The following is a 124697-nucleotide window of genomic DNA, read 5'->3' as shown; positions in this document are numbered from 1 at the left end:
CTAAGGTGTCATTCTAATCTGTTGTTCTAATTTGCCACATGTAAGGAATACTTACCCCAGATAAGAATTTGAGAACTGTTCCATAAGAAGCTGGTAACCATGATCCATTCTCCAGCTGGGGTGTACATAGCTGATCTGGGTGTGTTTGACCACAAAAAAACAAAAAGTTGTACGACCACCATGGGTTTACAAGTGTGGGTCTTGCACATGTTTAAAAATGTCTCTTAACTGACAGCTTGATTTGAGATCTCAGACGGAAGAGGTAAATACGAGTTGTCTAATGTCAGGCTGGGCAGTGATCACTTCAGTAAAACGGTTCAAGCTCCACAAGGATGTTTGAAAGTCTGTACATGTACTTGCCATCTTGCACAGAAATTGTGTGAAGTGTTGGGGTTTTTAGAAGGATAAGACTGATATCTTGGGGCAACATAGGATCTCAGCTTCCCTTTGACTTCTGAATTTGATGATGTGAGTAGAAGTTTGAATTAAATCTGAGGTCTAGTCACGTTTTGACCTTTGGTTGTTGCATTATATTTTTTTCCTGTTGTGTACTACAAAAAGTGATGCCCACCTGAAGGCTGCTGCATGTATTGAAAATGCAGTTTATTCTTATAATTCACTGCTGTGAGAAGTTCTTAGCTCAGTGGGATTACAGCAGAAATCACAGCAGAAAACACAAAATCATTGCGAGGAGTTCCCGATACTCTGTTTCAAAGCCAGTAAAAATTCCTTTAGAATCCATACAGCCTCGTCGTCCTGTTCCCTCCCTCTGAGGGCAAAATACAAATGTCATTGCAAAAATGTATTTATAAAAATTGTATTTATGTGGCTCTTTGCTTTAAATTTTAAAAGCAACGTATTTGTGGTGTTCATTTGTATTCACTTATTTATGGTAAGTGAAGCATGTAGAAGACCCAGTGACAAACTGGCACATTCCATATTGGTGGCCAGTGTACAAGATTTAGACTTTGATTGCGCAGTAGCAATCTAGTATCTCATTGCAAATTCTGCTGTTGCTGTTAAAAAGCAGCTTGTCTGAGGATGAGGCACCTTTGCAATGGACAAGGCAGTGAAAACACCTTGCCCGGCACGTGGACGTGGTTGCAGCACGAAGGCTCTTTAGGATGAAGAGGTTGTTCCAGTTGGAAGAACTTTGAGGACAGAGGTCAGTGATCTGTTGCCGTACATCACAACCACAGTAAGAGATGCTTTCCTTTGCTGGGAGGCAGAGAGCAGAGAATTCTGCCTTTGCTTCCAAGATGCTGTGCAGGGTTGGACAGGACACAGCTGTAGGTGTGTTGACTCAAATGGAGCAAGGTCTCAGCAGCCTGGCATGTAGCGTAAAACGTTCTCAATGTGTCCAGTTGGTTACAGGAGTAAATAGTGGTGATTTGTGCAAGAAAAAGAAAACTGGACTGCTGGAGAGGCTTGCTTAAGTTTTTGAGATTATTCCACCATCAGGATAATTTGATTAAATAAAAAAAAAGCACCACACCTCATTTACATTTAGTGACATATCAATGCTTTTACACAGCAATATCACAACAATTGTTTTCTACTGGAAGCATTGTTCTTTACTGTGTATGTTTATTGCTGCTTTGAATGTGTATATATAGTTATCTAAGCAATAGTTCATCAAAATGAATGCTTGATTGGGATGTCCGTTCACTTTTTTCCATCTTTACTGTCATCTTTCTACTTGATGTTCGAAAAAATGGGGATCTAGGTGCCAGGACTCCGTTAATGGTAGGCAACACCTTGGATGAGTGAAACAACTTAATTCCCCTGTCTCGCAGGTGTGTTTATTGACTTTGAACAATCCTTGGTTATTTCATAAATGCACAGAGTTTATAAAATAATCTATCTTTAAACTTCCACCTTAAAAACAAAACAAAAAAGTATGTCTCTAGTAAATACATTACCTTTATTTCCCTTTATTCCCTTACCATGCGTATGGGGGAAGTTTGTATCTAGCAAGCTTGCTTACCGGTGGGCAAAACTAGGAGAGGAGCTGAGCAGGTAGCCTTGGTAAAGACATTATGTTGCTCCAGAAACAAGACCGTGGTGGCAAAATCATTCCAAGGCCTACCTGATATAACCTGTATAACGTAGTGATATTGTTTTTTAATGTTAGGATGCGAGTTCACGTCAGGAGTGTGATTCTCCTGTAGAAGTCTCCACTCTGTGGTCTGGGACGTAGCCCAGGGACGTGGCTCCATGAGGGCACCCACATCAGAGAGCCGCCCTCCACGGTCAGAGCACCCAGAGCTCGGTCATTCTGGAAGAGACTTTCTGAACGGGGCTGGGCCGGCTGCAAGGTACGTTCCCTGTCAAGAGAAGCATTGCAGTGAATGCTGGGGGTGGAAACATCCCCCTACAGTCTCAAAAATTAGTTGGCCTCTTTAAAGCTACACAAGGAAACCTGAAATGTCAACAGAAATGCTTTTTCACTCAGGATTTACACAACCCAAAGCTATACTTTGGGGCATTTCTAGTATTAAACTGGTATTAATTCTGCAACTACTTGAGTAACAGAATTCAACTTCGACTTTTCTTGAACTTTTTTTATGTTCCAGATTCCTACAGAAGCCTGTAAACCAAAATGAATCATGATTCCACCTTCATGTAGCTTTTCTGTAACGAAATACTCCCATTACGTTAATTTGCCAGTAGATGGCACATCTGTATGGCATGAAACAGTGTGTGGAAGAGACGGCAGCTGCAGAATATAGTAATAACAAGAGACTGGGAAAATGTTGAAGAGCAGTAGGGAATGAGAAATTTGGACTATACCAGTCACATAATATGTCAGATAATATATGTAATACCAACCATGAGTGTTTGTTTATGTATTAGTAGAATATACATTTTAGATTAGATATAAGGGAAGAAATTCTTCCCCATGAGGGTGATGAGGGGCTGGAACAGGCTGCCCAGAGAAGCTGTGGATGCCCCATCCCTGGCAGTGTTCAAGGCCGGGCTGGATGGAGCTATGAGCAACCTGGTCTAGTGGAAGGTGTCCCTGCCCATGGCAGGGAGGTGCAACCACACGATCTTTAACGTCAACTCAAACTAGTCAAGGATTCTATAACTGCCCATTTATTAAGAAGATGGCAGCCTCACTCCTATAAATATTGCCTGAAGAACAAGGAGGAGGAGCAGAAGTGTACGCAGTGCACCCCGAGAGCACCACAGGTCAAAGCTGTCTGGTGTGGCCGGGTTCCTGCCTCTCCTGCAGCAAAAGCAGCTGTGAGTCACACTGTCACCAAGTGGGTCACTGGGCCACCAAGGTATCCAAATCAAGCTTTTGATGCTTTTTCAGTTACAGACAGGTTCTTCACTCTTGGAGAAAAGCTTCCCAGCGAAGTGGGAAAAAAAGCTAGCACTAATTTCTTTATTTAGTGTTTGAAAAGTAGTTGAGATTTCTGCTTGTGTTTTATTCGTATTTTTTCTGTCTTTAACTGTATTTTTCCATTCTTGTGTGCATCAGCATGTTGTGCTTTTTCATTTGCCTCACTCCATGCAACCAAAGCACTACCTTTCAGATTCCCCATAGATTTAACAGCTGTTTCACTGAGATGTGAGCCACATTGATACAAAACATTTTTATTAGGCTGGATTCTGTTTTACAATGTTGGTATTTCATATGAATACTTTTTATAAGCTTCTTGCTACATTATCACAAGCTGGGTAAATATGTGGCTGGTACTACTGTTTGTATGGGCAGAATGAGTTGTGTTTTATGCAACGATTTTCTATATAAAGTATAAGCTTTAAGATAACAAGGGTTTAAGTCTGGACAGTAGCTTTATTAAACATGAGCAACTACCAGAATAAGAAGGAGCACAATAAAATAAGTAGGGCAGGAAATTCTCAGTGAAGTGGATGTAATTCACGTGCAGGAAGATTTATTTAAGCAATTCAGTCTTGGAAAACGGAGGAAGGAAAAGCAGAAAGGTACCGCTGGCCTTGCACGGCCGTCAGCTGCTGTACACATTCATTTTTAGCCTGGTGTGCAGAGGGTGCAGCTCCCATCATCTTCTTGGAGATTCATATGATTACAGAAGAAAGGCTGGATAATGCTGATTGTGTAAAAAGGACCTTAGCATACTTAAAGCGAAGATGTAAGGGGCTGGTTATCAGGACAAAGCAGAGTGTCTTTGCCATCCTGTTAGTTCTTGCCTTGTCGGTAAATCTGAGCAGCACTCCTCCCCTCCAGGCGAGCAGCAAGGGAGCTGTGTTGCTGATTCAGCACTGTGCACCTGCAGAGCTCTTAACCCCTGTCTCGATCCTGAAACCCAGAGCTTTTACACAACTTTTTACACGTCTCTGGACCCTGGGTTTTTTACCTTAGAAGAGTGTGCCCAGGAAACCGCATGGAGTATAAATAGAGGGTGACTGGGTCTTGTGCTCTGACCCTATTACTTAAACACACACCTCAACTTAATAGCCTTACTAATGAATGCCAGGTTGGTACAAGCTTCTCTGCTGTATTCTTGGGTCAGGTTTTTTGCCTGCCTTCCCTCCACGCTTGCTTTACACCAATGCTGTCTTTGGCCTTTTGTCTAGGCTTTCTGCAATGCTCAGCCATGCAGAAAACCCCAGCGGGTCGGGAGCGAGCTGTGAAGAAGACACAGAACAGCTTTTGGGATGACCTTCCTGGCCAAGGCAGGAATTGAAGAGAGGAGCTTTGTTGCTGGACTCTGCAGGCAGACTGGTGCATCTTGCTGGGAACCGTCCCTCATCCCCCTATGTGATGCCTGAGTAGCGAAGAGAAAGCATGACAACGGGTATTAAGCTGTTGATGCTGCGGAGCAAGGTAAGTGGCAAAATTCTATTCAAGTAAACTATAAAGAAAATGGACTGGAGTGGAAAAGACGTCAACTGAGGAAAGAGAATTTTCTTAGAACAAAGTGTTGGGAAGGTGCAACTTGGGCCCAGTAACAGGGATTTTACCTCTTTCTGGGTATAGAGTAATTCCCAGAGACTGTGGAAAACATCCTGAGGTACTTAATAATCCCAGGATGAGTAAAATCATCAGCACCGTACAGGTGTGATAAAAGACCTCCATAAGTGTAGTGTGGGGTCATGGGGTCTCCAGAGCAGACCGGGAGGGCAGGAGGTACTGCTGAGACCCCACTGCACCCCAGGGTGCAGCTCCAAATGTCTGCTCCTGGAAGGCAAACGCACACGAAGAGCAAAGGGAGATGAGCTCAGAAAATACAGAGCTTATTGCAGAGAGAGTCTAAAAGGGCTATGGTCATTCAGACAGCTGAGTCTGTATAAGCAAGACCAGAAAAGCAGAGAAGTCAACTATTAAACTAAACAAGGTTACTACAGGATCAAATGGGTAGAAACTGTTCATGTATTTTTTCAAGTTGTGAATTAAAAGTTCTCAGCCAGCGGCACAGGGGAGAGCAACACAGGCTCTCTGCCGGGGGCGAGGGTCCCCGTGGGCTCAGGGCTGGATGCAGACGTGGTGGTGTCAGGTCTGGCGACAGCAGATCAGACTCCATGGCTGCAAGGGCCCTTTTTAGTCCTGTATTGCTGGGAAGGAAATGATGCAAAAGGGATTTTTAGATCACTGTTATTAATAGGCTGGAGATAGCTATAAATTAATACAGTTTGGGTGGCGAAACCTGTGCCACTTCCACATCTGTGACAAGAATTACTTAAAACCAGCCTGTGTCCCCTGTCTGTTTCTCCTGCGCCCAGCGCTGCACATTGGGAGGAGCTGATGCTTCAGACGCTGATCACGTTTGGGTGAAATCTCTCAGCATTTGGCTGTCTCTGGTTCACCGCCTTCCCCTCGTGAGCAGCATTTCCACAAATGATCGGTGCCAGCCCCAAAATGTCTCCCTGCACACCCGGAGGAAAGCGTAGCACCCGCCCGCGTTCGCCGTGCGCTCATTGCCGGCAGCCGGCTGGGCTCGAACCGGGGTCCCGGCTGACCCCGGGGGACTCCAGTTCCCAGCCAGCCCCGCGGCGCCGGCGGCCGTTACTGCCCCTCGCGCCCGGGGCGGCTGAGGGGAGGGCGGTGCTGGGCGGGCGCGGGCAGGGCTACATTTGCGTTGTGCGGGGATGCCGTCCCTTCTGCTCTGCGTAAGCGCAGCTCACGCCGAGGAGCTGTCCTAGCTTCCCTTCAGGTGAAACCACACAAATCCTTGGTCGTTTTCTCACTTCCCCTCTGAATATGCTTAACTGTGTTTTCACAGAATCAGAATCACAGAATCAATGTAAGGGACCTCAAAAGCTCATCCAGCGCAATCCCCCCAGATGAGGTTACACAGGAAGGTGTCCAGGCGGGTTTGAATGTCTGCAGAGGAGACTCCACAGCCCCCCTGGGCAGCCTGGGCCAGGCTCTGCCACCCTCACTGAGAAGAAGTTTCTTCTCAAATTTAAGTGGAACCTCTTGTGTCACAGTTTATACCCATTACCCCTTGTCTTACCATTGGTTGTCAATTGTTTTGCCCGGGACGCTGGCATAAGAAAGGTTTGAAGGGGGCTATTTTGCCCATGGAGAGCTGCAGTTCACCCCGCACTGCACGGCTAACAGGGCGCTGCACCCTCCTTTGCCACATGTGCAGTGCATTTTGTCTTCATGTACTGCTGTCACTTCCACAGACAAAAAAATAATATCTGTTCCGTAAAAAAATGGCATTTTTCAATACCCGGAAAAAACAGGGTCCATTAACCACAGTCACTTCTGCATGTTTCTCCTCTTATGACAGCGGAGGTTCAGAAACACAGGGTTTGACCCCTCAAGGTGCGCTCACCTGGGGCTCCGCATAGCCTGGAAATGTGGTGGGTTTGGTGTTTTTCTCCCAGAATCAGGATGCAAATAGTCAAACAAAAGTCTAATTCACTCTCCTACTTTGTCTCCCTCCAGACATAATATCATTTTAATTAAATTACCTTGCCCCAATGAATGAGAATACAAACCACAGATCATATTCCACACTGAATTTTTCCACAGCCTATTTTCTTAACATTCCTTTCTCTGCTCTTCAAGGTCTTTTAGGCAGAACACACGTGCTGTGTGAGCCTCTTTTCGGATACTCTAAGGATTAATTGAAGAACATGATGGAAGGAAGAGGAGAGTGTGAGTAAAATAGCTGGTTGATATTTTTATCCTCAAATGTCAGTTCATTACCAAAGTTAGAAAACAGCTGATGCAGAAATCTCATTATGGCCTCATTTAGAATGCATATTTCTTGAGAGACAAAAAAGATTTGCCTTGTGTGGCTTACTCGTCCAACACAAATATGCCACATTTTACAGTACGCTTTTGAGACGTGAAGTAAAGAGGTTTTTCTTTAGGGTGCAGTATATTTAATGATCTATTTAACTTGTTTATCTGAGTTTATTTAAAATCTAAAGCAGCGAAGACTCCTACTGCTCTCTATTCTCAACATTCCTGTTGATACTCAAGTCACATTATTTGCATAGTTTCTGTGAGACTTGGTTATTTATTTGGCAGCTTGTAGACCAGGCAAAATCAAATGGTCAGGGAAGTCACATCTACAGTCCTTTGCACAAAAGCGCAGATTTCCTGTGACTTTAGCGCTTGTACCAGTGTCTCAGTAGCAGTCAGGTGACTGGGATCTGTGTTCACAAGTGCAGCCAGGATGCAGGAACCTGCTTCTGGGAGTGGGACAGCCGCACGGGGCCTGGGACAGCCCCATGCCCGCTCTGCTGGCCAGAAATCAGGCTGAAGTCACCAGCGGGTTTGGTACGAATCCTCAGGTGGCTTGTAGCATCCCCCTTGCCTTGCAGAGAACAGCAAAGGTGTGGTTTGAGTGGTTTGACTCAGAAGGGAATTCTGCAAGTAAAACATCCCACTAATTTGTACTAAGCCAGGTTGTTAAGGATGCTCAGAAGATCACCATGGCTGAGCTGTGGCTGGGATGCAGCCCTGGTGCTGAGTTCTGCAAAGCCCATGTGTAGGGAGGCACAGGGTGTGTTGGTTGGTATTTTTTGCTTAATTTCCCTGACATTGGCAGTGTGTCATCCATGTAACACTTCTATGCCGTTAGAAAACATACTGAATCAAGGGAAATTTGGAAGAAGAAATTAGAAATTACTGTAATATAGAAGAAAGGTGCAGTTGCTGTAGAAATCTGCCAACATTTCTATTAATCTCTGTGGATGAGATTTTATTGCCAGTGGGCCAGACTTAGTCATCTGTAAGCACTTTGACTTGCACCTTACTGTACAGCAAATCCTGTAGGTATCTGCGGGTCTCCTTGTGAAATAAGGTTTGGTGCTCACACGAGTAAGAGATGTGGTTGTCCCTGGGAACTCCTGTCTCCATGTCCTCTCTTCACCGACTCCTGGGGTGGCACGGTTGTGCTGTCCTTAGTGGCTCCTCCTTCCCATCACCCTGAGCCTGCGATGCTCCAGTTCCAGAGACAAGTGTCTACTATTCACCTGCAAGTTGACAAACTCATTCTAGACATGAGTTTCACGTAGCTTTGTCGATTTCCTGATACCTGGCCGTTCCTATTTCTCACCGTGTGTCAGTTTCATGGGATCATCTTCCGAAAATGTCTGCGGATTTTTTGCCTTTCCCCCCGCTCTCGCCGTTACTACGTGCACCCCACTTGGTAGGAGGAGTAGAAATGTTTACAAGGAGGTCCCAAGAAGCTCAGCTCACGAATCCTGCACTGGGTGCTCCCCTCCGGCCGGGTGCCGCGGGCGGGTTTGCCGCCGCAGGTAAGCGCTCCCGGAGGGAAGACGCTCTCCGGAGGTGCCGGTCCCTGCTCCCCCCTCCCGCCCCCAGCCCGACAAGCCTCCCCGGCTCCCTCCCGAGCCTCCGCGGCGCGGACGCTTGCGAAGGAGCGGGGGGCGGCGCAGCGCTGCGCCTTTAAAACGGCCGCCATGACGCGGGCGGCGGTTGGCGGGGCCGTGTGTGGCGGCGGCGTCAGGCGGGCCGGGAGCCAGGCGGGGCTGCTCCCGGTGTCAAACTGAGCCGCCGCAGAGCGCCCCGCTGCCGGCGGGGGGGGCGGGAGCCGGGGGCTCCGCCGCTCCGGAGCAGCCTGTAGCAATGCTTTGGTTTAGTTGCTCGTAGGTAGGTTTTTCTGTCTTACTTCCCCCCACCCTCCGCCAGCCCAAAAATGACAATGTGGTGCAGTGCTGCCTGGCGAGCGGGTTCGGAGATGCTTGTGATACGGTGCACGCGTGTCACACAGTCCCGGCGGAGCCGTCCCCTCGCCCGCCGCGGCGTGAGGGCAGCCCCCGGAGCCTCCTGCCGGCCGGGCGGCTCCGCGGGAGGTGCCCAGCCCCGAGCCCGGGGCGGCTGCCGGGTCCTGCGCGGCCGGGGCGAGGGGACCCTCGGCAGTCGGGCTGCTGCGGGTGTCGTCGTGCAGTCACCTCAGGTGAACCAAGAAGTGATTCGAGGGAATGCGTTGAGTTATTGGGTCAGCGGTGAAGGAAGAAGCATCTTTTCGATTACTTTGTCACTGCTTTCTCGGTGCTTTACGTGCTGCTAGCTATATAATAAAGGGTCTTTTTTTTTTTTTTTTCCTTCCCTTAACAGCATTATTAATTGCTATCCGCTGTTTTTGCAAAGTTTTATCTGAAGAGTGTGATTTCCCTATTCTATACTTCCCAGAGCTCTGTGACATTTCACTGGTATCCATTAATGCTACAGCAAGAACATCCTGAGTCCTTGGTCAGCTCTTTGGTGCTCTCTGAGATAGAAATGGCTTACTTGAGAACAGAAAGAAAAGCCTCGGGCCATGCCTGCATGTTTGGTGGAGTGGTGGAAAAAAACTGTGTGGTGAAAGTATTCCAGCGTGCTGCGAGGCGGGAACAAACTGGATTTTCTCCTGTGTCCTTTGTATGCTCCTTTCCTTTTCAGAGTTCAGTTTACTGTGCCTATAGAAGAAGCTGTGCTAGTGCAGGAAGGATGGTCTTATGGATAAGATATTGATTTAGGCCTCAGGAGTTTGGTGCTCAGTCAGTAACTCTGCTGACCAGCTTTCTGTGTCAGATGGGTATAAGTCACTTTGTGCTCATCTGTAGCACTGATCCCGTATTTGTAAAGCAAGGCTATGGATTTCAAAACCTCACTAGGGCTAAGAGCATATGTCATATGTTTGGATCCTCTGTATAGCAAGGTGACTGAAGGCATAGTAAGTCCGTTTGATATCTAGCTATATGTTGCAGGTCAATCTCTGTATGAATATATAGCTTGATCAAAATTTTATTAGTTTCAAAAAGGATCAGATGTAACAGTACCTTCCTTGATTTTCAGGCATGACGTATTTCTTGTGTTTGAAGCGCAGGTCAGCTTTTCATAGTTTATTAACTATTATCAGCTTTGCCAGCCTTCTGAGGAAAACAGTTTTTGACAGCACCTTTCCTCTCAGGTGGAAACACGGTTGTGTCCCTGTAGAATGCTTGTTTCTGTTACATTATGTTGCTTTTTACATACTACCAATAATTAAACACAGCTTTTTTTCCCCCCTATTGATCAGTTGCTGAAGTAAAAGAAACCTCTATCCTCCCCATGCTAACTGTTGACATGGAAAACAAGGAAAATGGCTCTCTGGATGTCAAAAAGTAAGTGAATCCCTAGTGTTCAGTTTGTGTAAACAGCTCGTTGATTTTGGTTTAATGTGGTTGGGAAGGGTGGGCACCTCCATTTTCGCTCATTTCAAACCTCCCTTGTTCTCAATTACATTTATTGTATTTCAGCTTTGAAATAGAAGAGTTTTGGGCATGCAATTGATTAAAAGTGATACGTGGGGACTTGTATAGCAATGGAGAGATGTAGAAGCTAGTAACTTGAGTTAGGGGTATATCTTTTTCCATTGATTTCTCCTCTCAACCAGAGACTAAAGCAAGTGGTAGCGCTGTAACCAATACTCTGCTTCTGCTCCCCTGTTTGCTAGTGGCTTTTGCAGAACCAGTGTCTGATGGGTAGAAGTGTCCTGTGTGTAAGTCACCTCTGCTTCTTTCAGAGACACATGTACCCTTGTCTGCCAATTGCCCAGCCATCTGGAGCTGAGAAGCAGCAGCAGCATGTATCTTTGGTGTCAGTTCTCTTCTGGAACAGATATTTTAAGCTGTTTGCTGGAGAAGCCCTAAACTGCTGGGTTCTTACTTCAGACCTAGGGTTGGAATAAGAGGGAGACATGGTGTGCACTGCTGTACAATTTTCTTCAGTGTGGCAGAATGCAGGCTAAGGGATAGGAACTGTTTTGGACGTATTTCTGTATCCTTAAAGCTCAGCAATTCTTTAATTAGGACTAGCAATTCTGAATTAATTTATGAACTGAGGAGTGGAGTTTGGTGTGGAAAAACTGGCTTTATGGTTATAGAAGCCATTCTGAGATACATATATGCATATGTAGATATATTAAAAAGCAAAACACACAAAAAGATACTAGAGAGAATTCTTTGTCTTAAACTGCAACACTTTTGCAAAGCTGCATCTCATTCTTTGCCTTTAGTTCTCTTTTCCATAAGCCTTCCAAAAAAACTTGGCAATGCTTATATTCCCAGGCACTACAGTAATATAAATAATAATAATGATGATGGTCACTTCAGAGTACTGATAAAACACCTGATTATGACACAGCATCAAAAGATCTGATGGTGGCCATTAACATTAGCATGCTGCCCCTTCACTTGAGACATTGGTCATAGCACACCAACGTAAAATGCATTTCTCTATTCAGTGACTATGAATAGATAATAGCATGTATGTCCCTCAGAAGCCACCTTCCTCTGGCAGACTTGCTTTCTACATTGAGAGCTCCGTAGTGGGAGGAGAAGGCAGGCAGTCAAAGCAAAGACAGTTTACATTTAATCATTTCCTCACGAGGCTCAAGTGATAAAAGCTTAACTTCTCATTGTGAAGGTGGCTTTTTAAAACTGATGGGGATTGTCATTAAAATGACCAGGAGCTGTGGTTTCTGAATGAATGTATACAGTAAGTATGTGTGTGTATCTACAAAGGAAATATTTGCCACTTTCTTGAAGTGGTTATAAATAGATTGGGTAAAGTGTTTGTTCACAGCTAGGTCCTTTCAGGCCTTGCTGCTTCTGCCACATGATGGCAATAAAGGCACAGGGACAGTGGTGAAAAGCAGGCAAGCCTCATCTTTATTTATTAGTGGTGCATCTAGTATCTCATTACAAAGCCTAAAATGCCAGTCCTCTTAAGATTTTACAGCATCCGGGATGTGTGGCATAGACCAGTGTATGGCTAAGCCATGGCTTTTATATATTGCCTTTTCTTATCTAAAGAATAGAATCAGGTGCAGCAGCAGGGCAAGGAGGAACCTGTTAAAGTTTAGAAGCCAAATAAGCATCTGCGTGTGTATATGGGTTGAAATCCAGGCAGCCTCCAACAGTCCGCAACACACCTGTGAGTCTTCTGCAGCTGTAGCTGTGGAAATTGGCTCCACTTGAGGTCCAGCATGATGCTATTCCTTGAGGCAGGAACTTGCAATTATTTCCTGTGATCATTTGATGACTAAGGTAGAGCCCCTGAAGTCATTGCAGTTGAGCCTGGGATGGGGCTGGACCCAGCGGTAGTTTCCTAGTGGTAAAAGAGGAGCTACATGAAGAACCAAGGCATCTGCGCTGAAATACAAAATTGTGGGAAGGAGGGATTGGAATTTAGTTTGAAATTTAAGCGTCTTTGGGAAGTAAGCAAAGTACAATTAGGAGGCATCTTTACAGATTGAATATTTTGTTTGCTGTTTACGAAGAATTAAATTCAATATATTTTAGAAATTATTGCTGTTTAAAAAAAACACTGAGTTGTTGGGGTTTTGTTTGTTTATTTTTAAATTTAAGTAGAAGATGAGTCATTGAAAGCAATTGTCTATGTCTTAGGTAAAATGCTGCTTTTACAAATATGTGTAGGCTTTGTGTAGTGCATTTCACATCTTACTTCCTGAGCCTCAGAATGTGCACATCACTGAAAATCATAATTGTAAGGCATGCTTTGATTTAAAAAAAAAAAGCTGCATACAGCTCTGATAAGGCCAGATAGTCTCATTTTCAATTTTGCTGAGTGTTGCCTTTCTATGTAATCACAATCAGTGAAGCGATTACTTGATGAGCGAAAGTAAGAAACTGTGGCCCTTTGCTCATTGCTCTGAGATATGTGTATATTCCATGTGATAAGTGAAAGAAACTGCTTTTGGATAGTCAAGTGCAGCAGCTGCAGTGTGAGTCTCTAGGGCCAGAATTTTGTTGTCACATTGGCGAGTACTTTCAAAGAGTTAGGGGAGAAGCAAAAACCCTTGTACTCATGAGACCTTCTTCCCAGGACTCAGCTAGTTGTAGAAACTGGATTGTTGTAGGAACAGTGATGGGAGGCACTGTATGTGATTCTGTTCACTTCTCTTCATGGCTGGTTGGAAAAATGGTGGCCCCTTGATTCACTCAGTTATTTTGCTGAAAGACATACAAGTCTAGGCAAGACAGAGGCGGTGACAGCTGGAAAAGAAAAATTTGAAGGACAGAACAAAAATGCTGTCAGCAGAGTGTAATCTGTGTTTCTTTTCCAGCTGGTGCTGTTGAAAATCAAAGTCCTGCCTCTGAGCTTCAGGATCTGAAATGGACAGGATTCTGAAATCTGCCATGATCTGCATGTTTTTGATATTTCTTCATTAGCATTCTAGTTAAGCATGCAGAACAGTGGAAAATGTCTGGCATGAACTTTGGGAGTTCTAGCTGGAGAAACATGTTAAAGAAGCTCTTTTCTTTGATGTCTTGCTCTTCATTCTCCTAAATTGCTATAGGAAAGGCAATCACACTCACTGTGTGTCTTTTTACCAATAATCTGCAGATACACAGAGGTTACCTGAGACAGGGTGGTGGCAGGTTGAGGATGAGAAATGCAGGAGAAGAATAGTAATATGAATGAATATGATTGGTTGTTTTTGCTACTGTGGAAAGCAATTACCTGAGGTCAGTCACAGGAGGAATTAATTCTAATTGTGTTTAACAGATATTTTACCAGATTCATAGCTCTTTTTCAAGTCCATAGATTTGTTCAAGGATTAGTCCAATTTTGAGAAATTTTCTGTATTGAGCAATTAGTGCAGTCATTGGTGTTTCTTTTTTGTTTTGTTTTTGCAAGGTAAAGCTGGTTTCCAGGAGTTTCTACCCACGTTACAAGGAAGCACAGTCTCATCGGGGGAAAGTATAATCCACGTACTGCAATTCTTTATAACTACTTGGTAGCTGAAAACAAGCTGCAGTCTTGAAAGACAGGGATTTGGTACCTCAGTCACGGTAGTCTTTTTTCTCCAACTGCAAAAGCAGCACACTTGCAGGAAAAGATCCTGACTGATTACCTTTGGCTGATGTGAAGATTCATATGCTTTCTTCTTTTCTGAAAGGAGAGGTAACTCAGTTATCCCAGCATCAGGTCTTTGAAATGGAAGAGAACAGGGGTGACTGTTCTGTATCGGGGCAGGGGGGAGGTGTGTCAAAGGACACCTTTCCTGGAGGAACAGATGTGCATGGAGTGTGCACAAAGAAGCAACGCGTGCTCTGCACACATTTAGTGATTACTTGTCTGGATTTACACTTTGCAGTTCTGTAGAGAATGGGAGACCTCCGGATCCTGCTGACTGGGCTGTTATCGATGTTGTGAATTATTTCAGAACAGCTGGATTTGAAGAACAAGCCAATGCTTTTCAAGAACAGGTAAATCTGCTAGGAAATACTTTTTGACTGACATCAGTTTCTCACATTGCACGTTTTTACCATGGACCTGGTTATATGCTGTTAAATGGGGGTGAAAATCCCACATTAATGGGAGATTTGAGTTTGTTATTGAGTGAAAATCCATGGGACTATGATTTTTTGAGTAATAATATTGTTTTGCAAGGTGTAGATAATGGGTTGGAGTTTGTTTAAGACAGTCATCTGAAAGGTAAGGAATCTAAGCTGATTTTCTGGCTTGCATTCAGTCTCCCTGTACAACCCACTCAGTTTCACACTCTCATTATTTAAAATGTGAGTGGTAATTCCCTTCTTCCTTAGTGTACTGTGCAAATACACTCATGAGTATTTATAAAATCCAGGGCTCCTAAGAAGGAAATTGCTTTTGAAGACCTAGTGTGAAAAAGAGCCTGCTGTGTTGCATTGAACTTGGCAGTGCAAGTGAACAGGGAAAAGAGAAGCTGGCAACAAAGGGGAAGAATCTTTGTAGGCACAGGAGCAGCATGGTTGTAGGACCTGGTCTGAGAAAGGGGCTGGGTCTTCATTTCTGGGCTTTGTGTAACTGCTGATGCTAATGGATGGCTGCTTTTGGTAGTCATATGACCCTTTGTAGCCCCCCCATCAGCACACTGGTGAGGTGCTGTAGTGGGGCAGGAAAGGGCAGTTGGCTTACAGGGCCTATAGTCCACCTGTTCCATGGAGAGGGAACTTGTCCAAATTGTCAGTTCAGCGCCTTCCTGGATATGTTTATAGGTTTCCGTGTGACCGCCAGGAAATTAGTTACCAACACTTGTATTTAGTATCAAAGTAGATGGTTTGACTTTCCAAGACACTGAGCTAGTACAAGTTACCAGCAGCTTTGCAGGGAAACTTTACATCTGATGTGAAATAACATGAATTTTGGTCAGGTTAGTGTTGCTGACCTTCAGCACCTGGACAGTGAAATCCCATCTGGTTGTAACTGACGAGTACAACAAAGTATCACAACTTAGCTCTTTGTTTTTGGAGGTGAAAAACCCGGTGGTTGGGTAATTCTCTGGCAGGGTGCAGAGAGAGCTGCTACTAATTTTTCAGAAGTTGAAGATGAGTAAACAGGCAAAAATAAAAAACTATTTAAGTGTATCCATTCCTCAATACCAGCATCCATGTCTCCTCAACAGCCTTGGAGATGTGGCTTAAAAAATCACATGGGCAAAGTACTTGCAGCCTCTGGGTTTTTTGCCTTATACTGACAATTACCTCTGACTTTCATCAAATATCGTAGCTTCTCTGCACCTTAGTTGGCTTGTCAATAATACTGCAGTAATTACTACTGATCTTGCAGCAGCAAGGTGAGGCTAACTCATGAGTTTTGGCAAAGTAATTTACAACAGCCTGATGGAAAGCAGCATAGAAGTGAGTGTAAAGCTTTTATTAGTATTCTGCAGTGAGGGCAAGTGGCTTCAGGAGGATAGCTGAAGTAAGCTGCTTTTTAGCAATGTTTTGGCAAGGCTCTGCCAGGATAGCCATGGGCAGAAACATGGCTGTGATTCTGCTGCCAACTTCCCTTTGTGCCAAAGCCTTGGAAAGGGAGGCTGACAGCTGCCACCAACATACAGCCAGGAGATGTAGGATGGACACTCACAGCAGAAGCCATTGCCACTTCCTTCCCCCTCCAGTCCCTTGGCAGCAGGGGGAGCAGCAAGTGCCTGGTTCTCTGTTCCAGCTCTGCTAGCCTGTCCCCTGTCTGCCCCAGGAACAACCCTGTCCCTGACCTCTTACTGGGGTGGTGCTCTGTTTCCTCCACACTATTTACTAGCCACTAACTTTAACACTATATACTAACAGGATTTGTTACTACAATGTCCCAGGCATGGCAGTGCGGTCAGGTTCACTTTGAACCCTTAGCCATCCTCTGTCTGTAGAGTGACACGCATGCAGCTAAAGCTCTGGCTATCTCAGTTTTTCTCTGCCATTTGTACTGCAGTTTACCTGGGCCCCAGAAATCTAAATTAATTTGATGTGCCACTGTACAGAATATGTACTGGGAGGGGAACGAGGAATATAAATAGTAAAGTATTCCATTTCACCTACAACACTGGGAAACTGTTTTCAACTGAGCTGCTTCAGTAGGCGTAGCACAACAGTTTCCTTACAAAACATCCATAACCCAGAATGTGATAATGAGATCTATTATTACTTTCAACTTTCACACAACAATAACTGAGCTCAGATGTTCTTTTGATGAATCTGAATACATATGGACTCACCCAAAGCAAGTGACTCAGAATTTTGAAGACCTGAATTTTTCTCACATCATTTTAAGGAAAATAAGCAAATGTTGTAAGGACTGCAGAATGTTTTATTAAAACTATATTGTAAATGCTGGTAAGAAGTGATGATTGTATGATGATTATACATTATTCCTTCTTGGAGTTCCACTGATGTCAGCAAGTCAAAAGAGCTCACTGATGAAAATAGATTCAACTGGTATTGCCCAGTAACACAAACCCATAACATCAGCAAGCAAATCAGACAAGCCAAGAAGTTGGGGGCGCAGGATAACTGAAGAGAGAGGCAGACCAGATGCAGGATGGGGGTGTGAACACCTTCACAGAACTGCTGCCTGCCAGGACATGGCTGAGCTTTCTCCAGGAGGCTTGGGAACCTAGGGGGCTGGGGCTCACCCAAAGGCTGAAGCTGTTTGCCGTGTCTCAAGATACGTTAGTGCTATGCCTGACCTTCAGTATTGCCCATCTGGTTTCTTGACCGTTAGTATTGCAATAGCCAGATGAGGCCAAGTAACCCAGCGGCAGTTTGCTGGCTTCACTGCAAAGCCTTACCTGCGGGGAAACAGTTTGGTGACAGCTTGTGTCTGCTGTGGCTTTCCGGCAGAGCTGTGACATGGGGGAGCATGTGGGCATGCTGGCTGCCAGGTTTTCATGTTAGCTATATTGTCAGACCTTGCAGTGCTCAGTCACTTAAAGAACAGAAAGAGTGCTGGGACGACTTGAAGCTTAGTGGGATCTTTGCTTATTTGCTGAACACAATACACTAGTGCTGCTGGCGTCATCCTGGCACAGTGGGAAATTGTTGTTAGCCATAGTTGTGCAGAGGAGTACCTCTGCAGATGACATTAAAAAGGTAAACAGAAAGCTGGCTTTGAAGTTACATCCTGAAAAAAATCCAGTAAATAGAGAAGTGGCAGAGAAGAAATTCAGAGAAGTCACCAAAGCATACAAAATCTTATCTGGTGCCAAAACACAGAATGACGATGAAAAATCTACAGAAGCAGGTTTAAGTGGAAAACTGAAAAGAATTGGAAGAGGTAAAGCTTATAATACATACATAGATATAAACCCCTTAAATTCTGGATACATAATTCCTCATTTCTACCCACATATGTTTAGAGAATCAGTTTTCTGTTCAATGAAAGCCTTAGGAGTTGCCAGCATTTCTAGAATCTATGGGGAACCCCGTGGAAGAAGAAGGGAAAGGCATAGATGCTTTTTTCCTATTCTTGAAGTTTTTTTTCCTGTCCTGGGTACGGAATTTACTTCATTGGGATCCTACCAGGCTGGAGGCTGTTCTTCTTCCATAGCATCACTGAACGGCAGCAGCAAAGGCAACTTCAGATTGGTCATAGTAATGAGCAAAATACTCACTGGTGTCAAAACTCCCACAGAAAGGATTGTGATAAATGGATAAAAGAGATTAGAAACTGGTTTTAACCATGAAAATTATCAACAGTAATTGGGAAGAGACATCTGGTATAATTGAGTAAAAAGTTATTTGAAACATTTTTTCTTTTAGAAATAAATGTTACATGAGGGCTCAGCAATCATACCTTTTGGGGAGATTTTAAAGAAATCCCACTTTCAGCTGATCTTTGACTATGTTGTGGTTTGTCCATGTATTTTGTATTCATAAACTTTATCAAATCAACTCTAATATAAGTCTTTCTCTTTTCACTTTGAGTTGTACTCAAGGACAGAATCTCTGACATTTCTAAAGCAACATTTAATATTTCTGAGGCAGATGCTGCAATGGGATAAATAGATGTGTGGTGTTTATAGTATTTATAAAAATACAAAATTTTGGCAATGTATTGTTATGAACAACAACAACATATGCAAGCATTTGAACTGGTTGTTGGCTATTGATAACAAATTCAACATTTACTAGTTGTGGTGTGTTGTTTTCGTTTTTTTTTTTAATTAAAAGTAAAAACCCCCATGCATCAGCAGAGTGAAGTCCAGTGCAGGCAAATGCCAAAGGCTACATCCTTCTTTGAGCTTCGACAACCTTGGGAGGCCTGGCTCTGTTGTGAGACACCAGTCAATGCACTATTGCATTATTGTGTTGGTGTAGCCCCTGTTTCCTGAGTAGTGCAGTGTGAATGAACAAGTTGGAGTTGTCGAGACCTGAGCTGTTGTTTTCAGCCTCTTCCACTGTAAGTGGAGGAAGGAAAGTTCCCTCAGAGTGTTGAGCTCTGCAGTTAGGCCCTTCTAAAATTTCTGATGGCAGGAGTCTGTTTTTTTCCCCACAGGAAGCATGGGAAGGTTGGCCTTTTAAAGAGAGCACCTGCAGTTGATAGCAGATGCTGACTAGTCCAAACTTGCATATCGCTATCAATGGTAATTCTTGTGAAATGCACTTCATAAGCCACCTTCTTAAGAGTATCCTTACCTTAATGGCTGATAATTAGGCAATCTGCACATGTACCTATTAACTTGAAACAGCTTTACAGGGACAGAATTTTAAAATAAGGCTCATTTGGGTTTTGTGCTTGACTAAATAGTACTTATGCCTTGGTCAACACAGGTGAGCACTTGAAAAGCAGGCAGCAGAATTTAGCAGCTACAAACATAGTTTCAGGAAAATAAAAGCTACTATTTCTTTTCTCATTGATTCCCTGTAGTAGTCTTCCATGTGTTGCATGACTGTTCTCATCTATTAGATTTGTACATTTGTCTTTATCCACTCTTTAATTCTTCTTATAGGAAATTGATGGCAAATCATTACTGTTGATGACAAGAAATGATGTACTGACTGGACTTTCATTAAAACTGGGGCCTGCGCTGAAAATCTATGAATATCACGTAAAACCTCTACAGACACAACATCTAAAGAATAACTCTTTGTAGCGAATTGTCTAATTGGGGTCCTGTTGTGCCTCAAACAATAAATAAGCAATTTGGTTTCATGTGATGGAACTTTGTAAAGACAGAATATATCTATTAAGAATTTAAACCAAATTACAATATATATCCTATTGGATAGAGTTGGCAATATACAATATACTGAGTCTGAACTGAGAGAGGTGGTATGTATTTTTTACATAGTACATAATGGTTTTCTCTTTTAGGAATTGTCAATGAGCATGTTGAGATAGCTGCATCGCTGTATCAAGAACAAAAGGGACGTATGTCATTCTCATTTTTGGGCCAGACATCTTCTTTATTTAATGAATTAAAATACCAAAAATAGAAACGAAACCCAAATAAAGATCACATGCATCTTCGGGAGAGAAAAAACAATTGAAGTAGGTTTTGGTTTACCTTGAAGAAATACTAAAATTACTACTTATAATTTTAGGATGAGACTGACACTTGCCAACTCACCCTTTTTTGCAGAGGGTCCTATTTTGACCTTATTAAGGTTTACTTGTGATATGCTGCAATGTTTAAAGCTGTACATATAACTAACATAACCCCTTCGATAGCAGAAGGCATTGCTGACAGGTGAAACTGGCTTGTGTATTTTTTGCTGTCCTTTAAATTTTCAGCTTGTTTTCACCTGTTTTTAATAGTAGTCCTGTGTAAAGCATAGTTGGTTTTAAAAAGTTTGTGTTGCTTTGCAAAACAAAACTCTTTCATTTTATTTCTTACTTTTAATTTATGATAACTTGTTTTCTAACATTATGCAGAAATTTGTAAAAAGAGTAAAATTCTGCACATTTTTAATATTGTCTGTCATTGGTGTTGTAATGGTTGATTTTTTTTTTAATGCTTTACTTAACAGTTTGAATACTTTGTTTTAAAAACTGAAAGAAGCTGTCTCATCACTATACGTCTCTGTTAAAAGAGAGTCTTGTTTAATCTGTTTGTACCAGTTCCCTATTTGATAGGTCGCTTGCTATATTCCAATAAAGCATTGCTTATGTTTGGATTCAGTTTACTTTACAGATCTTTTACTTTCTCTATTTCTTTGTTGTGGTATATTTTAGCTCCTGTTTTTCTCAATTTTTCCATTAAAAAGCTACTAAAACTGACTTAATATTCAATGTTCTTGTGATTACTTTTAACGCCACCTACCAAGATATTTAAAGATTTCATTATTTTTGCTTTTTCTTATCTAGTGTCATACACTGCTGAAGGAAAGAATATGGAGGCCTGGTCACGGTTCACCAGTAACATCTGTACTTCTCTTACCCCTTTCCAGAACTGTTGGTGGTGCAGAAGCAGGGTGGTTTATCCCAATACATAGCGCCATGTTACTGAAAGATGAATTTAATATTCTCTTTTTCTCTGTTTGCGTGTTTGCTGTGGGATTGACACATTTTGTAGATCTATGGATGACACAGAATTAAAAGTAAAACATATGTATTGCATCAGGGAGTAAAAGTCTCCACTGTACAGTCATGTGAGCTCATTTTGGTGATGACTGAACACTGTGCTTTCTTTTAACATGTTTTAATGAGCAAATGAATTGCATTCAGAACCATCCAGATTGTATTCCCCTTTTGATCAGCACTGCTAACTGGTTCATACAAGCAGAGGCCCAACAGAAACCTCACAGCAAGTGTGAAAGGGAGTTTGGAGGATACTCAGAACTGTAACAATTGATTTTCACTGCCCCTGATCTATATTGCAGTTTCCCACTGTTCTCTGAGCTTCCTAATGCTGCTGTTTTCTTTGTGCAGGTGACCATTTTGATTTTTGTCTGTTACTTTCCCCTTGCTGTTTCTGGGAGAACAAAAAATCCTTTTAAAAGAGACTGGAGGGTTTGAAAGAGGAAGTCAAAGCCAGATTATTTTTAGCTACCATTCCTCTTGCAGAAAACACAGCTGCTGTTGAGACGAGGAAGCGACTGATGTGCAATACTGGATACCATTTCAATACTGCAGTTCTGAGTGTCGTAGAGCTGTGCAAGAATCCAGTTTATAACGTGCCCTTCGTGTGCCCGCAGCTAGGAGAGAGTCACCCTTCCTCAAAAGCCCTCCCTGTGCTTTGGGTGGTGGTGAAGCTGCCAGGTGTCCAGCTGCTCAGCTGATTCTGGGTGTGAGAGTGATGATGGTCTGAGGCTGTGTTCCTTTTCATATGATAATTATTATAACAAGGTCTTTTTTCTTAGCCCCTATAGTTAAGGAATTGTATGATTTACTGCTGTTCATTTGTATCCTCCATGTGTTGAATACTTACTCCCAGCATAACACTAGTTGGTAGATGCTGTAAATTTGGGGAATGCAGCTGTAACCTCAAACACCTGGAGAGCCCAAGGGGAGCACCATGAAGACTGTAAGTGGCCCTTGGTCTCCATGTGAGAATTCCGTTGATCTGAAGGCTGCTGACAAGAACTGGAGACCGCTGTTGTGTTTATATGCTGCACTCATTAGCATCTTTGTTAAAGGAACAGTCAGCAGTTGTAACTGCTGTATCATCACTTCATCTGCTGATAAGGCAACAACAAATATCTTGACATTGGCAAGCTTGCACTCATCTCAAGATGTTCTCTTCCCCTTTTCAGATGATTGCTGTAATTCAGCTGCCCCTCTAGAAACACTCTGCAGTACTTGCTATGTCGATGATGGCCCTGACTTTGTAGCAGCTAAATTGTACCAAAAAAGTGAGGAAAGGCTCATCATTTGCACTGATCTCTGATTCAAGAGTAACCTTGCTTTGTCTTGTGCTGGTGGATTGCAGCAGGAGGAAGGAAATAAGGAGTAAGGAACTTGTCACTGAGTTTGTTTCACAGCTGATGACCAAACCATAGGGGAAAGTGTGGAAGCAGGTGTGTACCTGGGTGTAGCAACCCTCTTTTGCAAGGATACTCCTACTCTCTCCTTTTTTCTGTATAAATAACCACATGCCAGTTTGCCTGGGCTTCTCCACCTGGAAATATGTGTAATCTAGAAGATTTAGAACATTGCAGGAGTACAAGGACATTAAGACTTGCGATCTTTTCCAGACAGATGTAGATGTTAATGTTGGAATTGACACCTAATGCTGCTATTGAGAGGCAGCAAAGCCTCCTCAGTGCTCAGGCACTCTGGTTTCTGCTGTTATGTTTCCCTCTGCACCAAAGGTTTATCTCCCCCTTCTTTTTCTAGTTTTGAATGTCTCCAATATTGTTTGGTTTGGGTTTTCAGCTCTAAAGTAGCCAGACAGGAAAGATACTTGTCCTCACTGATTTTATTTTCTGTTCTCTCCCTTCTTTGAATTGCCTGATATTTTTTATTATTGTTATATTTCTCTGTCCCTGCCTGCTGATTCCCCCTGCCCCCATCTTCCTTGCTTATCTTCTAGTATCTCTTGCCTCTGTTACTTTATGTTCCTGTTCCAGGCTGCCCGCCCTGTGCACCCCCATCTGTCAGGACCTGGGCAGGACAGGGAAGCATTTACTTGCGGCAATACCTGACCTGCTATGGTCAGCTGGTGGACTGCACGCTTGCCTTTGCTTCTCCCCAGGGCTGTGAAGGGCTCCTCCAGCTCTCTCTGGCAGGCAGCAATGGGGCGGGTGCCCCTTTCTTGGTTCTCTCCACCACTTGTGTTTTGGGAGCCTGGCAGAGGTCAGCTGCTGTGCTGGAGTGCAGGGTGCGCTGGATCCTGAAGGGAACACGGCAGGTTTCAACTCCATGCAGCTGAGAGTTTGCAAGTCTGTAGTAAAACTATGTGACAACTAATCCCACCTCATGTTGATTCTTATTTGGTTGCCATAGATCCAGTTGCACACCAGCTGATATAGTGTCATTTAGATGTATATTTATATATATATATATATGTATACATGTATGAGACCAGGTGTGTGTACATGCACTCAGGTACGTGTGTGTCTTTTATTTCTCAACATCTTATAAATGTTAAGGTTTGGTCTCAGAATCACAAACCAGTTTATATCTTAATTACAGCTGAGATGTGAGTTAATATTTTTGATTCTATAACTGGAGACATTTCATAGGTTTCCTTTCTAGATACAGCTGTGTGCTTTCCAGAAAGAAAATGGTTGGCTGTTTTATGTATGCAAAGAGTGGAATTCTAACTTCAAAAGTACTTATATTGAGATTTCTAGCCAGAAAGGAGTTTTTTTGGTCACTTTAAGTGAGCTCAGTTCAACTTAAAATCAGGGTTCTGTACTCCTGGTAAAAGCAAGATTATTAAAAAAAAAAAAAAAGGACAACTTTAAAGAGGGGAAAAATGTGGCTGTAATAGTTAATAAAAACCGACAGGTTTAAATGTATATTGGAAAATGTGTAGCCTGAATATATATAGAATAACACAGCCAGTGAAGACAGATAACTTGTACCGACCCTGAAGGTGACATTTAGTCTCTGGTTTAGATATTGGCTAATGAGTTTAGCTGGTGCCTTTTATCTGTGTGACATCAGCTGTACGTGGAGCATGATCAGCAGCTGAGGAGGTTTGTGGTTGAACTGTCCTGGGCAGTTACCAGAACTGAACAGGATGCCAAAAAATAAGGCACTAAAATGATGGTAAGATGTTTGTGCACCCGAAATACCCTGTTTCTTGGTAGGAGGCCCCAGGTGCTATAAACTAGTGGGATATGGCCCAGGACTAGAAAGGTCCATGTTATCAGCAAGAAGATACATTTTAAATGACAATTTTACAATCTGCTAGCTGCTGCTTATTTTCATCAAGTGTGATTTCATCAGGAAAGCATCACAGCTGCCCCTGAGTAAAACACAGTAAGCAACTGGAATAGCTCCTCTGGACAGGAACTGAAAAAAGTGTCACTCTCAATTAAAATAATGCAAGTCCATTGCAGAGATTGAATCCAATGAAGCCAGTGGGAGTTTGATCAGGTTTCAGGCCCAAGTAAGTCTGGCTAAGTCCCATTTTCAAGAACAATTTATGCCATTGTTATCTGAATCTAATCGCCGTATGGAAAATCTGGGCTTCTTCCGATTGCCTGAGTACTTTCTTTAGAAGCAGCCTGCCCACGTCAGTGACTCAGGTCTGCAGTGCTGGATGGAGCTGTGCCGAGATGCCTTTAAAGGCTTGCTGAATGTCTGCGTGTTTGTGGAGGTTTATAGGAACCACATTTCATGAGTGTACGCATGTGCTTGTTGCCACGAGAAAGTCTAAATAAACAACTGGTTGCTTCTTTTTGTCCTTGTTCAGCCATGAAGGTTGGTCCACTGCTACCTTACAAGTGCACAAATGAAGTGCAAGCAGTAATAATGCAACAAGTTTCTCATAAGGTAGAAAGTGGGTTGTGAAGAACTACTTTGTTTAGAAAGAGCTCAATACTGAAATGCTCATTAAGATCCTTTTTCATATATTTGTAACTGTCATTTGGAAAAAAAGACTGATTGCTTTTTGAGGTAAAATTGGCTGAACTAGAACTTATTTATTTTACTTACAATGTTTGCATAAGTAGTAAATGGTTTCATTTCTTATTTGGCAAGCAGTCAAACACTGGTTTATTTTTCAGTGTTGCTCTTTATTTGCCCTTAAAAGATACATTAATAAATTACAAGCACCTAAAGATAGCAGAAATAGCAAAACATAAGCCCACAAGCACAATACCACACAACCAAACAAGGTAAGAATGAATGTCCCCGGCAAAAGCTAAAAGTGTAAATAAATAAAAAGATAGGCATTGTTTGTCTGTCTAGCTTTCTCCCTGCCCCTTCCGAAAGTAATAGGGTTACTTAGGTTTACTCCTGCCTGCTCAGAAGTCATGATAAGATCACATGAGACTAAAAAAACCTCTTTAATTAAACTTACAGAGATAGTCCAAAACCTCAAACACCTCAGTGATTAATATAGAAGTAATTATATAGCAACTGTATAGTCTGAGGAGTAGCAGCAGCAGCAGCTACGCAGTCAGAATACTTCCAGAGAAATTAGTTAACAGCTGTAACTATTCACACTGCAAAGGAAATAGAATAGAAACTTATTTCCCCCCCCATTTCCTTCACAAAGAAATCAGTGTCTGACTGATTCTCTATTCAGTTTCTGGGTCAGACCCTCAGCTCTGTAGATCAGCGTGGCATCAAGAGGTTACATCAATGAAACATCTGGTCTCATGCCTGTATATAAATTTTGCTAAAGGAACATTAATAAATAGAATATACAGAGTTGCTGATTTTACATGTCAAAAACATATTACAGACATTATCGAATTCATTGTTTCATTAAGATGTCTGGGAATAGCTGGTTTAAAAATTAATTGACTGTAATGTTTCCGGCTGGGATTTTCAAAAGAGCATGTGGAGTTTCAGTCTGCAAATCGCACTGAGATTCAGGGTCAGACTTTGATTTCTGAATTCTTGAGGGTCCTTCAGAAGCCCCAACCTCAGGATTTCATAGAGGGAAAAGCAGTCAGCAGTGGAAGCGGCTGATAAGGAGGTACGTTGCTGGGAAAGCCATACTGTGAGGTTACCAGGAAGGTGTGAGTGTAGCCAAGAGGTTTAGTTTCCCTGGGCAGCTGTCAGTACAAACTGACTTTGCCTCTCATCTTTTAGCACATGGGCTTGTGCTTCTAAGAACTTCTTCCTGCCAAGTGTGCAAGTGCAGGAGCCATAGGGAGTTTCCACTGGAACCAGAACCTGAGGAGGATGAGCACAAACAGGTCATTTCTGAGACAGGGGAGTGCCAGCACTGTCACAGCAGGAACTGCAGCTGTTCACCTCCTCTCCAATCACCCCCAGGCCCTTCCCCTCTCCTATGAACCCCAATGGGAGATGTTGCTGTTATCTCAAGTGAATGTGGATCTATAATGTCCACCTGAAAGAGGGCAAGGGTAGAGTAGGATGGCAGCAGAATCAGAAGACTTAGGGAAGGAGACTAGAAAATGAGCAGGCTTTAGATCATTGGTGCAAAATGAAATAACCCAGTTTCTCTCTGTCACATGAGGATGACACAACAGACTGCTACGCTTTAAGGCTGTATATTTCCTAAGAGTTTAGGCAAGCTGTGTTTGGAGCATTTACTTACTTCTTTGTCGTTGGTCAAGCCTAGGTTCTTCATGTCTACAACATTGTAAAAAGTGTTGTTCAAGACGGTTTCTATGACCTGTACCTGAAACCGTGAAAACAGATGAGACAATGAATTTGGGCACCTTTTCAGCCAACAGCCTGGCAGTCTTGTCACTGACTGTAAAGAAAAGCAATGCACCACTCCTCCCCACACCTACAGTTGATAAAATGCAATCTGTTGAACCTATAGGCCATTTTAGGACTGTATAAATGTAACTCCTCCTGCATTTATACAGACCTAAAATTATATTTGGCCCTTTGAAGGCAACTGTGAGGCTGATGTGGCCTCCAGTGAAAATGAGTTTGACACCTTGGCCACAGACAATGTTGCAGCATGCCTCTCACTTTTACCCATGTCCTGCCAAACACTGATATTCTCCCCCATTATGTTCACAGCCAGGGAGCAGCATATGAACTTCTTGGGGTGTTTATATTTTTTTCAGACTATCTAGCTGTACCACCAGTTTCCAGTCTGTTTTAGAGCTGTCAGATGAACTATTAGGCTCATTTTGGTCTTGTCGGTGTCCGATTAATGTTCACTATTGTTTAAATAAAACAGCAGCAGGAGGAATGAAGATACCTGTGGCACTTTGGAAAGGATATACATCTGGATACTGTTGACAGTCTTCTGGTAAGAGGGTGAATATTCCCCACAGTCAGGTGGCCCAGCAAAGGCTTCAAGGATACACTCGCGGACTTTGTTCCTAGAGGTAACACAGGTTCTTACAAAACTTTGTATCGGCTGTTTCTGCCTAGATCCATAATTTTTTACTGTGGTGGTGGGGAAGGGGGGGTTTGTTTGTTTGTTTGTTTTTAGTTTGGTTTTAATTTTCTCTGTCTTTTCTGACAAAGACATTGCCTGTGCGATTTCATGGCCAAACAATTTCTTCATCCTGTCACCTCCAAATTCCCACCCCCTGCCACAACTCTATAATTCACAAATAGGTGTTTTGCTACAGGTATTGAACAAATTAGCTGTTAGTTTGTTCTCCTAAAGTGCTCTGTACTGAACACCGAACTGTCCATTTACGTGCTGTCCCTTGATGCACCAGCAGAGAGGGAGTAACCCCCAGGGCTGCCGCTCGCCCCCGGGACCACGGGCTTGGTGCTGCCACTGAGATCTGCCAGAGCGACCGGTGCACAGCGACTGCACATCGGGCCCTTGCACCTTCTGTACTGCATAGAGGGACGATAGATTAGGTAATAAACATTATTTGATTTGACACATACCATATGCAATCGAAGTCAAAATCCCTACATTCGCCATATGACCATTTGCAGAAGAGCTCTCCACATAAAATCCTGTCGTGCCTTTCAGGAAGTGTGGTGTGTTCATTCTTAAAGAAGCCTTCGAACCCAGACTGTGTTGTTTTCATAAGTTTCAGATCTTTAATTCCAGAAAAAAGAACCAGAGGACCTGTGATCCAAAAATATGAGACGGTGTGAGCTCCTTTTCAGGCAGAGAGAAACCTCTGGGTAAGAAACCTCACAGTGACACTCTAGGACTCACTCATGTGCTCCTGTCACAAACCAGGTACTTAAAATATCAATTTCTGCACACTGATGTTAGCAGAAAGGTAAGAAATAAGACAGAAATTACTGCAATCAGGGCTCAATCTATAAAACAGAGGATCCCATCAAATGACCTGCAGTCAAGGTGAGCCAAGGACACTGTTTATCTCACCTCCTTGGAACTGGGACATGCATTGGGTTGTCTCTCACTGATGTCAGTGCAGGGACTACTAATTGCTCTAAAGGGAAATGAAATAAGCTACTAGTGCTGTGGGGTGCAGGAGAGGTGAGGCGAGCCTTTCCTAATGACAGATGAATGTAGAAACTCTCTGTGCAAAGACTTGAAGCCTCAGCCAAAAATTCACTTTGCATACCCATCCTGTTGTGGGTTTTGCATCCCTAAAAACAAGAGGGCGAGGAGCCAGGGCAAATCCCTGCAGTTCAGCTAATTAGGAACTGGCACTGATGCGGATGCCGCCCACAGGTTCAAACTGACAGTGTTTTTCCTCTTAGCCACTATTTATAAAATGTGCTGTTGTAGATCAGCATTGCATGGGTGGATTATAATATTCTGAAGACCAAACCGTTCCGTCCTGAACTTTTTCTTTTAACATATTTTGGATGGTGACTAAAAAATTTCAAGCGATCAGTCATTTAGAGCACACAAAACTGATAACTGAAAATTTCACTGACCAGAGCTGCCAAAAAAGCAGATTCAAAGAGAAACTTCATGGCACAGAGGCTTATCCAGAGCCTGTACAGTCAGTGGCTGCAGCCCAAGCTGCTGTTTCTGTGCTGCTCTTGGTGCTCCCACCAGCTAGTTCAAAATTAATCCTTGAATACATCTGGTGCATGGTAATCCTGCCTTTGATTGGGAAGACTGATAGACTTGGTCTTTAAACTGTGTCTTTGCAGGAGTTTATACTGGAAATAATTCCAGTGTGATGGATATTTCTAAATGACACGATTGTGTAGAGAGTTTTTTTTTAAAAAAAAAAACAACAAACAACCCTGCTCTGTCACTGGAAATAATCAAAACTGTATTTTATCTGTTTCTCCTATGGTTTACTTTCATTATTGTTTTTCAATGGATCCAAGGAGGTGTGCCTATAATTTTGGCTACATCCTTGTTATTTACTAAAGCTTCAAAAAAATCTGAAGAAGAGACTGTTCTTGGACAGGACACTCTGGGGTTTGTTCAGATCTTCATGAACTCATTGCTTGGGTATAAGATTGTAAGGCACAGGTATTAACGTAGCGCAGATACTATCAGTGAGCCTGAGGATGTATGTATCTCGTATTCAAATGCGCAGCCTTGTTCGAAAGAGCTCTTTGCAATGAATGATTTACTGGCACACTGGCTGCCTCTGCAGCCATCGACCTGAAGCTCGTGCTGAAGAACATAAAACCTAGGCAGAGTTTTTGAGGTCAACGGCGTGTGCTGTGCTCTCAGTATGTTTTGTGCTGTCTTTTCAGTTGTCTAATATTGACTCTATTAAGTTACCTACAATGTTTTCACTTTCCAAAAGAGTCTGAGCGTTTTATCAGCCGATAAAGCAAAAAAATAAGCTTGTAATTCTATTAAGCCTCACTAGGTGTCTTTTAATGACGAGAAAAGTGTTAAAAGATAGGATTAACTGAGAAATAAATATCTTTGTCTGGCTGATAGGTGCATAGGAGGGTGCTAAAGGTAGAGAAGGTTCTCTCATAAGAAAAAATAAGAAGGATTTCAAAATTTTCTCTTTGGTTATTGTTCACCTAGGCAGGGAATCCTAAAGAAACAGCTAAAGGACTACATGAGGGGAAGACTAAGAAGGAAAGGCAGTTTCTTCAGTAAGCCCTCAAGGCTTTTTGTTTGTGTAGAAACTGAAATAACAGAATTCCATGCTGAATTTTCAAGATGGTGAAAAATTTATATTCAACCTGTACGTTAAGAGCAGCAGCTTTTCCAGAAAGCATAGCCTTTCAGAACTTGTGTCTTGTCTGCAAGGGAAGCTGTTCTTGCCACTGGTACTAACCCTTCCATGTTAGGAAAATATGGAGAGAAGGCAGGATGGGGAACAGTTCTAAGTTACGTTAGGACAATAATAGACAGATACTGAACTAAGGTCTAAAACCTCTAAACCCCCTGTGTGAAACCACGGTGGTCTCAGCTCAGTTGCCAGTAGTCTGAGAGATGGGTTAAATGAAACACCAACATGGAGAGACTGGAGTAATACTCTTGTTGTGAGTCATAGCAAGAAGAGAGAATTCTTACTCTCGCTTTGGAATGCCAATTTACAGACAGACAGTTAATCTTGAAAGTCTATGTCTTTTAAGCATCACAAAACTCTTAGTGAAGCCAAACAATGCTTTGTTTACACATAGCATGCAAAAATAGTAAGCACACTCTGAAGCAGTTTCATGTGAAGAATTGTTTGCATGTAGACCTGAGTGCTCACAGTGTTCAAGCCAGCCTGGCTGCAGCAATGAAGTTGCATCTTTCCTAGAAATAAAACCAAGGTATGCTGGCAGGGAATTGGAAATACCTGCAAACTAAGTGACTGGGCTACAGCAGTGTGGTTTCATTGCACATTCTTTAGAGGTTAATGATAATAGTGAGACTGTAATGTATAAAAGTAAGTAGACCGTTCTCAGGAGGCTATTAAATCCTGTCATGATATCTAGCAGTTCTGTTGTATGTGCTGTTGTAACTGCTGTATGTTTAGGATATACATACAAATGTGAGCTACATTAGTTCTTCAGACATGTCTCAGAGATCAAGGAGCACAAAATTAGACCATGAGAATATTCTTCATTTTAGACCTCTGGATAGGTTTGGCTGTGCTGTGAGCCCCGTGGCTGCTTTCGCTGTCTCTAAAGCCATCTCCATCTCTCCTCAGCAAAGTATTTACAGAGAAGTAGGGGAAGCTGCAAATTCTCTCTCACCATTTCGGCACTGCTCAGCTTCACAAAAGCGGATCCCATCAGGAACACATATAAACGAGTGGATGTGAGGAACGCCGTTCTGCAGTTTAGAGGACACGTGTAAGTAAAAGTGCAGCAAATAACATCTCAGCTTGAAAACAGGAACTCAGAGAATAACGAATGGCTCCAGCATAAACAAACTGAATGTATTAGTATTTTAGATACCTCGTGTAGACGTTGCCATGGCACTTCTTGAACGTAGGTTTTGACGTACGCCACTTGGCAAAATGTTGTCATGAAGTGTTTGCAGATATCTATAGCAAACTGTTCTATAGTTGGGATCTAAGACACAAGCAGTACTATTAGAAAGAAGCAATTACCTCATGTACAAATGTAGACTGTGCTAATTGTAAATACTTGGGAAGGATCAATGTTGTAAAAAACACCGATTTCTTTCAATTCTGGTTTTGTGCACTGTGCCCAGTCATTTGATCAGCTTGCAGCATACACTGCAAATAGCTACAAAGTCATGTCAAAAATCTCCCATTCTGTGGTATTGTGAGCTGCAGTCCCTGGACTGAACAAAACTGCTACAGAAGCCTTACACTTTGAGGATATAACGCTGAAATAATCATAGCAATATTCTGATTAAGCTTTACAGGCTAAAGATGGGATTTCATTACTGTGATACGCAATTTGCAGACTAAAGATTGTCGTTATGATAGACGCAACTGAGGGAGGTAAGAGCACAGATAACAGAATTAAGAGGAGTCTCACTTTGAGAACTTCCATTGAAAAGCGCTATATAGCAAAAATGCAGTATTATATGCTACTAAATTTTTTAAAATTATCTTATATGACAAATCTACAACAAATACTGCTTTCTATATATATATATATAAAAGGCTTTGGAAAACTAGGGAGAAGTCTGCAGAATAAGCACTGGAGGAAGAAAAATTCTCCCTCAAATCACTGAAGGTGACTTTAGTGCTGATCTGCCATGCTGATGGAGGGAGAGTTGCCTTTGATGCATTTTGAAAATAAAAAGTGTAACAAACACTTCCAAATGAAGTCATAAGAAACAGCAGGGCTAGTAAAAAAATTAAAAATACCCCATTTTTTTTGGCCAACACAAGGACGATATTCTTCATGGTGTCAGTAGGTATCACAAGAGAGTTGTTTCCCTCCAGGTACTCCTGAGCAGAGGTCAGCCGGAGATGCGTGCACACCTCCACTTCTTTAACAAAGTGCTTCTTCCCCTCTCTGTGGAGGCGAAGGAACTTAATCGTGTTCTTGCCATATTCACAGTTGAGGACTTCTACATCCTTGATCTGCAGAGAAAATATGTGATGGTTGTGAAGGAACTCAATGGAAGCCTAAGTAACGCTCAGTCAATGAAACAAACAATGTTTATGGCCTTTATTTCTGTGGTTAACTGTGATGAAGATATTTCCATTGCAATGTCCTGATAGGAAGAAAAAGATGCTTTAGGAAGACATTTCTACACTAGTAGCAGCTGTGACAGAATTTTAAAATGTTATGGGCAGGAGATCATTTAACAGGAGTAAGAGTGAGGCGGTCTCTTCCGTTCGCCGTCTTTGGATTAATCCAAAGACTCTGCTGAGTCTCCCGTCCATCACCTGTCTCTGAACCCAGTGTCCCAGAGCATTCAGTCACCACCGTGCAGAGGGCACCAGCTCTCACACCCGCATTCTCCATGGCTGCTCACCGGGCTGGCTGTGCCAGGATGGGCTGTGCTGCTCCACGTACAGCTCTGATTGCCCTGACACTGAGAACAGACCTGCACCACCAACCCCTCCTCTGACTCCCGGCTCCCACAGCTCCTGTCAGGCTCCGCGTGTGCAAAATGCGGACCCCTCTCTGTTTTCACACAGGAGCTGACCAGCCATGGTCGGCAGCCTTGCACGGCAGAGCCACTGTCAGCAGCAGAACACTCTGCGTCCCCAGCTGTCCCCAGCTGACTCCGCCATGCATGCAGGACATGAGGACTTGCTGCTCTGAGGCTGAGTAGAAGTGCTGAGTATCAGAGCTATTCTCCCGTGCAGGTGGGAAGGTTGCTTTGTAAGCACCAGAAGTCCCAAATGGAAAATGGAAACAGCTGTCACCTTCTTGGCATGTTGTGCGTTCTGTCATGCCCCCTATGCACCTTGCAATTCCCAAGAGCAAGAAGACAAGACAGACTGAGCTGGGCTGGGTGAAAGCCTTTCCTCACACCTGTGTTACAGTTCTGATCTCCCACAAAAGGGATCAGGAGTGAGTCTGAGCAGCAAAACTCAGGGTTTGATCCACACCTTCAAAATCCTGGCTTTCTGAGATCATTGGTTTCGTTTGCACTAAGCCCTATTCAGTTTGATCTTGTTTCAGTCAAACACACCCCATTTCCACATCTATTGCAGGGTTGGAGAGGCTATACTGGAAAGAAGACAAAATACTGCCAAGCATTTCTGTTATGCTAAAATATCCAGAGCTTATTGCACTAGACTTTTCTTGAGGCTGAAATATACTGTACTGGATATAAACATCTTCTAATGTAAATCAGCACCTTTTAATGTAAGCATAACGAGGAGGGAGAAAGAATATTTTACACACCAAAATATAAATTGAAGCTTTTCATGTGTGAGTTGCTAAAAGATTATCAGATATAATGTTGCTCAATCCAGACGTTTGCTTCTAAGAGATGTGCTAATGCACTTAAAAGATAATAATAATAATAAAAAAAATCTTAACTAATTGTAAGTAAATTACTGCGGCTCAGAGATCAGAGCGTTTTCTCTGACTGTCAGTCCCTGCGGGCTCAATCCCCACAGACAAACAGAGGCCCCAGCGCCAGCACCGGGCAGCGCTTCACCAGAAACCCTCTTGGCAGGGCTGGAGCAGAGGCGCTGCTCGCTGTGGGAGCTGGGTGGAGTAGCGAGATGGAAATGATGGTGTTTCGCTTGTCTGAACACCGAGGGTTTTTTCAGACAGTTGTAAATAATTCATGCTTCAGTCACGCAGCAAGCACTAAAAAGAAAACAGAAAGCGTTTCGCTATCTGCAGCTCTTTTTTTTTAAAAAGTGGAATACCTTGAGTATTCTAAATAGTATTCTAAATATTCTAAGTATTCTACTATTTTTTAAATCCACTTTTTTAAAAAAAGTGGAATACCTTGAGTATTCTAAATAGTATTCTAAGTATTCTAAATACTACCTCTCAAAACACAATGGTAAGTTTTCTCAAAAACATAACTTAACAACTCTCATTTTGCCATTTTGTTGCCCAAAGAAACCATGAGCAGTTTCCGGCAGCTCCCGTGAGCCCTGTTCCGGCAGCGGGAGCCCGACCTCCCAGCTGGCCCTGGCGTCCCGGGAGCCGCCGCGGCCGTGCTTACAGCAGCAGCACGAGGCGGGAGCTAATGCAACACAATTTCTCCTTTTAGAGCGCACGCAGTGACCGCTCTGTGCAGCTGAGAAACCAAAATGCCCGTGGGATCTGCACGGTGTCACCCTGCTCTGCTGCTGCTGCTTCTCTGCTCCGCGCGCCTGTGGGCAGCTGAGATTTCCTGCAGGAATGAAGAGGGGGAGGTGGTCGACTGGTAAGTAAACACTGCGCAGGGGAGAAACGCTGGGTGAGTAAATAACACTTGAGATAAAACTGCGTGAAGTAAGTGGATCACCAAGAAGTAGTGCACAGCAATCACTGGTTTAACCCTGTTTGCCTGTGAGTAGTGGCTGAATTCTGCATTTGGGAAACCACAGATAAGTTACTGGAATGTGATTTAATTTAAGTGAACCAAACACCCTACTGCATTATGACTAACTGCAAAATAATCACCATTTTACACAGTGTGTATGTCTCATCATCAAAGGCAGCGCAGCCTGTGTTCGGGTGCCAAGGCTGTGCTCGCCGGGGCAGCCCCAGGGTGCCTGGCCGTGGCTCCAGCACGCAGCTCCTCGGGCTGAGGGAACCGAGCCGAGGGGTGAAACCTCCGTATCTTGCCCTGAGCCTTGTTTCTCGTACCCACACAGCAGCGTGGTGGGACTTGTCCCCTTGCCCTCTTGGGAGGGACGCAGGAGCATCGTGGGGTGGCAGTGCCAGACAGACACGTCTGCACCTCCTGAGTGGGGAGCAGCTCCCACCACCCGAGCTGCCAGCGCATTACAGCCGGTACCATCCCACTGCCAGCAGTGAGCCCGAGTCTGGGTATTAAATGATTAATTGGATTAATGTGCTTTGAAGATGAAAGACACAAAGTATAATTACATAATACCCAGCCCAGGTTTAAAAAGTGAAATGAGGGCTCTTAAAAAAGAGCACAGAACCTCCCAAAGATAAATATCAACCAATTTCAAAACAAACATGTCTTTCTCACAGAACAATTATTAGTTTGGATAAGAGTGATAAAGAAGTAGGTGCTATTCTTGCACATCCCTTCCCCTGCACACAGAGCTGACTGTGGGGAAGGCAGGAGCTCCTCAGGCTGCAGGCAGGCCCCTCAAGCAGGGGCACAGAGCTGGCTTGGCTCTGTAGCAGTGTAGCATCAAATGTATGAGGGTCTGGTCCATCCCTGTGATTTGTCACTCTTGCCAAGGACCTTCTGGATAATGTGATTTTATTCAGGAATCAGACTTGGTGGAGCTATCCAACAACTTAAAGATACAAGTCTGTCTTGTGCTAAAGCTAAAAAGCAAAACAAAATAAAACCACAAAACAAACAAACAAAAAAAACCTCAAACAAACAAAACTAAACAAAACAATTTCTGAAATGAACACGATTTTTGTATCTAAATTATCTAAGAAATTGTTCGAAAGCTGCAACTGGGAGTCATTCACCTGTGCCACCATGTGTGTGGACACCAGCAATGTGGGACCCATTCCAGGTGGGAGCAGGGGGGTCTGCACAGGTAAAACTCTGTTCTCTTCTGCCAAGTTTAGCAGGGAGGACATGAGGGTTTCCTTTTCAATGTGCCGTGATCAAATGAAAGAGACACTTGCCTATCTGCAGGGGTCATCCTAGTTTACTGACAAGAAATGGTCATCTTTTGCCTAATTCTGGATTTGGCTGTTAGGAAGCTGACAGGAGAAGCAAAACTGAAAGTGCTGATAAAAGCTTCCTCTTAACCAAAAGATGTCGATGCCCTTTTAAACAAACACAGCACCGCAGGTTTTATATTCAGTGAGCAAGAGCTTTACGTGTTTTCCTCCTGATCAGTAGTTTCATCCTGCAGTATTCCATAATTACTCATCATTAGTATTCACACACCCTGCCATTTGCCACTAAACCGGAGGAGTCACTTTCCTTATCAGCTCCGCTCCCTCGGGCACTCCCAGCCGTGCATCAGCTCTGGCCCACGCGGGGCACGTCTCCTGTGTTCCCATTGAGCTCCACAGCTCATCCCGCACCGGGGCTGCCACAGCAAACGGCCGCGGGAGCCGCTCGCTTATTCCCCCCAAACACACTGTATTCTGTGGGAAGCCTCCCCTGCAAATAAAAACCAAAACTCTGCTTTCTGAGAAGTGTTGAGTCAAGGACTGAAGCCACAGATGCCCATTGTTTCAGTTTTGTTTTGGTGTTTGTTGTGGGTTTATTGTTTGTTTTTTGGGGGAAGTGAATAAGTAAAACTGTGATTAAGAAGTAAAGATGCAATTATTTGAAGTAAGTTATTGTCTGCTTATGACTGAACACTGTGACAGTGCTAATTGGCTAGAAGCAGATCTGCTTTTCCTCTGTTCTCAGGAAAATAACTTACACTCTGCTCCCACAAATGCCTAAGCTCTTGCGAAACTTCCTTGCACAAATAGCAGTGCAGGCTTTTATACAATTTTAATTGCTAATACACTCAGCTGGCCTTCTGGAAAGGGCTAAAACATGTATCCGCTGGGAGCTGGCAGGCAATTTACTGATAGCTGAACTACCAGCATTTCCATCAGCGTACCTGCGTTTGGCAGATGCGAGGCTGTAAACACCCCAAGAGCATAAATCTTCTAATGCATTTCAAAGCAGTTTGGAAAGGCTTCGTATACTAATTCCTGGATCAGCTCGTACCACTGTAGCTATCGCTGTTCCTCTCCCTTCCAAATCTTCATTTCAAATGAAGGGATTGCTGTGACTCCTCGTGCATGGCCAGCTCTCCCCAGCCTTGCTCGGTAAATCACTTTTCTGTGGTCTGTCATCAGCAACAATTTCTCCTGAGATGTTTGAGGAATATCACTCAGTCAGTGGCAATGCAGGTAGGTTACCAGGATCACCAGTGATGTGTGTTTCTCTTCTGCCCCTACATGTATGTTTCCCATGGATGAAACATTCCTCTAGCCAATATTTTTCTGCCACTTCTTCCTTGCTTTTGGAGATGCCTTTTCTGACCAACTTGAGACTGTAAATCAACTGGGCAAGGCTTATTTCTCCTGATATACTTGAAGAGTTAAGCACAGTCAAGCTGAATTTTTAATAAGTAGTATAGGATTGAAAAAAATGCCGCTCAGTTCTTACTATCGACATAAATAACAAATTACTCAATTACAGCACTCAAAGAAAGTGGCTCAATTAATTATATTGCAATTAATCCCATGGACTTGCACACTGGGAAAACCTGTTTACTTCATCAGCGACATTAATATGAACTGAGCCATTCACTGACTATGTTGAGTACTCTACAATTTTGAAAAGATTGTGTTTCTGGCTAATGGTTTGCAAATATCCAGTCTGCAACAGTTCAGCAGAGTGAGTTTGTTATGAAAAGTAGGATTGGACCAGCATTATCAAATAGCTTTATACTTATTTTGTGGGTTTGATATGTATAAATGTTACATTATGCATTTTTATAATTTTAATATATAATTTTATCTACTTCATGTAAAGTTGTATTTGCATAATATAAAAACAGATAGGTAAGAGGTGTCCAGATTGATCACAAGAATATCAGACTGAGTTTATAACCTGAGTTTCTCTACCAGAATCAGGAGCAATAGGGATTTGGTGGCTAAATGGGACTCCAAACCAGGGTTGCCTCAAATTCTTTTGGGGTACCAACAGCAGCAACAGGAGTTTGGTGCTGAATCAGCCTCCCTGGTGTGCCAAGAAGCAGAACAAATTTGTCTGCAGCAGGTATTGTGCTGACAATATTGTGCTGCTGCTGGCTCCCACGCTGGGCCACCTACTCGAGGCTGAGATGTCCATATGGCATGCTGGTGGCACTGGTCCCCTGCCACTGTAGACATTCCCAGAGTCACCCTTCCCTGAAACCCTCAGGTGAGAAGGAGATGTGGATTTACACATTCAAATAAGATGGTTGTAAAGAAAATAAACAAAAAATTGCTCTTCACTGTTGCAGGTTTTCTCTTTACAAGTTGCCAAAACATGTGAAAGGAGAGATTCCCATGCTGGGGCTGGAATACATGTACATGGACACCCTGGCTCCGCAGTGGCAGCTCAGTAAATACCTCATCAACATGACACAGGGTGCTCTGGGACAAACACTGAAGCAGCTGTACGACACTTATGAATCTGAGGCAAGTGACATTTCATTATCATTTTGGTAGTATGCTCACTTGGTACTACACGCAAATGAAATTAAACTAGCCAAAACGAGCATGTAGAGGTATGGCTGGACCTGACCAACTAGATCTACTAAAACATGTCAAGTGGAGCATCTTGACTGCTGGGCAGATTATTTGTGGTTTTGGCTACAATTAGAAATTACCCCCAGACTTCTAATTCAACTTCTAATAAGCCTTTCACACACTTCAAGTATTGCTCATCAAAAAAATGTTGGTATGTAGTCCCTTTGGCTTCTTCTCTGCAATTCATGTTGAGCAACACCTGAATCTGTGAACTCTGACCAGGGCCAGTGGTGACTGCTACAGACACTTGTCTTAAACCCTCCCATGTCCATGTGTTTCCTGCTCTGTCTCGAATCAAATCTGGGTTTTGCTCTTTCCCCTGAAATCACTGTGATACGCTGCTTGTTAGATCCCCACCCCAGTCAGACACCTCATTTAGATTTGTGTGAAGTGATTATAAAATACCCCAAGATCTGTAATTTTTTCATCATCCACATAGTATTCTTGGGCGTCTGGCTGTGTCTTTGCATTTCTGCTGTGTGTTAGTGGCAGGGTGTCATTAATTTATATGTAGAAGAGTTTCCCGGAAAGTCAGTCAGCTATTGGCAAACTGTCCTATTCCAGGTCTTACTTCATTGTAATAAACTGTTTACACACTCAAAGTACACCGGGAAGCATGTCCCAACTCCTTTGAAGTTCCCTATACAGGAGGAACAAGGTGTGGCTATATGTAAATGTTTTGCATAAAAGCATTAATGGCTTTTCCTTCATAAGAACACTTATTGTGTCTATTTTTCCTCAGCAAACATTTTCACTGGATTTGGCTGCTAAATCAAAAAGAGACACAAAAAAATAAAGAGGGGGGGATTTCTTTGCAAACAAGTGCACGATAAACCCATGTAAATTGTCTTAGTGAGCATATTCAGCCTCTTGAGGAAGAGCTATTGCAATGACTGACAAAAATTCCACTTTATATTAACCAGGACACTGGTGCTGAATCTTCAGGTTTATTTTGCTGTAACTTTTGCAGATACTGTGTCAGCTGAATTGGGAGAAGGATTAGGCATGTGATGTTCACACAGAGAAGTCCTGAACTCTTTTTTTCTGTTCCTAGCAGATGTTCACTTAAATGCCTTCCTTTTACTGAATGCCGTGTTTCAGAAATGTGTGTTTTCCTGCAGAAAAACAGTATTGCATACGCGATATACAACGACGAGGTCCCCAAATCAGACTCCAATGCGTGGAAAAGAGGACATACCAAAGGTACAGGGAAAGTCCCAAGCTACTGTTTTCTCTTTTCTAAAGTTGTGGATAGCATCTACTTGTCTGTTTGTCTATCTGCATATCAAAAATTCCTACCTAAAGCAAAACTGGAGAATGATTTGCATGATGCATGGTTTGCTGTATAGTTATACATGCTGCAGCTCCTGTTTTGGTTTTGCTGTGCTGAACAACTCTTAGGGCTTATGGACTCTTTATTTTCAAGAGCTGAAACTCAGACGGCTCCTTTCAGCAAGTACAAACCACACTGTCCTGAGCCTAATGGCAAGAGCAGTGCAAGGTGTGAAGGGGAAGGCACCCAAAACATAAACCACCAAACTCTCTGGGGCAAGAAACTGCTGCCAAGACCATGGAAGTGCTAAAGTGTGCGGTTAAAGTAAAGCAAGACTTTAGATAAGTGTAAACTTCAGTGGAGGTATAAATGTTGCCTTGAGGCAACTTAGCAGCTGGAATTTGCCCAGCCCCACTGGGATGAAGGTGTTTTGCAGGGCTGGATTTCCAGGCAGCAGCACTGGGGTGGCTGGGGAGCCCCTCTTTCTGCTGCTGCCCGGGGAGGAGAGGCTGCTCCGGGCAAGAAGACACGGTGCTGACCAACTCTGGTTCCCCTTATACAGTGAGTACATGAAGGGAAGGAAAATGAGCAGTGGAGAGAGAGTCACGGGCACTAAATATCAGACTTTTTGAAGACTAAATTTGTGCAGAGAAAGAGAAAGGTTTTTAAAATATTTTTTTTTTCAAAAGAAACACGGTGACCATTTGAGTTGGGCTATGCAGGAGAGAGTTAATGCAATTTTAATACAATATTAGTGTGTCCTATAATCCATTAATTTACTCTAGAGCCAGTTTACTGTAGAAATGAACACACTGAAGTGTGGTATCTGCAGCAGCAAACCCAAAGCAGGACACATCTCTATCGTCTCAGGGCTTTTCCTCTTTAATTCCCTTGCAATAACTGTTTTTTTTGTTTGTTTGTTATTGACAGGATTTCTGCTCTTGGACAAATCACAAGGCTTCTGGGTGATTCACAGCGTGCCCCTGTTCCCTCCCATTCCTGAGGATGGTTATCAGTATCCGGCTACTGGGGAGACCTATGGACAGACAGTCATCTGTATAACCTTCAAATATGATCAGTTCACAGAATTAGGTATAAAAGCTTCTCCCTAAGAAAGCCTTTGCCTTGCTGCATTTCTCTGGTTACTTTTCTTGAGCCTTTGCCTCAAAATTTGGTAGTTCTTGTCCTTCATTGGCACATTGGGAAATTAAGCGGGGCCTGGAAACAGCATTCTCGGCTTCAGTTATGTTTATCCAACAGTTTCCTGTGTGAATGGGGGAAATTCACTCTTCCACTCTGTCTCCATCTCCCCATGGAGACTATTGAGATAATAATAGTCATGAGTGCATATCAAAGCTAAACTCAGTCCATGCATACAAAGTGCTATGGAAATATAAAGTATGATGTTTAATCATTTTTAACACTAATGGCTTATTTAGCTGCCGTCTGCAGTTATAAAAATGTAAGGCAATAACTGCTTGAGCTGGAGTGGTAGCCTTGGCTACTACGAAATATCAAGTATGGAATAATTATCACTTAGAATTTCTCCAGGTACTTTTTGCCCTATAAAATATCAATGCTAAAAATAAAAGAAGCCCAAATCTATACCTCTAAGATTCAGAACAGTCTGACAATAATATCTGGTACTGGAATCCTGAAAAGGGACTATCAAAAGGCATTACAAGAAGTCATACTGGCATGTTCCTTAACACTTTTACACTGTTTTCAACTCTTTTCTCAGTTAAAGACCTCAAATGATATTAATGAAACGCATACATTATGCGAATGGTCAGGCTGGCCGCACCCCAGAGCTATTTGCACCAGGTTCCTGTTTGCATCTCTGCATGTATTTAGGGAAAGAGGATGAGAAAATGAGATGCATACACTAATGCTTTTCCTACTCCATCCTCTGAGCTCCTGGTAATCTGTAGTTCAGGGATTTCTGGAGCCAGAAAGACTGGAAAATACCTGATGGTCTGGTCTTCCATGAACTCATGTACTGAGTCCATTTGTTCCTTTGCCCTTCACAATACCAATGGCAAGGACTTCTACAGTTAAGCTGGACACTGTAGAGAAAAGTAAATTTATTCTGTAAATTCAATCCAGATGCTGAAAGTCAAGCTCCTTTCTCCCTAAACCCAAACTAGACCCTTTGGCAGCTCTTCTGTTTGCATTTTGCTTGGCAACCGTAACTGACTGGAAACTGCTCCTGTACATACAGACAGGCTGGGACTGACACATGCTGCCTGAGCGCTGTGTGACTGCTCAGAGGCTTGAAGATGAGCACGGGTGGAAGTGGCAGGGGCCCGAGACCACCGGTTGACAGTTCTGCTAAAATTATTGAGGTCTAAGTTGAAAAACCTGAGTGTACTCTCCCAGCCAGCCTACGTGCTTCAGGGCCAGCAGGAATACAAAGCAATTAAACATGTTTTTAGTTGCTAAAATAAGATACTTTGACACGGAACTCCTCCAGGAGATAGGCTGTGAAGATTAAAGAGGATTTAGTTTTCCTTTCCAAGGCAGAACTTTACTCTCTTGATTGCTTCGCTTTAAGCATTTTAATTCCACATGTGTTCCTTTCTTTGGGCTTTTCTCAGACCAACAGATGCTGAGTTATAATCCAGGAATCTACAGCTGTTCCATCCCTGACATCTTCCAAGCTGACCTCCCAAATCTGCAGAAGCTCTGTGCAGGGTCTAGGCTGCCCTCGGGCCCCTTGCGCCACCTCTCCAAGCTCCAGTCGGCTCACGGGGAAACCTTTCTGCACTTCGCAAAGTCACACTTCTTCATAGATGGTAAGAGAACCTATTGCTCTATCTCTCACACATTCTCAAGCAAGAAATAAGCAATTAATATATCTTTGAGAATTAGTATTTTCTTTCAGGGGAAAAAGAAGTTCAGCTTCAGAAATAAATACAACAGAGGGCAAAGAAGGGTGTCCCAACATAATGTTCTCTCAGCCCCACAAAGCAAAAGGCTGTCTAGTCCTTCAAATGCCTGAAGGTGTTCAAAAATGGGATTTTCAGACAATCTATTTCCTGTTATTCAATAGTAAAAACAAAGAAAAATGGGGTTTGAATAATCTGTTTTGTTGTTGTTGTTGTCGTTACTGTGGAGAAGGCTTGACATTTTTTGCCTTTACTTTTTTACCTGATGATTTTAACAGGTTTTACAGGAGAAGAAGGAAAAGTAGAAATTACCTTCTGAAACAAAAGTCTAAATAAGGGGAGGGGGCAAAATCCCCTCCGGGTCACTTTATGCATTGGAACAAAACGAGCCCAGTTTATGTGATACTTTTCAGTCCCTGTTTACATGAAGGAACATGCAAGACTAATTCCCCACACCCTGTGTTGTTCCACAGATATCTATGTGGCCTGGATGGCTCAGGAACTGAAGACCGATTTGTTGTCTGAATCCTGGCAGCATTCTGGCCAAAAACTTCCCTCAAATTGCTCTCTTGACTATCACGTCTACAACATAAACCTAATACAGACGCCGTTGAATTCCACCTTTTATTCTATTAATGATCACTCCAAATGGGCTGTTTCAAGGGAATACAAAGATCAGTGGACCTGCATCGGAGACTTAAACCGTGCTGCCGAGCAAGCTTGGAGAAGTGGTGGGTTCATCTGTACACAGAACGAACACATCTACAAAGCCTTCAGGCACTTGATAACCCACTATGAAAGCTGCTCGGAGGCTTCCACATTGTTATAATGAACCATTCCTCCCAAACAGCACAGCCCCTTTGCTGTCCTGGGGCGAACTTGTGAGTGATGCTGGGCATGGGATGGGAGGAGCAACAGAAACCTGTCTCTTTAGCTGGGTTGTTGGGGCTGGGCAGCAAGCAAAAGTACCCAAAAATGCTTTAAAATCACCCTGTGTCCCAGGAGGTATTGAGATCAATCACAGCATTTCTCCTCAGTTTGTCTGGATCTCTTCAAGACCTGACATGACTGAATTCAGTCAGGGAGATGAGTGGATCTGTGGACAGGAAGGCTTCAGTTTTACTTGACTAATTTTTAGAGAAGACATGAGCTTTAAATCATTTGTAACCAATAACTTGGGAATCTTTCTAGTGCTTTTATCTATGTACAGCAATCTTATAAACAAATAAACATGTCCAGAATCTGAATAAGCAAAATAAATTAAGAGTAAAAATGGTCTTTTTACAGTCTCCCTCTTCCATTTTTGTAGTTATTTGTGTTTTATTATAATGCTTTACAGCTGTCAAAGGAAAAATGGAGACAATTAGAGGAAAAATAAGGAGAAAATAGAAGAAAATATTTGAAGGAAAATGCTATTTCACCTACATTTTTACACTACAGGAGATGTGACTGTTAATTTTCAATATCTGCTGTCTCAGGCTTAGGACCTGAAGTTTGCAAGGACTTGCTATACAGACAGAGTTAATTTGCAAAATCCTGATACATGCTTGGGTTCAGATTTCAAAAGTGTATTTGTATTTAATACATTTGTGAATATATTTACAGGGTTACGTCTCACTTGTATTTTTTTTCCTGAATTGCTAATATAAACTCCAGTCCGAAAAGCTGTCTGTCTCGACGATATTTCCATTTTGCTATGTTCGCAGTCCATACCACTGATTCTCTGCAAGTGTCTTAAAAGGAAGTAGATATAAAGAAATGCCCCACAACTGCAAGAAGTTTTTGAAGATTTCCTTCCCTTTTCACCCAGAAAAATCAACCAAAAAACATGTACAAAGTACCAAACAAATTAATTTCTGAAAACTTTTGTGCATACTTCTTGAAGAAATTAAAAAAAGATGCATCTGTCCTGATTAATGAGGAGAATTGTCCAGAAATAGATTTTATATTTAGTCAATCTGGATTGAAGGCAAACCCGAGTCTCATAGCTCAGTGAAAATCATGTAGATAGTTTAGATATTCTGCACAAAGCAGGACTCTTTCTTTTCCCTGCATATGACCAAATAACGTTTGATAAATAAGTTGCTTGATAATGTTATTTCTCTGGTGCTTTTCAAATTGTAATAAATATCTATTTTTCATTGTTCTACGAGCTGTGGTCAAGCAACACCTACTTGTTGCAGTGAAAACTGCTAGTGACACAGAGCCGGTGAGCAGTGGGGTGGTAGGGCACTACTCAGATAAGACAAGATAAAAGTCATTCATCTTCTCCACCTTTTCATGGCAGACACCAGCCTAACCTGATCTGTCTGAACTCTTACATCTTGCCCACAACTGTGCACATGTATGACCTCAGTGTACAGGAACAGCAAGAAACCCTCACTGGAGACGCCGCTGGTGAGGTTCACCTGGTGCATCAGAGGGCAGCTGGACCTGGGACACAACCTGTATTTCTTGTGGGAGGTGCTCACCCACAGCACTTGGGTCACAGGGTGCCATAGCAAAGAGTCTCCGTCTACCATGTGTCACAACAGTGTTGTCACAGCCCTGCTCCCCACTTGACAAGTGCTGGTTGTTCTTCTTAATTATTTGATCAATTAATTGCTGTCGTAAAGCTTCACCAGACTACTTAGAATGTTCCTCTTTCATTATACCCAAGACTGGTGGCCTCCATTTTAGCTGATACCGAATGGGTGCAAACAACAGTGGGAAGATGGCAACAGGGGTACCGCACAACATTACAAGCACCTCAATAGCCAGGTTGTGCACACACTCCTGTCAGTGGTGTAGCAATAAACCAGTCGCAGTTCTGGTTCTCTCATTTTTTGGCTGTAAACAGTTTAAATTCAGTTTGGTTTTCGTTATGTAACTTCCATATTTGCATCTTCTGGTATTTCTACTACACATATTATGAAATATGGGCAGACTGTTTTGTTTCCCGAAAGAGACTGATATTCAACAAGATAAACCATACAGATTTTTAAAGGTTTTGTAACTCTCAGGCTTCTTGTGCAAAAGCAAGACCATTTGCCACTTCCTCAGCCACATATGCCCTCCCAGCATGCACTGTGATCAGTCGTTGGTGTGAAATATTTATTTCTGCATGTTTTATGTATATATTCACAAAAGTTCTAATTTAAAAATGTGCTGTTCTTTTCCAAAATGCCAAACTCTCAACAGATTCCTGCCTGTCCCAGGGACTCTGTGCTGCCTTTGCTGCCCACTGTGACTCTTGACCAACAGATCTTCTCCTGAGGAAAGGACCTTCTGGTGCTGCCCCCGCTGTGATTTCAGGGGGACCCGACCTGCAAAGCTGAGAGTGCAGAAGGACAGACGTCTCAGAAGACCCCAGCATGGAGAGGGGAGAAAGCTGGTCTCTCTTCTGGAAACCCAGAGCCTCTTCTCCTCAGTACACAGGTATGGCTATTCTGACCCCTGGTCTCTGTTCCACTTAGACTAAATGAGAACATTTATTATACACGAAAATTGTTTGCCAAGGGAGTAGGAGGGGCCCAAAGCAGACATTATTAATCCACTAAACATTACTGTGCTGCAGCCAAATTTGTAACAAACACAATAGCAGGGATCTTTGTTTGGTACAAACTGCCTTGTAATCATTTCCACAAGCCGAGGCTGGGTCCCAGCTTGCCTGACAAGCTCACCAGGGGCGGGAAATGCAAATATAGCCTCCCCAAATATACACCTCCCTCTCACTCACCGCCAGGATGTCTCCTACCCTCACCACAGCCACGGCCAGCCCCAAGCAAGGGCACAGCTCTGCTCCCTGTCACTGTGCCAGAAAATCTGATGTTTTTTCTGCAAACCCCTGTATCCCTGTGGATGCTTCTATACCACGAGTAACTGTGAAACATTAGGGTAGTGGTTTGCTGTGTAGGAAGAGACTCAACACAAGAGGTCAAAGGATTAGACATTAGCATCTCTAGGAGAGGAAAAAAAAAATCAAAGGCATAAAAAATTAAACCATATGAAGTTAAATTCCAGCTGGGCAATTGCAGTCCTGGGAAACAGGCATGGGCATTGCAGCCCGAGCCCACTTCAGAGTGCAGCCTTGCTGGTGGGATTGCTTCTGGTGTCTCCACAAGGAGCGACAATATACTGAGCCCCATGTGTTGGAGAATTTGTGAAGGACACCCAGGGCTCCATGCCAGACTCTGCCAGCAAGCCAAGGGAACCTTTGGGAGAAATTGTTCTGACTGGGCTGGGAACCTCCCCTTGTCCAAGGTGTGCTCACCTCTACTTACCATGGAGGTCCACAGGCATATTGAACCACAGCTAAGGCTGTTTCAAAGTGTGCTAGATTGTCCTTTTTAAAAATACAGAAATCCTGCAAATCTCGGAGATTTTGATGGTTTCACTGTCAGTAATGCCCCTTCATCCAACTATCCTGGCAAACCACACTTGCTGATCCCCTGTCGGCACATTTATGTTGTTTTCTGCTCTCAAAACTGGAAGTTTCCAGTAAACACATCTAGTGCAAGCACCTGCATCAAACAGGGCTTCCGCAGCTTGCCTGCAGTCTGAAGGGAGAAGGCTTATTTTTGCAAACACATATGGGCCTCTCTCATCCCTCTCTTAAGTATATACACTCCTGAGTCCTGACAGTAATAAAATGCTCAAGAACATTATTGTGACAATTTGTTTTAATATATCAAAGAATCCTTGGCGTTATTAGTATAGTCACATAATTATCCCCAGAGAAATTTCCACCCGCATGTTAACGCCCATACATTATTGTGTGAATCTCTTTTATACCTTTTTTTTTTCCATTTGTGGGAAAGATATGTCACTGGGTACTTAGTAATTGCTCCAGAACATAAGCTGCCTATGCCCTGGGTAAAATGTTTGGGAGACAGAGCAGTGCTGGCAGTGTCTTCTGAAAGCTCAGTGCAAGCCAAAGCCTAACTGTGCTCAGAATGTGATGTAAGAATATGATGCACCTCTTTTATTTCACAAGAGATTTCTTAAAAAGACAGGAATTTAAAAATGAGAATGGGGATGAATAGAAATTTATGCTAGGCAAAGTGTGGAAAGGAAGTCTTGTAGCAGGGAATAAATTCTTCATAGTCCAAAACAGAGAGCCTGACCTGAAATGTCAAGCTAGGACACCAACATCAGTGTTTTCTAGATACCCTGATACCCTGAGCAGCCTAGCTGTATCTGACACTTTCCTATTTAGCCTGGAGATTCCAGATTAAAGGCCTAATCCACCGAATTTTCTCATAATCCTTCAGAATTTGGAATGAATACAGTAAAAGATGCTGCATATGAACTCAGAAATCAGTTATAGCACTTTCAGATCTTGGCCTCAGGAGCTAGCTCACAATATTGTTGTTTTGTGTTTTTTTTTTTAAGTTGGCCCTTGTATGCTTATCTTTGTTTTTTAACTGATTTATCCCAGTATTAAGAGTATGCTATTCTTTGCATATCTGGTATGTTCATTTTACTCAAACTGCTAAGTACAAACCATCAGGGCTTGGAAAAATAGATCTTGTTTCTTATAAACAGCTGTGTTACCTTTTTACTCAAGTGATTTTTATTAATCCTCTTGATTTTATTTTTTTCAGTCGAGTTTGTTTGACATTTCTACACAAGATCTCTGGAGGTTATTCTGAATGTCCCGTAAGAGAGACAGAAGTAAGGAACATTCTTCCCCTTCTTTGATCACTTTGCAGTGTAGGAACTGCAAACTGATACTCAAATACTCAGAGCTTTACCGGAACAGAGCACAGTATTTAATGCCGCCTGCTAGAGTGCTGGCAATTGCTACAAGTGGTTTACTGTAATATACTTGTACTAGCATTGCCTAACTTATTAATCATAGAAATTTTGCATGTAATTAGTCACACAGTTGTTCATCACAATACAATAACCCAAAAATCTGTCTTCACATATATTAATGTCCACAAACATGTCACTTTACACCAGTAAATTATTTTTCCCATTATCATTCCAAAACCTACCAAAAGCTCACTAAAAATCCTATCATCAAGTGTTTTCTTTTTGTTTCTTACTTCTAATTTTCCAAAGTGTGACAGCATTTAGCTCCAAGGTTTTTTTGCATCTGGCTTTTTGTTTTTCAGGTTTCCTTTTTGGGCTAAGATTCTGCCAGTTAGAAGTCAGTATTTCTCTTGCTATAGTGCAGTTTTAAAAATGTACCTTAGTACTGATATGTGTATACTCAGCACCACTATCAACCACTTCATATTCAGGATTAGAAATTCCCAGCTCAGTGCACATTTCAGGAATGGTTTCCTTCCCTGCTCTGGAAGCTGCTCCAGTTCACACACCGACCTTGTGAATCCCAGGCGTTGTGCAAAGCAAATCTCCATCTTTTCCTCTCTTACTTTCTAACTACTCCAAATATTTATTTAGTGAAAGTCAAGACTAGAATGAGTGAACTGACAATTTTACATGGGAGACTTTGCAAGGAAAGACTGTGGAAGAAATAGACAGTTCCTACAGTTGTAGTCCTAGTTACCCACCAACCCGCCCTCCTATTTACTGCCAAAAGTTGTGAAGAAGAGAAATGGGAGCAAAGAGAGCTTGCAGGAGGAATGGAGAAGAAAACCCTGAAGGGACAACATGACAACTGATGGTGAATGAGAGAAAAAGCAGGAGAAGAGCAAAAGGAACATTAAGATGGGCAACACCAGGGAGGTCAGAGACCTGGAGTTTGGTGACACAGAACCATTAGGAGTTTTTACAGAATACATTTTACAGATACATTTTACAGATACAACCTCCACAGGCTATGCCACAGAGAGATAAAAATGAAAAGTCATAAACTGACGTGACTTAGCCAAGTATTAAAAACAAACCAAAAAACCCCAAACCAACACCCGAAGAGAAAGTCGCTTCCTGTCTCTTACCAAACCTACATGAGGTGGGGCAAGGCAAAGTCAAAAGCATTAAGTATGTAAAAGCAGGAGGAAGAAATTAATAAGCTAAACAGTTTGAACCACACATATTTGAACAACATGCTAAACCATTTTTTTGAAGAAGGAAGCTAGTATTAAGATCTATAGCCAATCAAAACATACAATGAAAACAAGAGATGCAAAACATCCGGAAGAGTAACTACAGATCATATCATTATGGATTGTGACACTAAAGCTCACTTCATTCATTCTTGTGGCATTGAAAGAACTGCAGGCAACAAAGTAAAGACAAATACAAAAGAACATAACCAGTGATAAGCAAACTGATGCCTTTGACACTTAGCTCTTGGGATTATTATTACAGATATCTCTACAACATATGGACTTTTATTCTCAGGTAAAAATACAACTTAGTTCCGAAACTTTCCCAGTTTATATTTTTTTTTTATTTCATCTCTGATCCTACTTCACTCTTCAGCACTTACTAAACCAACGAACCACCATCAGTCTAATATTGTTGTTTCTCACTGCACTGAGTCAAAATCAGCAAGCATTCCTAGATCTTACTTACTGTCACTTGGCTCATGGTGACCTGCTGTTTTGTCGCCTCCCAGTTGAGGATCCCACAGCAGAATGATGGCAGTTTGGAAACTGCAGCTCTATAAAAAGTGTCATCTTAATATCAGAGGAGGAGCTAGGCATAAGGGGTTGGCTTCATGAATGTAAATATTTAATAATTTATTTAGTAACATGGCTTTTATTTTTTCCCCAGGCAAAAGCTTTAATAAAGGAATAGGTCTACTGCAACAAAGGAAACAACAGGAAAAATAGAGACAAGGACACATCCTAACCCTATTAATATCAGTGGGAATCTGCCTTCATCTTCAGTGGGAACAGAACTTCAAAGACACAGCAATCACACATACAACCTGAAGGATAAAATATGAACCTTTAATGGTCAACGACACAAACTGTGTTCAGAGGATGGTAGTGTAGTCCCGACATGGTGGAAATGTCCCCAGCAGGAATTTCACATCCTGTCCTGACTGCAGCCTTGTCCCCAGTGCTGCCAGGGTGGCCATTGGGACAGATGGCACAGAGGCCACGTGCATGGGCAGTTTCCCTGGCAGAAGAACCTCTCTGAGGCAGGACCATGCAGGAGCTGGGCAGAGAGGATCTTCTTCTTCATGAACACTGTCTCTCTTGCTGTTCATGGCTTTACTTTCAGTGCCTAAATCTGAAAGAAGTGATATCTCCACCTTTAGAGGGTTTTTTTGGGGTTTTTGGTTTTGTTTGTTTGTTTTTTACATCTCAGCAATTGAAGATATCCTTCCAAAGTCTGCCAATGCAGATGGAAAGCTGTATCTCCCCAGTCCTGCCTTGTGTTGTTAGCACTGAGGAAGATGAGTGGTGTGGATAGAAAGAATATTTTCTTCTCCAGGGAGATTCAAGATCTCCCTTAGGGACCAAGAACACATCCTGGGTGCCCTCAGCCTGCTAAACGCTGTGACAAACCTAAGTGGGAAAGCCAAAATGAGGGAACTCATGTTCCCAAGCATCTCTGTGGGTCATGTTTTGGTACTGGCACCACATGGCAAAGTAGAAATTAAAAGAACAGAGGTACCATTCTTCTGTTAACATCAGAACTAATTTCCTTCTCCTTTGGATGACTCCTTATGCATCTTCCATTCCTAGGATTGCATAAGACGTGGTATCAAGTCACTGTATGATAATGTGCATAATGTACAGCCTGGAGAGGTTGTTACACTCTTGAGGGGTGAGTTCATCTGTCCCACAAACACGCAGCTTCTCATAGTCCTATAACAGCTCTGTAAGAAAAAGTCCCCCTCTGTCCTTCCTTATTCGTCACCAAAATAGGTCTGACAACACAGACCCTTTCAACTAAACCAAATTCCAAATAATGGTAGGTGTTCCAGGAAAATGTCCCATGGGGGTGTGTGTCCTAACTAAGGCCTCCTCATTAACTGCAAATTGGATTTCGTATGGGATCTGCACCACCAGCCCATTGGAGAAAAAAACAACAAATATTTTTCAGAAAAGTCCTTTTAAAATAAATATGTTTACCACTTGCTAATAAGTCTGTGTACTACACAGCAATGTTTTTCAATCCCTAGGTGTAGAGAGCTCTATGGACAACTTTTAAGACAGCCACAAATATGATTACAAATTCACGCACATTTTCCATGCATTAAATCTCTTAAGGAAGCCTGTACCTCTACTGGAAAACTATAGGGAAATTTCAAAACCTATGCTTTTTGCAAATCAGACCTATAGAGTATGTCAAAATACACAGTCGGGTTGGTTTTTTTGTTGTTTGTTTGTTTTGCTGTTGTTGAGGTTTGTTGGTTTGTTTGTTTGAGAGAGCATTGCTCAGGATCCTGCAGGAACAGAGAACTTACTGTTTCAATATTTCTTTCACTAAAATACTGTATTTCTTTAATGCTAAATTTCTTTGGTTTCCAGTGTGCTCTTTTTTTAACAATCAGCATGTGTACAATCAATCTAAGAAATGAGGAATAAAGCATTTGGTTTGGCTGCTTTGAAAGTCATATAATAAGGCTATTTGAGTTTGTGGGCTTAGCTTGGCAGCCCAACTAAAATGCTTGTTAGTGAGACAGTGCAATAAAGCTGAAACACAGTATTGTAGACAAGAAACTAACCTTTATTTCACGGGTCCCATCTTCTCTGAGTATATGAGCCCAGTGCTTTGTGGGATTAAGAGACACTGTTAAACACAACACTATTGAGCGTAACATATTTGATTAGATTAGTTAAACCAATGTGGTAAAGATGAAGTGAAACTGAGCAGCATCATGGCCCTTAGCATGTGCACCATCAGGACGGCATCTTCCCTAAGCAAGGGCTAGCAGCTTCTGAAGTCAGTCTGGTGTGATTTAAATGTAGTGCTGTATAAAGCATGAGAATAAAACCAACTGAGTGAAAAAAAAACAGAGGAGTTAAACTCCGGACAAATTTATGATTGCACTGCACAAATTAAAGCATATTTGTGCAAAGTACTCAGAAGAAGAGGACATAGGCATGGCTACTACAGTGTACCAAAGACATTAAAACCCCAAAATCCCGTTGATGTTGTGTTCTTGTTGTGTTTGAAGTAGCAATTAGAGCCTGGCGTCAAGTTTGAACGACAACTACTACTTTCTTCACACAGATTTTCTAAGCTTGAGAGACCAGTTTTCAAAAGCTCTCTAGCAAAGCTATTATGTTACCAGTATCACTCCATCAGAACAAACTGTGAAAGGATGAACAGAAATATTAAGGGTGAGTCCTGGTTTTCCAGTATCTTCTCAGGATTGAGCCTCAAAAATGAAAGTCAGCTTTTCTGACAGTAATCTCTCGTAATTACAGCTGAAAATGATGCAATTGTCAAATTCTCAACAGCCTTGGAAACTGGACTTGAAGCATTCAAAATGAAAATGAAGGCACGAGCCTTCAAAACATTTCACACACAGACACTTTTTGCTGATATTCTCAATTAGAACTCATATTTCTGTAGTTAAAGAAAAAAGACATACTATTTTTTTCATTGTTGATACAGTTTCAGATTTGTTACAGGTTTTAATTTCTGTTTTGGATACTCCCAGGAGGTTGTCAGTGCAGGTGCCCCTGACTCCACTGAGTCATCGGCTTCTATGCAGCTCAACCATTTCCCTCCACTGCAGGTATCAGATGCCACGGATTATCTTAACTCCAATTCTGTGGGGTTTTTTCTTCTTCAGGCTTATTAAGAAACAACTCTTGGACTGTACTTTTACCAGAACAGGTATTTGAATTCCTTTTACTCCCAACTTCCATAGCACCATGTCCCAGATGGCTTAACATTGAAAAGGATTCCATTAAGTCTTGTATGCGGATGTATGAAGATACAACATATACAGAGAAACTTTAAACTGAAGAGCTCTAATGCTGTAAAATAAAGCATTCAAAAGTGAGGAAATACAGAACTACATTTGCCTGGGCAACTTTGGTTTGGCTGGTGTATGGCTAGCCTTTACAACTGGACCATCGTTCATCTAGTGTACAAAATCAACAGCTTTCTCAGATAAGGGTTAGATTTTTTGCTGTTTTTTAATCCTTTTTATTAAGTACATAGTCTTCTGATATTATTTATTGTTCATTAGCCAGCTCCTTCCCAGAACCTGATTCTGTTGTGGGAGTTTTACATGTTTAGCTCCCTAAAGTATTACAGTTCTCATGTTTGGTCTAGGATGTGTAGTAGTAGTACAAGTAAGATGTATGTATGCCTATGGGTGGAGGGATAAAGAGTCTTTACTATTAACAGACTCAAACCATTCATTTCCTTCCTTATGGTAGACCATAGCAAGTTCTGCTGCTCAACAAATTTTACGAGTTTAATATATTATTAGTCACAAGATTATCCTGCCTTCATGCTAAGCCTTTACAAAGATTTTCTTAAAACCTATTGAAATGCTTTTTACTCTAAGTAAGTAGTTTGGTTTCTGCCATGCAGTCCCCTGATGGTGTCATACATATGTAAAGGACTTTTCCAAATCACAGTGGGTGGAAGCTTGGTTTGAGAATACACATGAACATCCAGCAGCATTGAAGTTTAAGGTAGCAACTGCTAAAAAACCTTGAAAACATAAGTATTTAAGGGCCAGATGGTTCAGGAAGCTAACAGAAGATTAGCTGGCGTCAAAATCTGGGACAACAAAAAGAGTGAAGAGGGTTATCTGCTGCAGTTTGCTTTTTGAAATGAGAAAAACTGAAACAGTTGATGAGGGCAAACATGAAGGGGACAGCACTTTTCAAAGAGTTTAGAACTGCAGAGAGTTGTGGAGTGCCTGCCTCTCCCTAGGGCAGGATAATATCTAGAACTACAGCAAGTAGCAGATTGATATCTCGCCTGAAAAAACAAAGTTACCTTATTTACTTTCTGCCAACAGGCGTAATAGACTGAAAGATCTTGAGCCCAAAGGAAAGGAAATAATTATGCCCCAAAATATGTGGACTGCTTCCTCCTGAGATGGTGTCAAGGACAGGCTGCTCTCCACAGAGCTGGAGGGGTGACCAGAGAAACAGCAGCACTGCCAATGGATGCGGTGATGTTGGTCCTTGTCAGGGTGCCAGTTTGTTCCCAGGATTACCAAGCAAAATACAGCTAAAAGAATAAGTGAGAACTAAATTTTAAATACGAGCCTCAGACTGGATAAAAGCCCAGAAAAGTATACATTTTGTTGTTAAAAAAAAAAAAAAAAAAATCTAGAACAACATGCTCAACATGTATATACATACATATAAACATATATATACATGTATATACATACAACATATAAATCCTCAACAGAGGTCTGTAAAGAGACTGCAATAATCTCAGCAGTATATTCTAGTTAAGTCTTTAAAAAGTAGAACAGAACTCGGTCTTGATAAATAACTTGTGTGCAGATTCTAGGGCAGTCTAGTTGGGATCTCCAGCAACACTATCTCTTCATCTTTCAACAATTCTGTGGTTGGCATCATATCAACATCATCAGCCCTGCAGGTTGTGTAACAAGATCGTGATGCAGCCCTTAGGGGTGAAGGTGGAGGTGCTGGTAGGATGACAAAGTCCTACCACCCACATGCAGTAAGAAATATTCGAGATTACGTGAGGCTGCAGTCAAACATGAAACATTAAAAATACTGTTTATTAACAATCATAGAACCAATTAAACTAAATTTATATAAACTATTTAATTAACAGATTAGAAAGCCTAAAGTGAGCTCTGTGATCTCCTAGTCTGACTTCCTGTGTAATGGAGAACAGATTTCCTGGAACTTAGTCCCTGTCTGAGCTAAATTCTGTCATTTTAAGGGGGAAACATCACATCTTGGTACAAATATCAACAGAAAAGTTACCATAATTCTTGGTAAACCTCTCAATGGTTCACTATGGGTAACTATAAATTAAGATTGCAGGTCTTGAATTTTTGTCTGCTAGAGCTAAGCCATGTATTTTTAAATGGATTTTTACTGCATAGAAAGGTACGTAAAGTACCCCTATCAACTTTCTCTTTGATAAGCTAAATAGGTGGAACTCCTTGAGCCCCGCATTAGGGGGCTATCCTAATCCTTTAATCATGTCTCATGTCTATTCTATGAAATGACTTCAATTTTTCATCACTCTTTTTGGATTCAAGACACAAACCCTATGGACAACATTCAATTTTGCTTTTGCCAGACACAGAAGAAGTATAAACCTCTCTATTCTTTCTCAGCATTTACTTGCTTGGGCAATCAAGAGTTAGATTCCCTATTCTAGTCACCCTGTCGGAGAGGTAGGGATTGTGGTCTGTTAGTTTCCAACTCCTTTTCAGTGACTCTGATTCCGAGGAGACGACTTCCTATGACATTTGCTGGGTCCTTGCACTTCTTTCTGGAATACATGTTATGTGTATTTATCTGTATAAGGCAAAAATGTTTTCACACTAATTTTGTAGAAGAATAAGGCACAAAGGGACTTATCAGAAGTTACCATGAAGTATTTGTGAAGAAGGAAACTGAGGACAGGACAGGTCTTCTGAATCCCATACTGGCACTAGAGCTGTGCATTGGTATTTGAAGTCGAATTGTCCAGATGCATTGTCAGCTGACAGATACAATCCTGCTGTCACACTGAATGTTGTCATTTCTTTTCAGATGCATTTAAAAGTTTGCCGGTGAAATAAAAGAATAGGGCTTGAACCGTTTAGCCAAACCCTTTCTTGCCAAAGGTAACCATCTTGTACCTTCTCTCTCATAAATGATCCCACACAAACTTAGAAATAAAATACGTTCCCAAGAAGGAGGAAAACATGATCAAATTGGAAATATAGACAAAGGAAAATATTATCTTAGCTAATTCTACCCTGTCATCTTGTACGGTAACTGAAACGACGCTTTTGATTTTGTTCTCTGTCTCCTGCTGTAGGGAACACAGAGAGCCTTTGGTGTCTGTCTGTGTTGGGTAGAGCACCAAACTTGCTGAACTGTGTAGACCAAGCAAAAGAGCTACTGTAATAAAAGGTGTAACTTAAGTCCAGACTTCATCCAAGAGTTTCATTTCTTCGTTCAGTCAAACTCTGTGCACCAGACAAGATTGGCTCCGACAAGCTTCTACTGTAAAATGCTATAGAAGAGGCCGAAATCTAGGCCAGAGCGAGGGATCGTTCTTGGGAAGCTCTCTGGATTCCTGAAGGGCAAGGTGGGGCTCTGTACGTGGGAGGAAAACGCCAGTGATCTTCTGTTACTAGTAATTAGGTGCAGCTTGGGTTTCATTAATAAGAGCTACATATGCATATTGGAAAAAAGAGTTTATCTGACACTGAGATTATTATATGTTGCCAGCTAAATGTCTTACAATGTTCATTACCTTTGTTATTTTGTGATTAGCACTTATAAACGCCTGAAAGCCTTTACCAACATACAAGGAAAAAAAATGTTCTGCCACTGAGAGTTTATAATGTAAAAGAGGAGGAAATCTTCTGGCAAATCATGTTATCCCACCAATCTGCATAATATTTTGGAACTACTTCTTGCATTAGCAGTTGTTTTTATTAGCTTTAGTCATTTTGCTTTTGATGTTGTTTATGATCACTACCAAATATAGAAATGTGCTTTCCAGAAAGTTATCCTGATGTGAACACCCAGCATGGACATATCAGTCTTAAAAATTTTGATATACCAATACAAGAAGAAAACAGAATCTTATCAGGGGAAATGGATTTGGTAGCCTTAAATAAAAGAGCACTGCAACACTGCAACTCTAGTGATTATTCATCAAAATTTAGCAATACAAACAGAGAAAAACCCAAACCTGTAATGTAGCAAAAAATGTCTGTTTTAAAATCCATTCATTGCAGTCTCTACCCAGGTACTATCTTTATATTATGGCATATACTCTAAAGTTCTTATAAAACTTTTTAAATATTGTTTGTTTGTTTATTTTCCCTCCATTTTGGTGTTTCATAGCATCACAGGTTTTCAGGAAAGAAGAAAGCACTGTGATTCTCCAGCCTGACCTTTCGCACAGTACAGGTGACAATTAGATCCAGTGATGCCTACATAATTTCTGGTGGAGCTGGAACAATTCCCTTGGAAAAAAATCCACTTGCATTTTTTAAAGATTTCAGGTGACAAGGAATGTTACACAAGCCTACCTATCTAAATTTTTTCCAAGGCTTAGTTAGTCTAAGGGGTTGGTTTGGTTTGGTTTGGTTTGGTTTGGTTTGGTTTGGTTTGGTTTTGAATCAAAAAAGTCTCTTGGCTCAACTTTCAAACACTACATCTTTTAAGATTCGTTTGCTAAACTAATGATTTCTATGCTTACAATTATTCTCTTACATAATTCCAGGTGAGTTAGCTCTTATGTAATTCATTGATGGGCTGAAGGGATTAAGATTTTTATGTCTCTTCTGTAAGAAGGGTTTCTAGATCCCAAATCAACCACGTAGTTCTGTTTAACCAGTCTGTCAGTTTTGGTAATGATATGAGGCCAAGCCAGGTTGGCTCCACCAAGGAAATCCTTAATTGCTTTTCTGTATCACTACTGTTCATACTGCAGTCCTCATCAGATAACTGATCTATGTTTTTCTTTCCTGGAAATATTGGCCTGCACTTAACTATATTAAAATGCACATTGTTCAAGTTTTCTTACCAAACATTCTGGTAACACTGTGGAATAATCCCTTATCATGTCTGAATTCATAACTTATGTTTCTTATGCAAATATTATCTTACAAATTTGTAAACTAAGTGACGTGTCACTGGCCATTGATAAATATTTCTGACTTGTTAAGAATGCCAAGTAGAAAATGGTCCTAACTATTTTTTCCCAATTTAAAATGTAAAGTATCTAGTAAGAGCTAGAGAGTAATATAGCCAGACACTGAAATGCATTAAACTAGAATAATATTTAAGCAACATAGTTGATTGTTCATAAGGTGTGTGTTGATACCATGGAGTCAAAAGTGATCTGCAAGGGAAACAACAGTTTCACTTAAGGTGTTTCACTCTGTAACAAAATAATTACCTTATTCCTAGAGTAGAGTAGAATAGAGTATTTTTAACAAAGAGAAAATGCTTAGATCTCAGTGGGCGACCTGCAAGAAGAAAAAGAAGTAAAATTATTTGCTGTACCAAGTTCTATTTATTATAGAGAAATTTTTCCACTAGAGTGCAAATACACCTTACTATAAAATAACAGGAAGTCAATAAATAAAATGAAAACACAAGGTAGCATATTCTGAAATGGCTAGAAATGAGTGTTGGATGAATGTTGAAACTCTCTCTTCTTTAGCACATAAAGGGATGTTTTACCAAGGTACCCCAAGCTGTGTGTAATTGCCACCAACAGAGATATCAGCATTACCTCTTACAAAGAGGACCCTCCTCCTGCCCCAAGAAACACCAGTTTTCCTACATACCCACAAACCTGGTGAAATGTTGCCATTTACTACGTTCTCTTCTACAGGAGAAATCTTTAGAAAGGATTGTGATCTCCAAAAGCAGCAAAATGAATTCAAAAAATACCAGATTGGAAACAGTAGATGCTTCTTCAGTACTTTGCCATGGGTAACTATTGGATAAACTTCTTAAAAAGTCTAAACCTATCAAATTGCCATTTTCTTGTTTATAGAATTTCTATTTGGGGAAGTATTCCAGCTTTCTGCATGAGGGACTTGAAGCTCCAGCAAACTTTTTTCTTTTTGGCTTACATGCAATTAGTGCATTATCTAGCAGTTTTAATCTACTAACCAGAAGTGCTGACAGAGTTGTAGGAAATCAAACACCCAGTATTCATCAGGCTGATCTGCCAGGATTAAGATAATGGCCAGCTATGCCATCTTGATAGATCCTGTGGGAGTGAATTATTATAATGTTGGTTATAACTACCTGTTTAAGCTTGTGTTGACATCTGTATCTAAAACAGCTGTAAAATAGTTTTTTTAAACTCTAGTGATCTTTAAAACTGGGCACTCGCAGCAGACTATGGAATTCCCATAATTTTTAAGTAACACATTTGCAAGTTTTTTTGCAAGAATACTACACAAAACACATTATTTTTCAAATGCTCTCCTTTGCTTCATTTTTTTCCTTGGATTATTTACGTGTCACTCTCTCAGGCTTCCAAGTGCTTGACTTACTTTTCCTTCTTACATGCATGCACGTACACGTTCTGAGGTGTTAGACACAAACCATTTAAATGCGTCAGTAATCACTGCTCTTCGCAGCCAATGGCAAGGGGGTTACACTGAGCTGAACTGCTGCAGGATGGAAGCGCCAGGGAACTGTGGGTCTGTCAGCCTCACCTCAGTCGCCAGGATGACTGTGGAGCAAATAGTCCTGGGAGACATTTCCAAGCACCTGAGGGACACAAAGGTGACTGAGAACAGCTGGTGTTACGTGGCGTTACCAAGGGCAAACCTTTGATGTGAAGGCTGGCTCAGTAGAGGAAGAAGAGCAGTGTGTGCTGTTGACCTTGGTTTTAGCGACGCCTTCAGTGTGACCTCCCATGGTACCCTCACCATCAAACTGGTGAAATGTGGAGCAGAAAAATGCTCTGTAAGATGGGGGATAATTGGCTGGGCTGTGGGGTACAACAGGTGTTGATCACCAGTGCGAAGTCCACCAAAATGTGGGTGATTACTAGTGGTGCTCCTCAGGAACACCTACGGCGGCCAAAACTTGTAATGTCCTGATTGATGACCTAGATGAGGTAACACAGTGCACTCAGAAAGATCTGCTGTGATACCTACTGGGGATGGGAGCACCAATACTCCGGAAGATAAAACTACGCTTCAGAGGGGCCTTTGCTTTTTTTACCATTGTTTGCTTTCTTAAACCTAGGATTTTTTTACACAAAAGCTATACAAAGCACAAAGATTGTAAAGAAACCCTCAAAAGCTAGGGCATTACAGAATGAAAACTGACGTAAGAAAATTTCATTTGGTCTTCTCATTCACTCGTAGTATAACAAACTAATTTCCTTCCAGGGACAGGCACTAAGTCTGCATTCCTCAATTGCTGGATACCAAACCTAAGGTATCTGGAATCTCATATCTAGAGTGATGCTGAATGTGGTGAAGTTAATTGTGAACCTAATTAAATATAGTTGTGATTTGAGTACATGGTGCTAAATATTCTCAAAATATCCCAGTTCGAGTGTCTTACACTGGGCATTCTAAATTCATAGATACATTTGATAAATTTTGTTTTGGCAAACTTTTTAAATTTTCCCAAAATGGACATAGTACTTTCTGTCCAATAAGCACCTTAATGTTTGCACACAGCTCAGATACTGTAAAGAAGAGTAACTCAGAAAAGCATGTGAAAATAATTAATGTTTGTGTTAAGGGATTATAGCAGGTATTAGGAGCACACAGCAAGATCTAGTGTCATCCTGAAATGTTAAATCATACTCAGCTTTACTGAACATGATCAACAGTTTTTCCATTAGAAGAATTGCCCTAGGGACTGAAAATACTGACATTAAAGACTGTACACAAGATTCACTAAGGAATGCAAGCCTGTAAGTCTCAAACAGACAATCTTGAAAGCTGCCCATGTGGTTTCTGTGTAGGCACCTTGTTATTTTACATGCTCCCCTACGTAATGCTCCCCTCAAGAAACAGCTCCGGGTATGCCCAGTTCTGGGAACATTCTGTTGAGGGCTAAGCAGTTTAGCATTTATTTCAGGCTTTCGCCTAGCTGGATGAACAAGAGGCTTTTCTACAGCAGAGATCCCAGATGGCTTCATACAATGACAATAAAAAGCATCACAGGCCTACGCTCTCTAAAATATACAATGCAGACTTTCTCTCCAAAAGTGACGGTATAGATGTCACTTTAAAGAAATTCTGCTCATGAATCTTGTCATCTCTAAATCACTGTTACCAGTTGGTGGTTATCTGCTTTAACGGCCACTACAAAGAATACTAGCTTGCTGATTCTGGGGGGAATTGCTTTGCCTAATTAACGAGGCGATGTAACTACAGTCAAAATAGATCTATTTTTAAACCACCTACAACAGCCCTTTGTTTTAGTTTTCAAGTGAAAAACAGTATTCTGCAGGAATAAAGAAAGAAGCCTGTAGGTCACGTCTCTCTTCCAGCCCAGGCAGTGGTTTGTCTGGTTCGGAGCACTGTGTTTTCTAGGATATCTTGTTCAGTATAATGAATCTTGAAGACAAGAGGTATGTCCTGTGTACCTTCTGGTAATCAAATTAAGAAAAGCAAAATAGGAAGACAGCAAAGTGTTGGTTATTACATTAAAAACAAACAAACAAACAACCAGGTCTCTGATAAGTTCTTGAACGCAGAGGCACCTTCCTCTCTTTTCTCATCTCCTACCATAAATATTTCCTAACTTAATTTCCTTTCTGCAGCTGAATTTTTGTTCTTTCAACTTAATCCCAAGATACTTTTCAATTGTTTAAAATGCCAGAAAAGCAAAAAAATCTCATGCTTTATCGATACAAGGCAAAATGATGCGGCCATGACTGCAGCTGGGTCAGCACTAATTTACAGAACTTTCCTCCAAAAATTCCATAGTGCTGACATGGAATATATATCTCTATTTATCACTCTCCACCATGGAACTTACTTGTTGTTTTACAGAAATCAAAGCTACTGGTGCTTTCCATTTTTTATTTTTTAACCCAGCAGCTTCTTCCAAAAGATGGTTTCCTGCCAACACTATGTTAGTGATAAAAATGAGTATCCTGGTTATCTACACAGAACAGAGTTCATAGCTAAAATAAGCAAAAGACCTTGGGGCCTCCTCTATGCAGAAATTAAACTAATACTTTGCATGCATTTAGTAGTTGGGCCTTCAACTGAAGTTATAATTGCACCTTGTTAGTAATCTTATTTTTACCAAGTCCACAACGTGTTTCTTGTGTCTTTTTATTGCCCCTCCCCTGCCCTAGGAAGTTCTTGTATCATTGTATGTTATTATTTTGTCCTTGGCAGAAAAGCCTTTAGATAATATTAGGAGGCTGTCTTCCATCTCGCCGCGAGGGAGAAGAATGATGTGTTTTTTCCACACGTAAGCACTCAGTGAGCATCACACAGTTACGCTGGACAACAGTTTGCAATGATCCCCACAGAAACACCACTGCAAACTGGAATTACACATAACTCCGAATTCCCCATTAGCTCTGCTAACAGCAGTGATGGAAATCTCTGCTAATGACTTTTAGCGATACCCCTGCAATCTCTGTCATGTGAATCAGCGAGTAAGACAAAGTTACAGAAAGTCCTTTGTCTGCATAGTCTCAACTAAATCCCCCAAACCTTAATCACCATGGAAACTACTTATCCTTAAGGCACTAAGGACAGCTGCAATAGTTTCTCTTCACAAAAATGGGAGTGAGGCTCAAAAAAATATAGGATTGTGCATAATGAGGCCTTTGATCTTTCATTTACGTCTGTGTTTAGTAGGAATAACCTCCGTGAAGCAAGCTGAGTTGCAGAATTGAATTCTTCAGTAGGACAGAAGTAGGTTTGGGACATGGTTTAGTTCTGGTTATTTCTAGATCTTTTTCCATTATCTTCATGCGCATATGTTAACAGATTTCTTTTTCACTTTTCTAGTAAGAGAAACTTAGCAATGCAAAATAGTGTTCGTATATAAAATTAGGAGACACGTTCCAAGCTTTGAGACAATCCTTGGGACAAATGGAAGTAATCAGTCCCACCGAGGCACTGAATTTTGGAGTCTGAGATTAAAAATGGCTCAAATTTAGCACAGGCCCCACCGAAATCCTGACGTATTCAATTTCCACAAACCACAGTATATTCTTCACTGTGCAGCAACACTCACACACCTCCAAGCTGCAAAATCAGCGCAGGAACAGGCCACCTCATTTCCAGCTTTACACAAACTTAATGTCTTTATTTAGTTGCGAGGGTTGTTTCATTTCAAGGTAAGTTTTAACAGGTTTTATTGGAGTAATTCCCAGGAACGTTACCATCAGATAACCCCACGGCTCTGCAGGCGCTCCCAACTTAACTCGGGTGAGCAAACGCCTGGACGTGAAACGCGCACACGGGCAAACACTGCTGGGTCACCACGTTGCTGTCATTTGTGTAAACCCACCGGTGTGTCTGTTCAACGCTTCCCACTTTGAGGACCCCGATTGCGAGTCACGCTGCAGCAATAGTAACGATTTGCATTAAACACTCCCATCGCACCGCGCCCCGTGTCCGCGACCGCGCCTCCTCCCGCTGGCGCAGCGCGAAGCCCCGCCCCTCACAGCGGCCCCGCCCCTCACAGCGGCCCCGCCCCTCACAGCGGCCCCGCCCCTCACACCGGCCCCGCGCGCGCCCGCCCCAAGCGCCCCTCCCCGCGCACGCGTGCTCCCGGTTGGCGGTGTCAGAGGTCAGGCGTGAGGGGTCAGTTCCGCCGGCAGCAGCATGGCGGGCGGGGACAGCGGCGCGGCGGGCTCGGCCGTGCGGGATGGGCCCCCGCCGCCCCCGGAGCGGGTTCTCTTCCCGCCGACCTTCAGCGTGTCCGAGATCAAGAACAAGCAGCGGCGGCACTTCATGTTCCTTCGCTGGAAGCAGCAGCAGAGGAAGGTCGGGGAGGGCCCGGCGTGGCGGCCGGTACCGGAGGGCGGGGGAGGCCCCGGGCGGCGGCGGGTCTGGCTAACGGGTCGTTCTCCCTGTCCCTCCAGGAGAAGCTGGCCAACAAGAGGAAGCGGAGAAAGGAGCGGGAAGCCCTGGGAGACAAGGTGGGTGCGGGCTCCGGGCGGGGCTCGGCAGCCCGGGGAGTCGCACGGTGTCTCCGCAAAGCCTGGGGAGCGGGGCGGGGAGCTCGGTGCCCGCTGGACACGGGGGCCTCCAGGGACCCCCGTGGGGCTGGGGCGGTGTCGGCCGCGCCAGGAACGCGGTGGGTGCTGGTTACACAGAATCACAGAATCACAGAATCGACTGGGTTGGAAAAGACCTCAGAGATCATCGAGTCCAACCCTTGGTCCAACTCTAGTCCGTTTACTAGATCATGGCACTAAGTGCCATGTCCAGTCTCAGTTTAAAAACCTCCAGGGACGGTGAGTCCACCACCTCCCTGGGCAGCCATTCCAATGCCTGACCACTCTCTCTGTAAAGAATTTCTTTCTAATATCCAGCCTAAATTTCCCCTGGTAGAGTTTAAGCCCATGCCCCCTTGTCCTGTTGCTAACTGCCTGGGAGAAGAGCCCAATCCCCACCTGGCTATAACTTCCCTTCAGGTAGTTATAGAGAGTGATGAGCTCACCTCTAAGCCTCCTCTTCTCTAGACTAAACAACCCCAGCTCCCTCAGCCTCTCCTCATAGGTCTTATGTTCAAGTCCCTTAACCAGTCGTGTTGCTCTTCTCTGGACCCGCTCCAGCACTTCAATCTCTTTCCTGAACTGAGGGGCCCAGAACTGAACACAATACTCCAGGTGTGGCCTCACCAATGCAGAGTACAGGGGAAGGATCACTTCCCTTGTCCTGCTGACCACGCTGTTTTTGATACAGGACAGGATACCGTTGGCCTTCTTGGCCACCTGGGCACACTGTTGGCTCATGTTGAGCTTCCTGTCAATTAGTACCCCCAGGTCCCTTTCTGTCTGACTGCTCTCCAGCCACTCTGCGCCCAGCCTGTAGCGCTGCAGGGGGTTGTTGTGACCAAAGTGCAGCACCCGGCATTTGGCCTTATTGAACTTCATCCCATTGGAATCAGCCCATTTTTCCAGTCTATCCAGATCCCTCTGCAGAGCCCTCCTGCCTTCCAGCAGGTCGACACTCCCTCCCAACTTGGTGTCATCAGCAAATTTGCTGATGATGGTCTCAATCCCCTCATCTAAATCATCAATAAAGATGTTAAACAGGACTGGACCCAACACTGACCCCTGGGGAACACCACTAGTGACACGGTGGGGTGGGTTTAAAACTAACAGCGGCGTAAAAGCAAACCCTCCCGAAAAGCCTTCTCTGTGTGGTGAAGTTGGTACAGCTTTGTGCTGGAGGAATTATACTCCAAGGAGTGTTTTCTGTGTAAGTTCAAACCATCAGCTCTGACCAAACAAACCCTGCCCCGACCTGGGCTCACAGCTGGGTTTGCTGCTTTTCCTGAGCTGGGGCGCACTGGCAGCCAGTTGTGAATACCTGTGTTACCACAATCTCACAAGAGTTATATACGTTTTACACGCTATATGAGTTATATATGTTATATACGTTATATGAGTTATAGACACTATATATTATATACTATTTATCATTGAATTGTAGGTGTCCAGGATATCAAGGCTAAAATGTGTTGCTGTTGAAAGTGGAGTTTCTTTCTTCACGAAAGAGAAGCAAATTAGATAGAAAGTTCCCCTCCTATTATTTGTTTTTGAACCCAGTTTTTAAATTAGACTGAAATTAAGCAGCGTCACTATTCTAGCGATGCTTCTCTTCCATGTGATGTGCTCTTATGTCCCAATACACACACGTCTTTAATCAAGGTGATGTGACTTCTTTTCTAAAAGCATAAAATATTAATATTTCTGATCCTATGTAGAAATATTCACAATATCGTGGTAGTTTTAAAGTATTTTTCACAATACACTTTAAAGTTACGCGAATGTGTTATGCTAATAAACTTATTTATTTTAGGCACCTCCAAAAGCCATACCAAAGACTATTGAAAATCAGAGAGTGTACGATGAAACAACCGTAGATCTCAATGATGAAGAGGTAACTGCTTAATTTCTGCATACGCTATTAAATTAACGATTTTTATCCAAGAAGTGATATAAAATGGGTTGATGAAACTTAACATTCAGTGCTCTCCTGTTCAGGTGCTGATGAGTTACTTTTTACGTGTGATGGTTTCACTAAGAGGTGATGTTAATCTTTCATTACCTACATTATATAATTGCCTTTTACATTACTGTTATTGATAGCAAAACCTGTCAATCAATGTTCATCACACTAGATTCTTAAAAAATGTAAAAACCACACATCTTGTGATGATTAATTACAGGACAGGTCTTGTGAACTGAAGTTTTTCTCACTAAATTCAATTTCATCAGAATTTAGATCAGATTGAACAACTGTTCTTCAGTTATTTAATGTATGGTGGATTAACAAGACTTCTGTTCTTCCAGGTTGCTTTTGATGAAGCAACTGATGAATTTGCACCGTACTTCAACAGACAGACAGTTCCCAAGATTCTTATTACAACATCAGACAGACCTCGTGGGGTTCGTATGTTTTACTTGGAGAGTTCTGAGCAGTCAACTGGTTATAAGATACCAAGGTTTTCATACTGCAGTTGGCAAATTAAAGCTGAAAATAATAGCTTTCACATGGATTTCTTTCTGCCGTTTTATTCAGCAACTGTCAATAACCTTGTATATGCATATAACCTATGAGTTTCTCTAGAACTGTTTGTTTTCTTCATAAAGCAAAATCAACCTCATGCATACGTTTTGATATGTGAATGATTTGCTTACCTAACTGGGGAGATTATGGACATTTGTGAAAAACATTAAAGAAGTAGTTTTAAAAACAGTAGGATGTACACCTTAGACAGTTTATCTGGAAACTCAGACTTTAGTACCTGAAGTAATAGTTATATTGTATTTTGAAATGTTATGATCTTTTTGTAAAGCAATGTCCTTAATTAATGAGTTTGGGATTTATGCTTTTGGAATTTTCCAGTTTTTCTGTGATGGGGGGAGGAAGGGTGAAAAATCCCCTAAATACGAAAAAAAGTCCCTGATGTGCTGCAGTCTACTGCAAGTATTTTTTTTTTCCCCACTGACTGCACAGAGTAATTTAATAGCTTGTCTTCAAATGTTTATAGAGATACTGGAAGTAATTTATCATCAGGAGGGCAGCAACCCTCCATTCCCCTCAGATTCAAATTTGACACTGTATTTACCACATTGCCATTTAACTCACCTGTTTTGCAGAGAACAGTGAGATTCTGTGAACAACTGTCAACTGTTATACCAAACTCACATGTCTACTATCGAAGAGGACTGGCTTTGAAAAGAATTATTCCACAGTGTATTGCAAGGGACTTCACTGATTTAATCGTCATTAATGAAGATCGCAAAATACCAAGTATCCTTTTGTGTATTTGTTAAACTAGATATGCTAGCTCTGAGCCTATTAGGGAAACAAAGTGATTCTGTAGTGTGCATCAAAGATCTATTTTAGTCTGGATTTTTTCTCTTCACTCTGCAGCTTGCAGTGTAACTACAGAGTTAAAAATCACTGTGCCAACTGGAATATCTGATGGCTAATGGTACTTGGAACTAGTAAGGAAAAGTGCGTTGACTTTTTTTTTTGTTTGTAATTTATGGATAAACATTATTCCAGTAAATTTAACGGTTTGATTAACAAGCTTTTCTGACTAGGAAGTTGAATTTAGTTTTGCTGACTAGGTAAAACATTACTAATTAATGAGTGGGAAGGTGACAAGGTAACTGTGGTTAGCTATTGAAGCAAAATTTAATGGGCTGACTTCATAACAGTAGTTAACTGGTTTATGAATGTATGTTGGAAAATATAATGAAACCGTGTAATTCAGACATAGGTTATGGATATAATATTTCAATGTAATACTGTGTTTCACAGAAAATATTCCTCTGTAAATTACATGTTCAATTTTACCAGCCTTTTTTTTAACCCTGTGAACAGATGGTCTTGTTTTAAGTCATCTGCCTGATGGTCCAACTGCTCATTTTAGAATGAGTAGTGTCCGTTTGCGTAAAGAAATAAAGGTGAGACTCCAACAAAATAATTTTTTGAAAGGGTAGTCTGTTGTTTAGTGATAAATATATTTAGTCTGCTTGAACTGTCAAAACTGGTTGTGCTTTTGTACAGTGCAGCTCATCTCGTAAAGGTGTTTTTCATAAGCTAACAGAAAGCTAAGGATTAGTATATTCCACTGCCATAAGCAGCATATTTCCTTTTTCATAGTTTTTTGATGAATTGCTTTAACTGTCTGCCAAGTAGATCTACAGTCATGCCAATAAATGGCAGCTGATAACCTACATCAATAGTGAATACCCAATGTATAGTACACACACACAGTAAGGTACTTAAACATCAGCAGTATAGAAGATTTCAATAGATGTAGTTCCTAGTCTTGAATAAAACCTAGTTATTCTTATTCTTACAGCCCTGTCACCTCTTAGGTAGTGAAGGGTTGCTTACTTAGCCCTAATTCATTTGCAGTAAAATGTTCTTTTTCTTTTGAAATAAGTAATTTTTAAACTTCATCTGTTCTTATTATAGAAGAATCCTTTATCTTTGTAGTGCCGTGTACTCTGAGTTGGCATTCCCATGATAGGAACCCTGCATTATTCGCTATAAGGGGTGCTGCTGGAAATTGGTGCAGGAGAGAGGAAATGTAAAATTACTTGTTCTTTTTCATTGCATTTATATTGATGGTACCAAAGGTGCTGATCTTACCAGCTGCTCCTTTACTTGTATACAAACTTAGATTGCATTTGAAGAAATGATGAGGGCATGTTAGCCCTGTGAAAAGAATTTGGCCCTGGTTGTCTTCCCATTATTTCAAACTCTGCTTTGATAATATATTAAAATCCTTCTGCGTTCTATTATTTGCATTGTTATCTCTTACTTTCATTTCAGCGAAAAGGGAAAGAGCCCACAGAACACATACCTGAAGTAATCCTGAATAATTTTACAACACGACTGGGCCATTCTATTGGTCGCATGCTTGCCTGTCTCTTCCCACACGATCCTCAGTTCATTGGAAGACAAGTAGCCACATTTCACAACCAGCGAGACTACATCTTTTTCAGATTCCACAGGTGATGTTTTGATGTTTTTTGCAAAACTCACAAATGAGAGAGAATACTCCTGTCATTTACTTCCTAACTCTTTTTTTTCCTTCCTTCCCCAAGATATATCTTCAAGAGTGAAAAGAAAGTGGGAATTCAAGAACTTGGGCCACGTTTTACACTAAAGCTGAGGTCTCTTCAAAAAGGAACCTTCGATTCTAAATTTGGAGAATATGAATGGATTCATAAGGTATGTCTAAGTAATTGTAATAGTCCTTCTTGGGAAGTGAGACTGAATCTGACATGAAATTTAACCGCAAAATTTAGCCTAAACCGGTATAAATGCAGTTCTCGATTCAGAAGTGTTTAACTGATATATTTAGAGGTACCTTTTTGAGAAATATGCGAAGTAGGAGAATTCTGCTATATTGCAAGTCAAAAATAAAAATCACAAGGATAATGAATATCAATATACCACAACTACTTACTTGCAGAATGTAATTTCTGTAACATATACAGGTATAAGCAGTTGTGAACAAGGGTGTAAGCTATTATTGGAACCCTAGTAAACTTGAGAAGCTATTTTTGTACAAGGTGAGTGCAAGAATCATCCTATAAAAACAGTTAAGCTATTTACATAAATGTCAGACACTTTTTAACAGTGAATGGAAAGTAACACTGACCACTGCACATCTTCAAGTGGAATGGAAGTATTACTCTAGGCAATGATAAATCACTTTTCCAGTCGTTTTCACCATAAAATTGTAGTTGATTGGCAAAACTTAGAAGTCAGTATCCACGCTATACCAGAAGGAAAATGCTAATACTCATGACGTAATCCATGGAATGGATAATCTTGTGTGTTTTAAAGACACTTTGCTGTCAGCAGAGAACTGTTACATGTTCTTCAGTTCTGTATCATTAATCTCTAATTCTTCTCCCTTGTTAGTCTTGAAAAGCTGTAACTGTAACACATTTCACTGCCTACCCTACTGTAAACTGGAGTGGTCATCCTTGGTTTTAGCCTGTTGCATGAATTTGCTGGTTAATACATTATCTTTTAAATTTCAGCGCCGAGAAATGGATACAAGTAGAAGAAAATTTCACTTATAAGGGACAGCCATCTGCCAGTTGCTGGTGACAAGAAATACAACTGCTTTGAACTGTGGATTATCTCAGACTGCTATCTAATTATGACACTGGACAGTACCTGTCTGCAGAAAGACAATCTGCAAACATTAAAACTTCTACAAGAGCAGATTGAGTAGGATGCATCTTTCTTCCTATGTTTGCAGTTAAATCCAACATGACAAGGACAGTGACTCTTTTTCCGGTTTAGCAGGAAAAACTGTGGCAATGTCAGAGCAATCTGTAATTTAGCTGTCACTGAAGATTTGTCGTGACTTCTGCTGTTCTGTAAATTACACTTCGCAACATCAAAGACAATAAAGATTTTGGATAAAGATAGTCTCAGAGTATTTCTAGTTATACAGCTTTTCTTTTCTGTTAAGCAGCTAAACCCAGAGGTCTTCTGTGAATCAGGTAAGAGGTAAACATTTTAAACCTTTTTCTAACTTACAGCATGCTGTTCCCTGACTGTATGGTGATAGTTTTCCAAAAACAGTCTCCTATCTAGAGAAGATTGAGAGGCCCTATGCCATCCAGGAAGTCTGTGGTATTTTGTTTCATTAACATCTTGCATAAAATAGCCACATTGCTGAAGTTACAAAAATAATATGCTTGACTCTTACAGGTGTCTTTTCTTTAAATGTTGTATTTAAAAGAGGTATATACCCAAAACAGTCACTGATATTGTATATAAAAAGAAATAAACGCTGATGGGAAAGAATTCATAAGGCCAGCTTAGAGGAAGTACATAAAACTATCTCATCTAAAAATGCTGCTCAGTTGAACGTGTGAGGTCTCTGAGTGAGGGTTTTCCCATTAAAATTTTAAAAATGCTTTTTCACCCTCATAGTTATACTCAAGTTGGTATTACCTGCAAAATAAAATGCTCTTCTGCCTTAAGTTTGCACATTCGCTGGCAGCTAAAAAGCTAAGTTTTGTTTCAATTACTTTCTTTTCATATGCAGCTAGAAGTACTTTTTCATATTTACCTGAAGAGTAAGATGGCTCATAGAGTAACCTATCCACTAGGGTAGAATTTATCTTCTAAGATTAATAATGGACTGTCTTTATTTAATGTCTACAATAAGGGGCAGCTGTGTAGTTAAATTATAAACTAACAGCCCAAATATTTTGTTCTATTACACTTAGAAGTATAGTACTGATGAAGCCTCGTTGTTCTGCAAGACTACCAACCCCAGGCAAACTTGCAGGAGCACAGAATATTTAAAGACAGGCTCCTGTACACGTTCTCCAGCTGCTGCAGAGTCGTGCAGAAATGGGTGAGGTGTCAACACATCCAGATGTTAATCAACTCATTACAGTAATTTCAACACCAGACTAAGTCAAGACACTTTTATTTTATGCTTGGCATATAAAACTGATTCCCTTATGAAACAGAAGTGTTGTAACTAGGATACAGTTCATTTGGAGAGGTAGATGGTAAGAGGTTCGAAGACAGTAGCAATTCTACAGTTAGATTTGGCACGTCAAAGCTAAGCTTTTGTACAGACTGCAAACCAGGCCACTCCTTGAGGCACTCTGCCCCTACACACAGCAGCTAGGAAAAGATGCTAAAAGATCTGAAAAACAAAACCAAAATGTGGTTAGAAAAGTATCAGTGCTAAGTAAAGCAACTCTATATCTAAGAACATGCCCCTTCAGAATATGCCATGGACAGCTCCTTAGAAAAAAAAATCCTTTTCTCAGATGTTTTCTAAAACTACTGGTTTATAAAATAAACTTTTCAACATGAAGCTGTCCGCAAGGGTATAAGATGATAATCAAAGCTATTACAAAAGAATTGAAGCTTAGTGTCTCCTGGAAGCCAAACAGCAAAGTGGAAGGACAGAAAAAGTTGTTCCTGGTCACTTGGTACCTATTTGGTCTTTGAAAAGCAGGGGGAGTCTGTGTAATTTGGAAATGACACTTCACAGAGGCAGTACTGACTGTGCAAACACAAACTCTATTGGGTCACCGTGAAAACACCAGGATTACAACTAAAGAAATTGCCTATTTTGAAGAAGTGCTTGCAAAAGATGGTACAGAGTAGGAAAAAAAAAGGTTTTGTATTGGTAACGTAACTAAAACTGCTATTCTAATGACTTTTGCTTGTAATATCAGCAGAAACAAGCACTCTGTGCCAAAATCAGAAAGGGGGAAGGGCTGTAACTGAGAATGAAAATACTAAGCCTTTTGTGCCCTGTGTACACACATGTGTGTGTGAGACAAAGGAAACATTATTCCCTGATGTCCACACCCAGGAATTACTAGACCGTGGCAAAGCTCAGTGGGGAACTGTATATGTCACCGATTAACATACAGTTTATTTGGCTTTTCATAGGTTATCAGTCTAAAATGCTTACAGATGATCTGATTTCTTCCTTGAATCACTGCTTACAGCTGAAGCTACGGTAGTGTGAACACAAGTCAGTGTCCAAGAATAATATCTTTTAAATAAGAATAGTTGATAAAATTCACAACAGAGATAACTTTAAAAGCTACAAGAACTCTTAAGGCACATTTCAGTTATACTGTTGTAATTCACTGCTCAAAACAATGGGGGAAGTGTTTTTGTTTGTTAAATAGTGAAGCATCAACCTCTATACTGTTACTGCTCTGGTCTTTACTAGCATGAACCACCTTGCTTACACACAAACTTTTTGGAAGCTTTCTACTGTTTGCTTGAGAGGAGAACAATTTTAGAGAACAATTTTAGCAACTCATTCTGACTGTGGTCAACTTTCTATATAGCTGCCCAAATAATGCAACTCAAATTTAGCCAACTACAATTCCTTAGGTGATATAAGTCAGCTATAAAACGAGAATTCTTGAAGGTCAAGACTCACTATGAGATTTCTAAGGATTGTGAACTACGGTTAACTGCATATCAGGTGCGTCTGAGTAACATGGTCTCAGTCCCAACAGATCCAAGAGGGAGGAGAGGGACATGGTAAAATTATAATGTATTTACTGTGGGCAAAATATCAAATTATTGGGACCCTCAGAGTCTTGGTGAGACTACTGTGGATCTAAAACTCACCTTTCTAAATAGGTTAGTCTGAAATCTAACCACCAGAATTTTCAAGGAATGCCAGATCAGTAGTCTTCATAGTGATACCAGTAGTGCTAATGAACCTATAAAAGTTTTGGAATGAAAATCCAAAGGAGTATCCAACTGTTCCTAATTATTCAAACTGCTACCCATGTAGTAGCTTATTTAAGTGGAGTATGGGCCTTTATACAATTCTTGGACTAAGTACTATTCAATTTTGGCTTAGAGGGCGTGTCCTAGAGGGAACAGTGCTCTTCTTTGAGACCACCACTAACCTATCTTTGGAAGTGCTCTTCCAAAGTTTAAGAACTAAAGTCTGCTTTATCTGCCACAAACAGGATTCACCATGTATGCTGTCAAGCGAGTAATCCTATGTGAGAAAAGGGAAATAATACCCTTGCACAGAAGGAAGATACGTCAGAATTACTGTACAGCCGGGTTAGTCCAAATAGCAGCTCAGTAGTAGCTGGCGCCACTACTGCTTTGCTGCAGCAACAGAAACTGTTGGAAGCTCTGCAAGAGCTAAATGTTACTCATAATATTTATGAACAGCACATGTCCAGTACAGAGCTGCCGGCAGAATGGGGCAGGAGGGGCCCACAATGTGGATCTAGACCAACACCAGCTGCAGAAGTCAGGTGTCTCTTCTTAATACTTTTACTACAAACAGTCTCATTTAAAGCCTGCTATTGTTATCTGTTATTGACAGAGCAGTTTATGAATCGTAACTCAAGAACTTACCACTGAAAGATACCGAAGTAGTTCACATAATTACAAAAATGAACAAACTTTCTGGGGTCTGAATGGATTTGTACTCGATGATACTCCTGTCAGGAGAGGATCATGTTGTGCATTCTGCAGGCAGAACTGCTTCAAGTCTGCTGCAGCCTGAGAAACCTAGTAATAGTGAAAGTTTGCATTAGGATTCACAGAACAATTGACTGAGGATGTAGCTAAAGCAAAAGGCATAAATACTGCTAAATGACTTTGCAATACAGTTTATGTAGATTTTATACAACAACTTCACTGTAATTTTTTTGTTTCTTAAATGCAAGAAGTTTTGCAACATTAGAATAAGAATTAATTTGTAAATTTTTCATGTTAAACTTCTAAGCCTGAAGGGTGAAAGATGAACATCTTGGAGATGGCTTTGTTATGAAGATCCTTGTTCTAGCCTGAATTGGTTAAAAATACAGCCTATAGTTTAAGATGCTCTATTCAACTGAACTGGCATTTTATCTTCCCTTGGAAAGCCATCCTTACTATGAGATAGCGTGTGGGTTTTTTTGGTAGGCAGCACCTACCTAAAAGCAGTGAAAAAATTATCCGTCCTGCTTTTCTTTGCTGTAATTCTGAACTCATTAAAAAAAAAAAAAGTTTCAGGAAGTAGCACCTTTAGTGGTGTCTTGTATTTGCCGTTTGCCCAGCGTTTCTCTAATTGGGCAGGGCCCAGTCTCGCCCCAAAAATGCAAAGTTCAATGCCGCAGCACGTCTTGCAGCAAAGTCTCCATTTCAGTGTCAGGGCCAGGCCAGCCAAGGCAACCTGTTGTATCCCCGGCTCGGGTGCCCTGTTCACCGGGCTGATGGAAGAAGAGTATCTCCAGAATAAGGAAATGAAGGGGAGAGTGGGCACGTCCATCCCCGAGCAGCGCTCGGCTGGAGAGCAGCCCGGGGTCCCCGCGGGCTGCAGGAAGCGAGAGGGCGCGGCGGGCCAGTCCGGGCCCCGCTCGGGCCGAGCCCCGAGAGGCGGCGGCAGCGGGAAGGGACCCGGCTGCGCGGCTGGGGAGGCCCGACGGAGCCCCGGGGCTAAAGCCCTGGAGCGGGGCACCGCCGCCCAGGAGAACCAGGGCAGGTCGGGGCTGTCTGCCCCAGCCCAGCCCCTGCCCCGCCGGGCAGCCCGGCTGCCTCCGAGGAGCGCCGCGGGGCGCGGCCGCGGGACGGTGTAATGGCGGCGCGTCCGCCCCGTCCCGTCCCGTCCCGTCGCGTCCCGGCTCCGCTGCTCACCTTCACGCGAGTCACGCTGGCCTCCAGGCGCAGCTGCTGCACCACCTTCTTCATGGCCGCCACGTTGGAGGAGCCCGACATGGTGGGAGCGGCGGCGGGCACGGCAGGCGGCGGCACACCCAGCACAACTTCCCGGCGCGTCCCAAACTCTCCGGCACGGCGGCGCCTGCGCAGCGGCCGGGGCCAGCGCTGCCGCGGGGGGCGCTGCGGGGCCGGGCGGCAGCGCGGTGTACGGGGCTCTCATGGCTGCGTGTGGCCCGGGGCTGCTCGGCTGGGAGCTCCGTGTGCCCGGGCAGGGAGAAGCTGCCTGGAAACATGGAAATGAGGGACACGGGGACCGATGGGAAGAACTTGTGCTGTAACCTGCAGTGTCTTTGGTTGCGACTAACTGTGGAGAAGTGACGGGATGTTCTAGTCAGGGCATTCGTGAGAGCTCAGTGCGGTGTAATTGTGTGGAGACGAGTAAGGACACAGGCTCTTTTAAGTGGGCGCTTCCCACTGACACGAGGAGTCTGAGTTCCACGCACGGAGCCAGGGCGAGACCTGAAGGTGACCCGACCTGTCCGGTCACTTGTGCTCAGGGACAGGTGCATGAGCAGCAGCAGGGGTGCAGAACAGCAGGGTGGACGTCAGGAGGTTTGTAACCTCTGAGGTGCTGGAAGAGCCTTCCAAATGAGAGCACTGAGAAAAAACAAGGTTGGAACAGAACTGCGGTTTATAGTTTATGAAAGGATTTTTGTGGCATGGTTGCCTAGCACAGTCGGGTTTTTCTGGAATACTGTGTTTGGCCAGAGCAATGTACCGTGCCGCTGGCTTGGCTGCAGTTCACAATAATCGTCCCTTTAACAGAGATACACCCAGACCCTGCAAGAATCCCATTTTGTGGGGATTTAGGTCTGTCTTTCGGAAAGCAGTACTATTGCATAGAAAATTATATGCAACTGAAGTATATTCATGAAAAGGGAGAAAATGCGAAGAGGAAATACTCCAGGGCAGATCTCTCAGAGCTTCAGGGCTGTGATTTAGCAATTCCCGCAGTTACTTAGGTAATACTTGTGTAGAAGGTGTGGCTGAGTCTGTTTGTCTGCAGTTAGCTGGAAGCTTTCTGCCTCAGCACAGAAACAACTTTTCCATTTCATACATGGAAAGAAGAACAGTAAATGAAAATAAAGGATATTAATGGGGTAACTTCTCTTGTAGCAGATTGTCATGAACTTCATTCTTAAAGAAAATTTTGATCAAAAAGAAAATTAGAAAGCCCACCTGGCATTTGATGTGATCACGTACAGGGAACAACATGTCGTTCAGTCAAACGAGACCTCGAACACCACAGGTGAGAGTTTTTGTACTTTTCCATAAAGATGTTTCAGGTTTCACAAGTAAAAATAAAAAATATTAAAATAAGTGACACTACACCATTTCTATGTGATCTGAAAGGGAAAAAAAAAAAGGTTTTAACAAAATATATATAGAAAGTATTATTTTCTCCTTTATATTTAGTAACTTCACAATTGCAGGAATGTTTAATATAGCGTATTTGCATGGCTTCTAGTTATATGGAAGAGTACCATCCTTGTTAATACCATCTGATTTTCACTGAAAATATCAAGACCCAGACATTAACAGTCCCACGACCACCACAGATTTGAACATCATCTAAGTGAACCTTGCTCAGGGCAGGCTTAGTTATTCTTGTTGCATACATTACCAGGAGCATTTCTGTGCTTCCAAGGTAGCTGATATTATTAACAACTGTCAGATATATAGATATTTTTTCCTTTCTGGCAAGGTCAGGCTGTGGTGCTGTTTGGATCAAGCTTTCAAGGCTGTGCACTTTTTATGAGATGAACAAAGGCAGGATTTCAGGTGAAGTATTCCTGTAGCCATGACACGTTCTAGAGTATCAACTGGTCCTCTCTTTTCACTGTTGAGCTTGTTCTAATGTGGCTTAGTTTGATGCTCTCAGCTGGCATTCAATCATAAATTGCTCAACTCATCACTGTTCTCACACTCACAATCTAGTCATCATTGTCAGATAGAGCCTCACTCTTCTAGTGTGTGTGCTAACATCAAAGGAACCATTCCTGCTTCCAGAAATTGAAAGTCCACCTAAGCAAAACAAAATGTATAGGAAGAGAGTTGTAATATATCTACAGTTATGATCATCTGTTCTTTATTTAGTTGGTGGAGCTACATGTTTTTTATGTCCCAGAAGAAGTGTGGAACTTCCAGCTGAATACAGTTCCTGTAGCTCTTAGTAGCAAATTCATCTCAGCTGGATTTATAAGGTGAGTATAGACTTTGGCTTCATGTACGTGGTAGGTTCTTTATGTTGTCAGTCATTTAGTCCAGCTGTTGCTCTGTAGAGCACAACTACATCTCTTGGAAGAGACTTGTTCTCTAATAATTTCCAGAGGGTAAGTGGTGCACCTGTCTAGCATTATGTCTGCTCGGACTGTATCAGGCTTCGCTCCATCGCAGCCCCCGGTGTAGACCAGGGGTGCCAAACTCATTTTCACCGGGGGCCACATCAGCCTTGCGGTTGCCTTTCAAGGGCCGAATGTAATTTTAGGACTGTATCAACATTGGTACAATTTATAAAATTGCATGCAATTGATACATTGATACAAATGATACGTTGATACAATTTGATGCAATGGCTACATTGATACATTGTTGATACAGTCCTAAAATTACATTTGGCCCTTAGAAGGCAACCGCGAGGCTGATGTGGCCCCTGGTGAAAATGAGTTTGACACCCCTGGTGTAGGCTATTGAAATGCATTTCCAGAGCAATGCTGGTATTTCTGCAGAATAATTGATGTTGTAAAATCACAGTCTTATGTTCTTTCTGTCTTCTTGAGCTTGGTTATCAAAATCTTGAATTCTTTTTGGCAACGGGCTGGCTTCAAGGCAGAGTGGCTTGGTGAAGGCGGGAAAGCCTGTTACATCCTTGGAACAATCTGGGCTCCCAAGAACAATCTGGGCTCCCAGTCCTAAGAAAGAGCTTAAGCCCTGTTTCTCAAGGGGAAGCATTACAGCCCATACAAGGACAAGCGTATCTTCTTTCTTCTTCAGTAGTATTTCTGAAAGGTTGTGCACAACACCATGTGCTATGTGTGCTCTCAGGTTGCTGTTTAGAGGACTTATTGAAAGAATACCCCGGTTCCCAGTCCTAGGTCCAAACCTGGTATAGAGAGTTGCAGTTTTAATGTTTCGTAACTTTGAAAGTTTGTTTTATGTTCCTAAACACTTTACTTACAAAATCTGTGTGTATCTAGTGTGGTAAGAAGTTGTAGAAAAATGAATAATGTAAATATCTGTATTGAAACAGAGCTTTTACATGCACCTTGTCTGCTCCTGTGCAGAACCTGTCAATTTAGTTTAAACTGCAGGGAGTGTGGTTTTTAATGAAATTAACTTCAGGCTTGTATGGGCTACTCAAGACAAGATACTGCGTAGCTGGGAAGATTGACAGCAGTCAGGTATGAGCATGTAGGGCAGAATGTATTCGTTTTCACAGCTTCTTTTGTTGAAAGGCTGCTCAAAATCAGAGGAAATAACTGCATGTATCCATTTTCTTTGCTGTTATTGTCTCTGGTAGAGGTGCTGGAGTATACCTTCAAGTCATTTCATGTGACTGGACATCTGTCACTGCCCTCTGTTCTCTAGTGTAAGTTTATTTCACTAAGGCTCAACTCCAAGTTGTCAACTTAAATCAGGATTCTCATTGATTTCAGTGGGTATTTGTTGCTTGGCATTGAGCCTTAAATAATTACTAATTAATTATTCTATGGGTTTTATGCAACGCTGCAGTACATTAGCATTAGCAATAACTGCACCCAGAATGTGTACCACTGTTTTCAAAAACAAAAATGTATTTTAAGAAGTTTCTCTTATTATAATCTGGAGAGGGAGCAGCAGCCTTGCTGGTACTAACACTTGTTTGGACATTGTTGATAGTACTGTCCAGGCAGCTTGACAATCCTAGACTGAGTCAGCTTAACAAAGGAATCCTGGGTCTAAGTACAGGCCACTTCCATTAATCATGAAATGAGGGGAAAATATTAAGTGTGTAATTGTCTATGGCCCTGATTTCTTGTTCCCATGAACTTGATTTCTCAGCCTCTGTGATCTTTTATTTATTCTCCATTCCTCACCACAGAAGCCATACTTTTGTTACTTCTAGATGAGATGGCTGCAATGAACTCTAGTTTGCATTACTTTTAAAGGAACACCCTGAAGCAAATGACTCAGATGTGACTAGTTTTCTGCTAGCCAGTGGCAGAAAATAAGAAATATGTTATTATATGTTCCTTGTGCTGCACTGGAAAATAATTTTCAGATAAATTTCTGCCCTATATCTCAGGTTCAGTATACTTAGATAATTTTTGCCCACAATATATTGTAGTTACTTAGATGTTTTCCCTGCCGTTCATAAATGCCTTAGATTTAGATTTCTTTCTGGTTTGGATGGGCATTATCAGTGAAGGATGTGCAGTGTTAGAATGACTTCTGAAAGAGCTTGCATTTACTGAGTTTCAGAAGAACATTTGAGGGGTGTATCTTCTCTGAGACATCAGTTTGAAGAAATGACAGTGAATGAGAGATATTTGTATTATAGATCATCTCTTTTCTCACATTAAGACCTTGAAAGGATGTGTATTGAATGATGTATCCGTCTTTCACGTATTTCTTTATAGATTTGAAATAAATGGCATTAGGGCTAATGTCTGCAGCAAGTGTGGGCGAAAATGGCTGTTGGAGAAATAAACAGGAGCTAAATGTAAGGGACCAAGCGGTGTGGCCTGGATGTGTCCACACTACAGACTTCGATCTCCTCTGCTGCACACCTGTGCTCCATAGCAGATTCATGATCTCGAGGAGGGTCCTCTAAGTCCAGAGTGTTTGAAGCAATGCAAGACAAGCTTTGTAGCCCACTGAAGTACTGTTTTTATGAGATGAAACAGGGTGTTTTTACATACCTAGAATGTAAAATGAAGGCATATAGGGCTGTTTGCCAGTGCAAACAAACCCTGAGAGGTTAATGTTAAAGACCTGTCCAAGCAGAAGGGATGGCACGTTCTTGTCTGCACTGTTTACTGAGAATGGCATGTGCTGTCCCCAAGCTATGTCTGTGCATTGCTTAAGAGTGATAGCTGCCTGGGCCAAAATCACGCTAGGTATTATACTAACACTTCATCAGCATGGGTAATTAACAGTGTCAGGCCTGAATTTGTTCCATGGTTAATTTAGATGGCAGCATAGGAGCAATTAGAATTGCTTATGTTGTGCTGTAGAGCTTTTGTGTGCCTCTTGCACATTTGGTTTTATTCTGAGGAGATGCTTTCTATTCTATAGTGATTTTTATACCAAGCTCATTACTTTAACATTTGCGTGGCTTCCAGTAGTACATTAAATGATGCAATTCATATTTGCATCAGCTCTCTCATCTTTAGCCTGTGGTGGAAATGTTCACACTGCAGTGTTTGGTTTTGATTTAAAATAGATTTGCATGTACACATGCCCACTCCCAGCTGTAAATTTGTGTTGGAGAAGACAAAAGTCAAAGGAATGTGCCTGCTACTTAAAGTGGGCAGTGATGAAGACTCCTCTAGCCCTTAGCGCTTCAACAGGTATGTTTTACGTGCCTGGACCAGACCCACGGAACTTTGTCACCTATATGGAAATGCATGACTGCAGTTTCCAACATTTTTATTATTCATCTGCAGATGAGAAAGAACATTCTGAAGGAGTCATTTTCAAATTTCAGCTACTTGCATATTCTCCCTTTGTATGGGGTTCCTAAAATATGAACGTTGCCAGTTAATGTTATGACAACCCTTGTAATACAGCCTACCATACCGTGACACAATGTTCTGACTCTACCGCATTAAGACTCTCTGGCCTATATGTAATTAGGTTCAGTTCTAGGACATAGTTCCCATTTTTGGTCATTTTGTCCACGCTAGCATGTATACAGTATTATCTTCCCCCTCTTACTAACTAGCCATCGTTATTTGATCTTACAGATGTATTAATGAATAACAACATTCTAGGGTGTCTCCTCACATCACGTTAAGAGTGCTGCGGGAGAAGCTTGGAGAATACCTGGGTGGAGCTGCCGTTGTGGATAAATTCAAATTTTTGAAATGCATCGGGAAAAAACTAGCAGTGGTAAGTTAATATTCCTTTTATTTAGTGCTTTTGTGCTTTATAATGTAAACCACACATTTTGTTCCCGCAGATTAGATAATATCCCAAGAAAATAGCAATAACTTTAGGACGACTGTTAATGGTTTTTTTTAAACATGCTGGAGCATAAGCTCTTGTCAGAGCACATCTGCTTCCCAAAAACAAAGGCACAGCTGGGCAGGTATATTAGAAACATCCATTAAACGTTAGATGTAATTAGTTGCCATCCAGTGAAAATATGCTAGTTTTGACAAGGCAATAGATTAAATACGACAAATCTGGTTCCATTTTAAAAAAATCCCCCTAAGGTCATTGTTACCAGTACATGGTTGGGAATATGGCACTTGAAGAATTTGCAATGGAACTTGAGTAAGGCAGAGCTCCTCTGACGGTTCCTGCTCTGACCTGCCCAAAAGCCTTTCAAAGACCAGTCCCTGAATAAAAACTTCTCTGGATGTACAATTGTCTTCCCCTAATTAGTCCAGTAATACAGCCTGAGATTTATGTATTAAAAACCTACATCTCTGAATCACAACTGTTCTTCACATTGACTCTCTATGTATTTATATCTTACAACCTATAGTTAAAGATTAAATAAATTTGAAAATCAGTCCAACTGAAAGCTTGTTCTTGTAATACACAAAGATTTAAGTCATGTACATGAGTACAGAATACTTTTTTTCCACATCTTATTTTCTTACAGATTTGGAAGTTAATTAGAAGCTGGAAATTTGGTGCCATTCTTTATTTCATTTGTAGTTGAGTTATCATTAAAATTACTCACACAGAAGACTAGAATAAATGCTAAGTAATATGCAAAAACCGGGTGGCAAAACATGAAGAGTAACTTAGAGTGTGACACAATCTAAATCTGAAAATGTGCAGATGTCTTTAAAGAATGCCGGTCTTTCTAACTGAATGATGATGGCTAAGATGGTGTATTTCCTTCCCCACTGATAGTTCTGAGATAAATGGAGAAGTTTTCCAGCTTCCTTTACAATGTTAGGAAATTAATAAAATATTTTACTCTAATAAAGGATTAAAGATATTGGTAGATACAAGTGGAGATTTTTAGCAACAAATTAAAGATATAATTTTAATGTGGAGTATTTGCTGTTGCTTGATGTTTTACTTGATAACAAAGTGTAAAGCAATAAAAAACCTAACTGGTTTATTTGGTTTTTAGGGTCATGGTAACCTCTTTGAATTACATCTCCATGATCAAATATTTGTTGAGGGCTTTTTTCTGCCCCCTAGTCTTCTGTTTTGCAACAGTAGCAATGTCAGCAGTACTAAGAACTGTACCCTACTTGCAAATAAGGGTCTTTAAATGAAAAATAAACATAAACCAAAATTGTGTTCATTTGCTCTTTCTTTTCTTGCATATCACCTGTGTCTCTAACAGTGAATCAGTGGCATTGCCTGGCTGTTACTGAGAATGGAATTTGGTCCCATGATTAGTTCAATTTAATTATTTAAATGTAGGCTCAGACATTTTTTCCCTGTTGGAACACATATTTCAAATATACGTTGGTTATCTTAGACTTATATATATATACACACATGAAATATTTTGCAGTATTGCATCAGATGAATAGAGAATATTATGTGAGACTCAACATTTCTATTCAGACTCACCTAGGATCAACTTTCGGTAAAGAAAGTCAAAGACTTTCTTCTGCTCTGACTGTTGGATCAGGTCCTTTGAACCATAAAAGAAGCTGCAAAGGATAAAAAAACCTATTCAGTAAATTGATGTACTCTATGGGTCTGACTGAGATTTTAAAAACAAGATAAAATAAAGTTTCAGTGCCATGTCAGAAAGTAAAATAGGAGTTTATGTTCCTTCTTCCCCATGAGGCCATTGCAGAAGATTGTGAAAAAATGTAGTATGCAGAGATGATGATAGAATACAGAAATTAAGTGATATACGACACTATTGATAAAAAAGGTATTTTATTGGTTACGCTTGCATTCTTTATCTTCCAAGGTGAAAGCAAAGCAAGAAACAGAGCTGGAACTGAAGTCATTTGCTCCTCCTTATGTATGTATTGAACGGCTGTTAAGGTATCATTTTCAGAAACTTTTTACATTGTACATTTCCTCTTTTGTCCTGTCTGATGAATATACTGCATATTTTAGGCACTTTATCCTGAATTATATTTATTACCTGGAGTGGAATACTTTGAAGATATTTATCCATTATCATCATCAACTCAACAAAGACATCACTATAATGCAAAAGCTAATAGGTTTGGTCATGGATCAAGATTGCCCAGTCTAACCCAGCAAAAACCTGAAAAAAGCAAACAGTTTTTAGAAAGCATACAAAGCAGTTCTCAGCTAGAAAATCAGGAAGGGCACAGTCCTGTAGAATGGGGCGAGAGAGAACCTGTTCCAGTTTTGCACACAAAACATGAGCAAGATCATAACAACAGGATTCAAGAAAAACAGATAGAGTTTAGAGAAAAAGGTAAGTTTAATGAATGTAGTTAAGGAGGAGAAGAATAAATATTATGGTTAACATTTACAATAAAACAATATTTCTGTTTTCTAACATCCATTATTATGCAGATCAAAGTGGATCTCTCTTCACAGCAAGTAATTCAAATCCCGCAGACTGGGAGTCTGGAAAGAGTGATATGGTGTTACAGAGCCCTCAGCAAAGCCATCTCAGACAGGATCCAAAAGAGCATCCCGCTCCTAAGCAGAGTGACAAAGCTAAAGGAAACACTCTTACTCTTCATGTAAACCACAGTGCTGAGCAAGGACAGAATATCCAAACACCCCAAAATCACATTAAATATCAAAACGGTAAAACTGTTCATTGTCATCTTTTTGCTAAAACATGCATTTTAGAAAATGAGCAGAGTAAAGCTAAGTCTAAAGAAATCTGTAGTTAAAGCTTTAACTGGAATATTGCTATCAGAACAATATCAGAATTTTTTAAACAATAGTATCTTCTATAGAGCTGTAGTTTTACGTTGGATGTGTCTGTTTTTATCACTGTGTACTGATGTAGGGAAATGCTTTGCTATAGCTGATAACATTTGTCTAATCTTATTTGTATGAAAAAGATTACTGAGCAGCCACTGTAAAGATTGGAGGATAATGATCCCATAATTCAGCAGCAATTTTAAATGAAAAAAAAAATCTTGTTATCAGTATATCGGGGAAAGCATTTAGTACTTCAGCTTTTGTTGTCACCTTCTCCATGGGTACATTGCCACTGAAGAGGAAGTGTTTTGTCCCCTCCCTCCCATATAATGTTTATTTATATCCTATTGAACAGTGGCATTCCTAAAATGGAGAAGTGAGAGAACTCTGAACTGACTACAGTGAAAATAGTACAAAAGTGTGGACAGGTTTAAAGTGCACAGAAACCAGCTAACAGTTCTGTGCCAAAATAGAAAACGTTTGTAAGAGATCTGTTAACTACTACTCCCTTTAAAATGGGATGTCATATGGATATTGAGGACCATTAAGTCCCTGTATGGTTATATAATGTTCTTAGTATTCCTAAATTTTTAGTGATTACCAAGGAAGAAATGACTGACACATTTAAATGAGTTTTGAATGACTACTGCTATGTTAGCGTCAAAATTATAGCACAAATTAATTTTGAGGAAATACTTTTGAAAGACAAGTCTTAATATTTGGCTAGAATTTTACAGTTAATGTAAAAAAGCGTGACCTTTATTCTATTGCAAATTTTTAATGAGTAATTATTAAATGAGGTAATAGTCGATTTTTCATAGGTATAGGCACCTTATAGATTTCCAGTAGAATGATTTTCTGGACATTCAGCACTTTGAGTAAGAAAGCAAAAATTTGGATGTTGTGTTCCTTGAGATGTGTCTGGAGAGTGTATTAGAAAAGGCTTCCATGGATGATTTCTCAGTAATTTCAGTTTCCAGTGATAATCTGTAAAAAATAACTTTGTGCCTCCATCATATTAACTGATATTAAGTATGAGACCAATTAATATACAAACATAAATATGTAAATATATAACTGAAAAGTTTTCCACAACTTTATTTTGATTGATGAAGGATGTAGAATTTTGTAGTGTTAAAGGCAAAGGTAAAGTCTGTCAGCAATTTTCTTTTGAAATATTAATTTTATATATTTTAAAGCAGATAATATTTATTCATTACATTTAAGCACACAGCATTTTGCTCTCCGTTTCCTTGCTGGCTCCAGTTTGTAGGGGATCTTCAGTCTCTGAATGGCAGAAGGTGTTAGATACAGAATTAATTTAGGGAAGGTGAACTAACTGGTTTCCTTATCTGTGATAATGTTTCTCATACTAGTGACCAGAATTAGACACGGATTTTCAAAACATAAATAGCACTTTTTTTTTTTTTCTGTATTTCTTTCGTTTGTTATTCACACAACATTTCCAAACCCCAGAGATAAGATTTATTGGGTGGATTCACTGAATTTCCAATACAGGTTGGAAAGTCCAGGCATAGACAGTCAAAACAGCTTGAATTTTGTGAGTGTAATTTATAGATTTTCATCATCACTATCCTGTCACAGAAATAATGAACATGGAAATTAATGACCACCAAAAAGATACCAAACTAAGAAGAGGCAGAACAGAGGATGCTGGAATTCTTGATATAATGGAAGACCAAACCACAGAATATGTATACAAACAACAAAGGTTAGTAAATAATGATTCTGCTAAAATAATGGATAAAATTAATTCATAGCTAGAAACTTGTTTTATAGACTTCAAATAAAAGAAAGAAAATGGGGGGAAAATTATTACATGAATTTCACGGTTTTGGTTTTATCTCTAGCTTGCAGCAATACAGAACTAGCAAGTGTATAGCTGATCCTGGTGAAAAACTGGATAATCAGGTGTGTTTTTCAAGGTAACATATTCTTAGTAACCTGGAGCAATGAACATAGTCCTCCACCTAGAAACAGTCTAATTTTATAAGACACGTAACCTGTTAGAAATATGAAATACTCAAATGTGGGTTTGAGAGTAGCTGAGAAAAGTTAATTCATGCACTGCTACTCTGCAGATTTGCTAATGAAAAGACAACTATATTTCTAAACAATGAAATAATCTGGTTATACCTCTGCTGATAATGTAACAGGAACTACATAAACAATACCTATCTCTGTCTTACTAATGTTAGCTGAATTTCTTTTAGAGTTTTTTAGCAGTAACATTTTATTGTTTTATCAGTGACATTTTTATAATTTCATATTTCTTATGGGAAAAAATTGTCTTATCTCAAGCCAAGCAAAACTCCAGATAAAAATTATAAGATTCTTTAAAACATATGTATGATATAGTCATAGTATTAGAATAAGAACATATTTAGGAAGGCTCAGCACTCACAGCATAATAGCCGTCACTATTAATTGTTGCCTGTGAGCTCTTGAGCAGAAGCGATTGTACTGGAGTCTTTTGAAAATAATAATTAAATTGAAAATCTGCTGTTATAAATTTTAGTTTAGAAATTGGCAGTCCAGACTTCGTAAGCAATGAGCCAGATGGCAGTTTTAAGTCCCATTATTCCTGGTCTTGTGTGGGAGTGTTGGCACCCTGTGGGGTTATGGACACGGAGAAGAACAATTAGCAACAGTCTACATTTTTTGTCTGTATTTTCTCTGCAGTATAAGTGTTCAGTGTTCTGATTTCATTTGCAGAAGTCCAGCTGTTTGTAATTTACTAATCATTTATACTGGTAACAGAATTTAAAAGTTTGTATGCAGAATTCAAGTTCTGCCCTCCATTCACTTATGCCACTCTCAGAGCATATGTCTAGTGTAACTATCCAGGATTATGAATTATGTACTTATAGCTGTGTCTTTTCACTCTGTAGGCAGATGAAAACAAGCAAAATCATCTTCTTTGTCCAAAAGAATATATTTCACCTCCCAGCCCACCTTTTCTGTCACTTTCTGTGAATCCAACTCAAGTTCCTTCAATTCAGGCAGCAAGTGAGTATATGATTCCAAGAAATTGCAGGAAAGTGAGCATTTAATCAAACTGAATCATTAAGGAAGGCATACTTTATGAAAGAATTTGTACATACACTCATTCACAGTATTGTTACAAATCTTAATTTGTGGTTGGAAAGTTCCAGGCATTTATAATTTCATGGGCTGTTCATAGAGCATGGCAGGTTCCCAGTGTTAGAAAACTCAGTTATGGACTTGGGAATGGAAGGAGGAGATCAGATGAAATATTGCTGGCTCCAGTGAGAATGTAGCAAAGAAAACCACTAGTGGTATTGCTGAGGATCCTTCATGGTGATGGTGGAGGAGGATGGTGAGAAGATAAGTGAAAGTCTGAGATAATACCCTGCTTATGACCAGCTGGAGTGCAAGGCAAGATTTTGCTACAGTTTATATTGTGAAGTATTTTGGGCAAGAAACAGTCTTTTGGAAGCTTTTTCATCTTTCTGTGGCAGAATTTTCAATGTATGCAGTATATATATATATATCTTGAATATATAGTTTTAGTGATACATTGTCCAGGCATATAAAAGTGTGTGTGTGTGTGAATGCCTGGAAGTGTGCTGGATTTCTCACTTTTTTCTAATGCACCAGCCATTTTGAAAAGAAGTTTCTATTGCCTGTTCTGGCAGAGCTTTTGGCGTGATTTATGATGGGTGCATTACAAAAAATCTTGATTGATCCTTCCTATTTACACCATCCAGATGCTTCCTAAATATAATCATAATATCTTTAGAAAACAAGATGTTAGAACAATTGCAAGAAATGAAGAAAGACAGAAGGCACATGGAGAAAACTAGAGAAGAACTGATCAAGAAGGCGAAAGGGCTACTGGAACAAAATAAGCTGAGGAGATACCACGGTACACATTTAATTTATTTTGGAACTTGGAATGATTGAGAAGTGACACTGAAATCAATGTGAATTTTTTTGTTTCCTTGTCAGCGAGCTTAATTACAGAGAGAGCAGTTTGCTAACCCATAGCTGACATATTCTACACCTGCCTTTAGCAGGTGCTCACAGAGGTTTTTAGCTTTTTACTATGTTGATAGGGCTTCTAGTCAAATTACCAGCATAATATTTTTGTTCCTCCTATCTAATGGTATTCTACTTATAGTTTGCAAGTTACAAGCCTGTCATGACAATCCTGACAACCTGCATTTTTTAATGAGGTTAAATCTCATTGAAATCCCACCCAAGTTTTCTTTGTAAAATTGTTTTCAAGTTTGCACTTAAACTCTTCTCCTTAAGTCACGTTCCAGTTGTACAGAGACGAGTTTTAATCACTTTGTTTTGAGAGCATTCTCTTTGTTCTTAGATACAGCCACATCACTAGGAGTCTCAACTGTTATTTGTAGCTTTCTTGAAAGGAGAAGACAAGCCAGTTCTTCCAGTTGTTTTCTAAGGGCATCGCTACACTGCACTCTGCAACATGGTGACGTTCTTTTAAAAAAACAAAGTAGAAATGGGGTGCTTGAAGCAGTGAGTCAGTGGTAGCATGGAGCTGCAAGGCGAGCTAATTTACTCTGCTGAGATAAGCCCTAAATGGCTCCTGCGTTGTCTTGAATTATGCTATCCAGTTAGGTAAAGATTATTTCATAAGGGTTGAAACAGCTTCTGCAGGTTCATTAAGAAACATCCCTACCTCTGAATTATTTTTATCACACCTGTAGAGTTCCATAAGTACATGCATTTGCAAATGTGTTTCTTCACAAGGTATGAAGGGAAGAGTATATTCTGTAGAAACAGTGATCCAGTCTATATGTAATATCCTCCTAAGGTGGCTGTGCTGACAGCCACTCTCAGTTACATACCGTAGAGTCCTCCAATAGCTGGGTTCTTCTTGGTAAGTTTCTGAGAGGCAGTGTCTTGATTTCCTAAAATATGCCTTGAAAGAAGGAATCATTTAAGATGCTTTGCAGACTAGTGGATGTATGTGGCTATAAGACTGCGGCACCAGATATGAGGGATTTATGTGCCAGCTGTTGATAGCACATTAACAACACAAGAGAAATCAGAGTTGAGCATAAAGGTAAATAACTGTTTCACATAATCTTGGGACTTCTGTATAAAACAAATCTGTTCAAAATTTCTGGCCATGCAGAGCTCAAATTTTGCATAAATCTACAGTGCTAAATATTCTGCTACAGTAAAGCTGTGGACTTAGGTTGCGATGGCATGACAGAGCCTTTTGTTGCGGATGATTGTTTGAAAATTCAGTTGTATTTATAGTGAATTTCATTGCAATTAATTTATTTTTCACTAATTGTGTGGTTGTTCGGTTGGGTTTTTTTGTTTGTTTGTTTGTTTTAAGAAACCTACTGTCATATTTTAACGTGTGCATTGGCCAACTGAATCTTGTGAGATCAGTTGGTCATTACTGTCTTCAACAACCTTACTATGACAAGGTGAACAAGACCAAACAGTGTTACTGTTTTTCTGTGTAGTTCGTGAGGAATGGAAAAAGAAGTACTTTGAGACTAAGAAAGCTACAGTTTCACTGGAGGAGGCTTTAAACAGACTGCGCCAAGATGTAGAGCTTTACCACCAGAAATTACTCTTGCGATTGGAAGCCAGAGATAGCCGAAAACGAACAAACAATATAACAAACTCCAAGGTATGTGATTGTATTATTTAATCTCTGCTTTCACACAGACTGTTGTTTTGTTTTTGTTTTCCTTTTTTTTTGGTATAAAATATAAAGTAACAAATTAATCACCAACCAATAACTTGTAAACTAGCTTTAACAGCTTAATATCCCTCAGCGATCTGAGGTATAGAATTCCTTCAGCTCATTCCTCTCAAAAAAGACTCAAGAAGTGCTTGAACCTAAGCATCTGCTTGTTTCTGCTTTGTGTCTGTAAAATACCTTGTCGTAACAAAATCCCCTTTTGTTCCATATGATGAATTAATTGTTTCATTGTATATCGTTACCATCCCAGATTGCACAAAGATGAGAAATGTCTCTGAGGCTTTTGGGGTGGTTGCCCTTAAACTATTGCACAGCTCTGAGTCTCATGTTATGTTGTTGATGTCAAATCATGGGAAGTTCACAGAGGAAAATTTTTTAAAAAAGAAAATAGGGAAACACCTTTCCCAATAGTTGTATCTGCTAATTTTCTAAATGTGTTAATAGAAGCAAGTCTGTTCATCAATCTGAAGCTAGACTAGGAAAAATAAATGTCCCTTTCTTGTATCTGAAAGGTAGGAGAGTGTACGTACAATCTAAGAGCATATATTAGATAAAAATATGTATTATTTGAGCTATCTTAATATTTTTATATTGTAGATATTTATATTAATAGTGTTGATGTTACATTATATTACTAGCTATGTTCAGATAGATATATTATTGCTCCTTTTGAGGGGATATCAGATTTCTTTTTTTTGGTCTCTGACTAGACACAAGGAGGCCTTATGTGAAGGATATGCACAACATGTGCACAGCTGTTATTAATTGGCTAACACACACAGAAGACAGGTAGGACTTAATGAGCTATTAGGCTAAGCAGCTAATGCTTTCCACCCCTTGTCAGCTACGTGCTGGCCAGGCAGTCCTCAGTCTGGGGAACAGAATCCAGCTTTGTCCTTGGGTTGAGCCACCAGCTTTGTCCTCACTGGTGGCTCAACCCAAGGACACGGAGGTTCCTCAGTAGCACCCAGCTAGCCTGACAGCCCTGCCTGGTTCTTTCCTGCACGCCTGTGTCCTGTTCATGCTTTCTCAGTGGTCTGAGCCAGGGCTACACAGCTGTGCGGTGTCAGAGCGGGGACTGGGACCCTCCTAGGCAGGCAGCTACACCCCTGGGCAGGGAGAAGCTCAGAGATGAAAGGCTGCAGATACCACTTAACGACTCCTCCTATAGGCAACAGACATCAAGGAGTGGAAGAAAGCAGTGGAGTTGGACAGAGTTCAGGGGATTGTTTCTGAGTGGTGAAAGAACACTTAATTGGTGAAGAGATGCACTAATGCTTCACTTAAAGTTTTCTTGTTCTTGTTTCATGTAGAATTATAATATCATCCAGATTACTACAGTGCAACATGAACTTGATCAACTGAGGAGGAAGCTGGATGATACAAAAATGAAACTCGTAATAGAAATTAAGGTACTCTGTCTTTTAATTAAAAGAGTCAAAATACTACTATGTATAAAAGCCACTGAGGTCTTCCTAAACTTTAGATGATGTAAATATTTGCTAAACAGTTCTTTTTATGCTGTTAGTGTTATGGTGCTAGTTTTCATTGTAACTATCACTTGAGCCAAATTACTCCAGAACACCAGATTAATAGGTCATTTTGCCTGTGTGTTATTCAAGGAACTTAGATTTTCAAGGCACTATGTAAACTAAGCTTCACAAGGTATTTCATAAAATTCCCATTTCACTCAAAAGGTAATTGAAGGAACATACTTGGTGAGGCACTGATCAGCAGATGACCACAGTGGAAGGACAATGATCTAGGGTGGATGTACTTGTTATGCCTCCTCCATGGTATAACAAGGAGTGGAACGAACAATGTTGTCTCTTAAAAACATCAAGGTGAAGTACAGAAGAAAGTAGTGCTAGAACTAGGCTATTTAATTAGACATGTACATTTTTAAAGATGAAAGATGTATCCTGTATTCACCCACCCTATATAAAATTCAATCTTTGTTATAAAAACCCATATGCATATCAACTCCAAAAACTTCCTTAAATTGCAGTTCCTTAAATTACTGGTTCTTCTGCAGATGAGAAAGCAGGCAGCATCTGATTTACGAGCACTGAGAGCAGAACTGACACAGAAGAAGATCCATGCAGCTTTAACTCTCCAGTCCAGAGAATCAGGAATTTAAGAGCATGACATGACTTCAGCATCAGTAAAATCTACAGAAGGTCTGTAATGTATAGAGAACCCCAGAATTTCAGACCATTTGTTTGTATGTTCTTGAAGTTATCTTGTAAAAAGATATCAACTCTATAAATGTTGTGGAATTTGTATACTAGGCCACTGTGGTACTGCAGCTCACTTCTTTTTAAATCTCACTCTTACTATAAGATTAGTCAGCTACTTAAAGTTTAACCCAGTAACATGTCTCAAAAAAAGCTAAGTTATTTTAAAAGTGCAAATTAGTTAATTGTGTAACAGCACATTGGCATGCTAATATTATTTCATTAACAAAATACCTACTAAGTAAATAAACCTATAGTCTACAACCTCCTGTTCTTATTTTGAGGCATACACATTAAATGTTTGGAAAATGATTAAAATATATCTTCTGTAGAACTACAGTGACAGTAATCCTTCGTTTAGCTATTTTTTTGGAGTATATTTTTGTCATTGTAAGTATGCCTATCTATAAATTACCAGTGTATTATTAGTATATTATTATGAGGTATGAACAAAATCTCAGATAACCTCATCTTATTTCATATCTAGCCATTTTTGTTCCCTCTCTTATTAGGAAAGCCACATGGACATTAACCACCTTCTGTAGTTAGTGGAAGGGGCAAACTTTATCTTGGACAAGCTGTAATGATGATCCTGGTCCAATTTACAGTACTGCATATTCTGTTTTTCTTCAAGTTCTTGCCTGTGCTTAGATAATAATTCTCTGAAAGAGTAATCAGAAACCTCTTCTTGATAGTATAGTATTTTTTTTTCTAGTTCTCCTGTTTACCTCTTTGCAGTACCAGATGTTATTACATTAACAGTAACATGCTAGGAATTTATATCAGCCAAAAAGCTGATACTTACTACTGAATGTAAAACACTCATGGGAAATCAGTAATACCATAAGGAAATTATGCAGCTATCAAAAGGACTGACTTCCACACGTCTTGAGTCAAACCACCCATTATCTAATATATATTCTTTAAGATAGAATTTAATGAATTTAATACCTTAGCATTAAAATCTTTGTTATTAAAACCACAACCACTTTTGCTCAATTCAGGATTGAATCCTACACCCTGTGTTTCAGAATTGTGTCTTATTTAAGACACAAGAGCAGGCAACTATCTACTGAAAAATCTGAACCTAAATTAAAAAAGGAAAAAAAAAACTAAAAACCATATCAACTCAGGATTATTGACTGCTACAAGAGAATTTTGTTATAAAGTCATCCTGGCCTTCAGTTAGGATTTTGTAGGTCAGATCATCCACTCCAGAAAACCTCTCAATTTCACAAATATCTATCTCACACTATTTTAGCATATGAATATAAATAGTAATACAAATTCTGAAGTGTGTCTATGTAAAATAAATTTATCAGTTTCTCCTAAAACCTACAGATCAGATTTCTGTTGAAGATCCCCCGATTTTCCAAGGGAATTTCTTTCCTTATGGGAGAGCAGTCGGCTTCACTGTCATATCAAGCAATCAGACACTCCTATGAAGTCTCCTCAGGAGCCACAGCGGTAGTGCTGTTATTCTACGGTGTTTTCCCAGCAACCATTTCACAAGGGAAAAAGACCAACCAATCAACCAAACCTGCAACTGAGTACTTATATCCAATTAAATAAATTGTTTAATTGATGGAGTCACTTAAGCAGGGCACAGTTGCACTTTAATCTGGTTGTGAAACATGCCTGAGCAACAGAGAAGCAGTGTGGGCTGTAAGCTGTAGAACAAATAATGCATAAACAGACAATACCGTTTACCAACCTTAGTGAAGATGATAGCATTTTATTTAACAAAAGATATCCTGTAAAGACCAGTAAATCTTTCCATCGCTACAGATACTTTAAAAAGAAGTTATGCATTTTCTCTAGGCAAATGATTTTCTAAAAAATATGAACTAGAAAGAAAATACAACCTCATATTATCTCGGAGGGAACACCACATAAAACCAAACAACAGGCTACTGAACAAGTCTTAAAGTGTGTGTTCATTAAATAAGCTTCTGAGTTCAAGTTTTCAGGAAGTACAGAAATTTGAAATGGAAGAAAACATCATCCACGTCCTCTCCATAGTGATGTTCCCTCTTCCAGATAAGGTCTAAGATTTTGGGCTTTGGAAACTAAGGAATTTAGGTGATACAAAAACATGGTGAAACTGGACTTTATTGAATAATCCTTTCTAACAAGTCTGATAAAAATCTTAATGGCAACTACTTCATGTTACATAATTTCTTCAGTCTATAAAACATTTCAATCTCTAGAAGGGTAACCAAGTACAAGCACAAGTTTCACCAGGTTGCAAGTAACCAACAATCTGCACCAGCAGCCTTAGCAAAGGATCATTGTGAGACTGCCCCTGTAAATCTCCACTTGGACTTGTTACCAGACACACTCTGGCTTCAAGCTTTAACCAGCTTCTAGTAGTTGTGAAAAACAAAAATCATGCGCAGTTTTTTAAAGAAAATGCTGCTACAGCAACACTGGAACTTTTTGTAGAATGAGAATATGGCTTTGCATACAAAACAATAAAATGGATTTGGCTAGTTCTCAAAGCTTTTGTATTCATGGCATATTTATATAAACTTAAAATCTTTGATAATATAAGCCATAATAAAAAATTACTGATTTTCATCATTCTAAATCAAGGGTTCACATAGTTCTTATGGTATCAGGGCTTGCCACATTGCTTCAGTTTGTTGTTCTGCTACAGCTTCCCTGGAATAGTCAAGACTATTTCCATTCCACATGCCAATGCCCCTTAAACCTCGATTTTTCACATACGCTGCTTTTAGAGAGATGCTGCGAGGGTCATCATACCATACTTGGTGGAAGTGACCAAGAGAATCCTAGAAAAGCATTTAAACACTAGTGTCAGTATCTACCTATCTACGTAAACATGATACATTAAAGTTCATTGAGTTTTGATTACCTTTTCTGTTGAATGCAGTGAAAAGTACAATTAAAACTGAGATATACAAGCTATGCAGATTTACAAAATTATGTTTTCCTGATTTACAAATTATTTTTTACACTGGACAATTAAAAATTTTAAGTCAAATGCTCGGCTGATTTTTTACTTGTAGAATCTATGCTATAAAACATTGATACATTTTTACTAAAGTTAGATTAAAAGACTTAGCTAATTTGTATTTCAATAATTTTAAAAATACAGCTAAAATACCTGATACATTATCTAACCTAACAGGTTAATTTAGTTAGAAATCTAGTGCTTTTTTTAGCAATAAACAGTTTTAGAGGAGGTTATATAATTTTGTCAAAGTTATGTTGCTTTGACCTGGTCATTGCTTACAACACCTTTTAATCATCTACATGTGAAACTTAAAACTGTGTCTAAAGAAAGAAGGCAAAATGCATACACTATGTTGTCCATGTAAGCACAATCATTCATGGACTCTTTCACTATGTCTATGTGGAAACTAAATGCAGAAAAGAACATGCATGGAAGCCTCCGGATTAGTAAAACTTCAGAGTATCTCAAAATCTGTTTTAGTTCAAATCAGTCACCAATACATAAAAGTAACTATAACAGTGAAAGATGGAGGTGTATAATTTCTTTGTGCTAAAACATCCTTTTTGACATGATACAATCTCTCCAGAAAACTGCAAAGTAATAAAGATCTTTATTACTTTTGTAGTCTTCAGTCACTGCACACTTCTTTCAGACTAGAAATTCAAGGTATGGAAATCCAGCCATCCTTTACTAAACACACACACACACAAAAGAAGTAGAAAACACTAATGGAAGAATCTAACCCTGAAAAATTTATGATCAAAGAACTATGGTTCATGAATATTTACTCCACAACATGGTGTCTTATAAAGAGACACTTACCTTGTATTCATAAAATGGAGCTTTCTGTAGCTCATCCCACAGCACTCCTGACAGAGAACTGTTCACCTGCTTCATGATTGCTCCATAGGGCACCTGACGCCCGGCAGCATCACTGCAAGGAGCCCCACGGAAAGGTACTTCGGGAAGGTGACAAACGTGATCCTAGGAAAAAAGCAGAAGGCATGAGTTTCATGTTACATAGATTCAATGAACTCCAGAATAGCAGTACAGCCACAAACAAAGTAACAGAAGGCACTGGGGTATCAGAAATCCCAAATATTCAAGTATCTGTGGCGCACATGCTATTTGTAGAGAGAAGTAAATTAAAACAGTCCAGTTTTGTTTAGTGTCTCGTAATACAGGACTGGAGGGACATCATTCAACTTGTGCAGTTGCCTTATTTATCTTTTCCACTTGTAATTCACTCTGACATTTTTGATGAGTACAATGTTGTTTGAGACCCCATGAATTAGCCATAAACTTCTATACTTTAACAATCACAGGTTTGCTATGGTTTGTTGCACCTAGTCTTTAAGCAGTGAGCTTAGTGTCTGTGTTGAGAAGGCAGATAAGAGTGTTGCAGTGCCTTTGGACATCACCTCTTATCATACAGATAAGGTCTATAGCTCCTTAATCAAACATGGTGCTTGGGCATCATGGGGTTCATGGTAACCCATTGGCCATTGTTATCAGCCAGGCAAAAGTCTCTGTCTTGCGTCCCAGCTTTATGCTCCTATCCATCAGACCACAGTATTTCCTAATCCAAAAACAGGATCACCAAAATCTAGCTGGCTCTTTCCAAGGAAAAAATTAACAGTATGATTGCAAATGAATAATTTTGATCTGACCTTAGATAGGTTTTGGCAGACATAGTCATAGCCATACCAGGGGATGCCCATCACAAGCTTCTTAGGATCAATACCCATAGTAATGTACTCTTCATATCCTAGTTTTGAAGGAAATAGAAATTAAGATCCATTATTGCATTGTCCCATGCTTTTCATCCTTAGAACTAATCTAGAGCCAGAGACGATATAGGACTTGCATGATCCCCGAACAGAGGCTAAGGTACAAGCTCTTCTTTACCTCCCACCTGCATTGTCCTCAACTTGCTCTGTTCAGATCCCAGTAACTTCTCTAGTTGCTGACACTTGAAACCTGCTGCCCACAGCAGCAGTTTACAAGGACGAGAGAAAGGTTTCGGGTTCTTTGCAAGCCTGGGCAGACACCATTGCTTTGGCTGTTGTTTATCATTCTAAAAGCATTATTCACAATCGTGAGGTCTAGACAATCACAAGTAACAACACACAAGCGCCAAAGGTCTATCTGTAGTGTCATAAGGATCTGAGATACGTTTTTCACTTTAGGTCAACACGTATTTGAGCACACCCAAAAGCCTTAATACAACCAAAAAACGTGTGCAAGAAGATGCAATCTTTTCTATATATTCATTTGAACAAATGGAAATGTTCTGACTCCTAGGGAGGTGTTTTGTCCTCACCAACTAAAGTCTGCAGGTAAGGAGCATTGGCTTTTGCAATACAGTCTGTCCAGATCTGGCTCTGCTCATCATATGACATCACAAATAAGAAGTCACAGGCATCTGCAATCCCCGTGTAGTTGTAGCACCTTTTATCTATGCATGCCGGAGACCAAGCCACGTCAAATGTCACCTGAAGGGAAAACGCACAAGTTAGTATCATGTATGGCACTTAGGCGCTCTTGTTTTGTCTTTAAAAAAAGCTGCAACTCTTAAAGACAGTATTTCCCAAATGTTGCACAGTTTAACACTCTGATACTAACGAGCTGTAGGAGAAGCCACTTAGCTGATAAGCAATTAATAACAAACAGTGAGTGCCCCTATTCAAAACACTGAAGAAATTAAAATAAAACACAAACCCCTTCAAAAATAAGAAGCATGATGCAAATCCTTAAAACTTTAGTGATGGGTTTACCAAAACATTATCAAGCTTGTGCACCAGAAGGCCATACTTGCCCCACTTTCAGAGGTTCATTAAGCCCTACTAATAACTGCCAGCACACACACGGCAATAATACTGTATCTACAAATCTCAGTGAAACCCTTCTTCTATTTAAATTCAGACAGATCAGAAAGAGTGGTTCTTATAACCGTGTATTGTCGCTAATATTAATAATCAACCATTCATAAGAATATTGTGCTTTATATTTGCATATTTTTTCATATTCTTATGCTAAACAGCTTTCTCAAAACTCCTTACATTTCATAAAGTCAAATATAATGGTTGCATTAAGAACATTATTAGTACCTGTGATCCTGGAATTTCTCTGTGAAAAGTATCTGTAGTTTCTCTAACAAGCTCTGTTAATGCGTAATACTCAGGGGAGGTTTCATTAACTTCTTGCTCTATATCTATGTTAATTCCATCCATGTACTGTCTTTTTGCAAGGTCCACCTGCTGAGATATCCATGCTGCTCTTTTAGCAGGATCAACAATTTCCTTAAGAGGTACATCACCTAGATGGGAGGCCTTCAAAAGTTAACATGCATTTACACCACAGTAAGGAGAAAACTTTACTAAACCAACTAACATAACCACAAAGTAATATCTCCCCACACCCATACTGGTGAAATACAAAAGAGTTAAGCTTTTCCCCCAGGCATAATTTTGATAACTCACCCCGGAAGAGCGTATCAGTCTTCTTTGAGACAGCAATGTTAAAATTAGGTTACTTTGGGATTTTTTTTTCCTATCATGCTTAATACTTTTTTAGCCACTGTAAGCTTCCTTTCTTGAAGTCAATTTACTGCCAGTATTTCCAGGGAACCAGCAGGCCTGTTGTCTGCTTTGATAAACATACTTTTATACTTAACTGTTGTTTTCACATTGTGGTCTTGGATTACGTTTTTGCCTCAATAGAGCCAAAACTTGACTGCAGCATGTAAGCACAGATCAACAAGACAGACTTTGTCTTCCTAAACAGCATTTCCTGAGTATTCATGTTTACAAACTCAACCACTTCCTAATACAGAAGGATCAATTTAAGTGAAAAACAGTAAAAATTACTTGCAGTCCCTTCCCTTACCCTGTCTTTTGGGTGCTGTGGAGAACATCCAGAACACAGACCCAAATCTGCTACAGGGTTTTCCTTTCCTCCCTTCCACCCTGTTTCACTGTGGCTGTGATGTTCCCTGTTACAGGACGTTCTATTTAGTTGCCACTGGAATGGTTTTGCTACTACTCTAGCAGAAGCCACTGCTGGTTTTCTTTTTAACAGCCTGCATAGCAGCATGTGCAAACTGTCAGGTATTATAGGTCCGGTGTGGATTATACTCTTATTAATTAATCCTCTTACTGATTTTTAATACTCTGCATTCAAGTAAATGTGAAATGTCAAGGTATTACAACCCTATGTACATTATGTTCTTATTCATGTGTCACATAAACATCCACATTTTCACACTGTAACCAACCTTTCAGTACTATCCTGGAGCCTTTAGAGTGAGCATAGCACATCAGCTCGGGATCGTACTTCCCGAAAGCTGCCACAGTTGTAATTCTGGACCAGTTATAGGATTTCCAGGCTTCCTTCCCCACATCGAACACAAAGACCTGGAAAAGGGGTAGAAAGCACCCTCGTTAGCTCCGGACAGTTCTCAGCAGGGTAAGTTACGTGACCCGCGTCGCTGGACACCAGCCGCACCCTCGCTGCTCTGCAATGCCGGCTGCACGAACGGCTCCCCCGGGCCGGGTCGCTGTTTCCAGCAGCTGGTGCGACGCTGAGCCCTGCGGCGGGGACAGCTCTCTGCAAACCCACACCCACCGCAGCCCGGGCATTTCCTTCTAAATCACATGCACCTGGGTTTTCAAAACCCCGTTCGACTCCGCTGCAGGCAGTGAACAAGGCGCACGGCGCACGGCGTGTTCAGCGCGCTGCTCCCCAGCCCGGTCCTCTCCGCCGGCCGGCAGCGCCGCGCCGCTCCCGGGCCGCCCTCTCTAGCCCCGGGAGCCAGGGGACGCGCACCTCGAAGCCGCCGGTGCCCGCGACGGGGTGGCAGAGCTGCGGGTCCCGGCAGGGGCAGGCAGCGGCGGCGGGGCCGCCCAGCAGCTGCAGGAGCCCGAGCGGCAGCACCCACGGGCCCCACGGCCGCCCCATGGCCGATCGCCGCTTCCGCCTGGGGGCGGTGGCGTGGCGGGCGGGACGCGCTGGGTGTCGGGCCCGCCCCGCAGCTCCGCCACGCAGCCCGCGGGGAGCGGCCTGGGAGGCGGGGGGTGAGCCTGGGCGGTTTGCGGCACCCCTATGAGTGTGGGGGGTCATCTTCGGGGAACCACTGGTTCGGGACGAAATGATGGTGACTGACCGCTTTTGTAGAGCAAGGGTTTATTAACAGCTCGAACCCAACGATGGGTGTCCAGAATTCTTTTCAAGATCTCGAAATAACTAGAGAAAAAGGATCTCCTGAAGGGGGCAGGGCCACATCCCCGCTACTGCCACAGGCAGCCTGGGCTGGCACCAACACCCAAAATCGAGGGGTCCCCATAAAGCCGGGTGTCACGCCGGGCATGGCTTTTGCTGACAGGAACATCCCGTGTGAGCAGAAACTCTGCTCACAACGTCCTCAGATTTCTGGTCTAGCCTCATCTGTGCCTGCAGGTCGAGAGTGGAGTCTGTAAACGAGAAAGGAGGAAAAAGAAACGGGGTTTATACATGGAGGTAGTCAGGTGTTAGTTTGGTCAACCTCCTGGTTTTTCACGGAATTCCAGTTGGACACACTGATTGTGCTCTGCCCAAGGGTCTGTTCTGCAGACTCACCAGCCGGCACACAGTGGAAGCCCACGGAGACAGAAACAGTGCTGGTTGCTGAACAGCCTTCTGCACAGTGCAGAACTGGCTCCACGGAGAAGCATTTCACTGCCTTCTTCTCAAATGCAACTGGCTTCTCGATTTTGACAAATTTGCGCTGCAGCTTGCAAGCTATAAAACATGAATTCTCTTAAAGCACCCACATAATTTATATAAATAGCTTTTTGGACATAATATGTACAATTAGCAGAAACTAAGACCAATGGATGAACCAAGTGACACAAGCTACATGAAAGTAATCTGATTAAAGTGCATTGGTTTTCTGTCACTGGCTTAGGCTGTGAGAAAACCAGGCATGTGGGGGCACAGTCCCAAGGACTGAGGTGTGCCAAATAGGAGCTAGGTAGGACATAGGTGTCCAAATCCAAAAAGATGCATGTGAAAACCTTGGTCAGCTGACACTCATCTTTACCCAAACTATGTCAGCACTTCATTTAGGGGCAGTAGTGGCTCCTAGACATCCACACTTATGCACTGTGCCTCACATCGCACCTGCCTTGCCATGGCTGGGTAGCTTAGCCCTTAAGCCTCTGAGATCCAGGCTTTCCCGGAGCAGTCCACCCAGGGAAGCTTGATCCAAGAATATATTCCAAAAATGCCACCATGTGCCCAGAGGGTTGTGCTCCACACAAAATGTGGTGCACCCTAATGTTATCCAGATGTTAATGTTTTTGTATAGGATCTGGATGGAAAGAACAGTCATCTCTGGGCTGAAGTTTCAGATTAAGTTCATCTTCAGCCTGAGGAAATTAAAACAGGTATTTCCATCTTGAATGCCCTCTAGTTTGATAGCCAGAGTTAGATTTATTTATTTTATTTTGGTATCTATCTATTTATTTATTTATTTCTGGGAAACTAAAAGCCTGGACTTAACAGAATGGAAATAAAGAATGAAACTACTAAGGGTGACTTCAGATGTCTTTTGTCAATAGTCAAACTACCTACTTTTCATACTAACTTATCATCTTAGTTTTAAGTTTGTAGTTTTATCTGGAACACACAAACTTCAGATAACTACATAGTGCATAAGAAGCTGGTATAAGCATACAACAAAACCAGAACTTGCAGTGAACAACCAAACTCAGGAAAAACAAGTGGTTTTTTTTTGTCTATGACCACTAATCACAAAAATAGTGAAAAACAAGATGATTGTGCTATAATTAATATAGATAATGTATTCATGTGACTAATTAATTAGTCAAAGGCAATGACACTAATATATGTTAGAATCTAGTACCTCCAGCACAGGTGTCTTCCGAGATGATCCAGGACTGACCAAAACTCACTGGATCTTTAGCTAAATATCCACTGGGCATTTGATATTCCCTTTGCTTCTCAGCATCATATTTTCCACAAACACCACACGTTTTTCCAGCCATCCAGAAAGCAACCTGAATCTTTGTGGAAATAAATAAAAGATGTATTTAAATGTTTTTCTTCTAAAAATAAAACCCCTGAAAATAATTTTTAAAATACCTCAAATCTATGCCCATCGTAATATAGTTCCTCTATGCCATAGTCCGGGGCTCTTAGTGACAGGCCTTCCTTTTTGCTGCTGATCAGCATGCTTGCATCTGCAACAAAAAAGCAAAAAGGAGTTTATTTTAGAAGGAAGTTACTGTTTTCAGTTCCAGCCTGAAGCACTTGGTTCCTGGGGACTTAATGCAGGCTCTAATGTATCTTGAAAGAAATGGGGAAATGAGAGAGACCGTAGTGGCCCCTGCCCCGTGACAAGGGTGGCTGTGGCCAGGGGACATCTAGATGCTTGTTCTCTGAGTCTCTGTGATCAGCACAAGTGCTGCGTTACTTGTTTGGTGCAGAGATGCACAGGATTAGCATCTCTTTCTTTGCTTGTCTTTTTTGCCACCTCTCATGAACGCTAGCATGAAGGCATGTTAAAATCACTTAATTGTTTCTCAAATTAGGCCTATCTTTATCTTCAGAGGTGTTGGCAGCATCACATCCTTTCCTTCTTCAAAAGATCTGAAAAGATTAAATGAAATATAAAGATGAGTTGCTTACCAGAATTAGATGTGTATGGGACATCTGTTGGGGCTTGAACACCATTAATCTTCAACTGGATGAGTCCATTGGAAACATACATGTCAACCTCACTTTAAGTAAAGGAAATTAGTATAAAACAAATGCTTTTCCTTCGCCCTACTCAGCTCACAATTTCTAGCGTTGGTAGAAGCAGTGCTGCAGGATGCTCATATCATTCTGGCATGAATCACCTGCCACCCTTTGGGAGGCAGATTGTGAGAGCCCAGGAGAGCGTGGCAGGAGTGCTCACAACACCCTCCCTGGCCTGGCTCATCTCTGAGTGTCTGCTTGTGGCCATGGTTCGGGCAGGAAGACACCAGGCTACAGGGACCCTTGCTGCAAAACGATATAGTTGCTGTTACGTTCACGTAAATTGGAGGTGCTTTACATTTCAAGGGAAGATTGGATTCCCCTCAGTGGTTCTCTTACAGCCTGCATTATTCTGTGCATTGTAGTATTTTCTTCTGGGCAGTGTTTGCTCTAATGAGGAAATATGAAGCTGAAGCACATCAAAAGGACATCCATACAGTTGTATTAAAAGATCAAGGATGATGCAGTGACAAGGAATGTCTTTATCACAAAAGATACTGTCTATAAAACAAGCGTCCTTCTGTTCTTCCACAGAACAGGTGCAGGGAATACTAGTTTCTCTCTGTTTCTCTAACATTATGGCACAGTTAGGCACACAGTTTCCATAAATAAATAATTAGTTGTAATGAGACCCTACGGATCAAAGCCTATGTATGTGCTTTGAAGAATAGTCCCTACGATTATTTTGGTATGCATAATCCCATGCAATTTAGAGTATCTGACTATACTTTTAAAGAGGAACCTCTGATGGCAGAGGTGATTGCTCCAAGATGAAACAAAACGGGTTTTCAGTTAATTTCAAATACAGTAGAACATCGTGCACCAACTAAGGGATGACCAAGGAGAGTGCTTCTAATCTGGGATGAGTAATTCCCTTTTTAGCCATGTCCACTTCTCAACATCTCTGCTGAGATGATTGTGGGTGCTAATTAATTCTAAATATTAGCTTAGTGTAGGAGGCCAGACTAAATTATTACAATAATCCTGTTTAGATTGATAGTTTGTGTCTACCTAATTACTAAGAACTGAAATGAGATGTCTAAATGCTAACAAATTAATGAACAATTTTGAGCAGTAAAGATTTGAGGTTACTGTGACCCTCAGATATATTTCAGAAGCACTTTTGAAAGACAAAGTCCCAAATCCCAGTGACACTCCTAGAAATCTTTCCATTAACATCACTAATTCTTGCATGACTCATGCTAGCACAGATGTGCCCTAACAATCTTCTCTTCACATTTTTAGCATATTCAGCTTGACATCTATTTGTCATTAAGTTTGCAATTACTTACTGGCTGGCGAGTCTGACATTTATTGCTGTAAAGTCAGAAGACTCTTCAAGTCTTTTCATCATCACCAGGAATTTCAGTTCTGGACTACAGTCCTGCACCAAAATGTGGTAGCAATTTGCAGGCATTGAATAGTTAAATTTAACTCCATTGAAGGTTGTGATTTTATTCTGGAAAACCGAACAACGAGCTGAAAAAAACCCAAACCAACAGTCAAAAGCAAGCCTTTTATAACTTATATAAGAAAGTTATTCTATTTTAGATTTGTAATTAAAAAAACAAAACAAAACACAAACATTTTCTGGTTTGACTTATTCCCACATAAAAACAAAACGATTCCTTCAGATTAAATATTGGATTTGTAGTTACACGAAAGCAAAACTTTGCAAGTCCCCAGACAGGAACACAACCCACTCATGATTCAATCGTTGCATGACATCAATTCTGCTCACAGCTGGTGCAACTCTGTTTGTGGCCTTTTGGCTTTTGTAACTTTCTTGCAGTCAAAAGAATTTCTCAATGTCGTTAACAATTCACATGTCATTAACACCAGAGGAAATTCACGAAAATGCTGCTACCTTTATTGAGTCATAACCAGGATTAGAAATAGAAGATGAGGAGGAATAAAAGCCACCTAAAGTAAACTTCTCCCTTTTTAACTCTAGGAGTATTTTATCGGAAATCCTACCATCTCTGATTAGAAATTATTTTACAACTGTTTTAATTACTATGGACTAGTTTTGGTGTTTACCAAAGAAACATAGATAGATATATTAGCCGAGTGATTTCAAACAAAATGTGACTCCTTATTGCAGGATTACATAAAGCTTTTCCATTTAAAATTTACCCTAAGTTAGTATAATGTGATTGGTTCCTAATGCAGCACTAATGAATCAATAATCCCTTCAAAATCAAGTGCAGGAGGTGAAATTAATGTGTATACTTTTGAAGCTGGTTTAGCTTCTACATAACAGCACAAATAAAGCAGAACACCCCAAATCTGATAACACTTAGACATCCCTTTCATAAATTTTGTAATTTTTTTTTTTCTTCACAGATAATCTCTGCAGTGAAGCTGAACTGGCTGCATTTGGGAATGGATGTATTTGGAATCACTATTTGAAATGGAACTGAATATTTAGTCTTACTAATATGTTTTTTCTTTTCTTCACATCTTTGCAGCCTCAAAGGTTTTCATACAGGTGGGTCTATTTCTATCTGAAGTTCAACGAATTTTTTTAGTGAATGGAAAACAATTTCAAGCTATGTCAAAAGTATAAATCGTATTTACAAGACCTGCAAACCAACCAATGCTTGTGCAGATAGTTCATTGCTGACCTTTGAGGTTTTCAAGGATTGAAAGAGTTGCTTGGGAAAAGACATTCCAGTCAGGGGGTGGCACTATTGGAATTGGAGTACCTGGGCTTGAAGGGAATGGCAGGGGAAGCCCGATGGCTCTGTTGTAAATTGTGAGCTGAAAGTTAGAAAATAAACATGAATGTAAAAGCAAAATGCAATGTAGAGATGAGATAGTGTTTTTCTATAATGTTCAAAGAGGACTGTAATGACTGAAATATAAAGTAGAATCTAGATTTAGGTCTGAGCTAAAAAGAAGTCAAGTCTTCTGTCTACAGCATGAAATAGTTCTGCAGTTTGGTGCATCTGCAACCTATAGAATAGCAGTGCTATAAATGAAGTTAGACATTCACCAGCTTGCAGCTTTTTGGGGAGCTGTACATCCCATTTTTCACAGTATGAACAGTTTGCTTGCCCGAGATAGATACCCTCTCCTTGCCCATACATTGAGGGCAGCTATTTGGCTGTTATGCTTCTCTACAGCCTGGTTTCATTATCTTTTCCAAGACACAGGAAAACCTATCATCTTCCTGAAGATTTGGGGAGAAATGATCTTTTTAATAAGTTATTGTCTATATGCAGTCAATCATTACGGCTGATTTGTAGCCTGTTTCTTATTTCATGTGTTTGCATGCTACATGAAAGAGAAATGTGTTTAAAGATATTTTCTTAATGGAACTGATCATTTGAATATAATGTCCTTGCAGTGGGAGTTTCTTTACAGTTTAATAAATTAAAAATTAAAAAAAATCAGCGGGTTAAAAAAACTATTAACCTTCAATTTCGTAAATATTGAACACCCCAGGAAATAGTGGAAACAGTCACCTCAGGTAGCTTGAGGACCACATCGCAGGTTCTCGGAGATGTCAGAGCCACAACCAAGGTTGCCTGGTGAGAGGGACCACGCTGTTGCCTTTGGGAATACCCAAGCACATATGCAGCTCCTGGAAGAAATGAGTATAACCTGGAAAAGAAAGTGATGACAATGATCTATCTTTGAAAAAATGTTGGTTATTACTTGCTCAGACTAAAATAAAACAATATGCTTTCTGTGTTAGACATGTTTTGTATAAGGATTTAGTAACACCCAGTGGTGTGTATGGGAGGAGGGGCAGGCAGATTCTAACTATTAGTGGGTGAAACAGTCTTCAAGAGACTGGATGGCAGAGTGAGATGGTAAGAGAAGTATAGCCAACTTGTTTTAAACGCATTCAGAGTTAAAAATAGGCACTGATTACATAAAACCCAAAACACTTATATGCAAAAAACAGAGGACCTCATATTAATGTGTCAGTCTTGCAATGGTAACTTTTAGCAAGGATCCTCTGCCCACTAAGATTGTCAATGAACAGACAGAGGGATCTCTATGGCTGGCTTCCCTTACAGGTTTGGGACTCAAATAGAGAAAACCAGAAAATATTCCTAAAAAAATAAAACAAAAAACAAAAAACATAATCTCAGAGCAGATAAAAAAGCTGCAGGATAGTCAACTGAATGGTTTCATCCCCTCTAATCAGGGCAGATAGACAGTATATGGATAGACACATATGTGAACTGAGTCCAGCAGTTACAGTTTTCTTATGCTGAGTGTCACACAACATTTGCTATTTAGTGTGCAATAAGCCTTGTGGGAGATGTTTGTATCGCCTTCTCCAGAAGCCAGAGGTAAGGTGCTTATGTTAGGAAATTACTCTCCCTATATAGTCAGTAAGAGACAGGTTCCTTCAGAGAACCAAGGTTGGGCTTCTGCTCTGAGCCTTCATCAACTGGGAAGCATCAGGAGACCAGTTTCCTAATTCAGGCACTTTAAATTAAAAGTCTACAATAGATTGGGTGAATTACATAATCTCCTTTGTTTCAAGTGGTTTTCCTGCAAACTAAAATGCACTATGCTTCGAGGGGATAAATACACAGAAAAAAAGGGACATGTACAATCTGATTTTATAATATCCTACTGATTAGTGAGAATTTTTCCAGCTCAGAAATTTCAGAACTGAATCTGCAATTATCTGGAGCATTAACACAGGTGAATTTTTCAAAAACTAAAGTAAAATCTCACCATCTTGCAGTTGTTTGGACTATTGAAGGTACTTTTTGCCACTCCAGTTTCGTCTGCATAGCTGGATAAGCAGCAAATTGTCCTGTTGCAATCTGAGCTGCAATCTGGTAGTCCTGGCAATCTTTACCCCATTTAAGAGAACCCTAGTAGAAGGGAATATGTATGTTTTTGTATAAACCACAGTAAGATCATTGTATTTTATTTACATTTCAGATGATCGTTATTTTAAACTTACCAGTACTTCATGGGAATTTACTACTGAAGCATCAGCACAGAGTTTCCATCTATTTGATCCTGCGATGCTTGAAACGAACATCTGCATCCTCGATCTCATGGATTGTGTGTCAGTGTACAGTACAAGCTGTAATCCCGTCGGCTGCTCGTTTCTGTGGATGGCACGAAGGACTGCAGCCAGTATTGGTGGCTTGCTGTCTCCCAGGAATTTAGGCTTAATTCAGCAGAGAGGAAATAGAGACCAAAGACATAGGCAACATATTAAAAATACTATATTAAAACCACAGATAAAAAGTTTTTGTGAAGGAGAAGTCTAATGCAAGAAGACTTTTTATGTGAGGTATGGGACAGCATCATAGGTCATTGCTCAGTCTGTTCAGTTCAATGTAGTTCTGTCAAAGCCTTTCAAGGGAGAGCTGTCGTGACCTGTGTAAGTAGAACAGTAGTGTTGGGAGGCTTTTTGTAAAGTAATATCAGTGTAACAAAAGGAAGTATGGAGTAGGATACTGCTGAATAAAGAATCAATATTACCAAGCTTGGCACTGCTGTCTTACCTACCTGTAGTTTAGCTAACAGTCTTTTTGATAAAACTCAGTCCCCCATTTAAAACCCTGACAACTTGTGTTGACAGAGGGATCTGTTCAGTGCAGTCCAGCTCGCACGAGGAGCAGCACGTGGCCCATTCGTAGTCGGAGCCCTGTGCCCAGCAGTGGCCATGATGGCCCCACTGGAGCTGCAGGGCAGGAGTGCCCCTGGCCAGGATTGCTGTGGGGCAGCAGATCCTCCCTATGCTGCCAGGTCTGAGTGACAGAGACCCACAGAAGGACTGGGGGAGATGGAGCAGGCCAGGGCTTAGGGGGAAAAGGGGAAGGAGCAAGGCTCTGGCTGAGGAAGAGGGTGTATGTGGTGAGAGCACTGGGGAAGACTGGGAAGAGTTCAAAGAGGTAGTAGTGTGGTGAAAAGGTGGACAAGAGGTGAGTTCAAGTTATGTGGGCATGGGTGGGGGAGATGGTAGATCTGGTTGCCTATTTTCCGCAAGCTACTTGCACTAACAACTGGGAGCTGCTGGTGCAGAAGGGGTCTCTCTGCCAATTATGGTTTACTATTTTGTAATTATGTAGGTCCTTATCTGAAATGTGTGAAATTTTCCATTAATGAAATCTGCTCTGGATTCCATCAGTTCTTAGAATAGGTCTTACACAAGGACCAGGTACTATGTACCATGCAGTCATTCCTGAATAAACACCTGGATTGCTCTCAAAGTTGGAGCGTTACTGCAAAACCAAGGTCTTTCCAAAGGCCTTTTATGCTCCTGCTAACATGAACAGAAGTACTTGGCAGTGAAGTCTTAAGGAACAAACGAGTGGCAGAGTCAAGTCCTGAACTTCTGCAGAAAGCTATGCAATACAAAACGTATCTGAAACCAGTTTCTGATCAAGAAGATCAGCATTTCTAAAGCGTTCTCATTTTTGTAGTGAATTGTTTACCAAGTAACACAGATTTCAACAGATGCAGCAATACGTTCCAGTTGCATTTAAAATATAGCCTGTATTCAGTGAATATTCAAAGCCATTCAATGGCTATCCAGTGTGCTCACCTCTATAAAACAGGAAACCATTCATTTTCTTTCTGTATATTATCTAATATGCTAAATTGCCATACTCTTCCTATTCTGTTATAAACATACGATAACTGGAAATCTAAAGGAAATGTTTTTATTTCTTGTAGATTAAGACACTCACCTGAGACATGGCTGTAGAGTTACCTTCACCACTAGCTGAAGAGGAGGAGCTGATGCTACTGTTCAGGGTTTCCCTTTCTGGGTCCTGCAGAAGCAGAGAATCGTCTTGAAGCAAGTTGTTTGCCACTGGAAGTTGTCACAGAATTAATCTATCACATTTTTACTATCACAAAACTAAGCTCTAATTGCAGCAAAGCTAATGAGAGCAGTTGAAGGTCCTGCTCACAATATAAGCAGTAAATGTACCTGTTCATTTGCTGATTTGAACCAAAACCGGAAAACAGGTAGATTTGCCTGTGAAAACAGATAGCTTGTAAGAAAACCCAAGAGAAGACAAAGGACTAACTTTTGAGAAATGCATTAAAATGTTCAGTATTGAGTACAGAAAAAAGGTAAAACAAAATTATTTTTTAAAACATTTTAGATTGAAATCTTCTGAAACGTTAAACTTCTGAAGTGCTTCAGAGAACCAGAGAGGTTAAAAAGGGGGGAAAGCTCTGCTAGGTGGTTACCTTGTCCATCCTGCAGCAAACAGCCACCCCCAACAGTCTGTGTTTTCTTTCTTTGGTCCGTGCTCTATGGCACAATTTCCTGATGTACAAAAACATTCACTGCAAGAAGTGTAAAAAGCTCCAGCCTGGGTGATTTACCTGTTGGCTGGAATATTCGCGGTCCCCACTGCAGTGCCTGTCTCCAGAGTGGTCTCTGCTGCTGCTGCAGCTGTTGCTGCTGGCAGAGCTGACACTGCTGCTGCTCCTGCTGCGGCTGCCACGCTTCTTCCCAGACTGCCTGCTGCCATCTTTCTTGTGTTCATTTCCAGGCTCTTTACCATCAGCAGAGGAAGCAGTGGAAGAAGAGGATGAACTGGAGAGGGAGGCTGCACCAGGCCCTGCCCAGAGGTCTGTGTCTGCAGCCTTGTGTTTTCTCTCAATCCGTTTTGTACGGATCCGTGTCTTATTTGAGTCCTACAAAAACAATTCAAAGCGGTATGAATGTATAGCTTGTTCTCTAACGTTTCTCTGGGTGTCAGACAAACTGCTCACCACAGGCTTTCAAGGAAATACAACTTCCTGGCCCCACATGCTGTGGAACTTGCACCAGAATTCACCTAGTCTCATTCCCGCCAGCCAAAATCCTTGCTTTCCCATGCGAGTTTTCCACACCAGAAACCCTTGGCTTCATTTATAGGAAAATATTCCCTTCTCTGATACTCAAAGGCTCTTACCTTGAACATATTTTCAATGCCTAGAATCTTCTTCAGTTTAGCTTGAATATTGTCATATGGAGATGTGGCATCCTCTTCCTTAGCCCCTGAGCTTGCTACATCAATGATTTTGGAAGCTGCTTTGGATCCTGCCTGAATCTCCAGCTGTATTTTGTCAATATCAGCATCTGTATGAACTAAAGTAAAGATACTTATATTCCAGGGTTGTGCTGCTTGGGCAGCATTCACAGAGGTTGACAAGAGAAGCTGGTTGTAATGACTGTACCTGGCTTCAAAACTACTTTAGCTTCAAGTTCTCCAACTAATTTGTGCAGATAGGTATTACTTAAGAAAGCAGCATATTGTGACTTTAGGCTGAGACAAGCAGAACATCCCAAATTCTCAGATTTTCTACAGAAGATATGTGTATAAAATCTTCCTCCCAAGCTGTGGTGGTATGCCTCTTCTGACCCTTGCTGGTATCCTTCGGATATCACACTAGGAATACTGCTTTGCTGCATTAAACAGAAATAGAGCAAATAAAAATATTTTCCACAAAAAAATGATCACAGCTCCTAAAATCTTTCTTCCTACTAATGAAGAAAACTTTGATGGTCTTGCTTAAGTAAGGAAGCACTGCTCAAAACTAGAGATCCAAGCAGCGGAAAGAGTAGGGTTTCCTCTGAAGTGCTTTGTGGAAGGGGACATCTCTCCTGCCCAAACTTTCTCCGGCAGTTTTTCACAAACATCCAAATGAGAACCTGCAGGGCTCTCTGGAGGAGTTATTTCTCTCTGTCGGTTTTGGGCTACTAGTCCTCCTGTTGCTAGTCAACCCATCCTTCCCACGCCAGCCTCAGAAGCTGAAGAGCAGCAGGAATTACCTCAGTATTTGGGAACAGAAATGTATAACCTGCCCCAAACCCATCTTTTCCACATTGCTCTGGCTTGGGAAAAAAAGAGATATTGTACAAAAGATATTAATTTCACACGCCTTCCCCATGACTGTAAAGAAATAAGAAGACATGCTGTTGAAGCACGCTACCGGCATGAGATGGTGAGGGTGAGCGAGCTGTGAATTATCGTGTCTTGAGCCCATTGGGACCTACGTCAGCCTTGGTTTGGGATATGTCAGGCGCCTGTGGAATCTCACAGTGTCTGTTTGTGATCTGGCCAGCCAGCTGCTTTGTTGGGGTGCTCAGCCCCTTTGAGGAGCTGCCTGTGCTCTACCTGTCTGCAAAAGAGATTCTGAGGGGTCTCCTTACCTTCCAGCTGCCAGGTTTTGAAGATCTTTCTGATGGCTGAAATGGCTGGCCAGAGATGATTGGTGCTTTTCCTCTGGGGAGAAGCTGGGATTTCTTTTCAGAGTCTACTTCTTCCATGTTCCTTGAAATAGCATAAGCTTCACTCCTGTGAAGGTGATAAATGGCACACGAGTAACATCTTCTGATCTTGATGGTGCAAACAAAGACAATACTAAGTTTTATCTGGCTGCCAAAGTACGGCACAGCCTAACAAGGAGTTGTATGTTCAGGATTTTATAACAGTGAGCTCACAATCGGTAACATATAATAAGCCAAATGCAACAAGCTCCTCTGTACCTCACAGCTGCAAGCTCAGCCTCCTGATAGCAGGGAGGGGCTTCAGTCTTCAAATTTTTCTCCTTCATATTTATCCTGGCATCAAATTTCATTGCAGTGTTGGCACAGAACTCTGCATGAAATTCAAGACCACTCTGAAAGTATTGTGTATTAATCCCCATCATTGCAATCATATGAAAATATGCCCTAAAAGAGTGGAAATAAAGACACGCATAGTTACAGAATAATATGCATATATTTAACTTTGAAATGCAAACCCACATTTTCACACTGTTCTGTTTATTGTAAGAGCCAGTGCTGATGGATGAGGAGATGTATCGTAACACAATAGAAAAAAGCTGAAATGCCACTGGAAAAGGTGAAGGGATTTGTCTGATGAACGAAGGTAATGTGGATCCTTTCACTGCTTTGTCACTGATACATTGTTTGAGGACAAACCAATGCCAAAATCTTCTAGCTTCAGATTCTGTCTAGTTTATTATCACAATTATTATTAATATTATTGTTACTAGTACTGTTGTGTTTGCTTTTGGTTTTGCAGATTCAGAAGCATTTCCCTTTCCCCATGAAATCCCTCCAGCTTGTGCCAGGTGGCGATGCAATTCTACGCTGAACTTGTAGAAGCCTGTTCATACTTAAGCAAATATATCTTTATAGCTTAGTATCTTAGTCACATAACAGGTAGAAATGTGAGCATTTTTAGCACTGGCAAAACAGCACAGCATCCCAAGTGCACATTGCAACGTTTTCAGGTTCATAAAGCATCAGATAATTCCTCATGACTTCACTGCTCTGACTAGTACAGCTGTCCCAAATCTGGAACAAGGGAGACAACAACATGCAGTCACGTATCTATTTAGAATATAAATATAAATACTTCTGTGTGTATGTGAAAACATATGCCATTTTTACTTTGGCTTGATGTCAGCATGAATATCCATGTTGGTTTCCAACAACTGTGAAGGTCTAAAATTGTCTGATAACGGCGGTGATATCTGTATATCCACTGCAAAAGACAGACAGGAATAATGAACAAAGAACAGGAAAAGCTGGAGATCCAGTTTTCTCAATAAGCATAGTAGTTAACATATGGGCAGTGCTTTTACATTTTGGAATACTGCACATGATTATTTAAAGATTACTACTCCAAACCAGAGTTACACAAATATGTCCCAGGTGAAACATACTAGTTATTTCTCAAACCCTTTGGAGTTGCTGAACAGTAGTGTTTCCCTATTTGCAAGATTACAGAGGGATTTAATTTCATCATGGGGGGTCAGACCCACAATTATTGTGGGGAAACTGCCTGGTTTGGCATCTCAAGCTCACCGTCGGCCGCACCCTGGGCCAGCGCGGTGCCGCACAGCCCGAGCTCCAGCGGCACGCCAAGCACTGTGGGGACGATGTGCCGCAGCTCGCCCACCATTACTGGCAGCGTCCATTGGCCTGAAATGCCTCGCTGCACCTCTTCCACCACTTTTTTCAGCACCAGCTGCCTGTTTGATGATCCAGTTAGACTCTGAAAATAGGGAAATAGGTAAGCAGGTAAGAAGAGACAGGGAAAGGAAACCATTCATCATTGCAGACAAAAAGACAACAGCCTTGTAAGTACCATCATGGTCTGCTGAATGGCATCTTTATCGACATCAACAAAGGCGATCTCTTGGCCCAGTACTTTGATGTAAGCGGACAACATAGGGTCTTCAGGAGGCAGTTCTTTCCATCCCAAAAGCTGTGATGTTAAGGGGAGATGGGGAGAAAGGGAAGAAACAGATAGTGTCACTTAAAATACAGTAATCTATTAGCAAAGAGTAGATCCTACCTGAAGGATGCTAGCCATGGTTCCTTAGCTGAAAAGCTAATAGGCATCATACAGATCTGAACCAATGTGACCTTTCTTATGTTGCATGACTGACTTCAGTGGGAGTTTCCCCATGTAAAGATGAGGTAAGGACTTGGTAATTTCTGCTGCTGTAAGTAGTGGGTGACACCTGAGGACTTATGAACAAAAATCTTACTCAATAGTAATTTTAAAAGGGAAGAGCAACCAGTTACTGTGTTTTAACATACACTTTAAACCACACAAATTTTGGCTACCAGTATTATCATAATCTTTCGTACTGTACATTAAGGGGTGACATATCTTGAGTGAAAAGATGGCATCTGTTGACAGTGTAAGTACAATGTAAGTACATCTTTCCATGACCAAACGGGATGACTGACTCCTTTCTCACTGAAACATCAAAGGGTTGGCTTGATGGGCAGGTGATGCAACTCCAGTGCTACTAGGAGCTGTGTATTGCAAACAAATGAGAAGAGTGCATAGAGACATACCGTTTTACTGAGTTCCTTCAGTGCCTTGTGTGTATCATACTCAGCAAAGGGAATATTCTGCTTCCTGATGAGCTTGGTAAGGCCTTGTGACCGGAGAGCCACCTGTAGGAAACAGTATCAGGTGTCACAGCCCAAGTACAAGAGAGCCCAGAAAACCTTTGTACTTGGTATTAACCTCAACAGAGGCTGCTCTAAATGCATACTTCATCAAGTCATGGCACTTACAAGGCTATGTCTACCTGTCAGATGACTGCAGGCTATGGCTGCAGATGCTGAGGATGTGCCGAGCCAGCTTTGAATTAGTTAGCAGGGATAATTTCAGGGCAGCGCAGAGCTCAGCTCAGTTGCAAAGTTTGCCTAAGAAGCTGAATGAATGCCTGCATGCTGTTACATGGAGCCTCATGCTGCCCTGGCTGCTCTGCTGGCTGAAATTTAATTTCAGATGTTATTTACCTGTACTTATGCAAAATATCCTAGATGCCAGCTGACTTTAGGTAGATAGATGAATGTTCTGCTGCATAAGCTTTCCTCTGTTCTCCTAGATTTTCAGGCCTACACTGAACATGTTCATTGATGAATGTATGTGTCAAGAAGCCCAAATAATAAAAGAAGCCTAAGTAAAATCATAATCATTATCCAAATTTTCTCTTCCACATTCAGCCTTGCAGTCAGAAGTGTAGTTAAACACTACACTGCAGTTCAAATGGCTTAGCAAGTAATACTATCTGTAGCTGGCTTGCATTGAGCTGGCTGTTTTAATTAAATACTTACCTCGATAATATCTGTTGCAGTATTTGCATAATATCCTCTTACTTTTGTGATTATATCAGTTGGAAACATCGTGCTGGGACTGTTCATTAGATAGGCCCTCCAAATGGCACCAGCCTGATATTCAGCTACCACAGGAATAAAAAGCAGCAGAGGTTTTGGTTAAGGTCTCCGAGGTGTCTGGTGCATGCATGTAAGCCACCTCAGGTACATGCTGTAGTAGATCACAAGGGGTTCTGCCAGGATTCAGTGCCACAGGTCCTCGGTTTTGCAAACTCAAGAGAACTTTGTTCTAGTGCAGAATCAACACACCCACAGTGATTGAAGAAGGAAGCCTAAATCCATGTGCAGGCATCGCTTTCCCCAGAAGTTACCCACAGAGCAGTAGAACACCCTCAGGGGATTTTGCATGTTAGGAGGCTCTTGTGCTTTGTCTGCTTCAAGAGCGGACCAAACTCACAGCCTGCGATGGGATTTTGGATTAAAACCATGGAACACAATAGAGGCATTTGGCTATGTAAGCTGAAGCAGTGAACAAGGCACGTGGTACTCACGGGAATAATCACCAACATGAATGACCTTGCTGTAACGATAGCTCAGCCTGTCGAGTCTGGGGCTCAGTAGTTTAATTGCAATGTTGCAAGCAGCAGATCTGAGTAATAAGGGGTTAAAATCATATGAAGATAGTCAACTGTGACCAAATTCTTAGACAACTGCAAACAAAAAATTACCATTTGCTACTAAAAAAATGTACTTCTTCCTCTACTTACAAATTATAGAGCTGTGGTATCCTGCCTACTGCCAAAGCCTTCATGTGTGAATATGTGAAACTGGCCACTTGTAAGCTGGGCTCCATCAGCAGTGAGCTGGCCATAGCTGTTACAACTGGAAGAGCAGGCTTTGTTTCAAAGAGGACAACACAAGCCACCATTCGGACATTAGGAGCAAGTGTTTTGTCCATAAAGACCTGGAGGGAGACGTCCCTTACCTAGAAGAGGAAGGGACAACCTGTGAGTACCTCATAACCCCTCAGTGAGAAGTGGTTCCTAAACTGTGCGTGTGTGATCTACAGTGGATGGAGAACAAAACCCTAAACAGAGACTTGAGCACGGGACCTGTCACTGAAAATGAAGATATCGGTGGGTGCACAGTAAACAGGGCTGGAAGAAACATCCATCAGTAACAGGTCCAGTGTTACAGTGACTAAAGTCACCACTTTCCCAGGATATCAGCAAGGAGAGGCTGATGTTGGGAATTCTCAGTGTGGGCAAGAGGAAGACCAGTAGGTGAGAATTCAAATCACACCCTCTAGGACTTTCGTTTAAATAATAATTTCAGTTACTTTTGTGGGGTCTTTTCTGGTGATTTTCCTCAAGGCCAACACAGCATCAGCATGAATTCTGTTTGGTAATGAAGCTGCAGCCAGGGAAAATGTTGGCAAAAACTTCAGGATGCGTTTGATACTGGCCGGCTCTCCTGCATTGCTGATGGCTTTCAGGGCCAAGGCCATGTCTTTGGCATCACGTTTGCTGACGGCTTCAGTAGCGAGGTCGTGGAGTGGCTGAAAACAGAGCAGACTCTGTTAATCTTATCAGGTAATGATCTTGTAATAATGCATAAAAATATGCATTGTCATAGCAAACAAAACAACTACTGGTGCAAAGCCCAGAATGAAGCTGATCAGATTTTTCTCCAAGCAAAAATCTCACCATCATTATCAGGATGCCAAATGTAGAACACAGAAGCAAATCTGTTTCTTCTTCTTAGAGAGTGTTGTAACTGATTTTAAATTGTGCCTGAGCCAGAGCATAGGAGATAATCCTAGGAGGATGCCTGCACCACAGAGTCCATTGCAAGTTCAAGAGCAGCCCTGAGCTGATGCTGGGTTCAGTCATTCCCTGGGGCACCTGCACCAGCCCTGCCAGCCGACAGCCCTGGGCTCTGCGCAGTTATTTTGCACTTCCAATAGTGATGGCAAGTTTACTTAAACAGTTTTGCTGTTCTGAGAAGATGCATTACTTTTCTAGTGGATTTGCTTTGTTTCATTCTTTTCTTTGGAATTTATACACAAGTCAAACATCAGCAGGCTGCCTCAGTGCTATGGTCCTTCTGAATAAGGAACTAGAGTTGCATGGTCCAAAAATAATGTCCTGAATGTTTCTGACAGTGATGTGTAATTCTGTAGCAGAGCCTCTTTGGAAGCCCTAACCTACGACATGTGTTTATATTCACACTTTAGTGCCTTTTTAGTAGATTTTTAAAGTATGCTCTACCTAATGTAAAAGTAGAGAGAATAATTATAATTATTTTGCTTTAATCCTAAATTTAACATACCTAAACTCAGGTTCAGGTTGTTTACAGAATCCATCATGCCCACGTGCTTCTACCACTTACGTTTGAAATTCTGAGCTGTTAATACCACATTTTTAAAAGGCATCAGCTTGGTGATTCATTCTGGCTTTGCAATTTTGCAGGCAATCACAGCCAGGAGTGCGGCATGTAAACTACTAGTTACCTAATTGCCAGCATTGTGAGAGCTAAATTAGAGGCATTTAAGAAATTTCTTCACCTCTTATGAAATAAGAAATGAGAGTCAACTACCTGAAGAAGTTCATTTGGACAAAGTGAGGACTGAGCACAGTATTTATTTACCATGCTACCATAACCTAGGTAAACAAGTATTCGAAGCAGTGGTGCTTTCCGGATTTGGGGACAGGTCAGAAAACTCTGCAGAAGAAAAAAAAAGTAGCAGTTATTAATGTTTTTAGTGATTAGATCTGGTATTTAGTGAAAACTATGTTTAAGAAACAAATAGATTAAATTGCTTTGGATTTTCCCTAAATATTTTCAGAAGTTAAATCAAACACTAGTCATTCAGCTACAGTGAAAGTAAATAGCCTCACTCCAGTTATACTACGTGTTCTTTAGATTTTGGTTACATTATATAATTTTTCTTGATTTTGACTATTTTTTAAAAATATATTTTGGCAAAAAAGAAATCATTAACACTTTTCCTAGGATGTGTGGATTTAAACATCAAATATCGAGTGCGTTAAAAAATGTTGGCAACAGGTGTTTTGAAACATTTTCTAAAACATTCCCTATTTTTGTTAATACCTTGCATTCTACAAATTGAGAAGGAAATATGTTATGTCTTTGACTTATAATCCTGTGAATTCACCTTTAAAAAGGAGTGAGAAGGAAATAGAAAGAAGGATGATCTGCACTCACTGAGGCAACTTCTAGGGTTTCCTTGTTGGGTGTAACAAAATGGGAGGCAAGAGGGAGAGTCGCAGCTGCTTCCCAGATGTTCAGCTTCCCATCATGAATTTTTTGCTTCAGGAATCGAAATGTGTTGGTAGCTCCAGCAGCACAGATGGCGCTCAGGAACCAAGGCCTGTCAGGGAGAGAAGGATTCATTATCCCCATTGTTCAGTTGTGCCTCTGCTGGGAAATCCTGGCTGAAGGCAACACAAGTACCTGTAGGGAGGGTGGCTGGCAAACTGCACCCACAAAAACTCAATTTGATCAAGGGTCACTATACGAAGGAGTTGGACCATTTGTAAGAACTTGACTGAAGCTTCTTTAGTGGCTCCTTCCTTGTTTTTCTGAACTACTTGCCGCAGTGTTTCTGTTAACTATGGGGAAAAACAGACAGTTGAAAGGATCAGTGTCAAAAATAATTATGTGCTGACTTGTTAACATTATAAATAATGAAAGAGTATGAAAAGTGAGCCTCTAATACCTGCAAATCTGGATTTTTAATCCTTAGTAGAGGAATTGGCATCTGGAGAAGCTCTCCTGAGAAATGATAACGAAGACTCCCCTGGTTTTGCAGCTGTGTTTTTGGTGCACTGATGGGAGTCCTTTTAATGGCAACCAAAGACAGTTCTTGTCTTCAAGGAAGAGAAAGGAATGCATTAGCAACCTTTGACCACCCCATGTGAGTGGATGACATGTACAGTGGTTGGAGTAGACTGAGGGGTGTCCAGCAGGGCAGTTGCAGTGCCCACAAACCAATCGTGCACTTTTCCATTCGTGCATTGATCAGGATTATCTGGAAATGGCACTGACGAGAGCTCTCATTAGAATTTGCCAAAGTCTCTGAGAGGCTGGACAAATGTTTCAGGTGGCCCAGCAAAACCCACAAATTTCAGGTCACAAAACCTGGCTGGGCATCTCAAGGGACATACAATGTCTTGGCCCTTCGCAGCCCACAGGCCAGATACTCCTTGCTAACTCACGAATCAAAAGTCAATATGTTTTGGGCACCTCCTCCTGGCTCTGATAATCACAGCTATGCTAAGGGCACCTACCTTGCTTCCATGACTACCACCCCACTGGGTTCATTGAAGGGAGAGATCTGGTACAGCTGCTCGGACGTAGCAGACGTCATCAGGGCCCCCCTGTCATCGTACTTCATCTTGTAAGTGAACATTACCATGCCCTTGATGTTTCTGACTTTCTAAAACAGCGCAAAGAGACCCACTCAGAAATACGAATGGGGGGTAGTTAATAAGCACAGAGGAGCCAAACTCCCTGTGAGCCCGAGCGTGGCCCCGTGCTGCTCGTACCAGGGGGCAGGTGGGGCAGAGGCGAATGTACGCCATTCCCATGTTCTTCACTGCTCTCTCCTGGCAGTCCATCAGGTTCTTGCTTTTGGAAATGGTGGCACGGTTGTTCTTGCCTTCATCCTGAATAACATACTTGGTTTGGCAGATGCCTTCAATCCCAGCCTGTGAGTATTAATTAAACGCAATGAACTTCCTACTTGAAATGACCTTGAAACAGCAACAAGTCACATTGCATGGAAAGCACAGGCACAGCCAAGTTACTGTATAATAGTAAAATGAGAATAAAAGTAAAATCAGAATGGAAAAAACAAACCTCCTGTAGTTCATACACATTTTGTGTCTTTTTGATGGTTATCTGCATCATGTTCAGAATCCCCCTCACTAGGTTAGTGCACAGGATGGGACAGTCCTCAGGGGCGTAAATACTTCCAACCCTTCCCTCAGTGTACTCAAACTTGAAGGCTTGGCTGAGACATGCAGCGATGGTTTCTGTGAGCCTTGAAGATGGAGTGAAGGGGTCCGTGGGCCAGAAGCCGTTGTATTCCTCCAGCTTTGGTGATTGAATCTGTGAACAACATTAGGAAAACATTCATTGTATTAATTCAGTTTGAAACCCTGCAATAACAGGGAAACTGGGCATTTCCAGTCCATGGCCGAATACAAGCCACTTGTCCAACACCACAGGATATGTTTGCCTCCTTGGACTCGTGTGCTGTACCTAGGAAGCACCCTTGGAAATGCAATTTCCATGAAGGATTTCTGCCAGAAAAATAAGATCATGCAAGTGGCATTGAAAACTTCAGCAAGTCTGGTGGAATTTGCTGTGTGAGTGAAACACTGGCTGTCAGCACCTGTGCAGAAAGGACACTCGGCCGTTTTCCCCAGAAGTGCAGCGAGATCTCCTTTTAGTCTGCAAGGCAGCCAAGCCATTGCTCAAGTTGCCTGTCTGAACACATTGGGCACTATTTTGGCTGCTCCTCCTGGTCCAGCATGTTTCAGGGTGCCAGACCCCCAGCACTGCTGATGGGAAGGCAGAGGCGACTGTGGGACCTTGCACAGGAGGTGCCCCAGCAGGAGCTGATGTCTCTTTGGAAGCAGATGTCATCATTTTGAGCTCATCAAGCTGCAAAACTTGCACACAAGTCCTTGAGTGCTGCCTAGTGGGAAGTGCGTGCCCACATGCATGTATGTACCTAGTCACACACACATACGGTCCCACCCTTGTACATAAAAGTACATGTCCCTGCCTAGAGGGAAATGGTGTGGTTCTAGTGTTCTATTTCATTTAGGCATTTATAACCAGTGCTACAAGGGTGGCTTGCCTCTTGTTACATTTTCTCAAATTAAATCCTACTCAAGACTACTGTCCGCAATTGCTGAAATTATAGCAACCAGGGGGGTTACACAGAGCCTACAATTGCAGCACTGTGTGAAGTTTGATAATAGGTATTCGTTCACACTGTTTCAGTAGTATATGCACAGGATTACAGATTGGGTAAACTTCTAGGACAAATACTAAGAGCCCTTTTACAACTTTCCACCTACATGGTGTCTTCTAGAACCCTTTTCTGTGGTCTTTTGTCCTATGCCAGTATTTTAAGGTATTTGGTTTAACCTTTTCAATGAGTAACAGTGCTTCCAGATCTTGATATCATTATGCCAAGCACAAGCATTGCCATTAGAATTCTTCACATTTGAATTAATGACTATGTGAAGAACATCAAAAGGAAGATAATGTAGACAGATGGGACTTTCTAACTTGATAACTGAATTCCAAAACCAAGATTTTCTCAGGCTATGGACCAGGTTGAAAAACATGGATATTTCATGCTTGAATTCTCATTTTCATACTCAAGTTTAGTGTTGCCTTAGTAAAACTATCTTAAGAACATTTCTTTAAAGCAGCTGCCTGCCACATTTCTGCATGGAGATGAACCTAGGGCAGCTTTAGCCAAGGGGGCTTGGGTACTGATGGCAGCAGTGCTGGAGCAGCCCTTTCTCCCTCCAGCAGAGGTTCTGGGCTTTTAAGAAGCCTGTGGTGCTGTCTCCAGGTCACTACCCATAACCGAAAGCAGTTTGGCTACAGCTACAGACGCTCTAGCTGTGCCCTCAGCTCTCCCCCGGCATGGTGTGGGGGTATGGGATGCACAGGTCAGTGCCTGTGCCCACACCACTGCCCGCACTGGGGAAATCATCACTGCCCGAGGGAAGCTGCTTAGTCTGACATTGAGCTTCCGGGGTCATCCCAGCACTGCGAAACACGCTAAGCTTTCCTATGAGCCTGGCATCTTTTTGTCATTTATTTTGCCAGCCTGGAGGTGTGAACTACATGTCCGTAGCCATGTGATGCAGGTGGATGAGTTTCCACGCCTGTGGTGATTTACCTGGAGAAGGTGGTCGCTGTGAGACACATGGCTGATTGCCAGCTTGCCGGTCAACCTCACCCCCGCCATTGCCAAGCCTCTGCCGGGCAGCCCGTGCAGGATGAAGCTGTCATAGCTATACAGGTAGGTCTTACCGATAAGAAAAACAGGCTCTGTCGAAAACAAAACACACACACGCACATATATATATAACAGAAACATCTCATTTGCTATGACTGTTGTGATGTTACTCACAAGAACTATCCCAGAAAAGAAGGGTGAGGCTGCTACTGCCGAAAAATTGGTGCAAACAGTGGGCAATGCAGGGCCATAGGGGAAGGCAGCATGGAAGCTGCTCGGTGGGAGCACACTTACCCAGGTCCTGCTTCTGGCCCCCTGTGTGGGAGGAAACAGAAGGATGCGTGAGAAATCCCCATCTCTGTGGATCATTTAATTTATTATTTATTTAGTGAGTATGTTAACGGTTGGCAAACAACCCCTGATGGGCTCCAGGGTGCACCCCCACAGCCCCAGGACACCAAGCCTGCACCAGCCCCACTGAATAGCTGTTGCATATTCTGCTTTTCCCTACTGCTAATCTTAGGCACGTTAATAGTTTACAGCCCGAGTCATAAAAGCACTTCAGCAAATTAAGCTGTAAATCTCCCTGAAAGGCTCAAAGGAGATGTAGTTTGCTCCGGACCACAGTGACTATCACGGCTCAGCAGTGCTGCTAAAGCTTCAACTTACCCACGACGGCGAGCACCAGGGTGAGGATGAGTCCTTTCATGCTAAAAGCAAATGAAGACTGCAGGGGAAAATGTGTGGCTTTTATAGAAGAATTATTAACAGGCAGAGTGAATTTTGTTGAGTTATCAACTTTTTATCAACCACTCAAACCCTTTGAGGGAGAGGGGGTTGGGGACAATGCGCTGGCTGTTATTGCTGAGCCAAAACCATCACAATTTTGTTCTTGCCTCACCAACTAAATGCTCTGAAACTACCTTTCAAAACAAGTGCTTGAAAGAATTAAAATGTAGTTAAAGCCAAAATATTTCTTGTGTAAGAAAAACTACTAACTGTTCTTATTCATTGGAAGTACCCAGTGCTATTGCAGCCTGTGCTGACTTTGCCCAGGTGATCCTGACCTGACCAGAAGGCACACAGCTTATCTAACCGATAGTGCTCCAGCAGGATTGTGCAAAGCCCCCAGGCAGCCCCCCTGTGACACCACGCTGATGCCCTCCCTGCTGCCAGCTGGACATGCTGTCACCCTCAGCACTACCCTCTGGGGCAGGAAAGTCACCCAGTAAA

The 124697-nt window shown here is 41.4% G+C and overlaps 8 protein-coding genes and 1 long non-coding RNA gene across 13 annotated transcripts; 4 read left to right on the top strand and 5 right to left on the bottom strand.

The window, feature by feature from the left end:
- Window positions 1–4489: 4489 nt before the first annotated feature.
- SAMD13 (sterile alpha motif domain containing 13) lies at window positions 4490–26012 on the top strand. 4 transcript variants are annotated; one of them, XM_065072679.1, is made up of 5 exons: window positions 4490–4819; window positions 7013–7102; window positions 10482–10566; window positions 14568–14679; window positions 19680–20950. In XM_065072679.1, exons 2-5 carry the CDS (start codon window positions 7081–7083, stop codon window positions 19821–19823), a joined length of 363 nt encoding a protein of 120 aa, XP_064928751.1. In that variant the 5' UTR covers window positions 4490–4819; window positions 7013–7080; the 3' UTR covers window positions 19824–20950. The 4 variants fall into 4 exon arrangements, 3 of the variants coding, with proteins under 3 accessions (XP_064928751.1, XP_064928750.1, XP_064928752.1); XR_010474394.1 differs by lacking the exons at window positions 4490–4819; window positions 7013–7102 and adding exons at window positions 8547–8715; window positions 21038–26012 and having other exon boundaries at window positions 19680–20221; XM_065072678.1 differs by lacking the exons at window positions 4490–4819; window positions 7013–7102 and adding an exon at window positions 8547–8715.
- LOC102096622 (uricase) lies at window positions 25339–50697 on the bottom strand. Its single transcript, XM_065072677.1, has 8 exons — window positions 50570–50697; window positions 32431–32649; window positions 31544–31660; window positions 31340–31418; window positions 28130–28316; window positions 27480–27603; window positions 26859–26942; window positions 25339–26470 (listed from the first exon to the last, which is right to left on the bottom strand). Exons 1-8 carry the CDS (start codon window positions 50582–50584, stop codon window positions 26333–26335), a joined length of 963 nt encoding a protein of 320 aa, XP_064928749.1. The 5' UTR covers window positions 50585–50697; the 3' UTR covers window positions 25339–26332.
- DNASE2B (deoxyribonuclease 2 beta) lies at window positions 34619–44375 on the top strand. The gene is made up of 6 exons (XM_005507232.4): window positions 34619–34913; window positions 38650–38827; window positions 40060–40141; window positions 41142–41303; window positions 42809–43006; window positions 43573–44375. The coding sequence occupies exons 1-6, from the start codon at window positions 34798–34800 to the stop codon at window positions 43926–43928; spliced, it is 1092 nt and encodes a 363-aa protein (XP_005507289.2). The 5' UTR covers window positions 34619–34797; the 3' UTR covers window positions 43929–44375.
- A 2796-nt stretch (window positions 50698–53493) lies between the features above and the next one.
- Window positions 53494–60274, bottom strand: LOC135580133 (uncharacterized). Its single transcript, XR_010474395.1, has 2 exons — window positions 59048–60274; window positions 53494–57228 (listed from the first exon to the last, which is right to left on the bottom strand). It is a non-coding gene; the product is annotated as an uncharacterized LOC135580133 (long non-coding RNA).
- A 4105-nt stretch (window positions 60275–64379) lies between these two features.
- Window positions 64380–71253, top strand: RPF1 (ribosome production factor 1 homolog). The gene is made up of 9 exons (XM_065072676.1): window positions 64380–64595; window positions 64694–64750; window positions 66642–66722; window positions 67136–67231; window positions 67946–68099; window positions 68679–68761; window positions 69639–69820; window positions 69914–70040; window positions 70862–71253. Exons 1-9 carry the CDS (start codon window positions 64434–64436, stop codon window positions 70901–70903), a joined length of 984 nt encoding a protein of 327 aa, XP_064928748.1. The 5' UTR covers window positions 64380–64433; the 3' UTR covers window positions 70904–71253.
- A 1004-nt stretch (window positions 71254–72257) lies between these two features.
- On the bottom strand, window positions 72258–76190 carry GNG5 (G protein subunit gamma 5). The gene is made up of 3 exons (XM_065072682.1): window positions 75975–76190; window positions 74712–74867; window positions 72258–72498 (listed from the first exon to the last, which is right to left on the bottom strand). The coding sequence occupies exons 1-2, from the start codon at window positions 76053–76055 to the stop codon at window positions 74742–74744; spliced, it is 207 nt and encodes a 68-aa protein (XP_064928754.1). The 5' UTR covers window positions 76056–76190; the 3' UTR covers window positions 72258–72498; window positions 74712–74741.
- A 140-nt stretch (window positions 76191–76330) lies between these two features.
- Window positions 76331–96090, top strand: SPATA1 (spermatogenesis associated 1). 2 transcript variants are annotated; one of them, XM_065072674.1, is made up of 14 exons: window positions 76331–77307; window positions 78156–78262; window positions 82034–82151; window positions 84160–84213; window positions 84312–84642; window positions 84744–84983; window positions 86712–86838; window positions 86978–87038; window positions 88019–88136; window positions 88891–89016; window positions 90602–90771; window positions 92160–92258; window positions 92882–93026; window positions 94425–96090. In XM_065072674.1, the coding sequence occupies exons 1-13, from the start codon at window positions 77272–77274 to the stop codon at window positions 92984–92986; spliced, it is 1692 nt and encodes a 563-aa protein (XP_064928746.1). In that variant the 5' UTR covers window positions 76331–77271; the 3' UTR covers window positions 92987–93026; window positions 94425–96090. The 2 variants fall into 2 exon arrangements, with proteins under 2 accessions (XP_064928746.1, XP_064928745.1); XM_065072673.1 differs by lacking the exon at window positions 94425–96090 and having other exon boundaries at window positions 92882–93422.
- On the bottom strand, window positions 94807–101199 carry CTBS (chitobiase). The gene is made up of 7 exons (XM_065072675.1): window positions 100891–101199; window positions 100340–100478; window positions 99174–99382; window positions 98387–98558; window positions 97734–97831; window positions 96886–97047; window positions 94807–95878 (listed from the first exon to the last, which is right to left on the bottom strand). Exons 1-7 carry the CDS (start codon window positions 101182–101184, stop codon window positions 95693–95695), a joined length of 1260 nt encoding a protein of 419 aa, XP_064928747.1. The 5' UTR covers window positions 101185–101199; the 3' UTR covers window positions 94807–95692.
- Window positions 101200–101230: 31 nt separating this feature from the next.
- Window positions 101231–124173, bottom strand: LOC102094968 (vitellogenin-2-like). Its single transcript, XM_005507233.4, has 35 exons — window positions 124134–124173; window positions 123759–123779; window positions 123405–123556; window positions 121334–121585; window positions 121021–121182; window positions 120763–120911; window positions 120192–120342; window positions 119927–120084; window positions 119678–119843; window positions 119048–119173; window positions 117789–118007; window positions 117217–117434; window positions 117001–117098; window positions 116450–116574; window positions 115679–115780; window positions 114957–115076; window positions 114674–114863; window positions 114257–114350; window positions 113345–113530; window positions 113009–113153; window positions 112033–112261; window positions 111768–111943; window positions 111193–111507; window positions 110789–110836; window positions 110544–110627; window positions 108803–109015; window positions 108568–108710; window positions 107334–107472; window positions 106491–106626; window positions 105156–105342; window positions 103753–103844; window positions 103207–103304; window positions 102968–103127; window positions 101680–101841; window positions 101231–101534 (listed from the first exon to the last, which is right to left on the bottom strand). Exons 1-35 carry the CDS (start codon window positions 124171–124173, stop codon window positions 101419–101421), a joined length of 5172 nt encoding a protein of 1723 aa, XP_005507290.3. The 3' UTR covers window positions 101231–101418.
- Window positions 124174–124697: the final 524 nt, after the last annotated feature.

The sequence above is a fragment of the Columba livia genome, chromosome 8, assembly GCF_036013475.1.
Source record: "Columba livia isolate bColLiv1 breed racing homer chromosome 8, bColLiv1.pat.W.v2, whole genome shotgun sequence".
Classification (NCBI taxonomy): Eukaryota; Metazoa; Chordata; class Aves; order Columbiformes; family Columbidae; genus Columba; species Columba livia.
The sequence above is the reverse complement of the archived record's forward strand: the minus strand, read 5'-3'. Positions and strand labels throughout refer to the sequence as shown.

Excerpts from the sequence above, each read along its gene's own strand:
- GNG5 (XM_065072682.1), bottom strand. The coding sequence starts at position 76,055 with ATGTCGGGCTCCTCCAACGTGGCGGCCATGAAGAAGGTGGTGCAGCAG. Across the intron at positions 74,868-75,974 it reads CCAGCGTGACTCGCGTGAAG|GTTTCTCAGGCTGCAGCAGA; the intron begins GTGAGCAGCGGA and ends CACTATTACTAG.
- CTBS (XM_065072675.1), bottom strand. The coding sequence starts at position 101,184 with ATGACCCCCCACACTCATAGGGGTGCCGCAAACCGCCCAGGCTCACCC. Across the intron at positions 98,559-99,173 it reads GAGAAATTCCAGGATCACAG|GTGACATTTGACGTGGCTTG; the intron begins GTACTAATAATG and ends TTTTCCCTTCAG. Across the intron at positions 95,879-96,885 it reads CTCCATTTTATGAATACAAG|GATTCTCTTGGTCACTTCCA; the intron begins GTAAGTGTCTCT and ends ATGCTTTTCTAG.
- LOC102094968 (XM_005507233.4), bottom strand. The coding sequence starts at position 124,173 with ATGAAAGGACTCATCCTCACCCTGGTGCTCGCCGTCGTGG. Across the intron at positions 119,844-119,926 it reads GCCAGCCACCCTCCCTACAG|GCCTTGGTTCCTGAGCGCCA; the intron begins GTACTTGTGTTG and ends TCTCCCTGACAG. Across the intron at positions 103,305-103,752 it reads CCCATACACATCTAATTCTG|ATGCAAGCATGCTGATCAGC; the intron begins GTAAGCAACTCA and ends TTTTTGTTGCAG.
- DNASE2B (XM_005507232.4), top strand. The coding sequence starts at position 34,798 with ATGCCCGTGGGATCTGCACGGTGTCACCCTGCTCTGCTGCTGCTGCTT. Across the intron at positions 40,142-41,141 it reads GAAAAGAGGACATACCAAAG|GATTTCTGCTCTTGGACAAA; the intron begins GTACAGGGAAAG and ends TGTTATTGACAG. Across the intron at positions 41,304-42,808 it reads TGATCAGTTCACAGAATTAG|ACCAACAGATGCTGAGTTAT; the intron begins GTATAAAAGCTT and ends GGCTTTTCTCAG.
- SPATA1 (XM_065072674.1), top strand. The coding sequence starts at position 77,272 with ATGTCGTTCAGTCAAACGAGACCTCGAACACCACAG. Across the intron at positions 82,152-84,159 it reads TCGGGAAAAAACTAGCAGTG|GTGAAAGCAAAGCAAGAAAC; the intron begins GTAAGTTAATAT and ends TTATCTTCCAAG. Across the intron at positions 90,772-92,159 it reads ACAATATAACAAACTCCAAG|AATTATAATATCATCCAGAT; the intron begins GTATGTGATTGT and ends TGTTTCATGTAG.
- SAMD13 (XM_065072678.1), top strand. The coding sequence starts at position 8,547 with ATGTCTGCGGATTTTTTGCCTTTCCCCCCGCTCTCGCCGTTACTACGT. Across the intron at positions 8,716-10,481 it reads GGGCGGGTTTGCCGCCGCAG|TTGCTGAAGTAAAAGAAACC; the intron begins GTAAGCGCTCCC and ends CCTATTGATCAG. Across the intron at positions 10,567-14,567 it reads GGCTCTCTGGATGTCAAAAA|TTCTGTAGAGAATGGGAGAC; the intron begins GTAAGTGAATCC and ends TACACTTTGCAG.
- LOC102096622 (XM_065072677.1), bottom strand. Across the intron at positions 31,661-32,430 it reads TGTTGGCCAAAAAAAATGGG|ATCCCAACTATAGAACAGTT; the intron begins GTATTTTTAATT and ends CTTGTGTCTTAG. Across the intron at positions 28,317-31,339 it reads AGCTGAGCAGTGCCGAAATG|GTCCTCTGGTTCTTTTTTCT; the intron begins GTGAGAGAGAAT and ends TTTGGATCACAG.
- RPF1 (XM_065072676.1), top strand. The coding sequence starts at position 64,434 with ATGGCGGGCGGGGACAGCGGCGCGGCGGGCTCGGCCGTGCGGGATGGG. Across the intron at positions 64,596-64,693 it reads GGAAGCAGCAGCAGAGGAAG|GAGAAGCTGGCCAACAAGAG; the intron begins GTCGGGGAGGGC and ends CTGTCCCTCCAG. Across the intron at positions 68,100-68,678 it reads TGAAGATCGCAAAATACCAA|ATGGTCTTGTTTTAAGTCAT; the intron begins GTATCCTTTTGT and ends CCCTGTGAACAG.